Here is a 144,179-nt window from a genome sequence, read left to right on the forward strand (position 1 = left end):
AAAAAATAGTAAAACTTACCTCCAACATTTGGTTCGCCGTTTTCCTGCTCATTAACTGCGTTTCCTGGCCAGTGAGTCTGGACACGAACTTTGAAAACTTCTCGTTCTCCAGCATGAAGAAGGACAGGTTGCATTCCAACAGGAAATCAAGGACGGCGGAATTGACGTCTGCTTTGCTGACGGTACTCTTGTGTTCCACTTTGAAGAGCTTCGAGACAGAGGGTTGGTCGTCGTCTTCCCCTTTCCGCTTTCGTGACGTTTCCAAGTCTTGAGTCAACTGCCTGGCAAGCAGTGGATGTTTCCTCTAAAATAAACACATGAAAATGAAACAAAATTTTAGAAGTCCATTCACAATCACAGCAAGTTTCTACCAAGCTAATTGTCATATTAAATTACTAGCATTAAATATAAAATCCTTCAAGCCACCATACTGTTCAAACGTCCTCCATGCTCTTTTCATACAAACAAACCAAAAAAAAAACACACACACACTTTATGACAAAGACTAAATAGATAGTACAGAAACGGTAAAGACAGCAGTTTGATCAGTCGTCGCCCCTGCGGTAATCACGTTGATGCAACCCCTTACCTTTCCACAATCTTTACAACATGTACACTCCTCTATTCCAAAAGCAGACAAGCAAGAACATGAAGAATGAACATCGATGAAAATCTCAACGAACTTACCTGCAAGTGCGTTCTCAAATTAAACGCCGACGTCTTGTTCGTTGAGTACTTTTTCGTGCACCCATTCTTGCATTTGAAACTATAGCCACATTTTGTGGCTTCGCAAAAAGTAAAAAATTTCAAATAAGGCTGGAAATTGATGGGTACGTCCATCTTCGTTTTTCAAATCGCTCCCGGTACTTCCGGTTACTGAGTGTGTCAACACACCGAGCAGTGAGAGCAGTGTACGTCTGTCGTCGTCTTGCTGACACGCTGTCGACGAATGGTCGTGTAACCAATACGTCAAATGGCTGTCGTACCAGAAATATCACAGAGATGGAATTCCACACTGAAGTTTTCTTTAATTCAGTATCTTTTTCTCAGCAGCTGGCCTAACTTCTCTCTCTCTCCAATTCACAAAGAGGTCCCACACCACTGTCAGTCCTGTTATTTATTCTCCCTCCCCTCGAACATTCTAGCACAGACATTCTATTTCGTCGCAATAAAGACATTTTTGAACATCGCTACATTGTTGAACATCATTTCCTCCCTCGCGCAAAGACAAGACATTTTTACTTTGAACATTGCTACATTGTTGAACATCATTTCCTCCCTCGCACAAGACATTTTACTGTGAACATTGCTACATTGTTGAACATCATTTCCTCCCTCGCACAAGACATTTTACTGTGAACATTGCTACATTGTTGAACATCATTTCCTCCCTCGCACAAAGACATTCTATCTTTTACATCGCTGCCGTGCTGAACATTCTGGAATATAGATGCAAATCTACAACCCAAAGACATTATACTTTGTACACTACTAGAGTGCTACAGTCGTGAAAGTAGCCAACCTGTAGCCAAGCTACAGCTACTTTCTAAAATGTAGCTACGGCTAAAAGCTACTTTTTTTTAATTTGTAGCCGGCTAAGCTACAAGCTACAAAATTTGTAGCCGGCTACAGTAGCTGTAGCTAGGCTACAGCTACTCCCCATCCCTGCCTTTAGCGAGGGTCAGTCAGTCTGGCTACATTATGACTTTGGCATGGGACCTCAACTCCAATCTTCGGAGCAGATAAAAACATTATTCCATTAATATATGGTAGTGTGTGGGCGAGGGGGTGGCGATGGTGGGTGGTCGCCGATAGAGGGCCGGTAGTCCAGCGCTTGTTAGGCAGAAAATGCTGATGCATGCCAGTAAAGTAAAGGTACGATTGTGAAAGACCGCGAAAATAGATCTGCTGATGCATGAGGGATGCATAAGACCGCGAAAATAACGCTGATGCATAAGACCGCGAAAAGTGACCCACCTGCGAGGTATATAATGGCAGAGGTGAGACGCAAGGAGAGGGGAGAAAACTACGAAGTGAAAGCGCAAGACAAGTGACTGTTGTTCTAGCCTGCATTAGAGAGTTGTGCAACTGCTGACAGGTTCCTGCCTTCCTGAGTGCTGGACTGTTGTGGTCACTGTTCGACTCCCCTCACCACGCACCACTTGGTTACAAATATAAGGAGACAGAGCAGAGATGTGGGGTGCAGTTGATGTGAGGTCAGAAAGTGTGTTGGATCGAGGTTCGCCAGAGCCAGCAGCATCGACTGGCATCAGAAATATAATCTAGAACCCACGAGAGCGTTGTCTTTTGTGTTGTTGTGGAAGGATTGTGGGAAGGGCCCAATTCTTACCCTGTTACAAATACAACTTTTGTTAGAGCAACACGCCTTGTCATCCCCATTCTTTCAACGTTCTAGTAAACCGAATTGTTTGGATATTTTACTTTTTATGCATCGGATAAAATTAGTGCTGGTGACTTCATGGACGCGTGTTTGTGACTGGAGTTCAGCGCCGTTGATAACTTGCCTCTAAATGGAGCTTATTCTCAAAATAATCAATTCTCGTAAAATCAAAATCTGCATTTTTGTTTTGTCGTCATATCCGCTACAATCTATTATTGCCGCGGAAAGCGAAAATTGGTCTCAAAGTTTTCCGAGAAAGCTAAGGTTCTACCCAAAGTGATGGAAGGACCGCCTGAGAGAGACGTTAAGGTGTAATGAAGTTATATTCTGGATTTTTGATCTGGAAATGTATTAAATTTAACTATCCCTTAGGTGTGCTTCAAACATGTTGATTAACAGTAACACGATGTTTTATCTTTGAAGACGACAGATCAAGTTAGTGGTTTTACTGGCTGCAATTTAGAAAATATGTGTTTGTAGAGTGAAGTCATCTTCATAATACAGTCAACATTGGAAGTATTTATTTTTATTTTTCAGGACTTCGAATTCCGACAGTTGTGCAAGTTCCGCTTATTTTCAGCTGAAGAATCTGAATCCCAGTCCTCAAAGAGAGTGCAGAAACTTGCCACATCGTCGAAATTTGGAGTTATATTTGCAGCTTCTCATAATGGTTCGTCATTTTTTGCCAGATTTTATCTAGAAAGACGTTTTTGCTGTCTACTATGCCGAAGCTACATCATTGATCACTGTCCGTCTAAGTTCAGGGCTTCTGCTAAGGCTAAATTCTTTGGGGTCCCAGGGACCCCTTCTTTCAGATTTTTAAGGGGTCCCTGTTCTTCGCCCGAATTTGAATGGGACCCCATTGACGAAAATTGAAGGGGTCCTCAGAACTTTTGATGCAATTTTTTGCGTAAGCAGAAGCCCCGGTCTAAGTATTACGTACATTGTAAGAACCACAGCTTTTCAGCCGGAGTGCATAGGGCTGCAATGTTTTGTTGCTATAATGGAAAGCAAAAAAAGTAAGCGAGGCAAGGAAGGCATTTATTCAAGCGGGATTTCTTGATAGATGTAAGAGTAACAGCTTCATTCAAAATTGAGAGACTAACAAATCTCAAGGATTCTAAAGAAATTGAGTGTCAAGCTGTCATTATTCGCCATTGTTTAATAACTCATTGGAATTAGGGAACTTACCAGATGATTAGAGGACAGCAAGAGTAATAGTGTTGAAAGAGTAGAAATCATTAGCTGCCTATGGAATTTAATGAAATTCGCTTAAATGAATTGGAATTTGCATTAAGTTCGAATCTGTAAAATTAGATAAATCCAAAATTATGAGTGAATTCCTCAAGGAAGTATTTTAGCTCCAGTTTGTTCACCGTGTATATCAATGATTTATCAGACACGTTTAATACTTACGAGCTGCTTGCAGATAATACAAACACATATAATAAAACATTAACAGCATAGTGACTTAAAATGACTTTGACAAAGTGCAAAGATGATGTGAGTGATGAAAATTATATTGCAATATATCAAAGTGTGGATTTATGCATGTAGGTAAAAATAATCTCAAGAGGCACATTTAAAATGAGTGATGAGGCGCAGCTAAAAAAGCTTGTGATGATAAGGGTAAATTTTGATTCTGTGTTGTCTTTTAATTAACTTGTTCAGAGTGGTTCACAATGACTTATATTATTAAGGGGACTTTATTTGGATAGAGAGACATTTTTAAAATTGAATAAAGCACTTGTGCACACACATTTGCATATGCTAATGTGATTTGGTGTCTTAAAGAGGCAATCAGTATTAATGGAAAGAGTATAAAGATGTCCTACTAAATTACTTGTAGAATGTAATGATGTCATATTCTATAGACTTAAGTATCTCCACGCTCTGAAGGAAAGGAGAATCAGAGAAGACCTCGTTCAAATGTTAAAGAGATATTTCACAGATATCGTGATATCATTATGCATGTATTTTTCTTATCACCACAAACTAACATTACTTAAAATTCAGGAGATGAAAAGGCTGCAAAGCTTAGGCAATTGATTGCCAATCCCTACTACTACTGCTACTATATAAGAAGAACTAAAGAGAACATATATCACCTTTCCATTATTGCAGGGGTGTCAAGCTCAATTACCCAGGGGACCAAATCTCACATCGTACACAAGGTGGCGGGCCGTAGGTTATTATTTAAGTCCGATAACTTTTTATTGAACAGTAGAAAACTAAACTTTTTGTTATTAATTTTGTGTAAACAAAATCATACATTAAAACAAAATCAAAGTAATAACAAACCAAGGCTTAGCAGTTTTTCTTCTTAATTTATTTTGTCAGAAGTAGACATTAGACATCTTTTTCTTGGTAACAAGTTCGTTTATGTTTGGAGTTTCTGTGTTGTGGAGATTCTCAGGATGGACTGCAAGTGTACATTAGTAAGACGACTCCTGTGTGATGTTTTCTTGATCTTCATCACAGAGAAAAGTTGCTCACACAGATATGTGCTGCCAAACACGCTCAAGATTCGAGCCGCATGTAGACGAAGCTGGGGCATCGTTTGTGGGAGGGAATGAGTGAAGTTTGCAGGCCCCACAGAGTCGTACTTTGCCTTCAGTCACTCATTACACTGCAGTTCTTTGAGCTCTATCTGCAAATGCACAGGTGCAGTGTCCATGTCAATGGCAAATGGGTTGTGAAATAGTTGGAAATTGTTTTTCTGCACCTCAAAGTTACTGAAACGGTGTTTAAACTCAGCACGAAGTGAGTTCAGCTTGTCAGCAAAATGTGCATTTGGGAACACCTTGGCGCTGACTTCGTCCATCACTATTTTGCAGCAAGGAAAGTGAAACAAATTGCATTGGTTCATTTGTGTTTCCCACAAGAACAACTTCACTTGAAATGCCTTCACTGCATCATGCAGGTCTGTTATTCTTCTTCTTCTTCGTCGTTCACTCAAATGGACACGCCTGCCTCCTGCACAAATGATGCTGTGCGCCGCAGGTCCTCCAGGCTGCCGTGTAGCTTCCTCAATACTGGCGTCTCATCAGTCCAAATGCGGTGCCTGAGTTCTTCGTGCATAGGACATTCTTGCAGTAGATGTGCTGTTGTCTGACTGCCTGTCTGGCACGGGCACTGGTCTGTCTGGCCGATTCGGAGCTTGGTGTAAAGATGGTAATTGAGACGGTTGTGGCCTGTCCTCAGCCTGAAAATAATGACCTGCTCAGCTCTTGTAAGCAGGTAGTACGGGTCGTTTCGGTTGAAACGTGGTGCTGCTGCAGCCACTTGTTGTGCTGTTTGGCCTTTATGATGGATTTGACTTCGCTGTAGGTGGTGGACCTGTCTTGCTGCTCTTTTTTGGATCCTTCCTTGGCAAGAGTGTCTGCGGCTTCGTTGCCAAAAATCCCACAGTGGGAGGGAATCCACTGTAAGACGACTGTGCAGTCTCCGCATAAGGAGGAGAGAGCAGTGGACAGGTCGTTCAGTTTCTTGTCTCTGGCAGTCTGTAAGGCCTGCAGGACAGACAGTGCGTCCGTAAAGAAGACGACGTTGTTGGAGGTGTCTGGACTGTTTTCAACGTGGGTGGCACCGGTCTGAATGGCAACTGCTTCAGCCTTGAAGTTGGTGGAGTAGAGGCCGGTTGCGAGAGAAAGACGGTCTTCTCTTCCTCCTGGGTACCTGATGTAAATTCCGGCGCCACCATTTTTCACAGCTTGTTCGGCTGACCCGTCAGTGAACACGTGAGTCCATTGATCTTGTGGGAAGTTGTTGTGGATATACTCCATAGTACAGGACTTCTTCACAGCGTCTAGGGAGTCTTTCTTGCTGACACCAGGGATGCTGCAGTGAATCAGGGGGAAAGCAGTTTCATTCCATGCTGGGTTTGTCCAGCACAGGGGGATCTCTCTGAGGTCGTGTTCCAAGATGTCTCGGTGTTTTCGTTCAAGGATCCTAGCCTGGTGGATGAAACTTCCCCTTTTCAACCTTCCCTTCGTCGGCTGAGCCAGTCTGTTTCTCATGGGGTGATTTGGAAGTCTCTTGAACTTGGCGGCTTGGACGAGCATCTTTGTGTCACGTCGGTCCTCAAGTGATTCCAACCCGGTGATTGTCTCCAGTTCTTGTATGGGCGTAGACCTCATGGCTCCAGTGATGAGTCTGGCTGCTTGGTTCTGAACCTTGCTGACCTTCTCAAAGTTGGATTTTGCTGCTGTGCCCCATGCTGTCATGCCATACTCTAGGACTGGTCTGACCCTTCCGGTGTACAACTTCTTGAGGATTCTGTCATCCGCGCCCCAGTTCGTGCCAGCCAACTTCTTCATAATTGCAAGTCGCACCTTGGCTCTGGCTTCGACCTTCTTGGTCTGAGGCTTCCATGTAAGTCTCTTATCGAAGGTTACCCCAAGGTAGGTAGGGTTGTCCTCCAGTGGGAGAATCTGTCCATCGAACTTCAGAGTGGCCTTCTGTTCCCTAGTGGACAGACTAAAGATAGTGTAGGTGGTCTTTTTGGGGTTGACTTTGACAAGCCACCTTTTCGTCCAGTCCTGCAGGACATTAAGCGCCTCTTGGAGTCGGTAGTTGGCAGTTGTCAGGTGTTCTTCTGTGCACCAAAGGACCAGGTCATCTGCATAGATGGCTCCTTGGACATTTCGGGGGAGGTCCTTGATGATGTCGTTTATGAAGACAAGGAACAGGGTAGGACTGAGTACTCCCCCTTGAGGAACTCCTTCTCTCAGCGTCTTCTTTCGGCTGTATGTTCCACCAACGTGGACTCTGGCCTTTCTATTTTTCAGGTATTGAGAGATCCACTGGTACATACAGCCGGTTACGCCACACTTCTGGAGTTTCAACCTCAGTCCATCTTTCCAGACCTTGTCGAAGGCCTTTTCCATGTCTATCCACACCGTCAACGTGTGCTTCTTGTCCTGGTAACCATCTTCGATCTTCTGGGCGATATATGCAACCTGGTCTTCAGTTGAGCGATGTTGTCTGAAGCCTGCTTGTTCTGGTGTAAGGATGTTGTTCTTTTCCAAGTGCCATGATAATCTGGTGTTGATGAGGCGCTCCATTAACTTGCCCACGCAACTGGTGAGGCTTATGGGTCTGTAACTGTCCACCTTCGCTCGGTCTTTGCCTTTCTTGTGGACGGGCACCATGTCTGCCTCTCGCCAGATTTGTGGTACATGGCCGCTGTTCCAGCTGTTGTTGAAGAGGTCGAGGAGTTTTGTCTTGGCTCGTGGGCCCAGGTGTTGCAGCATTTCATTGGTGACCTTATCTGGTCCAGGGGATTTCTTCTGACTTAGGGTCTTGACTGCTTCTTCAAACTCTCTCATGTTGAATGGTTTGTTCATGTAGTCTTCCTGGTGTTTTCGCTGGCTGAATTCTCTTCTTTCTTCATGAATTTGCTGTTTCTTTTCTTCTGGTACTGTGATGTTACTGACCTCTTCATAGCTGTCAATGAAAGCGTTTGCTGCTTTTCTACCTGTTAGCATATCTTGTGCTTGTTGTATGACGATCGGTGCACTTCTAGTATCTTCATCATTCATTGCCCTTGCCAGCTTCCATAACTTGTTTCCTTCTCTGTCTAGATTTAGTTCCTCTGTCTTTTCTCTCCATCTCATTCTTGCAGCTTCGTTGCAGGCTTTTCTGTATTTGGCGCTTGATTCTTTCAGTGCTATGTTGTTTTCTATGGTGGGGTCATTCTCAACCTTTTCCCTGATCTTGGAGACTTCATCTTCTAGTTCTTGGAGTTCTTCTGTCCAGTATGGCCTATAGTTCTTTCGTGCGCCTCTTGGTATTGCTTCTGAGGCAGCTTTTAAGATCGCCTTGTTGAATGCATCGATGGCACGGTTGATGTTCTGGTCCGCCACACGTATTCCTTTGGTGTACTGGTCTGACAATGAGACGAAAGTATCCCAGTTGGCTTTCTTGTAATTCCACCTGGGAAATGTCTTTGAATCTTGGGGCCTGTACTGCAAGTTGATGGCCAGTTTGACTGGTCTGTGGTCGCTGCCGCCTAACTGGTTCTGTACCCCTCTGGTTGTTTTCTTGGAGAGGTCGTCAGTGGCGAAAGCAAGGTCAGGGGTCGTTGAGGAGACCCATCGGCGCGAGAAGAAAGTCGGTGGGTCTTCTGGATCGTTCAACAGGATCATCTTGCTATCGATCTGCCAGTCCTCCACTTCCTCTCCTCTATTATCCGTCTCGTCGTAGCCCCAGCAGGTTGAGTGGCTGTTGAAGTCGCCGACAGCCAAGCAGTTTTCAGCAGGGATATCAAGAGTCTGCAGGGAAAGTTCTTTGTCGGTGGGCAGTACAGGTTGAAGATAGTGAGCACAGTGCTGTCTACTGTAATCTTGACTCCATTTATTTCAGCTTGCTGATTCGTGTCCACTTGAAATCTCTTGCTGGGATGTTATTCTTTACAAGAATCAGCACACCTCCTTGTGTCTTCCTTCTCTGTCCATCCTGAAGTTTGGTAACCTCTGATGGTAAATCTGTGGTTGGGGTTCAGGTGTGTTCTTGAATACAGGCCACATCTATTTTTCAGCATGTAGTCTTTCGGTGAGAGCTAATTTTTTGTTGTAAACGCCCTCGGCGTTCCACTGTAGGATGTTGAGAGGCCTCAGGGTCTCTTCTGTGGTTGTTGTTCCTTTTCGGCCAGTAGCCATTTCCCTCCGCCTCCGAAGCCTGGCTCCTCGCATCGGGGCGTGGTGACCACCAGTATCATGGGGTGGGCCCTGTTGAGGCGCAGGGCCCGGCACTTCGCCCGCCTGGCGGGACCTCACAGGCAAAGCACCATATCGTTTAGAGTGAGCGTTGTCCATTCCATGCGAGTGTCAGTGCGTTGTGCTGCCGTTAAGCGCACGATGGCCCAGCACATCCGTCTTCGGCGTCAGTTTTCTTTTCCGAGTGTCTTTCTCGTAGAGAGACTTGCCGTCCAAGGCTAACGACCATCCTCTGGCCGGGTGCAACACTTTAGTCTGGCCTCTACCCTGACAGACCTGTTCGGCTTGGTTGGACCTGCCAGGAGCACAAGGCTCCCGCCGACATAGCTCTGTGGGTCGACGAGGCACACAAGCCACCACACCACTACAAGGTAAGTTGCACCAATTGGTGGTGGAGGTCTGTTATCAAGTGGCCCCATCCCTGGAGCTGCAGGTTGAAGGCGTTGAGATGAGTGGTTATGTCACACAGAAATGCCAACTCACATTTCCACTTTTCATCCTGCAAGACTATGAGTCTATTCCTCTGCTGTCCATGAGCTGACAGATTTCCTCAATCAGCTGAAAAACTCGAGTGAGAACTTTGCCCCGACTTGTCCACCTCACGTCTGTGTGATACGGCCTGTCGCCCCACTGTGAATCTGTTTCCTGCACAAAGGACTGAAACAGGCGGGGATTGAACCCTTTGGCTCTGATGAAGTCGACGGTTTGTGTTACAGTGCTCATTACATGCTCCATGTTGAGGACTTTAGCACACAAATATTCTTGGTGTATTATGCAGTGATATGCTATCAACTGCCCACTACAATTTTCTTGGATATGTGACCGCATCCTTGCAACTAGTCCACTCTTTGGGCCGCACATCGCCGGCGCTCCATCTGTTGTAAGTGCAACAAGTTTGTCCCAGGGCAGGTTCATGTCAGTGATACTTTGACATACGTGTTCAAAAATGTCCTTTCCTGTCGTCCCATGCATGGACTTCATGTCTAATATTTCTTCTGTGATATTTAAACTGGAGTCGACTCCACGGATGAAGATGGCGAGTTGTGCGGTGTCCGTCGTGTCAGTGCTTTCACTGCAAGAGAGTAAATGTATGCAGCGAAGTCTTTGCTGTTTTCGATCAGCTGTGTTTTCACATCAGTGACTATCTGACAAATCCTATTAGCAACCGTGTTTCTGCTGAGGCTTACATTTGCAAACATTTGCTTTTTGTTTGGACACAAGACTTCACACACTTTCATCATGCAACTCTTCACAAACTCTCCCTCACTGAATGGCCGGGCTGATTTAGCGATCTCTTCTGCCACAATAAACCTTGCTCTCACAGCAGCTTCACTTTGTGATGTTGCTATAGTGAACAATGTCTGCTGTGATCTCAGATTCCTCTTAAGTTCTTCCACTTTCTTTAGCTTCTGTTCTGCATTCAGGCTTTTGAACTTGTCCTGATGTTTAGTCTCGTAATGCCGTCTCATATTGTATTCTGTGGTCACAGCTATTGTATCTCCACTAAGTAGACACACTGGTTTACCGCTGATATTAGTAAACATGTAGTCAGCCTCCCATTGGCTTTGGAAGACTGTTTTCAAAATCAACTTTTCTCATTTTAACAGCTAGCTTTAATTTGAAATTTGATTGGTATTGAATTCTCCATTTTAATGGCTAGCTTTAATTTGAAATTTGATTGGTATTGAAATTACAAAAATCCCTTCACTACACAGTGTAATGTTCTCGATCTTTATTAAGTAAATTAACATTAAGTAAAAGTCTTTAGAAAAGTCACAACACGTGCTTAGCTCTGATCATCTGCCTTTGTTCCCCGACAGATGGCGCACCAGTACATACGACTAGCGTTAAGTTCGCACACTACACACAGCTTTCAATTAATTCTAATTAAACAATCACGTGCTTTGCTCAGTGCTATTTGCTATGACATGTGATGTTATTGAATCAGTATATGTATGTAAAAGAAGATATAATTAGGCAAAAAAGACACAAATCATCAATACACAAGCAGCAACTATTTCAACACCGTGGCTTGCTATTTATACTCGGATACTTATCTCTTTGGCGACAGTCATTCCCTCTTGACGACGCAGGAACTGGACAGTCAGTATTCCACAGTTGGCACTTATCATCCACAGTCCACGTGTATAATTCACAGTTGACACGTATCATGCACAGTTCGCACATATAATTCCAGAAAGTATATATATATATAAGTCCTTAGTCCTTGGAGAAGCTATCCTCCCACCAGCTTGATCTCCACAAGTTTGCTTCTCACAACTTAACGTCTCATCGAGACGACTTCCGCTCGCCAGCACCCATATTCAGAAAAGGATGAGTTTCTATTAGTCTTTTGCTGAGCTGCCTCATCATACACGTGGGGTTCCCCTAGTCACCCTTTGATCTTGGACCGATTCAGGGAAGTTAACAGGTGCTAAAAATCTTGTCGCCGGGCCATTACAATGATTTACTAAAATTCTTTCGCGGGCCAGGTAAAATTTCCTTGCCGGCCGGATGTGGCCCGCGGGCCGGGTGTTTGACACCCCTGCATTATTGTTTTCAAAGAAAGAGTTCAAAACACCTCCAGTCCACTACTTTTTAATAGAAAAGAAGTAATGGGTTCATGTTCTTTGATTAACATATGGGGAGGAGGGGGGAACTGAGACACTGGCAGCCAGTACTGTAACTAACGATTTCGCTTGCAGAATAAAAAGATAGTGTGATTTCAATGGTATAGTTTTTTTCATTGACTTTAAAGCACAACATGAGGACTCAGCAAAAATCACTGGGAACAGAGCATAAAGCATCACAAAAGCATATTCGAATAGTATATCATGATAAAGAGGCACAAGAAATGGTACATTTATGTTTTTCTCTTAATCACACCTGGATTTATTGAGAAAACAAGAAGTGACATGAGGTTAGTATTTCTAGAAATGGCATTTTCTTTATGAGCTAAATTCAAAGAGGAAAAAATGCAATCCTTGGGTAAAAGAGAACAGACTAGGACGCAGTGTGCTGTTATTGAATGTTCTGTTGCACACTCAGATGTAATTTGTACTCATTTAGGAAATCCTTAAGATAATGGTAATCAAACACCAGTGGATTAACTTTTTTCAGAGATCTGTATGTACACACCCACACTGTACTCAAGAATTTGCTCAAAACATTTCAAAATAGATTGTTATCCAGTCACTTATACAGTACTAGCAAGTCTTAGACTTTTAGTCTATCTTCCTACAGCAGTGCCAACCATACAAAAGCACGAGCTGTTAACTAAGTGATTGCTGCTAAAAAGCTTAAACAAAGATCAAGCACTAGATATACAACATGACACTTTCTGCCCCATTCTGGTCCACAAGCAACACCGTGACACAGTCACAAACACATCATCAGTCCTATTTTTATCCAGCCCAATGCTAAAAACAACTGGTGGGGCTAGGGCACCATTGATGGGTGTGCTTAAACAGCTAAAAAAGAATAATTGAGTGACAAAGATATAAGGAGCTTAAATGGGAATGTGTGTATCAGTAAGTAGTAAATTTTGCATGCAGCTAAATAAAGAAGAAATAAGTTTTTGCATTACATTTTAGTCATGTGTCAAATTTTTGTTATGTTTTTAGTGGTAAAAAAGTCATTATCAGCAGTCAGTTGTAACCATAAAATAAAATGCAATGCTGAAAATAACCATCTATCAGAAAATTTGCAAGAGTTAATCTTTGACAAATGCACATTTGAAATATGTTCATCTTTTGTCAACAATAATACACATGGTAAAAATACTACCTATGAGCAGCAGAAATTTCCAATATAAGAGAGTAACTTTCTTCTGCTTTCCTATGGGCAGGTGAAAATATCAATCTTTGAAGGCTTAAGTCTTGAAAATTAAGCATAATTATGTACTCATATTTTGCGAGTTACTCTTTACAAAGGAACTCATCCCGATCATAGATAAAATATCGCACTTTTAAAACATTTTAAAACAAAATGTAGCTCAGAAGTTTAACTTTTTTGGTTTGCTCTGTCATTTACAGTTTAGATTCTGCATGATGTGAATGCGTGTGCTGTTTCTATACACAAATTGTGCATGTTTTCTGAAGCACTTATGCCTGTGAACATTATCATGTTTGAATGTTTACATCTGCAGAAATCAAGATTGTACTTATGGCCATGCTGTCTGGTCTTGACTCTGGGTTGGGAAAAGAGCGTAACACTGCCATGCTTGATGCACCCATTTTCAAGCAGTTCACAGTTACTGGCCTTGTGGTGCACCTAGGTGTCAGTAGCGACGGTGCAATGTTGTCAGTGGTTGTGGATGACGAGAGCACTGTCACTCTCCTCATCTTTGACATTCACATGTTTGCAGATCAGGTAAAAGGCAGTATTTAATGCCTGTCAAAACAATTTTAATGAAAAGTTTTTGAAATGATCCTATTATATCATTGTTATCCAAAAGATGCAAGTTATGAAACAATTAGATGAGAGGGACATTACATGTTTAATATTCTAGCTTTGGCATTGGTCTTTTATAATTTTTCTGGTTTTATAATGATGAATCTTTAATATTTTCCGTTATTGCTTATGGATGTATAGTCTGTTTTTTGAAATTCCTAATCTATTCACAAGGTAGAACTATTATTTGTAATTTAAGAACTAAAAATCTGCAGTCCTGTAACTTGTTATCTGGTGTGCACTGTTTACACATGGAACATAGTGGTCAAGCATCTATATTGTTAAATAATGATTATGGTAGTTAATATTCAATGTGTGCCAACGGTGGTCCGGTGGCACAGTAGTTAGCGGCTGGCACCAATGCAGTGAGGGCTGGCAGTCTAGTTCTCATCTCGGGCACGCTGTTCTCTCTCAGCATTTGTCATCTGTTTACAGGGCTGGCTGCCTTGCTGTGAAATAGTCTTAGTTGCAGGCTAGGCGTAAAACACCAATCCCCCTCTCCCCCCCTCCCACCTCAGTGTGTGCTACCATCATGATGAATGTCAGAGAGTTTTATCCCTTCACTTGACAGGCTGAGAGGATCATCTCTTCTTAATTTGATTTCTAAGTTGTGCTTTGATTTGGATAAAGGTGTTTGACCCTCATGTTTACATGTGCTTCTGCTGTTTTCTCCCCTCTTCTGCTTTACAGCTGGATTTTATATAACGTTATTTTAAAGTTCAAAATGTTTGGATCTAATGGCTGGATTCCACTCCAGCGTGCAGTGATCTTGAGTTGATGGAATAAACTGAAGTGATGATTACTTTCAGTTTCAAATGAAAACATTTCTTAATATTCAACAGATTTCTTAATATATTCTCAGTATTCTCCTGATGTCACTGACTCTTATTCTATAGATTGTTACTGTTCAGTGTACAGCGATCAGCCTTTACTGCCAGAAAACAGCGAATCTTCACATTGTTCTTTGTTCTACATCATTTTGGCTATTTTGTTATCTTGTTCAGCACAATGAGCTTGCCTTTGACTGAGATATTGGATTATATAAATTCTCACTTATTATTATAAAAAGTTACTACTTTTTCAGAAGAATCTACTGGATATAAATTTATGATGCCTGTGCTGTCATGCTTAAAATAAATAAATAATTTACCAATTCTTTTTTTTTAAAGGAGGTGCTGGATACTTGAGCTTCTGACATTCTTCTTGTTCTGAATTCTTTGTTACATAACCTTCACTTTTTTCTCCTTTAGAATCTGCTACCTCAGCTGATGAAATAAGTGATTGTTAGTGCTGTAGATCCTTCATCTTAACCACCATTATTTGAATACATTTTTCTTTTAAAAATCATTGTGTAATTGCACATTTTCAGCTTAGTGCACCTACTCCTTTGTTGACCTACCAAATTGCCAGTGGCAATGTGTCACTGCTGGACTTGGCCTGGAACCCTGGGCTTAGCAGTTTACTGGCATTGTGCTTGAGTAATGGCAGCATGTCAATTCTAGATGTAACTGACACTCTAAAAGTGGTATCAACTCTGCCACCAGGATCTGATGCAACCTGTTGTGAGTTATAATTTATCATTGCAAACGTGGTGTTTGGAAAAGCATGTGCTAATGTTTGTGTGTGGAGACATTGGTTGTTCAGGTCAGCAGGACAATTTATTTGTAACACATTTTCAAGATCATTTATATGTATAATTACAAGAATTTTTATACCCATGGTGACAAACTGTATTTGTAGTTACAGAAGCAAGAAATGTGATAAGACAATGTGCAGGTAGACATACGAGGCATGGAGGGAGCTGTGAACTGAGAAAAGTGATGAAGTGTTGTGAGCAGTGAGGATAGCTATAGGCAGTGGATGTTTGTGTTGAAAGTGAGCTAGAGTCCCAAGAGAAGGGATCAAGTGTGTGTTGTGAGCAATCCGAATGATGTTGATCTTTGTGTTAACAGTGAGCTGGAGTCCCAAGGGCAAGAAACTGATGGTGGGCAAGGTTAAGGGCAGCTGTGTTCAATATAGTCATGACCTCAAGGAAGAGAAGCAGTGGTCTGCCCCTGGCATTTTGACCTTGCCACACGATGGTCTGAGCTTTTGCTTTTTGGATGCATCTTAATGCTCATAGTCACTCATTTATTTTACTAGGATATTTGCAGCTCATGTAATAGCCTTTCTCAATATTTCAGTGTACACATTCATCTTGTAGACTGGGTGTTTCGTTCAGTTCATGTAATAGCTTTTCTCAATATTTAACTGTACATAATTCTATTGTAGACTGGCTGTTTCTCGACACACAGCTGGTTATTTCTTGAAATACAGATGTCAATGTACTTGAAAGTTGCGGTTCTGGCCTATCTGTCTATTCCTCTTCGTGCATCAGGTTGCACATTAGGCTTCAACCAGAGTCCGCCACCGATGTCGATCGGCTGAAACCCGCTCCAGGTGACCCCATGTCCAGCCCTTTCCTTTCATCTCCTTTCCTCTGTTCTTCTCCGAGTTTCCTTTGGGTGGCCTCGTTTTCTTCGGCCATCTGGAGTCCATCGTAGGGCGACTCTGGAGAGGTCTGCTGTCTGCTGGCAGAGCACATGTCCAATCCATCGCCAACGCCTTTGTTGAACCTGCGTGGTGATGGACTTGGTTTCAGTCCATTGGTGGAGTTCTTCGTTGGTGATGGTATTTGGCCAAAAGATGTTAAGTATGCGCCTGAGACATCTGTTTTGGAAGACGTCAAGCTTGTCACTAATGGTTTTGATCATCTTCCATGATTGTGATCCGTAAAGGAGGGTGCTGATCACAGTTGACTTGAAGATTCTCAGCTTGATCTTCTGACTGATGTTTTTTGCCTTCCATGTGCTCCTGAGTGAGGCAAAGGCCTGTCTGGCTTTCGCCAGTCGGGCTCAAATCTCCACCTCCGCATCCCCGGTGTTTGCCATTTTGGACCCAAGATAGGTGAAACTGTCAACTTCCTCAATCTCTTCTCCATTTAGTTTGATGCTGTTTTGGACTCTGGCGTTCACTCTCACACTTTTAGTTTTCTTTGCACTGACCTTCAAGCCAAGGTTTCCAGCTGTTTCTGAGAAGGCATTTGTTTTTTCCTGCATGGCTTGGTGGCATTGTGACAGCAGGGCAATGTCATCAGCAAAGTCTAAGTCTTCCAGCGCTGTTGTTGCTGTCATAGTCTGTCATAGCATCTGATCCCTCTCCTCTCACTGTCGGTGGAAGTCTTCATGATCCAGTGCATGGCCAGGATTTAAGAGGAACGGCGACAGAATGCAGCCCTCCTTCACCCCTGACGTTGAAGGGGTCTGTGAGCTCTGTAACACAGACAACCTGGGATTTGAAATCGCTGTACAGCATTGCAACGACCTGAACAAGTTTTGCAGCGACTCCGTAATGCCTCAAGATCTTCCATAAGGACTGTTGGTGGATGCTGTCAAAAACCTTCTCCAGGTCGATGAAATTGATGTACAGCTGTGTGTTCCACTTGTTGCTCTGCTCCAGAATCTGTCGCAGAATGAAGATTTGTTCAGAGCAGGATCACCCAGGGCGAAATCGTGCTTGCTGTGGTCGGAGGTCTTTCTCAAGGGTTACCGTCAGTCTTGACAAAACAATCTTGCTGAAGACCTTGCTGGTGAGGGAAAGAAGTGTTATACCCTTCCAATTATTGCAGTCTCCAAGATCTCTTTTCTTGGGTAACTTGAAGATGAACCCTGTCTTCCACGCATCAGGGAGCTGTCCTGATTCCCAAATTTACCTCTTTGTTTAGTTTTGTATATCTTTGTCTGTGTTGTTCCTTCAGACATTAAGATCTAGTGCTGTTAATTTTTTGTTTGGCTGACTTTCTCTCATCTATCTTCTTCCATGTCTCTTCTCTGATCCACAGATCTTTCTTCTTCCATTGGAAGCCCATTATTTTCTCTCCTGTTTCCTGTAAGACTCAATTGAAGTCGTCTAAGGTCATCTCTTTTTGGTCTCCTAGTGCCCGGGAGCGGTCCGGTGGCGCAACGGTTAGCGCTGTTAGCGCCTGTCACCAATACAGTGAAGGTTGGCTGCCCAGAGTTCATTTCTCGTCTCGGGCACTCTGATCTTTCTCTGCACGTGGCATCTGTTTACAGGGCTGGCTGCTTGCCGTAATATAGCCTTAGCTGCTGACACGGCGTAAAACACCAATTCCCCCCCCCTCCTAGTGCCTGGAACCTGTTCTTTACTTCCATAGCAAAGGCCCGTTTGGTGGCTGGATCTTTCAGTTTGCCAGAGTCCACTCTCTGCTTCAGAGAACTTCGGCTATCACAAGAGTGTGGTCACTGCCAACGTCTGCTCCTCTGTAGGCTCTGACATCTTGAAGTGAGCTCCTCCATCTTTGGTTGATGATGACATAGTCTATCTGGTTCTTTGTGATTCCATCTGGTGATGTCCACATTGCCTTGTGGATGTCTTTGTGTTGGAAGAGTGTGCCTCCAATCAGTAGGTTGTTTTCTTCACAAAAGTCTGCCAGTCTCTCTCCGTTGTCATTGATGGTTCCAATTCCATGCTTGCCCATGACATGCTCCCTGCAGGTGTTGTCACTTCCCACCTTGGCATTGAGATCGCTGATGATGAGCAACATATCGTGGGTTCGAATGCTCTCCGAGGCTCCCTGGAGCTGATCGTAAAAAGTATCCTTGTCTTTTGCATCGGAGTCTTCTGTTGGTGCATAGCAAGCTAGCACTGTCAGCTTGGTGTACTTGGAATGGAATCTTGCTGTCAAAAGCCTGGATCCATAAGGCTTCCATTCCAGTAGTGCCTTTTCAGTTTTCTTTTCTTCAGAGTGCTGACCGTCTGATCTTCCTGAGAACAAGATGGTATATCCTGATGCTAGTCTCCTCTTTCCCGTGCCGGTCCATCTGACCTCACTGACTCCCAGGATGTCCAAGTTGTAGTTGTCAAACTCCTTGACTAGATGGAGCATACTACCAGTCTGGTGCAAGGTCTGGACGCTCCAGCACCCCACCCTCAACTTTTGCCTCGGCTTGAGTAAATCCACTGTCAGCTCCCTCGTGGGTTTGGCTGTCGTCTGTCATAAGTTTAGTCGCCTGGTGTGCTTCATTACCTTCGCCATCTGTGACTTATTCTCTGGTTTTAGTTTCGGTAACATGCTTTTTTTTACATGGTGGGGTTGTTAACCCTACCACAACCTACTTTACCTCTAGGTGAGGTGTCCACCTTAGTCGCCTCTTATGACATGCCTAGCTGGATGGCAGGGACCCTATTCTTACAATGCTCGCTAGGCAAGCATACCCCACAGGGGGTTTTCTGGCCTGCAGGGATTTTGTGTATTTTATAATATAAATAATTGGGTTTTGGTATATTGATATAAATCATGATCTTCTTCGATCTATTTTTGTTTGTTAAAAACAAAAAATGCTAGCCTCAGAGGTCAGTGAGCACTGAAATGTAGAAAGAAATAATTTTTTCATGATATATAAAGAGGCTCTTGTCAAACTCTGTGTCTGTGTTTAAAATTAAATGATCTGTAATAGATTTTTTTCTTGATTTTCATGTGATGGCTTCTTGAAGTAGGGAAAGAGATAAACATATTTTTATACATTCCTAAGTGGTCACTCACATTTGGCAAAGTTTTTTTTTTAATGGAAACCCATCAATGATTCAGTCAGTATCTGGAAATCCACCCATTATAAAATTAAAATATGAAAAAAGACCTTTTGCCGTTATAATAAAAATTTAGCTTGTATCATGAGCAAATAATAATGAGAAACAGAATTTAGAGCATAGAGTCGGCCATATAAAACTGGTTCATCTGTTTGCAGTCCATGCAGAGAAGTACTGGTTTTATGTTGCCCACCCTGTATCGTGAATTAGTGGGTAGACAGACAAGTTGGTTATGTGTAACCCATACCTGCATAAGATGTTCTCACATGTTAGTCACATTTGATTTTGTGTTACCCATATCTGCATAGAGAAGTTCTTAAATATTGCTATGTATGTTATGTCATAATTTAAAAACATTTTGTGGCAAGTTGAGGAATTGTGTTTCAGCAATTGATGTTGTGTGGGTGTCTACACATACGTTCATGGTGGCTTACCTGCCTCAGGGCAGCAGTCCAGACACACAGCCTGTTGTCATTCTTACAGAATCAGCTGTGAGTGGTACTTCCATTTTCAGTAAAATAACTTCAGATACATACCATAAAAAAAGATGTGAAAAGTTATGGCATCATTTGGATTAAATTATTTGAATCCTTGCCCCAACCCCTAATATGTGTCAGCAATGCATTTGAGACTACAGAGATCATTCCCCCATCCCCAACATTTTTTATCTGTCTGTTAAGGCATTTTTCTTAATGTGCTGCCTCACCTTATGTTTGCATTGCTGTTTCCATGCTTTGGTTTTCTTAGTCATGAATATATCCCAGTTGACTGAAGTGTGCTTGAACCTTGTATTGTGAGCCATAAGCATGTTTCAATTAAACTTGTTTATTATTTATTGTTTCTATTACAAGTTACCTTTTATGTATAAACATTGTGGTAAACATATACTTATGCCTTCCTTTCGCCCTGTTTCTTGGAAATTAATGCAATGATTAAGGATCCAGCTTGTTTTAAAACTCATCAAGATTTTCTCAGTCTTAAGACCTCTTTTCACTCATTATTATTAGGCAGCAAAACAGTTTGTACTATGCATACACTTGTACCTTTTTTTAAACAGAAAGATGGACAAACATGCATCAACTTTGATGATATTTGCTTTGGCAGTGGGGATGAAAGGAGAGCCAAATATTATTTCACCTTCCTGGCTCAATGGTTAGCAAAATATCTTACTGTTGATCACTTTCTTTCATGTTACAATAAAAGTAAAAGAAATTATTTTAGATACAGTGATACCTCGGTTCTCGAACGCCTTTTATTTTGACCAGGAAATGAGAAAATTTTGAAATTGTCGATCCGACTATTTCCAGGGCCAATTTTCCTCCCTCCATTCATGCCATAAAGTTTGTACATACAGTAAATGAAACACAATCTGTACTGTAGTACATTTTTTCACTTTTAATTTCTTGTTGAAACTCATATATATTTTTTTTAGGCCAGTCTTTGTTAGTTATTTTCATTTTGTATTTTAAAGGAGTTTTAAATGTTGCTATACACTGTTTTAAATCAGCATGCACAGTATATATTTACAAGCATATGTACACACACACACACACACAGACATATATGCGGAGGGGAAGAGAATAATGACCAGTCTGTGGGAGCTGAAAGTTTTGTCCATAAACAGAAGGCAGTTCGGTGGCGAAAGGTTTAATGCCTGTCACTAATACAGTGAAGGTTAGCTGTCATGGGTTCACCTCTTGTCTTACTCACGCCATTCTTTCTGCTTGTGGCATCTGTTTACAGGGCTGGCTGCATCGCCGTGATATAGCTTTAGTTGCTGGCTCGGCATGAAATAGCAATATCCCTCCCCTATGAATTGCACATGCTCTGCTGCAATTCTTTACCATTAGTAAAGATGTTAAAGGACTTTTTGCTCTTTTGTGTTGTAGGGAAATGATTGTGGTGTCTTCTAGCAATGCCACAGAAACTACCATAGTAGCTCGACACTTGGACCAGAAGGTATGTAGATTATCTTACAAAGAACCTACATCTGTTACCCTTGATTGGATAAGAAATCTGGTTTTGCATTGATCAAGAGAAAGAAAAAAAATTTATGCACTTATGCAAAATTATATAAAAAATGCTTCTGAAATACTTTTCTTGTGTTAAAAAATTTTATGGGAACAGTAGAGAGAACCATTTTGTCAATGCAGTAAAACTTCATTCTATTTTTAGCCCTTGATAATGATAGTAATAGAAAGCACTTTGGTCACTTGTAATGCCATTCTATTTTTAGTCCTATGATTTTGATTGCTATGCATAAGGCTTAGGTTTTTCAGTTTTTGGATTTTTTTTTGTTATTCCTATTTTATACTGTGTATAGATAAATATTGTTTTATACTATGTGGATATAATTGTTTTCCATATATTGTGGTGTGTAAGCATTTCTCTTATTCCCCCAACCAGTTACAGTTCTTAACTAATGAATTTGAAGTTTTAACAATATTTAGTTAATTATTTGCAGTTTTAAATAATACTTTCCCAAGTCTTGTGTATCAGTTTTAGTCATGATGTATTGGCTTATGGATGTTAAATCTATGTTGTTTTATGATCTTTCCAAAATGATTACAAAGTGGTCAAAATTAAGTTTTTAGTATTTTTTATGTTGTTTTTATGATATTTCTAGACGACAGATGTTTTTATAATTTGTTATTAGAAGAGTTATTTCATTGTCATCAGTAAGTTAAATAGTATTGGTAATAAAGGAAGCAGAGTGTATGAATTGTGCTCATTGATCATGGCAGTTGTCTTGGGAACACTGGACACTGGAAGATTCATCACGTGCTGAGCTACCAGTCACAGACAATCAGACAGATTCCTTTCCCCTGGGCATGTGTGTCTGCCTGTCCTCTCAACAAATTCTACAGCTGGGTGAGTTGTCAGGGTTACTAATCTGCCACATTTCAATAATTCCGTTTTCTCTGTAATTTTACTTTTCCTGATCTTCAAGTTTTTTTCTGTGCGAGCAAACATTGACAGATGCACAGAGAGACATTTCATAATCCATTCTGGCCTACACCAGAGAGAGTCACACATAGAGAAAAGTTGTGTTAATGTGTGCTGTAAGTGCCACACATATTAAAGCAGCAAGGGTATGTGAATGTGCTTGAGAGAAAGAGAACAAATGAATGACTGCATTGGATAGGTCATTAGCTGTAAATAATAATAATATTTATATAGCACGTTTCCCCACATGAGGTTAGCTCAATGTGCTTGACAAAATTTAAAGGGTAGGAGGTAGTGATGCTGTATGACAGAAGGGCTTCACAATCAGCAATCATACAAATACACATGCACCAAGAACTTGAAAAAAGAAATCAGAAAGGAGAAGGTGGAGAAAGTAACAGTAAATCAATTACATTAGGTATATCAGAAAGAGATGGGTTTTATGTCCTGACCAGAAAGCATGCAGCATCCCCACTGGATCACAATGAATGAATACAGATAGTTTACACATTTCCGTACAATGTTATAGAAATCAATTATACTTTGGTATCATATATCTACATAAAGTCTTGTGTAAATCATTTATACATAGCTATGATTTGAAGGATGCAACTTGTAACTTTCTTGAGCCTGCTTGTGTTGGTAGGAAAAGGTAACATTATTACTATTATGATGTAAAGTGAATTTTTCTGGAGAATGAATAAGCCGATGACATGCTGATTGTGATAGGATTCCCCAATGTGTTCACATGATCCTAATACAATGGTATGGTGTTTTCACATCAAATGCAAACATTGGCTTCTGGGCAGGTGTTGCAGGGGGCCGTTATGTACAATAATTCACATGTCAGTTGCATACAAATCTAACCATACAGCTCACAGTCTCCAATCCCTGCTTCTCCCCAAACAAAAATCTCTATAACATTTGACTTGATATGCAACAAAGGTTTATTTAGCATACAAATTATGCAAATACATTCTACAATTAGGCTCATTTAAATGGGTCCCAGTACTACCCAGGGGTGGATTTTATCTCCAGCGCTAAACTTACTTCCTAAAAAAACCCGCAGGCCCTATTAGCTACCCTCCGGTAAAGCAAGCACGTCCCGTGGATTCCACTGGCGATGCAAATTTAGAAATGCGACCAACATTCTCTGTTTCGGGGGGAATCCCTATTAGTGTGCATGTCCAGAAGACGTTAATCTGCCTTCCGGGAAAAACAAAAATGTGTGCTCACTGACTTACTGTACAACTCTGTGGATGTGCTCTTTTCGCGGAACAAAATTTGTCAGCCTACTTTTTTGTAATAATGGAAGTGATGTCTTCCAAACTCCAGCGACAAGCAAACTGGTCCAGCAGGGAAGTATGAGATGTTTGTTCTATTATTATTATTCTATATCAGTGTTTGAACTTCGGTAATTCTAATACAGTGATGTAAAAACTACTTTGTATTGATTTTATTTTAAAATATTTGGTATAAACTAAATTTTATTACAATACTTATATTTAACTATTTTTTGTACCTACTATTTTCTCTTTTTTTCCCAATGCCATATATGACAAGATTAGTAGAGCTTCGAATTCACCACTAATTATTAAGTGGTAGTGTCACAGTCTTTGCTGCTCTGTGTGTTGGGGTGAGAGTGGGTGGGTCGATGACACAAAATAAACATTTTTTTAATTCTTTTGTCTTTGTTAGTTACATTTTGTTTTAAAACAATACTGCGTAGACATTGAACCTTTTTTCAGTTTAAGAGACAGAGGTTTTTGAGATAACTCTAGTCAGCAGCTGCCCAGGTATGGTTTATTAAGAATTAACAATGAGTTCACTTTGATACCAAATGATTTTTTACCTTAATATACCTCCGCCCCACAGGTCTTGAAATTGAATTAGAAGGAATTATTCAGGAATTGGTGAAGTTCTTATAGATCCCTTTTATATTTTACTTTAGTATTGTGTACTTTTCTCACATATAGATTTCTCGTTTCAGTTGAGTGATATTTTGTGCCACCTCATCCTATAGAATGTCAAGTGTAAAAAGAGGTATAAAATGTAACTTAGTTTCTTAAAGAGTATTTTATTGAAAAGATGAAGTCACCATCATTCAAAAGTGCAGTGAAAGTTTCCTTGGGTTATAAATTTCTGAATATGTCGACTGTTTCTACAGCTTTGATTTCAGCCTTAACTGATGCTGCATCATCAGATGGCTTGTACTTTTTAAAAAATATATCTTTTGTCTTTTACTTTTGGAGAGAGGGGAAGATGACTAGGGGTAGTACTATATGAAAACACATCATTCTACCAAAAACAATCACTGGCATGATCTGAAAGTGAATTTCATGTCTAAATGTCAGTAAATCTAATGCGAGTGTTAATAACATACAGTTGACTCATACAGCTGGTTGAATGATAGTTTACAGTGCATGGCTATATCACATAAGTTGATTCAGTGAATTTATCGTAAGAACAATATTTATGTTTTGCACACAATTAAAATGTATTTGTACTTATAAAGCCATAAATTAAATTGCAAAGCAAAGGTACATACACAATCATGAATATTTTTTGCTGTGCAAAAATCATTTCTTCATCCCTATTCTGCATGACTGTCATAAAAGAAAATTACTATGCTTTCACTGTATTAAATATTTTTGCTTGTGGTTTGATGACACATTGAAAAAAATAATTTTGTCCTTCTCAGGAGATTCGTCATAGTGTTATGTACTGTGCATCACATTACCCATGGCATGTTCTTTGTATAACGATTTGCACACTTTGACATTACTATACATGAAACAATTTGGATGTTTGTGACAGATTTGCCTTCGAATTCGAAGGGACCCGAAAAAAATTCGACTTACGGAGTTTTCGAGTTAGGGAAAATGGTGTAATAGGTGCAGGTATTTGGCCGGGAACTAACAATTAATTCGATATAGGGAGGTTTTCGACTTAGGGAAGGTCGACTTATCGAGGTCCGACTGTAGTTTGTAACATCTGCAGTCCTGTCCAACTTTAAATGAATTTTCAGTATGATGCATGTGTGGAAGTGTAATGTATCTTAAGAGTGATGTACAATCAAAGATCTCATATTTTTTTGGTGCACAGCTTGTCAACCAAATATTGTAACTTGAACTGGTTTTTCATTGTTGTTGTTGTTTTGGGATAAGCAGACATCTCAAGTTGCATGCTGAAATTAATAAAGCTGATCATTAATTTTCATTGTATTTTCTGCTAGTTCCTTAACCGAGAATGTCTAATGCTGATATACTTTACTCTTCTTCAGAATTTTGCTTCGAAGTGAGTGGAAACCTCAAACATTTGTTCCAAAGAGTTGCACATGTAAAATATTGTTCAAAAAGAATATAAGAATTTAATAGCCAAGTGACAGCATTAAGAAGATGTCTTAGTGATGACTACTTCTCTTGGCAAACACTTGCAGAGACCACCACATGCACTACTGTCTGCAAACCTATGTCAAAATTTTCCCTTGTAATAATTTTATAATGGAAACCTCATGCATTTTCTAAAAAGAGCTGTCCAAGAAGAACTGCATCTTTCAGCTATTAAAGTTAAAAAGCATTAGCTGCTTTCTGAAGAGATTTGTATGAATGAACAGCTACTAAGTTTCATAAGAATGAAAATTTAACTATTTCTACAGTCACATAGTTCTGATATTGTGAACTATACAGAACAGTATAAAATTATGATATATTCACAGGAAAAATCTACTTACAAACTGGATGCTAGCAGCTTGGCCTGTTGTAACACATGTTGGGCCTACATCTAAACTGTTGACTATGTCTATTGTTGATGTTCTAACTTTGGTATCGAAATAGTTCTGACACTATGAACTGTACTTAGGACGGCATCCCGTATCCTAACTATTCCTAGTCATGTGTTGGCGAGTGAGTTCTCACTCCTGCGGTCTGGTCGTAGATACGCTGTACCGGTAAGTCGAACGAACCGTTACCGTAACTCGTTCATTCCGCGAGCCATCCACTTTTTAAATTCCACTAGCTGTGATGATGTGTCCGTCTGAGGTGACCTTGTGCGGGGTGCCCACTGAACCTCCTGTTGCTGTGTTATTATATGAGTGGGTGTGTGTGCACATGTGTGTGTGTATGTCGCCAGAATCTATTCCCTTTCATCTCTCACATCATTCTTCCCTCTAGTGTGCTGGCGTGTCATCATACCTCTAATTGCCCTTGTGGATGAATAAAGTTGTATTGAATTGAATTGTACAGAAATGTATAAAATTATGGTATAACATATTTAAAAGAAAAGTCTATTAACAGATTGGTTCCTCACAGCTTGGGCCGCTGCAAAGTGTGCTCTTTCTGGGGGAGCATCATGTACTGAAACAGTGTCATTGATTTTATTGTATTGATTTTCATTATTTATATCATTGCTATGTCCATCATCATTATTGTCGCCATCATTGTCTGGCTCTCCCCGATTGAGAACACAATCACTTCACATGCCTGATCTGGTTCCATCTTCAGACCCAAGAGATAATGCCATCTCTTTTTAGCTATGCTCTAAATACAAACATCATCACCATCTGTAGAAATTTATACTGACTGCTGGAATGTAATGCCCTACCACAATACAATAACTACATTCACTGTGATTTAAATGAACTACCAGCTGAACATATTATTGGCATTGTCATTTACAAATAGTATACACATTACATGTCAACAGGTTTCAATCAAACCAGTATTATTTCCATATAAAACTATTCAGTGTATACACATGGTGGGAAAAAATATTTAAATGCGTTCAAGTCTGACTTTACTGTATATAGAGATGGTTAATAAATGTGACCAACATGAACATTTGGTAAAAACTTTGATGCAAACTCACATACCAGTTGCATGTACAGCTATATGCTGTGTTGTATTTCCTTTCCTGTAAGGTTGCAGGATGCTGAAATGGTGTCAACAGTCACTCCTATCATGTAGACACTGTCACCTAGCATGACCCGGTCCATGGCGCCTGAATGTGGATATTCGTCCCGTCGATGCATCCACTAACACTCCGTTGGCATAGAACTTTCCTTTCTGTCTGCCTCTCACTAGTCGGGAAAGACGATCCATTGTCGAGCATGTCGTAGTAGCCCTTTGGTCACTCTCCTCACGATGTGGCATTTCTCTTCGGAAACTCCGACCAAATCGTCGCGCACACACACACACACACATAAAAATGATCCTGTTGCGAAGTGCAACGCATACTCGACATTTCCAATTCACCTCCTATCTCATACACAATAGACATTTTATCAACTACACTGCTACACAACACACAGTGGTATGCACCACGATGAAGAATTCCACATATAGCCACCTAACAAACACCACCTTAATGCAATGTGACTCTTGTGTCTGGTATTTTGTGTGCAGGCACTTACACGGGCATTCTTTTCTCCCTTGAAAACATTGATTCCTTCTGTTGGCATTGGCACCAAACTTTGGCCTTTCACTGACTACCCAAGTTCTGGTGGCATAGTTGTTGGAGTTCACTATGACTGCTGGCAGTCCTAATGGTCTGCTGTCACTGACCCCTTGCATTAAGGTTCTCTAAATCAAGAGTTCCTACTTTCTTCCAAGTTTTTACCCTCCTGGTGTAAATGTTGGTTTTGAAGAAAAGTCCTTTGGTGCTGAATAAAGCTGATGGTGTATTGAGTATTGACCAAGTGACATGTACACACTAACATCTTGCTGAAAAGTGTCTTGCAGTATTCTTGTTCCCTTACCTTTGTACATTTGAGCAGCCCGGTGGCGCAACGGTTAGCGCTGTTAGCGCCTGTCACCAATACAGTGAAGGTTGGCTGCCCAGAGTTCATTTCTCGTCTCGGGCACGCTGTTCTTTCTCTGCACGTGGCATCTGTTTACAGGGCTGGCTGCTTGCCATAATATAGCCTCAGTTGCTGACACGGCGTAAAACACCAAATCCCCCCCTACCTTTGTACATTTACACATACACACACATGCCAGCAAGGGATACCATTGGACAGCCACACACACACCCAGTATCCTTTACCCAGTCAACAATTAGCACAGACAGTAGGAAGACCAGTTGCTGCCTCCTTGACCACTAACTTCACCTGCAGGTGTTCAGGCGAACAGGTGACTAATTCTCTCCTGTGTCATGCTGATAAGTCCTGCCAGCAAGATTCTCGCAGGTACTAATCTCTGTCAGGTTAACCTATCAAAATGGTCTATCACTCACAGCTGGCAGCTGGTCACACTTGGCTCACTCTAGCCATCAACCTCATGTAGTACTTCTAAAGCCAGTGTACAAGCCCCCTTTAATTACTTATGTGGTGTCTGGCTTGTGGACATGTCGAGAATTCCAGCCTGGAGCTTTATTGTGGGAGAACTTATGTTCCACTTAAGGTTACCGCATGACACTTATCCTTTTAAAAAAAATAATATTTTTGTCTAGAATAAATCCAACTTTTCTCAGCTTCTGATGTCCATGAATGAGCCCTGTATAATATGTGCTGTGTAGCAACTTGTGTTGAAATATTACCTCTATTGCAGGTGACAACAAGACTCATCCAGCTTGTCCGGTCTTGCTGCTTCTGTCCACTGATGGAGCACTGGTGCCATTCCATATGGTATATTATCACAGTCAGGCTCCTAGTCTCATTGTCACACCACAGCCACTGTGTGCTCAGAATGCAAGGAAGCCCCTGGCAGGTATGTTCTTGTGAGTTTTTTTTTTTCAAACTTGCTTGTGAGTGTGTAGCAAAAATAGGTCAACAAATGATGACACTGTGTTGTGTGTGTGTGTGGTGGCTATGATGGCCAGTAAATGATAACAAACGAGGTGAATAGTGAGACAAAACAACAGAAAAATTGTGGGAGAAAAGTCAGAGAAGAAAGACCATATTGTCCAGTTAACATACTGTGTAGCCAAAGCCATCATTTAACTTTTGAGGCTTAAGTGAGGGTACAAACGTGAAGGAAGGAGGCAGTGAAATTCTTGATGTTAGCCACATTTCTAGAAAGATGGATATTGTGGTACTGTTTAAGAATGACAGGACCATGTATGATATTAGCCGCGTTTTCCAGATAGATGGATGTTATGGTGAGTAAGGAAGACAGGCCCATACCTGCTTTTAACGTCTTGACATTTGTTTGTAATGTTTTATCTGACAAACACAAAATAGTGGCCTCCTGTCTATCAGCATTAGTTATTTGTCATTAGTTTTTGTTGTTTGAACTGTTCTGTTTTGATTATGCCACCACTTGGTGCCTACTGGTACCTGTTTTAAATGTATTGTTGTTTATAGTTAATGATCAGCTTTAAAAAGACCGATCAGTCAGTATTCCCTTTTGAAATGTGCTGTTGTACATTCTCAGTATTCACATTTGAACTTACTGACAGTATTCATGTTTACACTATGTTGATTACAATATAAGCTCACACAGAGATCTTTCCCTTTTAAGCTATACTATAACTGCTGTTGAGAAAGTGCTGACTTTGAACTACTGCTTGCAGGTCAGCCAGTGCAAGTGTCTGTTGCACAGACTAGGTCCCCACTGGCCAATCTTCTCATGCAGCCCACATCCACAGCTGGTGGTGGTCCTGCCAATCAAACAGCAGCTGCCAAACCTGTAACTACATTTTCGTTTGGCCAGCCGTCGGTGGCTTCTTCATTATCAGCTGGAGGAGGGTTGCTTGTCACAGCGAGTCCTGGAGGTCTTTCTTTGTTTGGCCCACCATCAACACAGTCAGGCTTGTTACCAGCACAGCCTGGTGCTGGAAAATCTGTCACAGCGAGTCCCGGAGGTCTGTCTTTGTTTGGCACAACATCAAGTCCATTTCCATCAGGATTTGGCACTGCAAAGACTAATACTAACCAAGCTGAGCGTTCATTCCTTCCACAACTGCCACAACCTTCATCAGTAATGACTGTAAAGTCTTCCTTAGTCCTGGGCACTGCTAGTGGCAGCAGCCAGATTCAACCTGCCCAAACCACTGTAACTTCCCCAAACCACACAGGTGCATCTTCTTCCTTACCTCTTTTTGCTAGCCTTGCTTCTGACACTGTAAAAGAAAAAACACCAGATAAAGAAGTTTTGCAGTTTTCATTCACTTTGCCAAAAAGTGGCATAGCAGGAGTAACTGATAACACTGAAACATCTAAACCATTAGCATTTACCACACAGTCTTTGACAAAATCAGGATCAGACGCGCCTGTCTTGCCAAACCAGAAACCATCTGCAACACCCTTGCAGTCATCTGCAACAACCCTTCAGCCATCAGCTTCAGCTGTTTTAGGAGCTGCAGGTGGAAGCAAGACTGGAAGTGGCCAGTTTTCTTTTAACTTCAGTCCATCTCCTGGAGGGTTGGGAGCAAGACCTCAGCAACCAGCAAGTCTGCCTACATCATCACCTGTCACAGCAGGTGCAGGCAGCTTCTGTTTAACTTTTGCATCCAATAAAAGTGCAGCAGATGCATCAGGGCTGTCAGCAGTTCCCACACCAGCTGGTAAAGCAGGGCCTACAGTCAGCAGTCAGACTGCTCAAGGGGTCTTACCCACTCTCACACCAGTAGGTAGAACAGGGGCTGCAGTCAGAAGTCAAGCAACAAAAGGTAATGAAACATCGTGGCACTTTGTCTTGCAGCTGATGTTATGAAATGTTCTACACAACTCACTGTATCACTGTATTTGTTATTGCAAATTTATTGTGAGTGGTTGTATGTGTTATTGTGAGAATAGCTGTATATGTTGCTGTTTAATTGTCACTTCATTGCCTCCTGTTATGTTTGTGTGCACATTAGGTATGTCCCCTTATCTGTTCTGTTTTTTTTATCATCACCATCACTATTATTATTTGTTATTGTGTAGCCACATCTGCTTCAGTAGCATCATCTGCAGTATCCGCTGTGCAGCAAGGAGTGTTGCCAGCTGCTGAAGTTGCTGCTGGATCTGGTAGAACCTCAGCACCAGCCTTAGTAGCATCTCATCACGATGATACTGACATCAGTGACATCCTTAATTCAACCATCAACAAGAACATCATAGAGGAGGTGCAGAAACTAATGAATGATTTTGGATTTTTTTGTGTAGAAATGTCTCTTTTGTGAGGAGAGACTTAAACTTCTTTATGGAGCAAACCATTTGATTTGTTTCCTGGTGGCAGTTACATATAAATGACTATCAACGATATTTATGATGACATTGCATTTTAACATTTCTGCTTCTCTATATTATTGTGCACATTTAGTTCCTGTCTTTGAATACTTGATTTTTTTTTTATTCTTGCTTTAGAGTTATCAGAAAAACACTCGAGCACAATGAAAATAACAGTCTCACGGTGAGAGCCAAGAAACCATTTACTACTGCTTGCATAAAAACAGTTCACCTTCCAACTCATTTATTAGGAGATAGAAATCAAGAGTTGTGGTGTAGCTTATTAGTGGAACAGCAACTAGTGCATTGTTTCTGTGTGCTGTGTATAAACAAATTTTATATTTGTGTCAACAATGTTTATTAGTGTGTAAATACAAAGGTGAATGCTTCCATTATAAACAATATCTCGTTGTTGCAGATTGCAGATTTTGAAAGAGAAATGCGCTTGTTACAAGAACATCGACGCCAGCCATTTCTGATTGTTGGCACTAAAGAAGAAATGGATACACTTCATCAGTCAGTGAGAAAGCTATCTAATTTTTGCAAGGAAGTTCATGCTACAACCAAGGTTTGATATACTTCATTTCATCTACAAATCTCCTTATTTTCTACTGTTAGACATCAGTTCCATTTTTTATTTTGCATGTCTTATGAGAAGGTTTAAATTTCTTCTGCTTTCTTCTACAAAACTTCTACAGTTTTATTGCTACAACAGGGTACATTGAGTAAAAACAAATCTATTAAATCATTCGCCACGCGTAGTACGCGGTTGTACTACGGCGCTAAGCGTCGCAGCCCACGCGTCGCCTGAATCTGTACTACGCACTGTTGTACCACAGTAGAGTCTTTCGAGTGTTTAGTTCTGTGCGTAAATGAACGAATACATAAGGGGAGAAAATACGGGAACCTTAAGGAATTGTTCCTCTTTCGATTACTTCCCTTTAAAGTCTGAAAAAATCAACCAATCAGGTATTTTCTCCATGTTAAAACCACGCGAAGGTTTGTTTACTTCAGCGCCATTTTGACATTCGTAGCAGGTTACTCAATTCGACGTGGATTTGTACTCAAACAACCGAAAATGAGAAGAAAACAGTAAGTAATATTAAAATTCAAAGGTATATTCTCATTAAATATATGCCTGTTTTGAGCTTTTGTGTGTGTATATATTTTATAAATATTTTTTCTGATTGTCGAACTTTTGACCTACGGCCCCATTTTGTGAGTTCTCGGTCCGATACAGTTACAGTCTTTCAGTTGATTTTACTACAAGACAACAAAACGTATATTTGTTAAAATGTACACCACGTAAATCTATTTTAAATGATCTTTAAAACGGAGTATCACACATAGTTGTTGTTAATGTAGGATATTAAATATAACTTTTTTGAAAATACCAGTCGAGATTTCATTCGCGGTCATTCTCTGCTGCGTATACCGGGGTCGAACGGGCTACCGCAGCTCCGTATTGAATGAGTTAACAAAGCCTTTTGTCTGGTTTTTAAAAAAATGGTTTTAGGATACTTGTGGCTAAGATTGAAAGTTGGATGGTGTGCCTAGTACTGTACAAATGGTCTTTTGAACATCTAATCATATCAGTGCTAGTGCTAGTGATTCCCAAAATCTTAAGCAAAAAAAAAAAATTCAAATCATCATCCTGTTCATGTGTTAAGGCATGCAACTCTATTTAAATGTGATTCATCTAGCTATCCTTGGCTTTCTTTCCCCCCACCCCAATCTTTTTTTGCGAAAAGTTTTATAGTAACAGTTATTTAATATGACGGACACAAGTGGGCAGCCCAGACTTGATAGTTGTTGAAGGATTTAAACTGTCAAAACATTATAGAAACTTTGGCTGATCTTAGCATCTACACCAGATTATGCTTGTATCTTGATTAATATCTCACTCAAAGACAGATCATCTTATATCTTGATTGTCCTCTAAGTGTTAGATTATATTTAATTCTTGATAACCTCTTCAGGAGCAGAGTCTTGAGGTGCATGACTTGAAGACATCCTGCCTGGATTTGTTTGCGATGGCTGAAGACTGTTGCCTGCGCCAGGAACGCCTCAAAGACTCGCGCTATATTCAGGCACAGCAGCAGAGAGCCTTGGATCCAGCAAGTGCCAAACGTCTACAGAATTTGCATCAGCTGGTGCAGGTGATTGGCCAGAGTCTTCAGGAGGCTGACAGTGTGCTTGACGCACAGTGGGAGGACCATGTCAGTAAAGAGAAAAAAACACGGTCAGTCTTGTTGATTTACTATGTCAGTCATTGTTCATTTAGGTTAGTAATATACACCTTATCAGGAGTATTTCAGTTCTGCAATAGATTCTCAAAATGTTCTTTATGGTTGTAGGCAGGTGAAAATATCACTAACATAGTCACAAAGTTTTTTGCTTTTTGCAGAATTCGTGTACCTAATTCAAACACAATCTACCGTGCCATCAAGAGCAATCACAACATCATCGTGCGGCAGCAGTCTGTTGTAGAACAAATACAGAGTCAGCTGAGGAAACAGCAGCTGAGGAGTCTCTCTTCACAACAAAGCATCACTGGCAGGTTAGGGAAAAAGACTCTTTATGAAATACCTTGGCCAGTCTTCACAAAGTAAAATCAATATTAGGGCAAGAGTAGGGCAAGGATTCTTTTACTTTTGTAGTTATGACAGATCTTGAATGATTTTTATATAGGGATTTTTTAAATATTAAAATTGAGTTTGCTATTTTAAAACAGCGACTGATGCTGTACAAGCACCAATTCATCTGAGGTGGGATTTTTTTTTCTTTTTCTATTTTTGTTTCAAGTCTATAATCTAATTGTTTGCCTCATGTTAACTGGGCAGAAAGAAAAAGTTTTACACAATGTGACATCAAGACAATCTCCTTTCATTAACAGTGACACACAGCCAGCGCATCGAGACTGGCGCTTAAGAAAACAAGACTTGGTGGCTCCAGAAAAAGTAACCTTGCTGAGAGAGGCTTTGTCTGGCCATACAGTTCGCAAAGTGAAGTGTGCCCCTTTAGGTACAGAGCTTTTGTTTATGTGTGTTTTAAAATTTTTATTTGCATAAACAATCTTGCCATTTAAAGGACAATGAAAGCACTCAGCAAAAATTGCTGGAAATAGAGCATAAAGTATCACAAAAACATATTCCAGTAGTATTTTATGATGAAGAGGCATGAGAAATATTATATTAATGTTTTTTTATTTATTAATGACACCTGGATTTGTCAAAGAAAACAGGAAGCAACCAAAGGGAAGTATTTCTAAGAATAGTGTCGTCTGCGTAAGCTTAATTCAAAGAGAAAAGATGCAACAAATCAAAACTAAATGACAAAAAAAAACAGAAGCTTTAATTTTTTTTCAAAGAGGAGAGCCACAGTTTATCCCTAACTTCCTCTCATTGTTCGGTAGGTGATGCAGATGTTTCTTTTGTTACTTCAACACGTAACTTAGGTTACATAATGTCTGCTGACATGTCTCTTGATAAGCATGTTCCTCACATCTGCAAATTTATTTAAACTTCAACCCTCTCCTGACCATGAGCAAGTATAAGGTGTCTCTGTAATTTACTTTGTGTACGAGTAGTGTAGGTTGTAAAAGTGAGTGTGTCTGTTATGTGCGAATATGGGTGCATGGTAATGATTTAGTCTATGTATAATTTATGTAAAAGACTGTAAAAAGTCTTTGGAAAGGCACTATATAAATCCTCATTATTATTATTATTACTGTCGGACCTCGATAAGTCGACCTTCCCTAAGTCGAAAACCTCTCTATATCGAATTAATCGTTAGTTCCCGGCCAAATTCTATAAGACCATTGTATGATGTATCAAATTTTTATGTTATATTGTTAATGGGGAAAAAAGTCGTCATTATCAGCAGTCAGTTGTAACTATAAAATAAAAATGAAATGCTGAAAATTAACCATCAAAAAAATTTGCAGGAGTTCATCTTTGACAAAGGCATATTTGAAATGTGTTTATATTATTAACAATAATACACCTGAAAAAAAATTAACTCAAATGCACCCACTTAGTAACAGAATCAATAATAACACATCGTAGACTGCAATGACCTTATAGTGTGCTGATATTTTGGGAATTATTATTTTCAAATGAACTTAACCTGATTACAAAGAAAAAATGTTGCACTTGCCTTGCCCTTTGAAGACCTTCCTGAGTGATCTGAATTATGTGCAGATTTAGGTAGGTCAGGAGAGTTTAAAGTCTACCCACCTACCTGAAAATACTCTGCACGGGATACTGGGAAAGTCTACTTAACTATCTAAGAATACTCTGTGCATGCATGGTTTACTTGCCTCTGGAGGGATCAGTCAGAGCTAATCTATGACATAAGTGCCTGTACTAGAGAAATTTCACTTTGATATAACTCTGCCATGTCATCAGCAGCTAGTCAGTTGTCCCTTGACCTGCACCTGTCATTAGGGGGATCACATGGATAGACATGGCAGATGACAGGGCCTGCTACTCTTCCCAATTTGGGGCGAGAGTGAGAAGGTCCTGTACAGGATGACCAGTCCAATCTTTGATGTTCGTAAGTGAATGCAGTGTTGACTACCCTCTAAGGTGCCTTGAAGGACAGCATTTGAAAAGGTGTCATGTCGGGTTACATAGCTATGTAGGATTGGTACTACCAGGAATTTGTACATATTGTACATGGTAGTGAACCTTATGACTATGCAAGATCCTGTCTATTCTAGCCATTGTTGCTATTGCTGTTGTGATCATGATGCAGATATCTGGCATGGAGCTGTTCTCGTTGGAGAGGGTGGCTTCCAAGTATTTGAAGCTGCCGGCCTCTTTGAGCAATACCCTGTTCATAAAGATCTCTGCTTTGCAGCTGTCACTGACTACAGCTTTGCTCTTTCAGTTCTGGTCTCCATTCCACATGCATTTGAACTGTCTGTCAGTCTGTTGGTGAGGTCTAGCAGTTCTTTGTTAGTGCCTTCTAACAGATTTATGTTGTCTGCAAAGTGTAGGTTGCAGATCAGCCTTCCACCAATAGAAATGGAAGTATGATGGTCGTGAACTGTTTCGAGCATGCTTTTCTTCAAGAAGATGCTAAACAGCACCGGTATAGGAGACATCTTTGACATATGCCTACTGTGGTGTGAAAGTAACCTCCTGTTTGGTTGTTCAGCAGTACTTTACTCATTGAGCTATTGTACAGCGCATTGGTAACTTGAGCAAGGCCTTCAATGTTGAATTTTTGCATCACATGCCCCTCGTGCCAGACTCTAAGAAATGATCTATTCTTTATTTGTTGTACAAATGTGTACATCAAAGCACATGGTATGATGAGAGATAAAAGCACCAAGACATTAATAAGCGATATAAAAGGAGTCAGAAATGTTGGAGCTATTAATAAGCGATATGAAAGGAGTCTTTTGAGGGTGATGTGTCAGGAAGGTCTTTAAAGTAAAAATTGCTTTGAGATCAAACTAAAAATGCTGATGTGACCTACTTGTCCCAGACTGGAGGATAACTGGGTCATCATGTGGATACATTTCTCTTCCTCTTTCATGTATCAACAATTGATGAGTTTTGTTTTAATAATAATAAAGATTTTTATATCACATTCACACTTATACAGAGCATGCTCTCAGCGCTTACAGCAGGCATGAGACATGGACAACATACGAGGGATGGAAGAATTAACAACAGTACTGATGATGAATAGAAGACAAGTATAGAAAACACATAGAGACACCGAGTAATAAGAACTGAGAAAATCATGATTCTGTAGAGAGACAGGTAGGAAAGTATCAAAAGCTGAAAAGGGGAGGATGAAAAGGACTAGGATTGTGTGGACTGTGTTAGGAGTAATGCTCAAGGAAGAAGTGTGTTTTCACTGGGGTGTTGTGCCTGCATGTTACAGAGTCACTGTCTATGTCACGCCTGGTGAACACGAGAGAGGAGAAGCGCCTTTTTTCTACTAACAGTTCCATTCAAGCTGGAGATGTCGACCTCAAAGGTATTATTGGACAACCTTTTAATCCCTTACCCATTGTCCAACTCTCATTCTCTCCTCAGACTTGAGATACAAAGCAGAGAGCCAGAAGTGAGTAAAGATTTGAGGTGAATGCATACTAGGTAAGTGGATTACCATTTCGTTACAGCACCTTCATCTTACTTGCAAGGTCTGCCCAGTAGCTGTGTGGTATAGGGCAGTGGTTCTCAAAGTGTGGTCCGTGGACCACTAGTGGTCTGTGGGCATAAGTCAGGTGGTCCGTGGCTGACAGTTGTCATATGTCAGCAAAGTGATGTTTAAAGTGATGCATTCCTCGCATTAACATTTTGATTACAAATAACGAGCTAGTATGTCAACTTATTACTATACTACTGTCACAAAAGGACATTTAGTTTTGAATTGTAATGAAACAAATGCAGCAATTTAAATTTGAAATTCATAGTACAGAGTTATTTTTAGGCCTTGGTGGTCCGCCATAACTTTTACCTAAGTAAAGTGGTCCGCGGTCCGAAATACTTTGAGAACCACTGGTATAGGGTACTTCCCTTGCTTCACTCAGCTGTTGAATGGGTGCCTGACGCCATTGGGTTGGGGAAGGAAAGAAGTTGCCCTCATACAAAAAAATTGGTTCCAAGAAAAATGTGTCTAACTCTTCACCTTCCAACATGGAGAAACACGTAGCCAAGTGATTAGAGCATTGGTGTCTAAACATAGAGGTGAGCTAGTTTAAAATCCCTATGGCACAGTGAACTTTCCTCAGTCAACTCAGTTGTTGGCAGTAGATACCTGACTGCACAGAGGATTGGGGAATGTGAGGCAGTAAGAGAGATAAGATGAGCACCACCCTTTCAAACAATCTGACCTATAGAAAAGTAACACCTAACTCCCTAACAACCTGAAAAGATTAGGAGATGACCTTGACCAGTTTTAACTTCCCAACAACTAAATGACTTGGTTACCTTTGTAAGTCAGTGCATAGTGACATACATCTTTTTGCTTTGATAACATGATAAAAGAGTATTTTAGGGTTTGTAACCATAATCATGATAGCAAAATATGCACAGCTTTTCCACTATGAGGGGTCTGTATGCTTAGCTATGATTGGTCACAGTAATCTTTGAAGGGTACACTGTGGTAAGTTGTGAAAAGATTTGTTGTCACTTTTGTTTAGGCCAGTGGTTCTTAACCGGGGTTCGATCAAACCCTAGGGGTTCGGTGAGTCGGTCTCAGGGGTTCGGCGGAACCTCCGCCACGGAAGTCAAGACACACCCGCAATTTGTGATGACACTAAAAAAGGGTTCGGTCAATTCATGATGACACTAAAGAAGGGTTCGGTGAATGTGCATATGAAACTTGTGGGCTCAGTACCTCAAAAAAGGTTAAGAACCACTGGTTTAGGCTATTGTGATTGGCAAGATTACTATTCTTTCACTACATCAGCGGTTCTCAACCTTTTACTTGTGACGCCCCCCTGACGAACAAAGGTACGTCCGCGACCCCCCTTAGCCAGCAATGTAAGCTAATTTCACTAATACCGGTATAAGAAACTTGTAAAAAAAATTACCACCTTCGTGCCCTCCTTGTAAGCACGTCGCGCCCCTCCCTGGGGGGGGGGGGGGCGCCCCACAGGTTGAGAACCTCTGCACTACATCATAATGGCCACCTGCATTTTGCTGCCATCATTCCCTTCATTGTACACCAAAACACCTTTGTTTTTTAGTTTCTTAAATCCTTTGCTTCTTTACAGACCAGAAGAACATTTCTCATTGTTGTTTTCATTGTCACTGATTGTTCCATCCTTTCCTTTGTCATTTTGTCGTTGTGGGCAGAGTGTCACATTGTATTTTTTTTAAAGCCTCTACAATCTTGATATATAAGACCAGAACACTGTGATCTTGATATGAGTCCAGAACATTAAATTTAATTAAGGCTTTAAGTGAACATACAAACAAAAGAACTAAGTTTTACACATTAAGCATGCCTAGGCCAAAGTGTGTAAAACTGATTAGCATGTTTGTTTGGCCAGAAAAAAGAAAAACTTTAGACCTGTCAGCACCTCTAGCACCTCCTTTTTCTAATTGTGCTTGTAAATGTAGTGTGTTGTGTTATGGCTGGCCAGTATAGTGTGTCATATTTGTGTGTAGTGTGTCATGCTTGTATGTGTAGCATGTTATGCTTGTAAGTATAGTGTTTCATGTTTGTCACCTGCACTCTACAGTGCCTTTCAGACGAGGAAGGTAACAAAATAAAAACGACAAGAATTTAAATTTTAAAATAAATATAATTTGAAGAAAAAGAAACACAAAGCAAATCCAAATTTCCCAACCAACAGTCAGAACACAGCTTCTTCCCCTTTCTCAAAATATCTAATGTTCCTTCGGAAGATGCAGTTCCCCACAAAGTCTCCAGTTGAAAATGACACAAAGTCTCCACTTGAAAGTAACAAAAAGTCTCTACTTAAAATTAACACAAATCTCTACTGGCACCGACGCCCTTCCTAAAGTTAGTGTTAATTCAGCGCAGGTTGGCAAAACCCAGAAGGATATGATGAATAAGCGAAGAACAACAAACAAAAGAGAAAAACTTGGAGAAAAGAATGACCAGTCTTTAGACAAATGGCAAGTTCAAAACTTAACTCTCCCTTCCTCTCAAAACAATACCTATTTTTAACTATCTATAGCCATAAAATATATATATATGTATCACACTCATCCAAAACTGAAATTTTTCAATTCTTCAAACATTAAAATACAGACTCACCGAAAATCAACACAAATACACACTCACCTCAACAGGTTCAATGTTACACTATGATAGTAACAGTAACAGACACCAAGTCTGTTCAGGACTTGTTGCAACAAAACAGAGGCAAGGAGACTGCTACTTCTCCCCGCTCCATCAAGGAAAACCTCAACACTCTTTCCTTTGTTGTACAAAGTCTTTCCTTTCTACAAGAACAATCTATCAACACTAGCTGATTAAAAAGAGGGGCCGGCCATCCCAGCATGGTGCAGCAGGCCACAATCAGACTGCTGACAGGGACAGCTGCATTAATTGCTGTCTTTCACACCTCCCCCTTCCAGCTACTTATCTTTTCCCCTTCCCCTGCTAAAAAAAAAAACATTTAAAAAATAACACAGCAGGTTTGTGACAATGTTTAGTGTAGTGTCATGCATGTAAGTGTACTGTTATGCTTGTAAGTGTAGTGTTTCATGTTTGTAAGTGTAGCATGTTACACTTGTTAGTGGAGTGTCATGCTTGTAAATGTAGTGTTATGCTTGTGTAAGTGTAGTGTGTTATACTTCAGTCTCATCTGCTTGTTTTCTGTCTCCAGATGGAGCTACAGGTAGAACCCTGACCTGTGTCCCTGATTCCACCTTTATGGATGCTTCAGTCCCACCCCCCAGGTTCAGCTCCACGCCAGCACTTTCCCTGCCAGCAACCAGAGAACCCAGATCTGAGGAGACTCCAACAGTATTTTCAGGAGTGGCATTTTTCAAGCCTGGAGCTAACATGACTTCACTGACTGTACCCCAATTGGCATCCACATGGACATCTCCTATGGGTGGAACTAAATTATTATTGACTGAGGCTTCCCTGGGCTTGGGCAGTAATAATGGTGCAGTGTTTGCCGTAAGATGGATTTCTTTACAACTGTATTGTTTCTGCAAAATTAGCACAGGCATAAGAGAATTGGATGTAGAAGTTGATGTCTTTTATTGCTTTTTATAAATCATTGCGTCAGCACTTGTTCTTATCACAAACTCTTGAGTAAGGATGTGTGAAATATCTCTCATTATTTAAGGATTTTTGTCTTCTGTGTAAATTCTCACTTTGACCATAAGTAAATTGTATAAATATTATTTCATCAGTTTAAACCAAGCAGGATTCTTTATTATGTGCATTCTTTATTCCTTTAAAAAGTTTTTTGTTTGTCATTTTGATGTGGGTATACAGATTTACCTTGTTTCAGAAAATGGTTCTGATAACAAATACTTCAGTCATGGGAGCTGTATTTCCATTATTTTTATGGAAACATTTGAGTGGACTCCTACTTAGCCGCTTTCGCTAAATAATGTTTCTTCAAATTTTACACACTTTATAACACCTGTATATCTGTAAAACAAATGGGTCAGCATAATTTAAAAAGAAGGTAAACAGTAATTATCTAATAACTGCTGAATAAAATAAAAGCTAGGGTTATACAAGAAAATGAAGTGCTTTTATTTAATATAGATTTCCTTTTCACATTCAGCCTTCCTAGTGCTTTGGATATGCTTACATATCATGTTTTATCAGAATTAGATTTTCTTATGTTTATCTAATTTTAAAACCCTCGTTTCTGATAGCGGTACCGAGTAGGTCCAGTAGCAGACTCACTGAAACCTTTGATTTCTTGTAGCAGGAACTTATATGATGGAACTTTCAGCACTGAGGTTTCGCTCTACAAAAAAAAAAGAAGAAAAAAAGTGTTTAAGCTTTTGCTTTATTTTGTTTGTTTTATCACAAGTTTTACATCACATCACATCACAGGGTTTTGTTTACTTCAACAGCCTGCAACAAAGCCAGTATCTGGGGCAGCGATGCCAGCACCGACCCAGGTGCCACTTCCTGTCTCATCTTTTGAATCCAGCCGAGTGCAAACAGCATCAGTTGACAGTGCTGCAACTGACCCCAAGAAAGAGCTACAGGAGAGTGCTACAGAAACTGAATTAAATGATGGTGAGACAGATGATAACGATGAATATGGATATGAAGAAGATGATGAAGAAGAGGATGAAGACGATGAAGAGGAAGCTGGGTTTGGTGATGAGTATGAGTACCCACAAGACGAGGGCACTGTCACTGCAGGTGAGACTTTTTTTTTTTTAAACTATTTGCATATGTCGGTAGTTCTGGAATATAAATGTGCTTGCAATATGAGCATCTGCAAGATGAGGGCATTGTTACTGCAGGTTCAACTTCTCTTTTTTTGAAGCTTAACTCTTAGCACATTTTATTTGTGCATGCAGAAATGACTTAACAAATTAACAAATGACTTAACAGATTAACAAATGCTTTGGCCTGCCTGTTGAAGCAGTTTACCACATGCTGACAACTTCTTGAAGGTACAGATGATAGCTAAGTGCAAGCTGGGAAGGATAAATGGCCAGGATTTCCTAGAATACATGCCAGAACATGACACGTCCCTTCCTAGTATGGTCAGGAACATGGCACTCTCCTTCCCACCTGATGCACCATTGAGAGCATACATAGGCAGTGATGTACTTTATAGAGAATATGGTCACATAGATGGGGAGGCAGCATAGCTTAGTGGTTAATGCCCTCAACTATGGAGCAGATCACAGCATAGCCCTTATGGTTAGCATGCTTGACTATAAAGCAGGTCACATAGATGGCAATACATTTCCCCATAATCACATCAGAGAGAAAGCTTCTTTGTCACCACATTCTGTTTGGCTGGTAATAAATGTTTGTTTTGTTCGTTTCGCAAGTATAAACAACATTCTTATCTGGCATGAGAATTTTATTTACAGTGGCAGTATTATTACGTTTGCAGCTTCTCTTGCTTCTGCTGTCTTGTCCCTACCTACCTCAAACACAGCAGGAATCCTTCAAAAACCTCCATTAGCCATAGCAACGTTGGCAAGCACAGCAAACATCACAAGTTCCTCTGGGCACATATTCAGCAAGAGTGTCATATCCATGGCTGGACTAACCAATGCAGCCACAACCACTCCAAGCTCAGTGTTTGGCAGTGGTACCTCTCTGTTTAGTAGCAATGTACCATCCTTCGGAGCACTGGCTGATGCTGGGGAACAACCCTCAGCAATGCGACCACCATTATTCAGCTCAGCAGCAGACATTGCCAGTGCATTGGGAACAACAGCTGGGTCAAGCACTGTGACAGCTGTTACCTCAGCTGTTACCTCAGCTGTTTTATTATCTTCGTGTGGCGGCCAACAAGCTGAATCATCTGGGGCAACTAAAGGTCTGTTTGCCATGTCTACCAACACTGTAGTGTCACCTAGTTCAGAATCAGCTTCTTCTTCATCAACCATAGCAGATTGTTTCCCCTCAGCCACCTTAGTTTCTGTGTCATCGTCATCACTTCTAGGAGAAAAACAAGCATTTGTTTCTGTTTCCACTCCTTCTGTTTCTTTGTCATTTGAAACACAAGACTCCGCTCCAGCCATTCAGGAATTATCTAGCAAAACTAGCTTTGTACCATCAACCACTTCTTCATCATCTGGAAGAACACAGTCCGAAACTGCTGGGTCAACTGCCTCAAGCGGTTTCAACTTTGGTACTTCATCCTGTGGAGCAACTACATCTGCTTCATCCATCGATGGAACATCCACTCAGGAACAGGCAACGTCTGTTGCTTCAGTTTTTGGGGCACCAGCTTCAGAGACAGGTGCCTCAATGTCTTCCCTGTTTGGCATATCAGGTGCTGGGCAAGTTTCCAACACCTCTATTTTTGGTATATCTACATCTGGGCCATCCTCTACCAATTCTGTTTTTGGAAATTCAGCATCTGAGCCAGCTTCATCTGGCAACGTTTTTGGAACTTCTTCGGGGCCAACAGCTCCTACTGGTTCTATTTTTGGAACATCTGCACCTGGGACAGCAACATCAAGTGTATTTGGAACACCATCAGCTGGTAATCCCACAAGTTCTATTTTTGGAACATCCGGAACAGCTGCACCAATCACTGGTTTTGAGACACCATCCTCTGGCTCAGTAGCCTCCACCACATCTATTTTTGGAACATCAACATCTGCTGCGTCTGCTTCCACGAATTCTGTTTTTAGAACACCAACATCTGCTACTGGCAGTGGGTCCAGACCAGCTTTTGGTGATGGTGCATCACCAACATCCATCTTTGGGTCAACTTCAGCAGCATCTCCTGGAGGATCCATTTTTGGAGGTGCTACAGCTTCAGCAGCCTCATCTTCGGGAGCAACTTTTGGGTTTTCTCAGTCTACATTTGGAGGCTTTGGCAAACCTGCTTTTGGCTCTGGGCCATCATTTGGGCAGAGTCCATCAGGGTAAATATGCTGCTTAACTATGACAAGGTTATGTAACATGTACTTCTTAATTGTGACAAAGCTGCTTAACTATGACAAAGCTATGTAATATGTACTTCTTAACTATGACAAGGCTAAGGTCAAGGTACTGCCTAGCTACAGGGCTATTTAATGTACTGTTCAACAGTGAGAGGCTGTTCAGTATATCATAAGTATCACTTCAGGACATTAAGCTTTCTTTGAGACATATGTGAAAGATCAGTTAAAGCGTCAGCCTTGCGATATCCAGTTACTAATTCTAATTAGTCATATTGAAGCCAGATAGATCTGTGAGGAACCTTCAGCCACTTTTAAAAACTAGAGTAAATTGTTTTTTTTTCTCGCTGCTATCTTGTGTTAATCAGTGATAGTGTTAGACATTGATGCAAAACTTCAAAATCTTATATTAATCAGTTTGTCTTTTCTTGAAAGGTTTGGACAGAGTGGAGTTACTGGGTTTTCTCAAGGAACTGGATCTGGTTTTGGGTCAAGGTAAATGTTTGCAGTGAATGCGGGTGAGAATCAGAGCTAGTATATTCTGGGTAAAAACAGCAGTGCACAAATGATTTCCGAAGTAAAAGATATGCATAGCACATTACACTTCAAACTTTTGGCTGGTTATCTGATCTGTGTTGGCAGCTATCCAAAAAATTCTTCAATGTGATCTTTTTGGTATTACTAGAGATATTGTGTATTTGTAAAATATACATACATATGAAGGCCCAGGTAAATTTTGAGCTGGTGAATATCTGCCTTAAAGTCTAGTACATGATGATGACGTTCTGCTGTGTGGTCCTTGCCTGCTAGCACCAGTGTCTTTGGCCAGCCTGCTGTTTCAAAAGGGGACACAACCAACAGTGTCAGTGGTCTTTTTGGGGGCAGTGGTGGACTGTTTGGTCTGGGAGCCAAGCCAAGTGAGGAGAAGGCTAAACAAAATGTATTTGGAGGCACTCAGGCTTTCGGTACATCCTCCAATAATCCATGTAAGTATTGTCTGTGCACTGGTGAATACTTTGGCTCCTAGATTTATCAACTTAAAGTGTGGACATATTTGTGAACTGTTTGTTTAGACACCAGGGAGTGAACAGTTGTGTGAACAGCATGATTATACATGTTAGGGAGTGGACAGTTGTGTGAACAGCCTGGTGAGACACAGGGAATGGACAATAGCGCTTTCTTGAGTTACTAAAAATAGATTGTGACGTCATGCAGCAGAGCATCATGGGATTGCTTTGCAGACAAACACTGCACATTGTTCTGTTTACGCTATGGCGACTGACAAAAAGCGACATTTTTGCTATTAATCTCTGAAACAATGCTGAAAACAGGAGAAATCAAATGCTGCTGTTGGGGTTTATGTAAATCGGACTCCAGATATCCAGAGCAGTTACCGGAGGGGACATTTTTTATTCCATTTCCAAAGCCTGGTAAGACCAGTGACAAAGTGACCCAGTGGGAAAGAGAGCAGGCCAAGTTAAAGACTGAGAAAGCAAAGCGCTGGCAGTTTTTATGTGGGCGATCTGATTTCCAAAATGTGGAGAAAATAACTAGGAACACATTTATCTGCTCTCTGCATTTTCTTGGTGGAAAAGGACCAACATCTGAGAGCGACGAACCACTTACAGACGAGGAAACACAAAAGTGACAGGGACGTAAAAGGAAGGCTCCAGCGCAACGTGGCGACCAAACTGCACATTATCAATGGGACAAAAGAGAAGAAAACTGGTCCATCTAGGCGTTTTACCCCAAAGAGGAACTGTTCATTATACTTCTGAGGCTGCGAAAAGGACTTTCACTGAAAATGATTGCCTACATGTTTGACACATCTGAATCGTTAGTGAGCAAATTTTTATCACATGGATTCAGTTTATGTTCCTACACTTCAAGTCTATGAATGTCCCTATGTTACCAACAAAAGATATAGTTAAAACATCTTTGCCAAGAGTGTTTAGACAGTTTAAAAATGTCAGATGCTCTGTAGACTGCACAGAATTCTTTTGTCAGACACCCAGGGATTATGGGCAGCAAGGCAATGTGTATTCCTCTTACAAGCACCACACTACAATGAAAGGACTGATTGCAGTCACCCCTAAAGGTGCTGCATGTTTTGTCTCAGATCTGTATGAGGGAAGTGTTAGTGATGTTGATATATTTGAGAAATGTGGCATTCTACAACACATTGAACAAGGAGATGTTTTGCTTGTGGACAAAGGGTTTAAAGTGTAGGATTTGCTTTTGTCAAGACAGGCTGCTATAAAAATCCCTGCATTTCTAGGTAAGCGAGCTAGCCTGTCTGCAGAACAGGAGATGGATACAAGGAGGGTAGCAAAGGCAAGAATTCATGTAGAAGAAAGCTTTAATGAAAGACTGAAAAAGTTCATGCTTCTCAGTAGAACTATCCCCCTAAGCCTCAGTTGTGTTGCCTCCCAAATGGTTTTTCTTGGATGCTGTTTGGTAAATTTTCAGAGTAGCTTATGTATTTAAAAGCAAGTGAAATGCTAATGTACCACATAGATTGGTCAAAGACAGAAATGTGGGAGTATTTTTACCAAAAACAGACTGAAAAGAATTTTTGGTGTTAAACTGATGGTCAACTTATCAATTCATCCTAGGGCGTATGACAGAAAAGCATTGTAAATAAATCTGTGTAGTAATTAATATTATAGGTTACAAGTACTGTTCTGCTTCATAGTAAACAGTGAAAAATAAAAAATCAAAACCGCATTTTTACACGTTCACGTTTTGTTTTTTTTGAACAATAAACTGCACAGCAAAGCATTCGCTGCAAACACTGGTGTAGTACATGTGGGGAATATATTTGTCCGCGTTGCATTCCCAGAAGCCCTTGCGCAGCTAAATCGTGACGTCATCTGTATAAAGCGCCATTGTGTGAACAGCCTACCTTAAGATATAAAAGTGTGGAATGTTATGCGACACCTATATTTTCTATAACAAGTATATGTAAATAAGTTATGTGTAAGTAGCTGGCATGAATTTCTGTCTTTGTGTTGGTTTTTGATGGTGCAAAAAGGAAATAGCTCCATCAAAAGATGAAATTTTTTTAAAAACAGAAACATCTCAAGATATGGGGGTGTGGGTAGAGAGGGGTGAAAAGAGAAGAGAGACAGCTAGGGCAAGTAAACATCAAGGGAGCACTGTGGTTCTTTTACTGTTGTCAGTCTCTACCATGGCCAGGCTCATCAAAGAAAGCCAAAAAGTCAAATAGAATTGATTTTGAAGTGAAAGGTCTGCTGTAACATAATCAGTCTCATTATTATCATATTGTGATAGAATGTGAAATTTAATTGATTTTTTTTTTTTTTTCAGCATTGTTCGGGAAACAAGAGACGACAGGATTCGGCTCTGCAAGTACGCAGGCCACTTCAGGCAGTATCTTTTCGGGCACCTCTTTCAGCACTGGTTCTGGGAGTGTAGCTGCAATGGGATTTGCTGTTTCTCAGCCAACATCCAGCACAGAAGGTGAATATACCCTCCATGGGTTTTGCATTACTCAACCAACATCTAGCTGAGTGTTCCTTTCATAAGTTTTGCCACTATTCTGCCATCCTCATTATACTCTGTTCGTACACATAATTTTGGCTAGCAACCACCAGTTACTGGTACTGTTGTTGCTGATGTTGATGTCAGGAAATTATGTGTACTGCACCACACTCTTGTGTGAATGCACTCACCATTTATGTTACAGTACAGCTGATCAGTGGAAAGAATACAAACTATAGTAACATGCAAAGAATATTGGAAGTACCATTTGGTGAATGTAGATTATGAACATTGATAGGTTGATAATGATGATGTGTTCTTGATTATCTTGGCCCATCTTTATTTTGTTAAAATTTGTTGTGTGATGGAGTGATGTAAGCTTTATGTTGACATGGATGTGTACTTTGTTAGGACAGTGATATTAACTGAGGAGCTGGGCATGAAACTTTCAGGTTTAAAGATTGTGTCAGCTTGTATTCTTCTGTGCATGCCTCCTGACTAATGTTTAAACAATTATCAAATGAATATATGCTTATCTGAAGGTTTTGGCTCTGGACCTGCCTTTGGTAATCCTCCATCTTTTGGGAGCAGTCCCAGCTTTGCCACTGCCCCAGCATTTGGTGCTGGAAGCAGTTTTGGATCATCACCAACATTCAGCAGTTCTGCAGGCTTTTCTGGTGGCTTTGGTTCAACTGCAACTGCAAGTAGTGGGTTTGGAGGGTAAGAGCACTCGCAAACTAGTCACTTTGAAAGAGCATCCCTGTTGATGCATGCATGCTACGTGTGCTTGATGGTTTAAATTAAAATGAAGTTGAAAATAATTTTAATTTGAAATGTTTGTAAGTTGCTTCATTATTTGGCTTTAAATTAGTTCACCTCAATTGTCACCATACTTTGGGTAGCAGTGATAGCAAGCTACAGGGTTTAACTATAGAAAAAGATAAAAACTGTAGTATAAGTTACCATTATTCCTTTGCAAATGTTATGATGTGGATTTTTTAATAATGAATTTAAATGTTTGCTTAAAACATAGAGAAATAAAAATATTTGTTTCTGTTTGCCAGCCATAAGTAACATCTTAGGAGACTATTTTCTTTTTTTTAAGATAAAGTTTTTCAATCGGCATTTTCCTATATCGTTTCTTTTAGCTTCGGTTCAAGCAGTGGCGTATTTGGAAGCCTTGCACAGTCCTCAGAGACACCATCCTTCGGCACTCTGTCTCACACAGGTGCAGGAGGGTTTGGCTCTTTAGCAGGCCAAACTGGAACAGGAGCATTTGGCAGTCAAAGCCCAGGATTTGGTGGAAATCAGTCAGGTGAGGGTTTTTCTGAAACCAGGGTTCCCAGGTCCTTACAAGGTCCTTATAAGTCCTTACATATTGAATTTTCGCCGTAAGGCCTTATAAGTCCTTATATTTGCCATGCGGTCCTTACAAATTCGCACACAGGTCCTTACATTTTCTCTGTGACCCTTACAAGTCCTTATATCGATAAAATATTACCACAAATTTATTTTCGGAGTCGACAAAATACCAAAGATTTTTCGCCGCATTGCTATTTTAATCACATGACTACCCAGTCTCGCTCGTGGCGGGAACGTCCGTTTCGGCCTTTCGCGAGTTCACTCTCGTCGTGTCGACCACATTTCTTTGTCTGCTTAACAATTTGAAAGATGCCGGGGAAGTGCTCTTTTCAGGAGAAGTGGCTAAAGGAAGACAAGTATAAAGATTGGTTAATAAAAGACTCGAGCGATAAACATTTGGCACGATGTGCTGCCTGCAAACTATCTCTGAATCTTTCATCAATGGGCGAAAGTGTTCTGAAAAAGCACATGGTTACCGAAAGACACCAAAGGCAACTAAAAGTATTTTTGAAAGATGCACGCTTTTGTGTAACTGATTACTTTCGTCATCGAGAACATCCACAGCCCGCTCAAAATCAGACGGCACCGACCAGCTCTGCAAGTGTGTCCAGTAAGTTGACAATTATTTATCTTTAGCGATTCATTTAGTTAACGATGTGGGTACTTAGAAAAACACATTAAATTAAAGCGTGCATAACATTTTGCGGTTTTTTCCACACTTTATTAAGCCTATCGTCTAATTTACGGTAAAGCCAATAGCTTAAAGATCAGTAAATAGCAAAGAATTATTTAATTTAAAAAGTTGAGATTTTCATTTTCTCACGATTCGAACTACAAATAGAGTTTTATGCAATCACGAATCTTACTTAACTACAGCTTCGCTGCAGAAAATTGATCTGATGACTAAAAATGTTTGGCATCTGATCAGGAAAGATTAAAAAGAAAGTACCATTAATAATGTATGCTTATTATCTTATTTTACCAGCAAATACATTATTTTTTGTATTTTTAAAATCAAACAATTTAACATTAAAGCTAAATCAGTTAGCTGAAAATAACTTTCATTTTCAACTATGCTGCCATCTTTATACTTTAACTTAGTTTACTGTTATTTATATTATCATGTCATTAATTATTGCTTTTTGAAACCTGTCTTTTATTCAGACAGAACATAATGTTTACAAACATAATGGTAACTTAAATGTTTTCTTTGAATAGGTTTCGTGATGAGCAATGAACGATTGAAGGCAGAGATCCTGTGGACTCTCAAGATTGTGGAATCACACTACAGTTTCAGATCTGCTGAAAAGTCTGCTGAACTGTTTCGACTTATGTTTCCAGACAGCCAAGTAGCTGCAGAATTTAAGTGCGGTCAAACAAAAGCCAGTTATCTAACTTTATTTGGGCTTGCTCCTCACCTTTCGAAATTGCTTCTGGACTGTGTAAATTCGTCGCCTGAGTATGTTCTTTTGTTTGATGAATCTTCTAACCATAAGACTCAAACTAAACAGCTGGATTTCCATGTTCGTTACTGGAGTGACAATTCTGTAACGACTCATTACCTGACCTCGGAATTTTTGGGTCATTCCGCGTCCATAGACCTTCAACAAAAGTTCAGTAAGGTAATTAGCGAATCAAACTTCAAGCAAGCTAATTTACTTCAAATTTCGATGGATGGACCTTCTGTAAACCTAAACCTTCTTGAGAAAATTAATAACGACATGATTACCAATCACAATGTTGGTTTGTTAAATGTGGGCAGCTGTGGACTCCATGTTATGCACAATGCATTTAGGCTTGGATGCGAGGCTTCTCAATGGGAGCTTGAGTCATTTCTTACATCTGCTTATATCTTGTTCAGAGACAGCCCAGCCAGAAGAGAAGATCATATAAAAGTAACTGGTTCCACATCTTTTCCAGCCAAGTTCTGTGCTCACCGATGGCTTGAAAACAATTCTGTTGCTGAAAAAGCAATTGTTATGCTTCCAGACTTGGAAACATTTGTCAAAGCTGCAATGGAGAAAAAAATAACATTGCCAAAGAACAAATCTTTTGATATTGTAAAAGCTGGAGTCTTATCTACCCCTTTGCTTTCATGTCGTCTGGCTTTCTTTAGTTTAATTGCCAGTATACTTGAACCTTTTTTGAGAAAATACCAAGCTGATCAGCCTCTTCTTCCTTTCCTTTGTTTAGACTTACATGACATTATGAAAAATTTGATGCACAAATTTGTCAAGTCAAATGTACTTAATAAATGTGAAACTGCCCTCCAACTTGTGCAGGTTGATATATGCAACAGTTCTAACCATGTCAATCTGAACATGATAGAACTTGGCTTCAGGGTTGATAGACTACTGGCTGTAGCTAAGAAACAGTCATCAGTAAACAATGGAACTGTCATGGCCTTCAGAGCTGAATGCCGAGATTTTTTGAAAGCAGTTGTTCTAAAATTGCAGGATAAATCTCCACTGAAGTACACCCTAGTGAGAAACATAACTTTCTTAAACCCAAAGACCATGGGGGAAAAAGACAAATCAATACAAAAAATGAAACAGGTTTTGTTGTATTGCCAAGGTGTGAAAAGGTTTGATGATATGACTTGTGACAAGGTATTGTCAGAGTTCCGTAATTTTCTTGACAGTTCTGCAGGTGAGTGTGGTAGTAAGGCTTTTGACCCTATGACACAAAGACTGGATAGTTGGTTTTATGATGCCCTTGCTGGAAAAGCAGAGTTTCAGGTGTTGTGGTCTGTTGTCAGACAGTTACTCCTACTCTCTCATGGTCAAGCTACAGTGGAAAGAGGATTTTCATTCAACAAAGAAACAGTAGCTGACAATCTTAGCCAGACTGCACTAAAAGAACGCAGAGTAATTCTTGATCATATTCACAGTGTGGGAAGGGTGGAAAATGTTGAGATCTCCAAACCACTGATGATATCCGCTTCTAGTGCCTATGGCAGGTATCAACGTTACCTCTCTGAGCAGAAGCAGCAGAAGGAAACAGAAGAAAAGCAGGTCCACAGAAAGAGATTAGGAGATGAGCTGGTAATACTCACAAAAAGGCTAAAGACCACCAGTGCCGAAGAACGACACCTGCTGGAACTGGCTGACAGACATAGTTTCCAGGCTGAAGAGCAAAAAAGTTTTTCACTTATTGAAAGATCTAACAACATGCGTTTGTTAGCCAAAGACAAGAAGAATGAGATAACAAAGATTCAGTCAGACATTGATAGATTACAGGAAGAAATTAAAAGGTGTTGAATTGTGACATTCAGAATTAATGTTTATTTCAGTTTTAAATAAGCCTGCACAATTCTGTACATGCTTGCAATGGAATATGTTAAAAAAAAAAAACAGAACTATTTAGAGGAAATTAGGTTATGTAAACAAAATTGTATTGTTTACTATTGGTAAAACTGTAGGGGTGACAAAGAATTGAACTTCATCAATGAAACTTTTGCTTATAGTAGATGGATTGCTTTGTCATTTTGTAATCTTAATCTTATGTGTATTAGTATATCATGCTGTTTATGTATAAGTATATGTTTGCATGTGTTACATGTATGTATAATAAGAATGCTTAAATAATATCTCAAGGTTAACAAAAATAAATGGGCTGTAATGCTTGACAGTTTCGACTCATGCTATCTTTGGTTTAGCATTAGGATCAAACTCTTTTCATTCCTCATCTGATCCTCCAAGCCTTGGCATTCCTTGTCACAAGAAAATGTTTGGTCTACACATCTGTACAACACTAGTTGCCCTTCCGTATTCGCAAAAAACGCTCTTTTTTCAAAAGGTCTTTAGAAACTTACTCTTTCTTGAACCTTGATCTTCTAGTACTACTGTGCATAGCTCTATTTCTCTCTCTCTTCCCGTTAGAGTGTGTGCGAGAGAGAGACATGAACTGACTTTTGTATTACACCAAAGAATGGCTTTCAGGTTTTGTAATTATTATTACTTAGATTTCTAGAAAACTTGGAACATTAATGGTGTATGTTATCAGCGCGCTAAGGACACTTTTTAAGTTATCTAATCTAAGTATGGCAGACAGGCATCAAAATTAACTCTTTGATTATTTATTACTAGAAATACATGTATTTGAGAACATAGAGAAGACCACAGATTCATAAATAATACATCTTTCCGACCACACAAGAGAAAAACTTAAGCATTGATGACTGTCACTTAGGTCCTTACGAATGCATGAAAGGTCCTTATAAGGTCCTTATAAAGTCCTTACTTGGCACCATCCCTGATCCCTGGGAACCCTGTGAAACTGGTATGTGCTTTTAGCCAAGAAAGACATGTTCACTGAGAATAAAACAAAGATATCAAAATCTAGATCTATGATTTCCCCAAAGCTGACATTTAGAAAATACTTGTTAACTTGGCAGACTGTTGCATTTATTATCTTTACAGAGAGGAGAGCAAACAAAAAGGCTCAGGAAAGGATGTTTATGCTAGTGTTGTCATTCTTTTGAATCCTTTCTCTTTCACTCATTTAATTCTGTTTTACTTCACCTTCACAATGTATGCAGAAAAACTTATTTTAAAATTGCCATTCTTTTTTTTTTTCTTTTTTTTTATTAATTTTAGGTTTTGGGAGCACCACCTTTGGGTAAGTTTTGGTGTTTTCCATCAGTCTTTGATAAGAAAGATGTTTTATTCCGATAGGTAATTTATCATGAATATTCATGACAAAAAATGATTGTTGGTATAATCTTCATGTAGGACTTAAAAAACTAATTTAAGTGCAGAATTATTTTTTTAGTGGGCTGGGGTGTTTGATTCATTTGTAAGATAGCCTTTGTCCATCTGAATCTGAATAATGTTTTGTTCATGACATTAGTTGATAGTTGATAATTTGTTATATTTTAATAAGTTATATACTGGCAGTTTATAAATAACCATGTAGCAGATGTGAGCTAGGTTTTATGCTTGAGTAAACCTTTGACACAATCATGATGTTTTCAAATGCCATATCTAGAAGGGGGAGCAATAATTGTGAGCATTCTGTAGCTGTTCTTACAGAAGAAGTATGGCATTTTTTTTTTTTTTTTGTAGTTTCAGGAAGATCATTCAACTAGAGCAGGGGTGGGCAATTAATTTTCCCAAGGGGCCGCATGAGAAATTGGGATGGTTTTAGAGGGCCGGACTAATATAGTTAACTCAGTTTTACCCAATACTGTATATATAGTATATATACTGGCGGGTGGGCCAGCGGTCGGGCCGGTCATAGACAGGAGGCGGGCCGGATCCGGCCCGCAGGTCAGCCTTTGCCCAGGTCTGAACTAGAGAATCTCTGCATTCATATGCACAATCAGTTGTCTAGAATTCCTGTACCTTGCATCGTTCCTACTGAATGACCAAAAAAGCAATTTAAAAAAAAATAAGTAGGAAATGCAAACAATCTTGTGTTGTGGGTTTCAGCTAAAATGAGATTGTAATGCTTCAATAGGTTATAGCTTCATATGATATAGCTGGGATGAAATTATGACACATCAGCAGTTTATCCGTGGATAATGATGGTCATTGAGGAAGTTAAGAATAGTGAGTCAGAAGTTAAACGTTGTGGATGTGAAAGACCAATCAATAAAAACCTTGTGGGTTGAAAAGACTAAATGTTAATTAATGAGGGTGTGAAAGACTGAACATCATGGGTTTGTCTGTACAAATTCTTTGTTGCATCTTTCAGGTCCAGCCCCTCTTTTAGTGCCTACAGAGGATAGTGACAAGGACCACACCATTTTTTTTTCTGTGTCAAAATCTTTGGACAAAGTTAGCAGGGGACTTTACAAAGTAAGGATCTTTTGTTAAATGGATGTTTGAGGACATTGGCTGAGCTAGAGGATGTGCAACTGCTGCTGAATACACAGAAGGAAAGTAGCATTATGGACTCACACTGGTCTTCATTTCATCTGTTTTTGAGTGAGCATCTCAGCATTGTTGAGATAAAATGTTGGGTTTTTTTTTTAGAAAGCTGGAGTCAGATACATGTCTATTGGTACAATTATCACGCTTTTTCTTGCAAGTAGGAAATGTTGCATAATAATTAACTGACGTGACAGAAGACTATGCTTTGTAGATGTCACATATCCTAGGATATAAATTTGGTTATTTTAGGTGGTTTGTTTTGAGCAAAAGTGAGGGCAGTAATGTTGCTCAGTGTTTACAGTTTACATCATCTTATGAAATAAAGATAGCCAAAGACCAAAATGAAGCTGTGTTTTTGTACTTTCAGTAAATGCATAGTAACTGCAGAACTAACATCACAAACAGATATACAGTGAGAGGACAAGGTCTTTGCTATTTCTAAAGCTGCGGTTCTTGACCTGTTGGGCTTTGGTAGTGCCAATGCAGTCATTTTTCAAAAAGTTTCTCATGTCTCATATCGGTATTAGTGAAATTATCGATCTCCTAGCTAGCGGGGGGGGTGGGGGGGTGCGGACATACCATTTTTCGTCTGGGAGACGTCACAAGTAAAATGTTGAGAAAAGCAGTTCTAAAGTAATAATAATGTAAACGTAACCTGCAGCATCACGAACAAGATAGATGACACTCTGTGCGCAGACCATTAATGACTTTGCCAGATTGTGGTTAGCAAGAGCTGAAGGGTGCACAGGCAGTTGATCAAGTTTAGCCTGGATGTCAGGAATCTTGTGGACAAAAACTCACTGAAAGCCTCAGGCAGTAAAGCAGGTGCAATGACCGTGGGCAGTTGTGGCCTGTTGATGTGGCACAACAGGTGGAGCATGTCCTAAACAGGCTGCTACTCGACGAACAAGTACTGATGACAGGAGTTCAGTTTTGGCCAAATAAACAAAGTGGATGACAGCACTCTTGGCAGCATTTAGCATCTGTTTAAGGACAGTCAACTCAGACCTAAACCACAACCTCTCAACTTGTCGATGCTCCGCTTTAGCTTTCCGCAGCTCAACACAAATACTGGTACAATGGTGCGTGTTTGTTGGGGTGAACTTGGGTACACACATTAGGACCATGGGCTACCAGCACAGAGTGGAGAACGGCTGTAAACCTGTCAGGAGAAGTTGGAGGCAGAGGGCCAGTTCAGTTCCCAAGTCATCACGAAACGTAGACATGTCCATGTCACGAAGACACCGCAGAGGGCAAGACACTGATGTCAGTGCTGGGCGACTGGCTGACTGATCAAACCGCACACAATAACGATGTGAAGAGAACATATTTGACACAGTCGCCATGTGTATGACATGACCAGCAGGTCTGTATACTACCCAATCCAAGATATGATTTTTTTTACGTGAGCGGACTCGGTGACTGGGTCAATTGTGGAAGATATCAATTAGGTCCGTGATCCTTTTTGGTATACAGATGGTTATTTTCATCAAAATGGACATTGAAGTCACCTGCGATCACGGGTATGCCACTGAGCCTGTTGCAGTGGTCAAGCAGATCATGAAACTCTGACAGAAACATATTAGTCAATTTGCTTGTGGTGTTGGGTGGTGGTCTATATAAACACATAAGATGAACTTCTCTATCTGGCAATGAAAGTCTTGCATTAACAAATTCAACTACAGAGTGTACAAAAGGGAGATCAGTGCCAAATGCAAGGTCGATGCGAGAGATGTTTTAAATATCACAGCAATCCCAAATCTGTGACTGTCATGTGGTAATTATTGTATACTGTAGTTACCTGGGTTACATCAACAGACACTCTCATCGCCACCATCTCTGGGCCACGTTTCAGTCAATAGCATAAAACTCCGTGATCTCAGTTCTCGTCTGTGATGTTGGTTGGATGAGACAGATCGAGCGTTAAAAAAGTGCGACAAGGAGGTGTAGCGGAGAAGATGGAGAAGAGCGTTTAGAGTCGAAGAGTGCAGAGCTTCGAGTGATGAAGAAGACAAGCAGATGTGTGCCGTCGATACATAATATCTATCCGACTCCTTAGGCAGACCGTCATCATAAGCAGTCAGACGATGTCGAAGTTGCGGTCTGTGGCGTTGGCCTCTGTGGGCTCTTTTTACAGTTCGGTGCTGCGGCGAAAATGAATGTACATCTCGTGTAGAGTCCGGCTACTCCATGAAGATGGATCCATCTTTAGACCATCAGAGCACTGCCATCATATTTCCTAACACAAACATCAGCAAATCGTTTAGCTGGGCATTGCTGCACTTGTTATCTGTCATCACTGTCGACAAGACTGAACCTGGACTTCTCAGTCACAAAAGCTCCGCCTCATTGCTGCCTTCTCCAGTACTGAAGATATCAGTACCACTCCAACAGCATGGCCAAGTGCCCGTGTGAGTAACACGTCAACAGCATCTGTTCTTCCTAGATTAAGAAATAAATGATAAATACGTATACACCCCTATGCAAGGTGATTCTCAATGAAGACTAATACATTAAATTTAAAGATAAAATATTTGCACGCATCTTCTCTGCACTTTTAAAAGTCTGAATTATTACGAACAAGTAAAACAATTTTCAAATAGTTTATTAGTAAAAGCCTGTATCATAAAACCTATAGAGGCTAAAATGACTGCCATTTATTTCATTTCTGTTACATTGATTCCACAGACTACAGATATCTGAATTTAACAAAAAACTTGTAGATATTCAGTTTCATGTGTACAGTGATTTCTTTCCAATCAAAAATTCTTTAAACATTTCATACACAAGGGAATGTTGTCATACTGATGGAGGATGATTTTAGTGCATGCATACATGTACTTCTAATACTTATTGGACGGAACACAAAAGTATTAAATAAAGAAGTGGGGGGGAAACACATGCCATTAGTTCCCTTGCTCAGTAGGCAGACCTTGAACTTGTGGCACTCATCATTAGAAAACTTCTATCGAGTTTTTCTAGGTTGGTTCCTGTGTGCTTTTGAAAGAAACGTAATATGTAAAGTAAGTTCTCATATAATCAAGAAAAGGAATTAAAATGCATTTTTAAGCATGATGTTCTAAAGACAAATGTGATTTCTGTGTCAAATAGATGTGGCAGACTAAGGTGTTCAAGAATTAACATCTGAAATATTCAGCCATTAACCATTTGCTTGAGCTCATCATTCTTTGCACTGGCCAAATGCAAATGGGTTATGTGCATGTCTTATATATTCAATATGTCATTGTGATAAAGCAATGATACTACAAATTAGTCCTTTATGCGAAGAGATGGAAAGTCGAAAGGTTTATGCCATACATCAGGTCTCCATCGAAGAGAAGGAACTTGCATGCTTTGGTTTCCCTTGGCAGATATCGCACAAAATGTGGATGGATGTTACCAAGCAATGGATTAACAAACCCTTGCTGCTCAAAACAACCATCCTCTAATAAAGATGCATTACATGAGATAATAAACTGTGTGTTATTTTAGAAAACCTTTTCACACTTCCAAAACATTTTGAAATATTGCAATGGTGATTTTTGTTAGGAGGCATGGAAATCTGAAGACAGAATGTACAACTCACATTATCATTTACATTCTTACAGCTATGGTCCTTTATTTGCCACAACTGTCAAAATTTACTATATAGCAATTATGTACAAAAATTGGCAATTACATAAAACTTGCTGCAATAATAAACTGGTTGCTATCACATGATTATCTTCTCACAGATGTACATGTCCAAAGTAGTCATCAAGCCATTCTTCCAGGACAAGTCCAGATAACCAAAAATGTGAGTATATCACATACTCAAGCACTCCAATAACATATCCAAGGAGAACGTCAATGATATGATGCCGACCAAGCAAAATTCGAGAAACTCCAACACATGTGCAAAATAATATAATAAATGGCACATATGGCAAAGAAACAATGTTTCTTGTAAAGAACATGGCAACTAGTGCAGCACGTGTGGCGTGACCAGAAGGAAAAGAAAACTTGTCCACTGAAACTGTTGCAAACATGTCCATCCTGTTCTGCAGAGGTCGAGAACGACGAAAAATCATTTTTGTCAAACCAACAATAATTAAGTCGAACAGTAGTGCTGGAAAAGAAATATAAGAAAAATGATTACATTATTATCTTTGTACAGAATCGTTTATTTTTAAATATCTTCATGCTCTTAACCATTTTCAATAATGCAATAATTCACTGAAAATATGCCTGACCCACACCGATGATGTTACAGAAATATTAAGATAAGATAATACTTTATTAATCCCTAGAGGGCAATTCAGTTATAACCTGAAAGAGGTAATTTCAATAAAAATATTTTGTATATGTCCTAAAATTGTGGAGAAACAGTTGCATCATTAAAATGTTAACAGTTTATTAAAATACAGATTTAAAGTTTAAGGTCCATTTCATTCTAACCCCTAACTTTCCTAAGTCATAGGAAATGCGCCACACAATTTAGGTAACATTTTATCTATGACGTGCAGAGACCAAAGACGTGACCCTTACCAAATAATAAATTAACGATTACTTCAATGTCTTGAACTCTGTGCGAGATCAAAAAAGCAGTCACGGTTCCAGCAAGCCAAATAACCCCATGAAAGCTGATTTCGATGAGTTTCATGAGTGGCCGAAGACTTGCACACGCTGAATCCTTGTGGGCACATACACTCATGGATGCCGTCATTTCTTCATCAAGAATTAAGAAATCTTCCCATAACTGCCAAAGGAATCCTCTGGCAATGCTGTGTGTATCTTGGAACTTTTCGTTTGATGCATGTTTGATGTGACCGGGGTGTCTTTTCCGCATTGTGATCGAGATTTCAACTTTGTCTCCTCATAACAGGGGAAGTAACCTTGTTTCGTTTGGAAAAATACTCTCTATCCAAATATATCTATTTAGTAACTCAAGAATAAGTAGTGTAAATTCAATAAATGTTAGGTACAACATAATTTTCAAAGACTTTTAGGTAATTGTTGTACTCTAAAAAAAAGTCCTGAATGAATGAATCTTGGTCCAGAGTAGATTTAGAGAGTATCCGTTTTGACTGGATCTCCTTCGAGCAGACGACACTTAGCGGCCACAAAAACAAAGCTGGTTGATTCTTGTGCCGCTTCAAAACGGCTTTGAAGGCCAGCTTAGAAGGTCCCGATGGATCATTCCGTTCCAAAAACGGAAGAAACGGGACACACATCATCTATGCTATGGAGATCAGCGCTTAACCGAGAGAATAATAACAGTAACGAAACCATTTGCGTCGGCCCTGCAGAAAGAGACGGACCTCTCATACGGGTGCTACGGATAGAGGCTAAAATTGATAACGAACCCACCCAGATTGATGAAAGTTCACCTGCTGTACTGAAATATAGAACACCAAACTTCAGGTAGTGATTTATTACTTCTCAGTATAAGATGAATTACTCATGTAGCATCTCTGCCAGCATCTCACCTCCCCCCTCCTCCCCCCAAAAAAGTTCGTTTGCAGCACCGGAGCAAATAATTACGCTGTATTTTAACGCTTTCGTTAAGGTGAAATTATATTGGCCACCTTTCAAAGAGTTATGAAGTTTGAAATAATTAAATAACAATATATCTTAAGTCATTTCCTTTTCATGGCATCGGTTCGTACTCAACAGCAAGTTGAGCGAATGTGGTTGCTAGGGACTCGTTCATAGCAAATAAGCTAGTAGCCGTTATTTATTGCAATAAAGATAGCAACAACAATGTGTAGAAAAAGTATGCAGCTGAAATGTGAATACGTAGGTACCTTCTGTCTTATTTAAAGTCACCGAAACAAGGAATCGTTTTATCACCAGGCCTGTGTCCAATCTCTTCAGATTGTACTCGGGTAAGAAAGGTCCCCGAGGTTGCGCATAAAATATTAGCATCGTGTAAAAAGGATGAACTTTCTTTGATTCTAGATCGCTGGCGTGTATAAAGAAGAACAGTTTAGGAGACTCAAAAATAGACTTCTATTATACAAGTAGACATTAAAGACTGTTTCCTTCTCCCTACCCTCTCGACGTCAGCCATCTCACTCTCGCAACCGTGGGCACAATTGCACACTCGCACATTTTCTCTCTCGCCCTCCCTCACTCTCTCTTTTTCACACAGAGGAAGAAGATATTGTAGGTCACTCCCTACCCTACCTTCTTGTCTGTGCGTCTGTCTTTTTATTCTGTCATTCTGGCTGGCTGGCTGGCTTGCTGGTTGTCTCTCGATCTTACCTGCGCATATGCGTCCGGGATACATTTACGCGCACGCACACCCCCACCCCCACATTCTTATATATACCGCTTTGTAAATTGCTCTGTTAAGCCTTAGAGGTGTGAGAGTGCATTTATGCAATAATTTATTAAAATTTATTTTATTTTTGGATATACATATAAGCTCTCCTCAACAGTTAAGTTAAATTTGAAATATCAATTCAGTAGAAGGTAACAATAAATAATTTTATCATACCATGTCACTGTTTCAACACTAGCTATTTGGAAAAACTGTAGCCATGCGGTGCAAGTTAGATGGACCATCGAGCGGGGCTGCATGAGTTCTAATTTTGAATATTTCCTTTCCGTACGTCCCTTTACACTCAAATTTATGGAAAGTGTCTCGTGTAACACTGCCTGTCTGTATCAGCTGGAATTATTCATGGGAAATAGAGTTCGCCTTCCCGCAGGAAAAATGCATTCTTGTCCGATGCTTTTATAAGGCGATTTTCATATTTTCCCGATATCCATTAAACCTTGATAGTGTCATGTATTAAATAATGTTTAAGGTATCTGGCACACACACAGGTAGAGAGATACATTCACTTAGCTCTCCGAACTAAGTGTAAAACCGTATTTGTCAACACGACGAATGTGTGGAATAATTTTAATAATGTTGCTGTTCACACATAGAGCCTCCGCAACAGTAGAGATTTCTCCATTCTGCGAGGCTGAAGCTTGGAAGGTGGGATGGATTCAGGCCTGCACGGATATGACATTTCACAATACCTATGGCAAGGAGGGCTAGTGAGTGATTTTATTGCATATAGAGTGTGTAAATAAGTACTGTATGTGCAATAACTGCATCGTAACCAGAGCTTTGTGAAGACTTTTTGGGAGTGAACTGCCATCTGTTTTGAATAGTGATATTTACTATTGCAGAAAATGCAGACTTGCTTTTTGATTTACGAGTTTTATCTTTTCTTTCGACTGACTTTATGGAATAATCGAAAGACAGTTTTTTAGATTGTGGTTTGTAGCCTATGAAAAAGCACATGAAATATGATTAGTGATTAAGTGCATTGTCTTGGGCTTTATCACATTTTTGGATTTTCCTGATGTCATCAGATTCAATTGAGAAGCCGTTAATATTGCATGTGGCTCAATGCGGACGGACTGGGACTGTGGCATGATGGTGTTGTACATTTTCAGCACGAGCTGGGAGTTTCCGGAGCTGACAAGCGGCAAGCAAAGTATGATCAGTGACTGCGATGGTCGCCATTATCCTTGGTATGGCTCGCGCAACGAAACCGTAATTTTCAAGGTCAGTTCACCTGCACTCATCTTTTGGCATTTTTTGTGTACCTCTCTTTTGTCATGCAGTAACCCTAAGTGGGACATAAAATCACCCGCAATTAAGGTCTGGAACTGTCAACACGTTGATAACTCATGAACCATTTATGTTAATAAAGGCCCAGCGGAGGTGTCAATGACGTCTGTGGCCAATGAAGCGTCTCGACGGTCTCGCCTGACGGCTAGAGAAACACCCGAGCGTTTTGGTTTTTTTGGGTTTTTTTTTTTTTTTTTTTTTTTTGGCACCTGACTAGTAGGACTTGCCAGCATGACACGGGTTACAGGGGGTCACCTGTTCGCCCCGCCACCTGTATGTGGGGCTAGTTTTCATAGTCAGACTGCTGATGCTCGATCGACGCCACCCCTGTTGTGTGTGTGTGGGAGGGAATATAAGAAGTTAAGTAAGGAATCGAGAACATCGCAAGACACTTGGGCGCCCGGTAGTGTAGTGATTAAAACATTCACTTGTGAGCGGCTCAGGGTTCAGATCTCGTCTCGGAACACTGTACGTGGTACCTGTCCGCAGTGCTGGGCATCGGGGTTTTTCTCTGGATACTTCGGTTTCCTCCTCCTCCCTCTCCCTCCATAGTGCGAAATCACATCAGTGTGGAAGAACTTCCTACTACATAAACCATCACAGGACACTTCTCGGTAAGACATATTTGCGTACAGATCACTTGGTCAACAGTCGAACAGCCTTCAGGTTTTTTCAACGCCAAGGGACTTTTTTTTTTCGAGACCGAGACTGGAGCAAGGAAGGCAGAGACTCTGGAGAAAATCGGATTGAGTTAGCGAACCTTGATTCTAGTCATACACTTATAACGGACCGCTAGGATTGCTAGCTGTCGTCTTAATCTTCTAAGGACTACGCGAACTTAGACTGTGAGAGGTAAAAGACCGGCAGAAAGAATCGTCATTCTCAGGGGAGAAGAGAACGTGTGTGTGTACTTGCCTGCCCTCCAAAGTACTGGAATAGGGAACTAAGTTGCATTAAGGTGGTGCTCGTTTGACGGCTGTAGGTGCCATTGTGCATCCCGGTTTGTGCCACCGTATGCTGTGTAACAGTGTGGTCGGGTGAACAAGCAGTCGTCGAGGAAGCGACATGTACGTTCCTGTACTGGGACAGCGCTTGGTTTTCGTGACTGTCGCGTCTTTTGCTTCTTGGGTGGTCGAGGTAAGGGGGCTGGTGGCACCCGGTTCGCATTGCTTTTATCGGTTCTGTAGCGCGCTCGGTAGACGGAAAGAGCCCATGTGTAGCTCGCTCCCAGCTCCACTGGTCGCTACACATGGGTATATCTAAGGTGACCAGACGTCCCGCTTTTGACCTCGTGTCCCGCCTGAATATCGGGCGGGACGCCCAATGTCCCGCTTTCTGGCTTTCTGGCAAGTCCATCAAATGTCCCGGTTGTCTTTAAAAATCACTTTTTTCGGCGTTTTTTGACGGTGACGACACCATCATCGGCACGTGTCCCGCTTTCGCACCCGAAACGTCTGGTCACCTTAGTATATCCGAGAGTTCCCACTTCTCAGCGCAACGCGGTCACCGAGACAAGCGTAAACGGAGAGGCAAACAAATGCTGTAAAACAAAGTAACACAAAATCATAACATATTTACATTTTGTTTTCATATTTACATCTTGTGATCATCTTCTGCGAACACTTCTTAACAAACTAAAACGCTATTTGCTCATTGTAGCTCTATTTTTAAGAATGGTTTATTTTTGTCTGACCATTGCAGTAAATGTTCATTTTTTTCAATCCTTGCTATCTTTGGCTATTTTATCTTAAGTTGTAAATCAGTTTTCTTTTTTTAATCAAATATTTTGCGCTTGTCTCGGTGACCGCGTTGCGCTGAGAAGTGGGAACTCTCGGATATACCCATGTGTAGCGAGCAGTGGAGCTGGGAGCGAGCTACACATGGGCTCTTTCCGTCTACAGAACCGACAATAGCAATGCGAACCGGGTGACCCCACTCGCCTCCTCGTTTACTTCTAGTCCACCCGCACGCGCGTGAGCTGACACTGGCGATCCCGACCGCGACATTAGAGAACAGGTGGGAAAGCTGGTTTAACATGAAAAAAAACCCCAAAAAAACAACTGCTCCAACCTGGCCAACGCTTACCAAACGCGACCCGGAGTTACGGGCAACCCCCACCCCCCTACAGTGCAGAACCCCACGTCTGCTCACCTGCTTGGCGTCCCTGACCCGTAGCTACCGACTGAGTTGACCTTCCTGCTCCACTGCCTCCGGCTGTTTTGACCGTACTAGCCGTACGCTAACCAACCGCCCGCAGCATGCAGACTCAATCGCAACTCGGTCTGAAGAATCTCGACACACGAACAAAACGTCACAAAGCATAGGACAAGACAGCACTGAGAAATGAGGACTGGGTAGTGGGTTAACTACACCGCATCTCCACCATTTTGTCGCGTAGCGCAGTCGTACGTCGCAAGACTCGCTCTCACACAGTCACAGACACACTCGCAATCACAGACTTCCACGCGCCCGACCTGAGCAACAAAACCAACCACTCCTCAGTGGACAGAACGGTGCACGAGGGGACAATACAACACGTAAGTTTATTGGCGGTCCCCAAAATACGACTCGCCAACTTAAAAGAAAAAGAAAATAAACATTACATCAAGCATTACATCAAAAATACAAAGTAAACCAACCGGAGGAGAATCCCTCCCTGCTACAAAAAAGCATTACCCATCATACACAAACATTTAGATACACCCCCCAGACAAACTAATGGTTCAGCACGACACTGAGTGTTCACTATAAGTATAACACAACCTATCCGCCTCCCCGACCACTGCCTGAGGCAACGCGAAGCTGATGCCACCACGTCACACCCTCGTGACGCGTTGATTCTGTCACACACAGAAAACGCCGGAGAAATGTGACTGCTTGCTAGTACCCGTGTCACGCACTGAGCTAGACTCCTACGCACAACAGCATCACGCAGAAGGCACGGGAGACGTATGGACGGCACACAGCCGGGCCCTGGGTACACGACGCCTCCCCGCACCTCAGCTCTTCTCTGTCCATCACAATCTGATTCCCGGCCTCAATATATACTTCCCATCTAGCCCTGTGGCTCCCGCTCTTCTTACGCACATGGTTCCCCCGCCCTCCTGTCTTACGCCAAGACCACGACGACATATCCTGTTGATTACGTCCCCTGTATTACGATATCCCCTGAGGTGGGTCTGTTATCTCGTGCTCCGTCGCAGTTGAGAGATGTGCCACGTGTTGGCCCCTCCCTCTGGCCAGACGATATCGACAGCGGACAGGGCTTGCCATTCTTGCCTATTGTGAGCGATAGCCAGCAAGTCCTGTACAGGACGACCAGTCTAGTCTTGGACGTTCGTAAGCCAGTTCTTCCTCTGACCACCACAGCGTCGGCTACCCGCCAAGCTACATGGTCGGTGGATCGAGCGGGGAAATGACGATTGTCAGTCGGACGAAGCTCTATTCGGTGTGCCGCGATCGTTGGCAAGAGACCTGCTACTCACCTCATTACAAGCGTACTTAGGTTTTCCATTGGAAGCCTTGTTTTCTTGCAGCACCAATGAAAACGAGTTCTTTTGCCAAAAGTTAGGTATGTTGTAAAAGTTTTTGTTTATTTGTAAACGATGTATTGAAGACACATCAGCCTACGTCATACATGGATGAGTGTGCAGTTGAAGAGTGCGTTGGTTGATGTGACCAGGCTCCGTCAGTTCAACCGCTAAATCACACTGTTGGGACTGAATGATAGGGCAGCAAGCTGAGCACATTTCTTGCGGCCCGTGTGGCAGGTACATTAATGTCTTCGGCCACTCATTAAAGTGTAATCAACAACAAATGCCCACTCTTGTTACACCGATTCACCTTACGTTTACACAAGCATCACAGCCAGTGAAGAATAGCGATTGGGTGCACGCGAAGTAAAAGTATTACAATGTATATGTATAGAAATAAAGGAGTCACGGTGACGATTTGTTCTAAATGATGGACTCACGTATCTCCGACCAAATGAGTAAGAAATGTCATGCCAGCATAGGACTGGGAATACTGAACATGCGGGATGCCTTCTGAAGGATTTGCTGATTACATAAGGCAGCAAGGCTTTTTTGATTGATTCCGGTTATCTTGGAACGGATGTTAACACGAGAAATAATACCATTCCTGTTTCCTAGGCCGAAGTTGTGGAAACAAACGATGAAAGAAATAGGGATGAGACTCAAAAACGAAGATCTGATAGAGCCGAGTGAAAATAAGAGAGCTGATAGAGAGAAAGACTGGAGTTGACATATAATAATGATGATGATGACGACGACGACGATGATGATGCAGACTTAGAAATCGTATTTCTTCAGTGTAAAGTAAAGTGTGCTTAAATATTTCTGAATACAGATTGTAAACATTTAAAGCACAAACAGATACAGAATGGACGCAAAAGACACACTGACACAGACCAAAACATATCATCAAATAAACGGCTAGAGACGCGCCAACAGATACAAAAGACGGAGAATCAGCTCATGAAGCATGCGAGGGGTTCGGCATAGGAAAGGAGTGGGAGACTGCGAGCAGGAAAAGTTGAATTTGAGAAGAATTATGCTCATTTCTCTGATTTGAGGTAGCGCATGGAAGCCGGCAGAAAATATGGAACGGTCATAAATAGCACGCACTAACATGATTTTAGACATCTGTACATATTCCAAGACTCCTAGTGGTAACATATGTTCCAACGGCGACAAAGACAGGAGACTGCAGAGTACATAAATTGATTCCGACCCTCATAATGAGGAGTTCAGAAAATTCTTGTTTTCATTGCAGAAAAGTATCAGGGAGTTTATGCTGCTGACACATAGTTCCAAAAAGCGGCAAGATGGCGCAGATGTGGCAGTAGAAAACCACGTAAAGTGGTCCAGAAATAAATGAAACTATTTGGCGCAGGCAGAGAAGAACAATCCAAAAGATAGCAAATATCGTAGCAGAAGCGTACATCAAACAGTAGACAAATCGTAACGCAGATCGACGAAAAAGAGGAAAAGTCGCTCTCTAACCAGTAAGGCGAAGGGACATAGCTCTCCAATCCCTACATGTTCATCCGTAGTTAGGGATGCATACGGTGGCCAACGTTAATGTACGAGATAAAATAAGAAAAGAAAAAAAAAAGACAAAATATTTAGGCCACCGAGGTCTCCAGATCGCTATGAGAAGTTGAGAGAAATCATATTCCTCATTACCCAAAGTCCCATACCCTTCATTTCAGAGAGTTGGAATAGATATGCATGTTTAAGTGGCACAATATAATTCAACAAGTTACACGGGAATGCAAAGTTTAAGTTGATTAATCTCCCACAGTTTAATGCCACTATCAACAGGTGCTTGTATATTTTATAAAAATTGATGTGAACCTAGCGCTTCACGCAAAGTTAATATGCATACTGTATGTGCTTTCTTCTCTTTTCGCAACCGCAAAGCTTACGAAAGGCTCAGTATGACAATGAAAACACAAAACAATTGGGAGATTTTTAATGAAATCAGAATTTTCTTCCCATTTTTGTTATTAGTCATCAGCTCTGTGAAGAAATCCCAATTTTCTTGTCCGTTGTTAATCAGAAGTCTTGTTTGTTGGTATTTTAAGTCGAATGTTTTGCATTCAGGGGCCGTGTGATCGCTATCAGACAGCAACGGTGTTCATGAACGACAATTTCCACCCCCATGTCACGTGGCGCAATCCAGCCAACCGGCACCAGCTGGAGCCTAATCTGACCCACATCGTGCGGGACCAAAGCTTCTACGTGTGGCTGGTGGCCTGGAACATGGTGACCATGAAGTCCTTCGTCCTGCAGACCATCTCCTGGCGCATGCAGGTCAGCATCGCCCAGCGCACTTCAGTGTGGGCGAGACTGGCCGTTAGTTTTTAAATCCACTTAGTCCCGACCTTTATAAATGCATAGTTTCTGACACTTTCCCCAGAGCAAAAGCTTAAAAGCAAGGACACCAACTCGGTTGTTCTGAAGATCGAGAGGGTATGTTTGGATCAGGTGATGGCGCACTCATTGCAGGAGAGTAAAGGGTGCTTTGGGTTTTGGAGCACAACCACACACACACACACACACAAAAATGTTCTTTTCCTTACAGTCGCACATTCATACGGAGGACTTATGGCTATATTCATTTGATGAATTGTGCCAGTGAATCAATCCAGTGCCTGATGGATAGATCGAGCCAACTTTCCACGCTTGCAGAACGTTTGTTGCTTTCAGAAAACAGGAAACAAGAAGGATATTGGGTCATCCTTAGCCCGCATCTCTACAATGAACTAGCTGTTCACCTTGTTCCCACAATTGCTATTTTGTTTTATTTTTGCAAAATGGTTTTAATCTTTCTCCTATAAGTCACTTTATGTTATTAGTTTATACTTGGCAATGTAATATCACGTTTTATTTTGAGATGTTGGACATTTGGCTAATGACATTGACAAGGAACGCCATTTTAACGATTCGCAGGAGCAACCAGTCCATGCTAAACAAGTGTTTGTATTAGGCCCAGCTACAACAATTACGACTCTTCTGCAAGGAGAGCGAAGGATGTGTATGTGAGAGAGAGACGCATATTGTGTAAACAGGCGTGTTTGCAAGTGGCGCAGTGCTTGCCTCCTGCCTCCCTGTAGTGTCATGCTTGTGGCCCCACTGGTGTTGCAGCTTGAGATTGACATCGATCCCAACAAACCGCTGGGCCAGCGCGCCCGTCTGACCAGCAACCCTGTGCCACGCCAGCCCCTGCTGCTGGACTACAACGTGCCCATTCCGCGCTGTGCCCTCACTCCGCCCTGCGCCAACAGTGCCCAGATGTTGGTGTGGCACCCGCGCCGAGGGCGACCCGTCTGTGTCATTCCTCCGGTGTGGAAGACGGAGGCCCATCGTCTGAAGCGAGAGAGCAAGTTGTGACCTGTGGCCTTGACCTTTTTTAGTTGATCTTCTCCTGGCGCCACCGTCCGCTACATTGTGAGTGTTGCCTGCTGGGAACGGGTAGCTAGCAGCGAGCGTACAGCCATGTGTGTTGCTTCCTTACACATACTCGTCTTTAGGCTCTTAACAGCCAGATTTTCTGATGTAACAATAACGGAACAGTAAATATTTATAGCGCTGTATGCCCGAAACCAAGCCTACAGCGCTTTACACACACACATGCACAGAGAGAGAGAGAGGGAGAGGGACAGGGTGGACGAAACCCGGGTACCCAAAGGAAACCACCGAAAGTCGGCACTATAAACAGGTGTTGCATCCATAGAAAGCTGTGTCGGAACCGAGATACGAGTTCACAACACCCGATGGCCAGTGTTTTGGTGACAGGCACTTTAGACACTGCGATCTTCTTGCGTGGAGCGCCCTTTTCAGCTTAGTAGTCGGTCTAAGATTAGCTTGTGTCTTGGGCCCTTCTATCAGTACATTTCACCGGGATTTAGGTTTTCAACAATCATATTTTGTTATGTCGCAGGCCCCTTTCTTTTAGAAGTAGATGCCACTGATGTGTAGGATCTTATGGTATCTTTAAGGAGTTAACTTTTTCTCATAGGAATAGATGGCACTGATCTTTAGGATTGCTTGATTTCCTTAGTGGGCAAGACGAGTTTCAGTAAGCTATACTCCCTAGGGAGACTCCCCCCAATACTTTAGTGAAATATTCTCTGTCCACACTCTTGCCCTAAACCTTGGCTCTTCGTCAGACTCCCTCATTCTATCCTCCCATCCACACAGTCACATACGGAGAACGGACGTCCTCCCTCTGTGCTGCTAAGCATGTGCTGGAACTCTCTTCCACATCTCATTCACCATTGGGACTACAAAGCTACATTCACACGCTCTATGAAAACATGTCTGTTCACAAAGACTATTCTTAACTCCCTGGCAATATTGTCTATCACGCTAACCATCATGTAACGACTCCATCTTACACTGTTTATAGTCTCTACATCCCTTCCTACTATCATCCATTGCTTTACCTTCTAGTCTTGTGCCTTATCTTTAAGTTGTTCAGTGTGTCTACACGTACCTCACTGTCTACTGCTATCTTGTACCTCATCTTTATGTTGTTCAGTGTGTCACTGTCTACTGGCTGTTACTAAGTTTGACCTGTCTTGATCGTGATGTTTTGAGTTACAAGTACACATTGTTATGTTTTGTTTTCCATTCCATGCATTATGTTGCCGGACACTGTAGTAGCCTATACCGGCAGGACTTCTGCTAAGGCTAAATTCTTTGGGGTCCCAGGGACCCCTTCTTCAGATTTGTAAGGGGTCCCTGTTCTTCGCCTACACTTGAAGGGGACCCCATTGACGAAAATTGAAGGGGTCCTCCGAACTTTTAATGCGTACAGTACGCAATTTTTTGCGTAAGCAGAAGCCCTGACTATACCCACTTATTCTGTTCATATGATTCTGAAGTGCGTAACTCTTACAGTACGCGGAGTCCACGCACATGTTCTCTCAATTCCTGTATGTAGAAGTGTAACTCTGGTTTAATAGACGCCAAACCTAGAAACTTTCTTTCTTTGCCAGACTGCTTCCTCCTCCACTCTCCGTCTTTTATTGTGACCTACGTGCTTAGGTAAGTTTCCAAATTAGAAAAATTACTTAGCTTTATTTGTCTCCCTTTCGTACCACTTTCGTGTGTAGATAGATAAAGGCGGCCCGGTGGCGCAATAGTTAGCGCCAATCACCAATACAGCGAAGGTTTGCTGTCCTGGGTTCACTTCTTGTCTCGAGCACACTTTCGTTCTCTGCATGTGGCATCTGTTTACAGGGCTGACTGCTTTGCCTTGCCGTGATAGTCTTAGTTGCTGGCTAGGTGTAAAAAAAATCCAATCCTTCTCCCCCCTCCCCCCGCCTACCACCTTCGTGTGTAGATAATATACAGTGCTTTTCAAATAATGTGTGATTTTTAAGTGCATGTAAGCAACGTGTTACTGTCAGTGCTTTGCCCGCAATGTGTGACTTACGGTTTTGTGCATCTAATGGAATATGCAAATTTCAGTGCTTTCAGGGAATTGGCAGTCGTGTAGAAGAGAGGGAAAATATTCTGTTGTGGGCACGCCAAGCCACGGATTGCCTCCTGGCAATGAACTTGCTTACTGTGACATCGGCTTAAAAAAAACAAAACAAAACAAAACTGCTCCTTTTAGAAGTGAAAGGAAGATGATTGGAGAAAGAGGCGGCTTTGATGATCCAGTGCTTGATGACACCTGTAGAGCTGTGCAATCCAGACTTTCGCTGTGGAACTTGCCGCTCAACGAGAGATGGTCAGTGATTTGTCCTGAGGGCACGCAGTGTCTTTGCCTTTTGTCCACCTCCGGACTGGGGAGGTCAGTGAGCAGCCTGTGTCGCTGCCCAGTGGCGGCCGGCAGCAGTTTGATCCTGATGGTCTCTGGCTAGTCTCTCAGGTGGACACTTGCCTCCTTACTACCTTCACCCACCCCCACTCCACGTTTTACAAGCTGTCTTTCATCTGTTTCTGTCACAACAAATAGGATGTCCTCTGTGCCACACTACTGTGCTGTCAGGTCAAATGGCTCATGGGTGAGGGGGTGGAAGAGACAGAAGCTTAGCGTGTCAAGCAGAAAGGAAATACAGTAAAGAATTCGCGTTTTAAAGCACAGCTTAAGATTTACTGTATGCTCAGATCAATGTAAGGCTTCCTTTTGATTCATCTTAAGTATGTTACTCGAAAAGGAGATCTTTGAGTCATAATGAAACATAATAACTCTTAGCCATAATGAAGCATAACAATACATAACTTGGATCCACGTTCTTGCCAAAACTCATTCAAGGAGGGAGGGGTCGGTGTACTAGAGCTAGCCTCGTTAAACACATCAGTTTTAGAATAAAACGAAATGTAGAAGAAAAAAAAAATAGCAACATGCACAAAAATCGACAGAGTATGGTTTTGAAAACAGTTTTAGATTAGTTTTGGTTTTCTGTTGATGGTAGCCCGGTAAAGGTTTGTAACAAGTACACTCAGCAATCAGGGTAGCACAGTTCGCACCAAGAGCTGAGTTAACAGCGCCTTAAGCCATACGTATGTAACGTTCTTATCTTCCATTTAAAGCCTTTTTTTTTTTTTGAAGCCCTAGAAATGCCGTCAAGTATTTCTTGAATGAATACATTCAGCAGCTGTATGATGATAGCTGAAATGTACTGAAAGAGTGTGTCTTCACACGCTGAGGACCCCGCCGACACCTCCCTCTCCCTCCTACATACACACAAAGCTGTGCACGTACGCGCACACAACAGCAGCTGTCACCACGACAACACACATCCTCGGTCTAGAATGGGAGACGAAGGGTTCATTGTTCCAAGTCTCGCGTGACTTTGGTGAGGACACAGCTTGACGCATCACATTAACCTCTTTGCAGTCTCTAGGTCTCGTCTCATGGCACTAGCAGCGAAGACTCAGAGGGCTTCATGTAAAATGGCGTTTTGTTGATTTTTGCGGGGGAAGAAATACGCTGTGTAAGTGCAATACCATATTTGATACTGTCAAATCTATATTTAGCCGCATACTTGTCTTCTGCATGGGAGCACGCAGCTTTTGAATTTCCTACTTAAGCAACATTTTTAGCGAATTCTTTATTTATTTTCTGATGGCTATGCATTTTATCGATTGACTTGATCTCTGTGATATAAAGACCTGCCTACCTCTTCAGGAGCTTGTGTGGAATGCATTTTATCACCAGTAAGCAGATTTGTCCAGATTGTTTAGCTATGTATATTCTTAAATACAACATGTAAATATATATGTAAACTTAAAAATAAATAAGCACAGCAGATGATAAGGATTTGTTTATGGAAAGTATGTTGGAACGGAATGGTTTGATGATACTGAGGATGAAGTCTCTTTCAATAGTTATTACCTCTATTTTCATTTGTTTTACGAGTACATCACCAAAAACAAGTATTTCTAATTATATATATATAGATATGTGTGTGTGTGTTAGGATGTTGACTGTTCGAGGATTCTTATAAGCTTGAATGAAATCTTTATCTTTTTGGTGTCGATCAAAATGTGTTGTGCAGACTATTCAATGGACTACGAAATAAACCTTTTTGTTGGAGATGGGGGAGAGAGAAAGGGCAGGATGATGCTGTTAACATCGACGATTACACGTGGACCTGCTACCATGGTAACACTTCTTGCCACTAAGCCCAGCGCCAGTTGTGTGTAAAGTGAAGGTGTGAACGGTCCCTTAGCCAGATGTAGAGCGACACAGTCTACCTGCAGCCTGCTCTTTCTTGACGGATTCATTTGCAGCTACGTGGTAATGCACGTGCCTTTCACTTCACTTTGTGTTTGCCTTGAGTGTCGAACACATGTTTTAATTGGGCTGAAGACAAAGAGGCGGTACAAGTCGGTCAGGTTGTTGGTCACTTTGTTCCACTCCAGTTCCAACACTCAAGGAATGGCAGACACACTTGTGCTGGAATGAGCCACTTAGGCTCTAATTGATTTCTTAGCTCCTCTTTCCTTCTGACACAGTTGTAATTATTATAATTAATCTGAAGCTTTAACTGAACACAGTTTTGATAAGGTGATGCTGTTGTCAGGGTTAGGCCGATTACATACAGTCATGACATAGAAGATTGTTGGCGGTGATGAAAGCCTTTTCTAACTGTGCCTTGTAATTCGGACCCTGGCACGCCAACTATGTGACACTCGGAACACACGTAGTCCAACTTTGTAGAAAGTCACAGAGAGATTTGAAAAAAACCAAAGCGCAAAGGGTTAATGTTGGAGACAAAGTGCCCAAGATGTGTGAGGGTAAGGGTTAACTCTGACGCGTGTCATGAGTGCGAAGGTCAGTGGCAATAGCTGTAGTTCTGATATTTTTGCCCAGTCTCAACATCTGGACTAGAGACCCAGTGGTGGGAGCTGGTTAGTAACCATCGACTTGTAGTCTCACGGCTCACTGTGTCAACAGGCAGTGAGTCACTTGGCAGTCCCGTAGCAGATACTTATGAACCTTTTGACACAGACCCCCTTCCCCTTCTCCTTTAAGGTCCAATTAATGATGGCTTCTAGAATTTAAAGACAGTGTTCACCTTGCACCAACTGCCTCCGACACTCACTGTAAGTGTGAAGAGCTCAGGATACTCCGGTGTTGGCGAAGAGCCGGAGATTAAACTCGGTTCACAAGACTTCAGGGTGAGAGAGAGAAAGAGTGAGTGAAGACGAGAGAGTGAGTGTGGCTAGTAGGAGGACTTGTCTCAGCCACAATGTTTGACGGTGAAGACCTAGAAGATGGATGGACAGGTTGGCTCGTCCCTCCTAAATGGATGAAAGGTCCTTAATCATTCCTGGGTGTGTGGATAGGTCTGGTCTCGTGCCAGCATAGCTGACGTGCAGAAACTAGTCATGGTCATAAAGCGCTGTCAGTATGTGTAGACAGTAAGGACAGCTCGTGGTTGTTGAGATGATGACATGTCTTGGTTGAGACTGCCAGAGCCCGTATTTCAGGCTGTGACAGTTCTAGTTCTATAATGTGATAAGTCATGTTTCAAAGAAGCCACATCACCTTTGACATCGCCTACACAACAAAGAAGCAATGCTATCGTTAGAAACTCAGGGACTCCTTTCACCTTCTAAACAAGCGGCTTCTTTAGACTGTCAGATAATCCCCACAGTTGATGTCTGTTTCTTTTTGCGTCGTCGTCAAGTTTTACCTTGTTCGCACTTCTGACGGATTTTGGCAGCTAAAGTGTAGTCACCAATAGACAAGTCTACTCAAGCCTTGTCACTGGTGGACATTTCTAGTCATTGGTGGGGAAGTCGTGTCCGTGAAAGGTCGTGTCAGTGTCCTCGCTCTCCCCACTTCATACTTACTAACTTTATTTACAATATTACATCAAAGTAACGATGGCCCCCTTTGTCGTTACGGGTCACTTGTTACTGACCACAGTCTGTGTGGGTACAGTAGATAATATAGTTATGGGGGTGAGGTGTGGGTGAGGTGTGACAGACTACACTCTGTGTGGGTACAGTAGACTATGTACTTATGTGGGTGAGATGATACTGACCACACTCTGTGTGGGTACAGTAGATTATTATAGTTATGGGGGTAAGGTGTTACTGATCACACTCTGTGTGGGTACAGTAGATTCTATCTTCTCTTGTCGGTGCATGACTTTTCTTCTCACTCAAGGAAGTTTGATGCGCCACGCCGTTTTCGAACCGGCACACATTCGTGTTGGGACACCAGTACTCTAACCGCTCGGTTATTCGCTTGCCACAGTCAATATTTTATTGGTCGCTATGTGCGTGTGCTCAGATGTATGTTTATTGGACTCTTACTGAGTGATGCCATTCAACTTGACTCAAATTACGGCATAATGTAGGTTTATTTTGTTTTCTTGATAATGTTCTTCATGGTAGCGATAATAAAATGGCCACGGCTTGTTTTCAACAGCTAGCTTGACTGAGGTCATAGGTCAGAGAATGCGATGGAGGCACTGGACACGGCCTGGTAGGCACACTTCCGACTCCACGTGTCATCGAGTTCCGGGTCAGTGAAAAGCCCTGGTTCATCACGGATCATGTTAGTCTTGTACTTGGAGGGAACTGACAAAACTGGTTACTGTGTACTCCGATAAGCTTCACTCCGTCATTAAAATGTTTTTATTTACTTCTCGCAGTCGTATATACTCCACATGAAGCCAGCTTTGTTCTGGATGTAAGACAATGGATGGAAGAAGAGTGATGATTAAAAGATGGTCGTTTTAAAACACAAATAGGTGGTGGTGTGGAGGTGGAGGATGTCGCTGACCCGTTGGAGAAACAAGGACAAAGGATGATGGCACGGAAAAAAAACCAACTCAATCTACCCTGACGGTTACATAAGGTCTTTGAATGTGAACGTCGAGATGTGAGTGTTCGTTCGCCCGTGAAAGCTCAGATGTATATGTTGATTCAGCGAAATATCCATGTGAGTCGCTGCTTGTTACTAGTTTCCTTCATCAAAATGACTTCGACCCCGTTTCAAAAAAGCAGGGCAGGCGGCAGAGTCGGTTGAAAGAACAAACTGAGCTCAGCCTCAAGGGCGCTCATCCGTCGTCAGCACTTGGAGTGGCTGGCACTGCGGTGGAGTGTAGGAGGGCCGAGCGGGGGCCGAGCGGGGGCCTGCGTGGGCCTGCGTGGGGGCGCTGTGTGGGGGTGGTAGACAGTTGCAAAACCAAATAAGGGCAACATAAGGAGAACCGTCAGCATGTAGAGCAACAAAGTAACTCGTCTATATTAAGACATTTTACTAAGCAATGCAAACATTGTGTGTGTGTGTGTGTGGTTTGTCTATTATTAGAACATTTTATTATTATTATTACGACTATTACAGTAGTGTGCTTAACATTTGGTTACAAAGTCTGGTTACAGTTAGACATTTCTATATTAGGAAAGGTAAGAGTTGGTAAGAACAAAACAAAATGATGTTGTGGCTGGTGATGTTTATTGGCATCAGCTGTCTCATAAACACACATTAGCAGCTGGTAAATGGTAAAAAGCTTGCAATGCTGCTTTCCTTTATGGTATTCTCCAGCTGTTGTCAATACTTGGATAGCAATGATTGTTTCTAGCTTAACAAATTAGGCATTCATACCTTACAAGCTACCGTGACTTTTACAAAGGAAACATCTATTGTGCGCACACGAAATGAGATTAGCTTCCGGAATGATAGTTGTCTGCTGAGCCCACAGACTTGTGTGATGTAAGTCTGTGCCTGCTAGGCCCAAAGACTTGTACGATGTTAGTCTGGGCCTACTGGGCCAGTGCTTGTCTCTCAGCGCCACCACAAACGACTCACTTGGGTCAGGGATGGAACTTACTTTCTGCAAAGACCATTTTTCTCTTTGTCTCTGTCAGCTTCATCTCACGTCTTGTGCTATCACATCATCATCTACACTGCACGAAACACAAACATAGTCGCGACTAGAGTGTTCATCATGTGAACAGCACAAGGCGCAAACATAATACAAACTGTTGATTACCGTATCATCCAAACTTAACAACGCGCAAACATAATCACTTGATTGTTATTTCATCCGCACTGACCGACGCCCAAACATAATCATGACACGTGATTGTGAAGACCCCTCGCTGTCGGGCTGTTTGTGTGAAGGTACAAATTAGCGACATGGGAAGTGGATGGTCAGAGAGTACTTGAGGCATGAAACAGGGTGGTGTATGTGTGTTTGACTTGTATACAGAGGTCTGTAAGCTAGCCACAGGGTGGTGTATGTGTGTTTGACTTGTATACAGAGGTCTGTAAGCTAGCCACAGGGTGGTGTATGTGTGTTTGACTTGTATACAGGGGTCTGTAAGCTAGCCACAGGGTGGTGTATGTGTGTTTGACTTGTATACAGAGGTCTGTTATAAGCTAAGCTAGCACAGGGTGGTGTATGTGTGTTTGACTTGTATACAGGGGTCTGTAAGCTAGCCACAGGGTGGTGTATGTGTGTGACTTGTATACAGGGTCTGTAAGCTAGCCACAGGGTGGTGTATGTGTGTTTGACTTGTATACAGAGGTCTGTAAGCTAGCCACAGGGTGGTGTATGTGTGTTTGACTTGTATACAGGGGTCTGTAAGCTAGCCACAGGGTGGTGTATGTGTGTTTGACTTGTATACAGAGGTCTGTAAGCTAGCCACAGGGTGGTGTATGTGTGTTTGACTTGTATACAGAGGTCTGTAAGCTAGCCACAGGGTGGTGTATGTGTGGTGTATACAGAGGTCTGTAAGCTAGCCACAGGGTGGTGTATGTGTGTTTGACTTGTATACAGGGGTCTGTAAGCTAGCCACAGGGTGGTGTATGTGTGTTTGGTGTATACAGAGGTGTCTGTAAGCTAGCCACAGGGTGGTGTATGTGTGTTTGGGGGTCTGTATAGCAGGGTCTGTAAGCTAGCCACAGGTGGTGTATGTGTGTTTGACTTGTATACAGAGGTCTGTAAGCTAGCCACAGGGTGGTGTATGTGTGTTGTATACAGGGTCTGTAAGCTAGCCACAGGGTGGTGTATGTGTGTTTGACTTGTATACAGAGGTCTGTAAGCTAGCCACAGGGTGGTGTATGTGTGTGGTGTGACTTGTGTATACAGAGGGTCTGTAAGCTAGCCACAGGGTGGTGTATGTGTGTTTGACTTGTATACAGAGGTCTGTAAGCTAGCCACAGGGTGGTGTATGTGTGTTTGACTTGTATACAGAGGTCTGTAAGCTAGCCACAGGTGGTGTATGTGTGGTGTATACAGAGGTCTGTAAGCTAGCCACAGGGTGGTGTATGTGTGTGGTGTATGCAGGGGTCTGTAAGCTAGCCACAGGGTGGTGTATGTGTGCTTGACTTGTATACAGGGGTCTGTAAGCTAGCCACAGGGTGGTGTATGTGTGGTGTATGCAGGGGTCTGTAAGCTAGCCACAGGGTGGTGTATGTGTGTGGTGTATACAGGGGTCTGTAAGCTAGCCACAGGGTGGTGTATGTGTGTGGTGTATACAGGGGTCTGTAAGCTAGCCACAGGGTGGTGTATGTGTGTGGTGTATACAGGGGTCTGTAAGCTAGCCACAGGGTGGTGTATGTGTGTGGTGTATACAGGGTCTGTAAGCTAGCCACAGGGTGGTGTATGTGTGTGGTGTATACAGGGGTCTGTAAGCTAGCCACAGGGTGGTGTGTGTGTGTGGTGTATACAGGGGTCTGTAAGCTAGCCACAGGGTGGTGTATGTGTGGTGTATACAGAGGTCTGTAAGCTAGCCACAGGGTGGTGTGTGTGTGGTGTTTGAGTGACTTGTACACAGAGCGATGTAAATGTGCCCTTACATCAGGTTTCACAAGTGCTACAATGTTTGCAGCTAACTTGCCAAAAGAAGTCGCACTTAGTTTTCTACGGATTACTCACGCAGAGCTCTTGTGTGCTTCGTGAAGAAAGTGCGAGAGACGAAAGAAATTGCACGATTCTCACCATCTAACTCTCCATTGACGAGTCATCTATAAGGTTAATAAAATGTCTCTCAAGTGACGACCAGTCACCAATAAAACCTGTATAGTCTAATAACTAGCTGATCCTACTTGTGACGTGTGACCAGTGTAGCTACTAGTGACTAGCGACTAGTCTGTTGTAGCAAAGCTCAGTAAGCTGGTGTGAAGCGCGTGGAGGCTATACCGACATAGTCATGGCTGTATGGACATGGTCAAGACTGGACATTGTGTAATCACTCACTGGACAGTGGCTGGCAAACAACTGACGGGATGTCTGCACTGCGGACTACTTTGCAGAGCACGTGACTTGCACGTACACCAGCAGTCGTCACACATGTTCACAGACAATATCTACGTCATTAAAGCTTTAGCCAATCACAAACCGAAAGGTATTCCATTAGGTCATCATCAAAAACAACCACGACTTCACTTATCAATTACTGTTTTGCTTTTTAAAAAATTCTTTCTCTCTATGATTTAGTCACACCTAACCAGACAACCTACTCTTTGGTTTCATTGTCGGAAAAGACGACATAAATTCGGCAAATGTAATAAGATGGGAATAACAAATATCACAAGATGATATTAAGTTGTACTATCAAAGGTGTCTCAGAACCAGCAAGAACAGCAACAGACATGCACAGAAGAAGAAAAGCGGTAATTTGTGGTAACTAGAGTTTTACTAGCCAACAACTAAGGCTACACCACGCCAAAGCAGGTGCAACATGCAAGGAAAGCAGTAGGTTGGGGGCTGACCAATGTATCAACAAACAGTATCGAGGCCGATAAATAATAACACAAATAACAATGGAGGAACACAGATTGGTGGCGTGTTTACGTCAGTCCTACTTACAGAGTGGCATGCTCTTCCACTACCCTGCTTTGAGAGAAAAGACATGGGAAATGATTCACCTGCAGCATGTGCTTTCTACCGAAGCTGAACACGTTAAAGCCGCGCGGTTCTCAAACAGTGGGACGCGCCCCTCCTCCCCCCAAGGGGGCGCGACGTGCTTACAAGTGGGGCGCGAAGGTGGTCATTTTTAAAAAGTTTCTTATACCGGTATCAGTGAAATTAGCTTACATTGCTCGCTAAGGGGGGGGGGGAGGGCGGACGTACCTTTGCTCGTCAGGGGGGCGTCACAAGTAAAAGTTGAGAACCGCTGTGTTAAAGTGTCGCTTGTGACGTGTTTCACCGGTCACAGTGACTTGTTACGAACTCCTGTTGACCTGTAGATCATGCCATGCGTGACGTGTTACAAACTGCCGTTGATCTGTGGGTCATGTGATATGTGACGTGTTACACATTTCCTGGTGAAACAAGCGGTATGAGCGTTGGATCGTTACTGACGCTAAAATGAGTTGAGTGATCAGTGATGGGTATATGAGGGGTTCCGCTAACACTAATGGCAGGAGGGAAGTTATGGGACTACTTTTAGCGAGAACAAGCCCACTTGACGCCCTGAGATCAGTCCCTGTTTATGTGCTGCGCTCAGCACCACACGAGGACGTAGCCGCCGTCTGACTGCCACAGCTGCTGGCGATGCGCGCGCACGCTATTGGCGGAGTTGAAAGGTCGACGAGCAGACGGCACGCTGCACAGTAGCGCCAGGCGCAGCACTTGCAGCAGACGCACCGCTGGTCTTGGCAGCAGCATCTTGGAAAGCAAATGTTTCATTAGTTACACGCAGACAAAGACTTTGCCAGCCACTGGCTCGTGCACACAAAGCGAGTGACTAGTAAACAACTTGTACTGATGCGACCTCGTACAACTGCTGACAACTGTCGACTTCAACAAGTCACTTTGCTGGTGGACTACAAACGTCATTTTGTGACCAACAGGTAGCTAGTGGCTATTTTTTGCATGTTTATTTATTACATCTATCTTTCCCAGTTTAAGCATCGACCTTTGACCAAGGTTTTCCTCGTCGAGAGATGATTGTGTTTGTGTCATAACTGGTCAGCGAAGAGAGACCAGCGGGGCTGTCATTGTGCTGTCGTCTGCTACCATCAGGGTTAGTTAGCGTAAGGCGACGTCACCCACAGCCAGTGACATGCACCTGAGACCATTGCACCAGGTATCCTGGTGTTGTGGCACCTGAAATTATCGTACGGTGAACTAATGTGCCAAATTCACTTCAATCGTTATAATTGAAAGAATTCACCCAAGCCATGATCTCGCATGTGCCTTCGTGAAGTATGTTCTATTTATAGGGGTGCTTGCACGCAGTATTTATAACTGATAAACTTTCAAATTTGCTTTTCACTGGCATAATCGTTGAAATTATTCACTTGAGCTTTCAACGAAATAAACAGAGTGTGAACTTGTGAACTTGTGAACTTGTTACAGCTGAACAGAGAACTTGAAAAGTGTGTAAATACTTGGAACAGAAGTTGAACATATTTTCAAAATAATGTAGCTGGTTCTGTTAATGTCTTTCTTTGTAATATTCAATGGCTTAATTATACTCGTATATACATTTCGTTTATATGTATTCAGTGTGTGTAGAGGTTATGTGGGACAGGGTGTTAATGCATCTGTGAAGGCTGCATATAAGTAGCAGATTCTTGAGCCTGTTTATAGCTGGTCACAGTGATTGGCAGTTCAGCGAAAGTTGATTGACAGTTGAAAAGTTAACCCCCAGAGTAGTCGTTGTGAAGCAATGGCAAGTGGCTGCCTCGGCACTAGGTGGAGAACTGACGAACATGTGTTTAGTCTTCCTAGTTATACAGCAGAGTCCGAATAGCGCTTGCCTTTGGTGTTCCCCCATTTGGTGTTCCCCCCATGTTCCAGGCTAGCACTTTATCTCCTTTCATGACTACGACCCCATGTGTCAACAGCGGGTTCCTATGGTTACAAGAATAAAACTTCAAGAGTAATTTTAATGTTAAATCAAATCTGGAAAAAGAGTAACGTCCATGTTATGTCCAGTTTAGAGAGTTACTATTATGTTACATTCGCTCTAGACTCTAGACAAAGAGGATCAGTAGCATAGACAGCGACAAGCAATGGAGAGACAGAGATTTGAGAGACAGATACAGCTGGGAGAGAGAGTTGAGGGGCAGATATACTTAGGAGAGAGATGGAGAGAGAGAGAACGAGACAATCAGACACAAAGAATCAGTTGACAGAAAGACCTGGGAAAGAAAGAGTCATGCGGATAGAGAGAAAGAGTCACGACCCAGTCACTGTTCAAATTAATTCTGTCATGCTACGGGACAGTTACACACGACCCGTTGTTCACATCCATGCAGTCACAATCACCGTTGTTCGCGAAAGTTCATCCATACACCACTGGTTGTTCACAGACGGTCAGTAGTACACCACTGGGTGTTCACAGAAAGTAGTACACCACTGGGTGTTCACAGACGGTCAGTAGTACACCACTGGTTGTTCACAGACGGTCAGTAGTACACCACTGGGTGTTCACAGAAAGTAGTACACCACTGGGTGTTCACAGACGGTCAGTAGTACACCACTGGCCGTTAACACAGCGGTGCTGAGTGATGATTTGTTCAAATCCCCGGAGACTTCCTCAACACGCGCCAGTCACATGACGTGAAGGCGAGCGATGCTTTGTGTGCACGTGCGATCAGCATGCTTGACGACATCAGCGCGTGAAACTAAGGTGGCTGTCGTCGTTTCACATCCGTAGAGCAGGATGGATACTACAGGTAGAGATTGTACTTCGTAGTACTGATGTTATAACTGCTGTCCCCCCTGTCCAGCCTACCCGCCTACTCATCGCCGCTGTTGCTGTCATGGTGTTCATGCGGATATCTGTCTTGAAGCTGGCGCCTTTGGAGAGGGTGGCTCTCTAGTACTTAACGAAGATACAGATGTCTGCATTGCTGTTGCCGATGACCATGACTGGACTCTTGTCAGCACTGGTCTCCATTCCATATGCGTGTTAATTGTCAGCCTGTTGTGTGGTCTTGCACTTCTCCCTTAGTGCTTACTATCATGGCAATCTTGACTGGCGGCCACTGTCATGTGACAAAAAGGTCCTGTTTGGTTATGCAGCGGGACTGCACACACACACACACGTATCCACATGCATGCTTACCTGTTCATTAGCATTCATTTAGCACCTATGCATATTTGAATACTTCAAACTAAGGGAAAGCTTGTTTGTGTTAATACATATTGTTATCGTCTTTTTCTCTTCATCCACCAGTCACCAGAAGACACCTGGTCAGCAGAACTGCTTCTGTGGTCAGGACACTGCACGTCAGACACCTCCCCCATCTCCTGAAGGCCTGGTGCTAGGCAGGTGAGTAGTGCTTCTTACTGCCTGGACACAAGAGGGGAGGACATCGGTACATTGGACTGGGGTGGACTGGTAAGTCTAACTCTGACATATGAAGTGGAATAACCCCGATACACCGTGGAATGGTAACTCTGACCTTAACACGCAGTGAGGGAGTGGCTTGGTAAGTCCAGAGCGGCTTTCAGCGAGAGTGTAGCGGTCCACCTGAAGTTTTCACATCAGCCCTAAACTCCAAGCTTCCGCAAGGAAGTTGAGTCCCTGGAGTTTCTCTGTCAGCTCTGACCACCAGCGATGTCGAGGCTGTGGGCAGTGAAGGTGCCCCGACTTGCCCTGACCTGGGACTGCGTGTCCATCCTGCTGAGCCTTGTCATGGCCGCCTCCTCAAGTGACCTCGAGATGTTACAGCCTGGGTAAGTCAGTCTTTGTTTGTTTCCTTCTTTCTATCTTTGTCGCCGTGCTATTGGACACACACACACAAAGACGGATAACAAAGAGCACGTGAGCTTGCTCCTACTCGACGACTGTGCTCATCTTAGACTTGTTGTCAGCTTTACGGTTAAAACTTGCTCCAAGGGTTAGGGTTCTTGTGGCCCTCGTTTTTTAATGACGAATGTTTACATCACAACAAATAACGACAGGCAATATAGGGATGTGTAAAGACACCTAATAATGTACACAACACGCATACAGACATTTGGACATGAACACATGCATAAATAACGTTTGGGTGATGTGCAAGTGTCTAACACACCTAAAGACACTTGGAAATAAGTGTTGAAGTGCTCGTATGCCGAGTGAGTGTGTGTGTGATTAATCTGTAGCTGCTGAAAGGCATCGACATAACAATGTAGGAGTTTTCAGTATAAAGACAAAAATTTTCTATTTATAATCGCTCAGTTCCAAACTGGCTTAAAGTTATGTTTAGACGCAGCACCAGGCGCTTTAATGCCAAAGGTCGCTTTACAAAGAATCGGGTGCACCAAGCACCACCAGTGTCACAAGTCACGCGCACTCCACGCCCTCATACCCCTGGCAAGAAGTCCGCCATCGGTATGTAGGAGCTAGATGGCCTGTTGTATTTGCTGTTGTTGTAACACGTGTCTGTACCCATGCATGCGCGCAGCAGGACAAGAGTGAGGTGTGCGAGGGAACAAAGTGTCCATTGTTTCATCGTTATCCCAGCATTCTCTCGCACGATGCCAGAGCCCCGATAAGCCGCCACACACTGGCAATGAGGGTTAGACTGGGATCTGGGAAATGTCAGTAAAACACGGCACGTGTCTATTAGCCAGACTATGCGACAGACATGGAGGGAGGTTACACAGGAAGGACAGAAACACCAGTGTGAACATCAGAATCAGCGAGGGAGAGAGATACTAGAATAAATGTCAGGGTTAGGGTTCGAGAGAAACACCAGAGTGAACATCAGAATCAGGGTTTCTGGATGTTTTCATCGAGCCCATGCTGTGGGTATCTAGGACTGGAATGTGGCCTCGCCCTCAGCTACCTTTTGCTTTCCACGAACAATCTTTGCTTCTGGCTGCCAGAACAATGTTAATGGTAGGCAGAATAAGTTTCCTAGACAAGAGGCAGGCATCGACCTCGTACTTGTGTTTCAGTTGGAGCTTACCAACCATCAGGCTACGACACCCTCACCAGACAAGCTCTGTCACTGCCAGTTTGTGATAGGATCGTCAAAGAATAAAATGGCTTGAATCTTGACACAGCTCTGCACCTGTCGCAGGACAAAACTGTACCTGTCTCAAAACAGCCGTACCTGTCTCGCGACACAGCTGCGGGACTCGAGGCCACCAACACCTACGCGTGGACATCACCTCCTGGTGACGTCATCAGCAGCTGGCCGCGGTGTTGCCGATGTCGTCGTAATGAGAGCTGCGGTGACGTCGAGGGCCGAGCAAAATAGCTGCTGTGGGCGGCATCGTGCGCGATTCGCTTCATATGGAACTGAAGTGTTCTGCGCGACCTCCACTTCCGTTTGGCCTGTTTGTTTTTGGCTGCAAATAAAACTGATATTTAGTGAGTCGTACACCTGCTACATCAATGCCTGTTTGAGCCTTCTTACCCACCCACCACCCCCTCCCTTTCACTACACACCCACTCGTTCACACACACCCTCCTCCCTGAAAGGGCACAAGGCCGTAAAATCTGTGCATTAGTCAAGAGTTGCAGTTCCCTGGCACAATCTACTTGCAGAGTGAAAACATCGCCGTCCATTTGAAGTGTAAAACGAGAAGCGGAGGGATGGAGTCTAGTGGCATCAGACAGCGACATCAAGAGCTGCTGAACAGGGTGTGAAAACAACTCACACATTGAGGTCCATCCTGCTTTCCGCCAATGCCACATGTTCCCAAGGGAGACAACTCAGGGATTAACAGGCAAAGGGTTTGACACTGGGTGCGCCCTCTGGCGTGAAATATTCCGATAAGAACGTTACTTAACAGCTCTTCAATGTCCGTTTTTTAACGGTTTATTTTCAAGACGCTAGGCTCCTTTCCTTTTTTTGTCTGGAGGCAGGGACTAGGAAACAGCGCGAGTTTGACGAAGCCAGCCTCATGCTTCTTGATGGAAGCATTCTCTTGATGTACCGCCCGCCTTTCTTGTCTGATACCAAACCCATACCTGCTGGGCTGCGGCACTCTTTTACTGCTATTTTTAGACATATACCTGTGACTACTAGCGGTTAGGATTGTGGACTCAAATAAAAAAAATAAATAAAAGATTGTACGGGGGAACCAACATGGCCATCAAGAAAATGATGTGTGCGGGGCGACATGGCCATCATAGCACACTATTGTAGATACCCGTAGCACCCTTAAGACTTCTTGTCACTTTGTGTGCTTGGATCGTTGTAGAGATAGAACAGCAGGGAAAAAATAGGAATAGAATGTTGTACAACATCGGTGTGTGTGTGTGTGTGCATCTTGCTCGCAGACGATTTTTTTTCAATTAAGGGTATAGTAACGTGCTGTGTGACGTCCGCGACAGACAGGATGTGTCGGTCATTGTTAGGATTTGAACTCAAGTGATCGGTGGTGTGTGGTTAGCTGGATTAGTGATATATATTAGTGATAACAATCAAGATGGCTATGAGCAGTGTCCAACCATATCATGGCATCAGCTGACATAGGGGTCGAGGTGACGTCATCGGAGGACAAGAGAGACGAAAGAGTCCAGTGTAACTTGTCTCATTGAACACAACATCCTATAAAACAAGCAACTTTTCATGTAAACAGACACTAAAACAGACGAGATTCAAACTGATCCTACTCTTTACGAGATTCTAAGCAGTTTTATTTTGCCTTTACATTCCATGTAACTCCTAGATTGACTAAGGTGAACGAAGTGAGCAAGTGAAGTCCCTAACGACGGCAAGGCCTAGAGCCCTAGACGAAGGTGTTGTCCAGGGCCAAGTTGCATCTTGTGTCGGGCGTCCAGGGCGGAGTTCAGTCCGTCGACGTCCCGAAGTGTTGTTCCGCGACCCCAGCGTTGGCAATAGCAGTTTGAAGTGTGTGCGTGCCAGCTTAGGAGATCCGGGTGGAATGTACTGTATCTTAGTGTGTTTAGGAAGTGTGTAAGTGAACCTGTACGCTCGTCGTGGATTGAGTGGGAGCGGTCCTGACGCAGAGATACATCTGACTTTCTTTACGTTTGGTGAAGTGACATTAGCGGACAGTAACAGTAAGTGTTTTCAAACTTTCTATAAATTATCAAGGAGACCATTTGTATTCTGGACCGAGTTCCAGAGCGGCGCTCCGTTTCTTGGTGCAAGACCGGTTGAGTTAGAAATGTTCTGTTGGATGATATTGATGAGTGACAGAGGGTTAATGAATTTCCTGTCTATTTGAGTTAGTTTTGAGAAAAGTTTGTGTAACTTCATTCTAGGTGTTAATCTTTATTTTGCTTTCTGTGTGTATACGACCTGTTGCCATCTATCCTCCACGAGAGAGGATAAGTAACAGCCAAAAGGAAAGAAAAGAAACTTTACGGCAAAGTCGACAGCGGGTTATTTTAGTAAAGAAAGACGAGAAGCCCATGGACAGATCGTTGTGTTTTGTGTTGTATGTTGTGCGTGAACACCGTGTGTGAGGCGGTGACGTCAGTGTGTGACGTGGTCGTGACAAATATTAACCGTAACCCTACCCTCTGACCACTTTAGTGAGCATGCGGTGACAGACTACATATTACTATAATATTATATACATAATATTACTAACTAATATTACTAACCTCTGGCCACTATACTCAGTATGCGATGACACTACAGGAAGGTCAGGACAGCTGTTGTCGCATGCTGAGTATACCTTGTAGACAGCTATCTCTGTATACTCAGTATGGAGCCAACCGTTTGCACTTGTTATTTTCCTCCTACACACCAACTTACCCTTCTCCTCCGACACATCGACTAAACATTGACTGTGAGGCGAAAACTGTTTATAATAAGGATAGAGTTTGTTAGTCCACTGACTGACAGTACCTCGTGAGGTACAGCTAGCGTGCCACTCGTGTACACTCACTTCCTGCCGTCATGGTGATGAGGCCTTCAGTTGTGAAACGCTTTAAACAAATTGACACTTTCCAAGCAGCCCTCATTTTTCTGTGATCTCACACTTTCATAAGGTCAGCAGATTCTCGCGATCTTTTTTTTCTGCCCCTCGCCCCCCCCCTCCCCCATGCACGCATGTCCAGTTCAAATTCTTGAAGTATTAAGAGTATTTTCCAAAGGCATATGATCCGCAAGTCAGGAGAATGTTTGTAGTTAGTGTCGCAGCCTGAGCATTAAGCAAGAATGTCTGCACGAGTGTTTGCACTGCACCAGGATCATTCATGCTTGTGCATCGCGGTGAACTCGCGTCACTCTAAACATCTCGGGCCTAGGAGCCTCGTTTCCGAACAGGGCCCTGGCTGTAAGTGGCCTGCAGTTCCCCCTGACAAGTTGGTATTTAGGAAGAGGAAAATGGAAAATTGATGTGTATGAGGAAACGGGAAAGCGGACGCGGAGAATTAGAAGCAGCTTTGATAACTCTTGTGAAGCCGCTAGTACGAGATACACTATCAGACCATCACCAGCTGCCGAGCCAGGCCGCAGCACTTCTGTGTTGTAGTTTAATGAGAACATCAACATCTGTATTTGATTAAAACATCAAATGTTTTCTTTCTGTTTCCGCGAGAGTATGTTATTCTTGGTGTTTGGGGTATCAATACTGCGAACAGAAGTGAACGGTGTTGAGCGCATACTGTGCCTTTGTGTGATGTCACCGCCTGTTGGTCTCATTAACAAAGACATAATTATCAATGAAACAAATGCGGTCGTTAATAACCAGTACCCTGTCGTTAATAAAACGATCGGAAAGGCCAAGTGACCTTGCCCTCAAGTGTCCTAGGCTCCCGTTACTTGAGGCTTGTGACACACAGACGTCATTATCAAAATGTCCCGGATGTATGGGATGGTTACCCTTGAGTTTCACGTCTACATCAGCGCCATCTGTCCTCCTTCAGATAAGGCTTCTGTTTGAGACCCACGTCAGCAGCATCGGGTGTGTCCCTGAGATAAGACTTGCTGCTTGGCCACGCTACATACTTGCTACATACTAACAGAGGACCTTCAGCACATAGCAATATCTCAACACTGGACTTGTCAGAACTACTAGATACAGCACTGGACCTTTAGCTCACAATTAGACATTCACAGTTGACTTTTGCAACATAATTTGATAGTGAGTATTCATTTAAGAAGGTAGGAGTCAAATCTTTAGGCGAAGAAGAACTTTTAAAACTCAGTCTTGATCTGATGTGACAAATTTGCAACAAACCATGATATATTTTAAAAACAGTCTGGATCTCAAAACTTTAGATGGTCGAGGTTAACAGAAAGCTCCTATTGTTGACATTTAAATGCTATGTACTGTTTGTTTCATTCATTATTAACAGTTGTTAACTATGGCAGTTAACAACTCCGCAATTGTCCTTATTATCATTCTCATCTCGATCATGGGTGTCACGTGAGTGACCCTGTGACTACGGATCGCAAAATCTCACGTGACCTTCCTATAACGTGATGACAGCAGGCATGCTAAGCCCATGGACTTGTATCAATGTGTTACAAATCCGCTTGGTGAGACGGGAACCAGAGTATTTCGCGGAGGGGAGAAATTCATGGTCGCAACACAGCAGTTGCTATAGCTGGCACGGTCAAACACAATGAAAGTCGGTCTGACCGAAATCTGCATTCAAACCAACATCAGTATTCAAGCTCACACACACACACACATTACCCATAAAAACAAAATGTATTTTGCGAGGTGAGGGGTAAATGTGTGCGCCACAGTCTCGATACCCAGGCCGGAAGTTGGATGTCCAGCAGGTTTCTTCACATCTTTCTGTTTTTATTTTCAGTCAGCTGTTAAATGCGTAAACATTCCTTGGAGAAACTCGAGTAAACACACCAGAAGGTCGTGAATAGCGATCGCTTTGGCAGAAAATTGTAAGGCTCAGGACAAGGCCTAAGGTCTCAAAAGAAAATTAAGAAGCAGAAAGTACAGCAAGGAATGGTTTCCTTCATACACACCAACGCGCGCGCCGGATGAGCACGAGCAAGCGAAAAGACTCTCAGCTCAACGGCCAGTGAAGAGAATATTTGAGCTCAACGTCAAGTACAGAATATCTATGAATCCAAAGTCCAGGAATATTTTTTGTTGTTGTTGTTGTTGTTGTTGTTGTTGTTGTTCAACATAGAGTAGGAGTACATTGTCTGTAATGTTGTAATGGCGTGTCAAATACTGACATCTAGGAACGTCAAAACGAACTCATAAAATATTTTACAGACTGAAAGTTTTACAAATTCAAACGAAGAAATTGATTTTGGCTTACAATATTTATTATGGGTCAGAATTATTTTATTGCTAAATGTGCCATGAATTCCAATAATATGGCAATGAAGGTAACAGCCTGTAGTTACAAGGAAAAAGTCCAATCCTCGTGGTTAAGATGGACTGTTACGGGAAAGAAGGTAACCGCCATTTTGGTAGATATCAACACGTTATTGGAAGGAACGTCTATTTGATAGTCTACAAAAAACTCAGGGTCTGTTAAAAGAAATCTGTTAAAAATATGTTCTCATGTAATGTTTGAAAACTATTTTAATGAAACATAACAATTAAACGTGTCTTACCTAAGTCTTACACTGACTTTAAAGTTGTTGTCAAATTGTTTACAGAAAGGTAGCAATGTCAGATACTAGAACACTTTATAAAGTCGACAACGGATTTTGTGCATCCTTCGGGGAATTCGAACCCGAAGCGATGGCAAAGTCCCTAAAATTGTGGGTTAGGTCAAGTGCTGCTCCTGCGACAGTGTAAAAATGCCGCTAAGAGATGTCCAAACTGCTGCTCCAGACCTGAAATATGGGCTTCTCTTCTCGAGGTTTATTTAGCAAGCCATACATATTTCTGTAAGACGCCTCACCCCACAATGAACCTTGTGGTTCTGTGTTGATCCCCAGTATTAACCCTGCATCTTTCAAGAGCCGAGACTTCTCTGGGCGCTGGGGATGATGCCAGGTCTACCAGAGGCAAAAGGCACAAGTGACATCGCAGATCGATGCAAATGTCTGGTTATTTGTGAAGGCAGTTGTTAACCTCTACAACCTTTAGACGTCTAATTAATATCAGACAACTTCATAAGCACCGAAGAAAGTAAAATAGAAAAGGTTTATGATCCATCATTCACTATAGCTAGCATAGGGTGAACCCTAACCCTGAGTTAACTTGTTTCAACAATATTTATTAGCGTCGCTTACTGAAGCTGCACAGAAACCATAAACATGGCTGACAAGGTTTGTTCTCTCTGCCCTTCCTCGTTCTTTCGGCTCGTGCAGGTGCCACGCGCGTTGCTGCAGCCGCGGGAGTCGTGTGCGTGGGTACGAATGTGCGATCTTTTTGTGTGAAGGTCTCATCGGCTTCAGTCTCTCCATCTTTCCAGATGGAACTGGTTGGGAGAGGGAGGTAATCAAGCATGTATCTAGAAATTGTCCTCTCATCCTCTCCACCCCAGTTCAGTTCACCCTCCATCACAAACAATTTGTAATAAGGCCACAAACTCGACAGGTAAGCACACTGAGAGGTCAGAGAAAGAGACAGACACTTACCATTAACCCTAACCCTGACCCTAACTATTGTATTTGTCACAGACGCGCCGGAGTTCAGAGTTTGTCCCCTAGAGGCGGTCTTCTGTGAGAGATTCGTGGGAATATACATTTATGGACTCAGGGAACATCAGTCACCAGTGACTGCAACTGTGTTCTGAGTACACCCTCAAGTGTCAGCGGTGTTTGACAGCGACACTGTCAGTACACCCCGAACTTTAACTTCTAATTCTCTAACGACTAACTATTAAACTGATGAAATTTTTTTTAAAATTAGAATAATTATGTAACTATGAGGAGTAACCCTTGGATTCATAGGAATAAACATATTCGTTCTTCTACTTTTATCATGTACTTTCACGCGTCAAGTACTGTAACATTTCCTTTCAGATGTAAACCCCAGAACCTGTAAGAGGCAGACCGTGAAAAACGCGTACGTGTCTGGGCGCGTGTGAGCGTGTGTGACTACCAACCCTCGTCCTTCCATCTGTTTCATTGGTTTGTTCTTGTCAGCACCATTGTGGTCTCAGAGGGCACAAGTCTTTCTAGTAGTCCCTTGTCTTCATGTCGGCTCCAAGAGATTGAGTAGTTGCAGGTTACGCTACAGGGTAGTGAGAGGACACAGAGCAATCACCCAGACTAAAAGAGATTTTTCGGTGTCTGGGCTACTCTGTTGTCATATTATTACTCAGTACATCGGATAAGAGTCCTATAATGTGTCCCTTGTTCTCCCAGCCTAAAGTCTTGATACGAGACACACTCTACTTGTCGATGAGAAGAAAATACAAGGATACAAAGGAGACCAGCGCCTGCTACAGAACATCTGATCAGTGACTTTGTGTGGAGTACGATTCACATTCAAGCTGGACAGCAGAAACCTCTTTCTTTAACAGCCATTCGCCTCGCATCTCGGCACAACACACTAAGACCTTCCTCATGGTACCTTGCAGGGTCTCGACGTCAGGGTGAACATAGCAAAACTTGCCGAGTAGTCGTGGAGTCATGTGCAGGATCTACACACCATTGCTCAAGACAGGCACGTGACGGGCCTCGCCAGCAACTCGAGACACGTGACGGGCCTCGCCAGCAACTGCGTCTCTCCAGTTCTTGGAGACCAGCATGCAGATCAAGAAAAGCACAAGTCAACCGGTACCAGTCAATGAATGAATGCTTCCTGATTGAACCTGACGTTTTCTGGCGTGTTGGCGGTGTTGGCGGTGTTGGCGGTGTTGGCGCTGTTGGCGCTGTTGGCGGATCCTATTATTTATAATGACAAGGACGACAGTTGTATGTTGTGTCCACAGTCTGCTCACTCCTCAGTGTATTTATTGCCTTTAAGGTGCTTGTCTTTCTCTGTAAGCGCGCGCATGCGTATGTGCTTGCGAGTGTGTGTGTGTGAATGATAGACACAGCAGCCGTCACAACCCTGTACCTGTTACCGACCAAAAGACATTAATCTCCTGTTCTTATCAGGCTACACCAAACACGCTGCTCGTTCAGCCCGCCGCCTTGCGGCATCCTTCAATTAGTCTCTGGCCTCGCTGGGTGAGTGGCTCGCCTTCTTTTCCTCCCAGGTACAGCTGAGTGTTGAATGGACCGGTTCCCCGCTACCCCGCTACCCCGCTACCCGCTGTACTTTCATCGTTAGGGTTCAAGAGTTATGCAACAACACTGCTGTTTACATCGCACCGTCACAGCTTCTTATCTGCTATTCACATCTCTCTGTAACGGCACTTTATCGATATCACCCACGAAAGCCAAGCCTGCACATACGGGTATGTAGCCTAGTATAACCCTGACTTCTATCCCGACAGCCCTTGCGGTTATAAAGCAGGTCACACTTTCATACGTCCATCTTCTCTCTAGCAGGCCGACAATTATAAAGCTGGACACATTGTCTCATTTCTGCTCAGATTCACTCCCAAACGAGCAGGCCGACGATTCCCTTCTTGACAGGTAGGCGACCGCCTTTAGACAACCTACAGGCCCATTTTGTTTTGCCACAAGGCTGTTCTGCAAGTTTAGACAGGAAATATGCCTAAAATGTCGGGCCACAATGGACAGACGTGCAGCAGGACAGACACACTGTCTCTCCAAATCCTTACAACCATTCACCACTGGTGTGTTGCAGTCTTTTCTGGAACCTTCACGTTTCAATTTTAACAATATCCAGCTCTCCTCTGTTAAACGACCTAAAATATTCGACATCAAGCATCCAACTCTCCTCTAAATGCTCTTCTGTCTCCCAGCCGCCCACAAGCTGCTCGTGTGGTCGTGTTTGGTGTGTGTGTGAGGCAACAATGAAAAGAGAGAACAACTGCCCGGATGTTGGTGGTAGTGGGATGACATTTGTAAACTGCTTGTAGGCGGAGGCTAACTGCACGGCGGTAAATGCCAGCGACCGTTATTATCCCTTTGTACACTGGGTGTCTGCCACTAGTGTCGGTTACTCACATGACATCATGTACACAGACTTTCTTTTTTCTCTTCTAGTGCTCCTCTGTACTTGCTTGTCCTTCTCAACATATTCTTTCACCAGCTTTTCTTTAAGAAGTAGACACTGTGCTAAGCGAGGCGATGCCGCTGCCCACCATCCACTGCCTGTCCTGCTGAACAGCTGCCACAAGTGTTCTGTGATTATTTTGCTAACACGATATCAAACATTCGATCATCCTTGGACTCGATATCGGTGCCTGACCTACCCACTATTGAATCCTTTAAATGTCCACTGAAAACACAGGTCTTCCGTAAACATTACTCGTAACACCAGTTGCCACAATGCTCGTCCTTTGTCACACCCTTCCTTTCATAATCAAGATACCCTCAGTCCTTTTTACTTGATTTCTCTTTGCATTTCCTGTTTTGTCTTTTATTCGCCATCATTACTGCTGTTTATCCTTCTGTGGTTCACAAGTTGTTTGTTTGTTATACAGTCCCTCGTATGCTGTTCATGTCTCCTTGTTGTTAAGAGGTACGAGCTTGCTCCTAGCCGCTTGTTTCCTTGCTGGGTTCAAACTGGGTGTCATATGTTAGGACACTAGATATGCTTCAATGTTGTGATAAATTTCTTAACTGCTTTGAGTTAATCCATGTCGAAGTGTCAATGTCCAAGTTCTCCCATCTTTTCTGAGCTTGAGAGCAAGTTTGCCGATAAGCAAGTTATGGTCACTACCTATGTCGGCCCCCTTTTTGACTCGGACATCTTGAAGTATATGCCTCCAGTTGCCATTAATGATAGTATGGTGTATCTGTCCTGCCATCAGGTGATTTCCGAGTAGCTTTGTGTTGAAAAATTGTTTCTCCAGTTATAAGGTCGTTTTTTCACACGTCACACAACCTGCTGCCATTGTCAGTTACATACCATTTACCTTTCTCCCCATGGTTCTTTCTCTTCCTTCCTTCTTGCTGCCTACTGTAGCATTGAAATCTGCCTGTACTATTATTACATCATGGGTACAATGTTTCCATGGCTGTCTGTAGGCTGTTGGCTGATTGGCTCTCATTCTATTAGAGAGTTTTTGTGTTGTGTTACACTGATCCTAAGTTACGTCTTGACGTATGTCACGTAACCATAAGCAAACCCGTTGACCTCTAGGGTCAGGCTGGCAGTGATGTACAGCTGGTTTGGTTTGGTGCAGAAAGGCTGTAGGTGAAGATATACTCGCAGATACATTGGGTCGTGTTAACCTACTTCCCACCAGCTGCAGCTTCAGGGCACCACAGGTTGAACATCTGTTGAGCTTCATAATTCGGTTGATTCGTTTCCTATCTAGTTGATGGCAACTTAATTGTGAGTATCTGAGTATCTGAGTGTCTGAGCAAGATACGGCAGGACGACGATTTCCAGGGTGAACGCGTGCAGGTAATTTGAAGCTCTTTCTTATTTTCTTACCCTGATTCTGAGCTCTCACTCTCTTCTCCACCTCCCTGTAACTAAAAGGCTAATCTCAACTGTTGAACGTCTGGCAACGTTGTGAGTCAAAGGTCACAGGAAGCCAATCGTTTGGAGCAAACATTAAGGATATTAAAACTTCAGTCAACATGCTGAGCTAAATCATCCCTGTGTGCCAGTACAATAGACTAGCAGGTATTTCCCAGGTTTGAAGCTTCGTATTTCTGCCTGCTTAAAACGGCTTAAAACAAATAAGTCTGCAGTAAGAATCGCTACGTCTCTCCAATGTGAATACCTGCAGCTCTACAGCAAGAATGGCTACAACTTTACAGTAGCAATTTTTACTGAAATGCACACAAAGAGTATAAAGACTTTTGAATGTGCATCTAAAGCTCCTGCTTCCACTTTAGTCTACAAAGCTGTCAAATAATTCTTTTAAATTCTCGAGCTCTGTGACTAAGTTACTGCTGTCCTATTAAACACATCTTTTCGCAGACAGTTGTTAATGGTCTACCTGAACCGAATAAACTGATTCAGCTTGGTTGCTAATGTAGAGATGTCTTTCGTTTTTCTGAAGCAAACGACTTTTGTACATTCCATACTTCAAACAGACTTATTTCTTATGTTCATATTGAAACACCGGGAGAGACTGTCTTCAGATTTTTTGGCCATAAAATGGAGTTTGTGAAAAAGATAGAAGATAATTTTGTCATTAAAATAAATATTCTTGTTATGGCTAAGAGTAGATTACACAATAACATTTTGCCAGACAACTATGAGGATGTAACTATCATTTAATGTCGTCTGCCTCTACGCCTTTCCCGTAAACATCCCCCTCTCCTACTGCATGTGACTGTCCACGTGTCCATCGTGTTCACTGTCTGTCATGTTCACTGTCCTCGTGCTCAATGTCCATCATATTCACTGTTGATCTCAGTTCTTGAACTCTTGTAGTCCTATCTGTGTGTGTGTGTTGTTTATTGTAGCCTCATTGCGCATGCCCATGTTTGTAGATGTCTGTTGTCTCGGAAACACGCGGGTGGTCTCTTCGCTATTTTTAACGAGTCGTTAACAAAATAATCAACAATGAGCAAGCGGCGCTTGTCTCCAAGCTTGAGTTGTCAGTTCAGCGCAAGGCAAGGCAGGCAACTTCCGCTCATTACACGTCTTGCCTATCCTCCATTTCCTCCCCGAGTTATATTGGACCTTTAGCGCGCGCACCGGAATTGACGTCACGCGAAGTAAACATCCTCTGCGATTGTTAGCTTCTTGCCGTCCGGTGGACTGTGCCGGTCCTACATCCACGACTAACTGACGACTGCTGCCGCGTGTAAGCTGTTAGAAGACGAGCTGTGCAATGACAGTAAGTTGTTAGTGGTGACAGTAAGTTGTTAGCACTGACACTAAGGTGCTAGCACTGACACTGTTGTTAGCACTGACACTAAGGTGTTAGCACTGACACTAAGGTGCTAGCACTGACACTGTTGTTAGCACTGGCACTAAGGTGTTAGCACTGACACTAAGGTGCTAGCACTGACACTGTTGTTAGCACTGACACTAAGGTGCTAGCACTGACACTGTTGTTAGCACTGACACTAAGGTGCTAGCACTGACACTAAGGAGCTAGCACTGACACTGTTGTTAGCACTGACGCTAAGGTGTTAGCACTGACACTAAGGTGCTAGCACTGACACTGTTGTTAGCACTGACGCTAAGGTGTTAGCACTGACACTGTTGTTAGCAATGACACTAAGGTGTTAGCACTGATACTAAGGTGTTAGCACTGACACTAAGGTGTTAAAAGACGAGCTGTGCAAGGCCAAAAGCCACTGTACAATGACAGTAAGTTAGGGCTAGTGGTGATTAGTAGTGACGGTAAGTTGTCAGCGGTGACAGTAAGTTGTCAGTGGTGACGGTAAGTTGTCAGTAGTGCCGGTAAGTTGTCAGTGGTGACAGTAAGTTGTCAGAAGTGACGGTAAGTTGTCAGAAGCGACGGTAAGTTGTCAGTGGTGACAGTAAGTTGTCAGCGGTGACAGTAAGTTGTTAGAAGCGACGGTAAGTTGTCAGCGGTGACAGTAAGTTGTTAGAAGCGACGGTAAGTTGTCAGTGGCGACAGTAAGTTGCTAGCAGTGACTGTAAGCTGCTACAACACAGGCTGTATAGGGTTCAGGCCGAAGCAATGACAGCAGCTCTAGCAACGGTTAGTGAAAAGGTTCAGCGACAAAGTCCAGTACAATTCTTGCAAAAGAAACCTGATGCAACAGATGCGGCTTTCATCTGACACCTGCTCTGTTGAGCCTTTGATTGCAAATCACATACACAAACACGTAGGTGTGCCACAGGTGAGGGGAGCAGTATGTATCTGTGTATTACAAGGAAGGGTGTTCACTGTGTATCACACTGAAGGATGTTCAGTATGTATCTGTGTAGCACAGTGAATGGTGTTCAGTATGTATCTGTGTAGCACAGTGAATGGTGTTCAGCATGTATCTGTGTAGCACAGTGAATGGTGTTCAACATATATCTGTGTAGCACAGTGAATGGTGTTCAGCATGTATCTGTGTATTACAGTGAATGGTGTTCAGTATGTATCTGTGTATTACAGTGAATGGTGTTCAGTATGTATCTGTGTATTACAGTGAATGGTGTTCAGTATGTATCTGTGTATTACAGTGAATGGTGTTCAGTATGTATCTGTGTAGCACAGTGAATGGTGTTCAGTATGTATCTGTGTAGCACAGTGAATGGTGTTCAGCATGTATCTGTGTAGCATAGTGAATGGTGTTCAGTATGTATCTGTGTAGCACAGTGAATGGTGTTCAGTATGTATCTGTATTACAGTGAATGGTGTTCAGTATGTATCTGTGTAGCACAGTGAAAGATGTTCAGTATGTATCTGTGTATTACAGTGAATGGTGTTCAGTATGTATCTGTGTAGCACAGTGAATGGTGTTCAGCATGTATCTGTGTAGCATAGTGAATGGTGTTCAGTATGTATCTGTGTAGCACAGTGAATGGTGTTCAGTATGTATCTGTGTATTACAGTGAATGGTGTTCAGTATGTATCTGTGTATTACAGTGAATGGTGTTCAGTATGTTTCTGTGTATTACAGTGAATGGTGTTCAGTATGTATCTGTGTATTACAGTGAATGGTGTTCAGTATGTATCTGTATTACAGTGAATGGTGTTCAGCATGTATCTGTGTAGCACAGTGAATGGTGTTCAGTATGTATCTGTGTATTACAGTGAAGGGTGTTCGGTGTCTCTGTGGCACAGTGAACGTGAGGAGCTCAGTAGGTGCTGTGATGCTCAGCAAAAGAATTCAGCTTGTAGTCCGATGAGAAGTACCAGAGTAAGAAAATCAAACGAAGAAATAAACTCACTACTAACCAAAACTAAAGCAACTAAAAACAGATGAACGAATCTTGCGATGAGCTAGTAGATACACTAACAAAGTGAGGAAAATAAGCGACAGACTAAACATAAGCTAACGGCCGGATTAGGGCTGACCCCAAGTGTAACCCTCACTCTAACTCTGTGCAACTAAAGACAGGCGCCAGGCGGCAGAAGCAGAAGTCAGTGGTCAGTGCCGGCTATTTTCAGTGGGCGGGTGACACTGGCATCAGCCACTTGTTTGCAATCCGACTCGCGTTGGCACGTGGCACGTGTTGGCGAGTTCTCTGGGTGCAATATCCTCAAGTTCTCAAGTGATTGCCGCCCTCTTCTGGCTTTTGAGGGCGTGAAGCGTGCTGTTTCTTTTCTATTACTGTGCTCCACACTCCGTCTATCACCACACAGCCGACCTTCCCTTGTCCCCGACATGTTATTCCAGCCTCCAAAGACTGAAAGAATTGTCATAATCTTTTATAGTCTCAATGATGCTTATATGCTTACACAGCTATTATAATCTTCTATGACATCCATAATGTTTATACAGTTGTCAGAATAAGCTATACGAGTCCCAGGCTACAGAAACGTGAAGCAGTGTTCGCGGGGTCTCGACGCCGCTTTAAAACTTCGTAAACAAGTCGCTTGTCCTCGAGTTCCCCATTTTACCCTCGGGGAAACGACTAACACTCGCTTCCTGACTACTGCTCTAGGGAAGTGGAGGGAGTAGTACCACAGTTTGGACTAGGAGACGTGGTTAGAAAGAACAAAGAAAGAGTGGTGCCCCTGAGGTTTCCTCCCTCCCTCTGAGAAGAGGAATGAGGAAAGTGCAAGAAGCAGATGAAGAGCACAGCGACTCAGCATGGCAAGTTCATCTGATGTCCTCTACACACCCAGATGAAGCCTCTGGAGATGAGGACTCAAACAATTAGTTGTGAAATGGCAGTTTTGAATAAAGGGCCAACAAGCATGACAGACAACAGGATCCGCTGCTTATGTACTGTTTTCTGGTTGATGCTTTGTTGCAGATTGGTCCCAATATGTTCTTCCATATGTCTACGATATAGTCACAATCTTATATAGCCTACACAGTGTCTAGGCCAGGGGTGGGCAATTAATTTTCCCAAGGGGCCGCATGAAAAACTGGGATGGTTTTAGAGGGCCGGACTAATATAGTTAACTCAGTTTTACCCAATACTGTATCTATATATATATACTGGCGGGCGGGCCAGCGGGCGGGCCAGCGGGCGGGCCGGTGAGAGACAGAAGGCGGGCCGGCCTTTGCCCAGGTCTGGTCTAGGCTATAGTCACGATTTCTATAGCCTCTGTAGTGTCTACACTATAGTCACAATCTTCTATAGCCTCCATAGTGTCTAGATTATAGTCATATCCTCCTAGTCTACATCATGTGTATACCATGTCTGTATTCTGAGCAGTTAGACATTCTGCACATGGCGCCTCTCACTGCAGTCTTTAATGTGACAGAGAGAGACAGCGTGTGTTTGTTTGCTTGCAGTGCATCAAGAACACAACTGTTTATTTGTTTTGCGATAGGCTCACGGATAGTATAGCTTCAAGGCGTCAAGATGACCCTGACACGGACAGCAAAGGTCTGGCGGATCAACATTCTATCAGGAAGAGACTGAGATGGACCAAGAGTGACACAATGTCAGCTTGTGTAGCCAACAACAAAGCTGCTGTTTAAATGTCGGTCGACTTGTGGACGTAGCGGAACTCGCTGTCTGTCCTCCAGTGGGCAGCATCCTTCCTGGCCGCCAGGGAGGTCACATCTTGCTACCAGCAGGCGACCTGCCTCTAGTGCTCTCCCTTGACTGAGCGCATGTTGACATCCACACCGTACACAAGTGTCACACGTCAACAACCCGTACACAAGTGCCACATGTCACACCGTACACAAGTGCCACATGTCACACCGTACACATGTGGCCTATGTCACACCGTACACAAGTGTCACACGTCAACAACCCGTATACAAGTGCCACATGTCACACCGTACACAGGTGTCACACGCGACCACACCGTACACAAGTGCCACACATCACCACACCGTACACCAGTGCCACACGTCATCTACCCGTTCACAAAGGCCACACGTCATCAGGCTGATAATCTCCTCTAAGCCAGTCTACTAATACTTTCATCTCACACTTAGTATCTACAGACGCTTATTCACGTGACACGTAGTGTTTCTAGCCAGCGCACGGACCTGTGGTAGCTACAGTTAGTACGAGAAAACATTCGCAACTGAAACCAAAGACAGCTGTGAAGATATTTAAAGAATCGTGAGAGATTTAAAACTGTGACCTGTAGAGACAGCTGTGAGAGATATGAACCGTGAGAGATTCAAAACTGTGACCTGTAGAGACAGCTGTGAGAGATATTTAAAGAACCGTTAGAGATTTAAAACTGTGACCGGTAGAGACAACTGTGAGAGATATTTAAAGAACCGTTAGAGATTTAAAACTGTGACAGGTAGAGACAACTGTGAGAGATATGAACCGTGAGAGATTTAAAACTGTGACCGTGAGAGATATTTAAAGAACCGTTAGAGATTTAAAACTGTGACCGGTAGAGACAACTGTGAGAGATATTTAAAGAACCGTTAGAGATTTAAAACTGTGACCGGTAGAGACAACTGTGAGAGATATTTAAAGAACCGTTAGAGATTTAAAACTGTGACAGGTAGAGACAACTGTGAGAGATATGAACCGTGAGAGATTTAAAACTGTGACCGTGAGAGATATTTAAAGAACCGTTAGAGATTTAAAACTGTGACCGGTAGAGACAACTGTGAGAGATATTTAAAGAACCGTTAGAGATTTAAAACTGTGACCGGTAGAGACAACTGTGAGAGATATTTAAAGAACCGTTAGAGATTTAAAACTGTGACCGGTAGAGACAACTGTGAGAGATATTTAAAGAACCGTTAGAGATTTAAAACTGTGACCGGTAGAGACAACTGTGAGAGATATTTAAAGAACCGTTAGAGATTTAAAACTGTGACCGGTAGAGACAACTGTGAGAGATATTTAAAGAACCGTTAGAGATTTAAAACTGTGACAGGTAGAGACAACTGTGAGAGATATGAACCGTGAGAGATTTAAAACTGTGACCGTGAGAGATATTTAAAGAACCGTGAGAGATTTATAATGGTGACCTGTAGAGACAGCTGTAACAACATTTTGCGGTGATGTGAGGCGCTGCAAAGGGCTGAGAAAAGCAAGCAAACAAACAAACACAGTCATGAGGCAGCAGCACTGAAGGCGGAGGGAGATGCAATGGTTGGGGCATGGTGCACACTGGTGCACAGTGTGGTGTTGTCGGTAACAATGTAGCAATGTAGAGTCTTAGTTCTACATATCGTGTCGCTAATATGTGGTTGCTATGCTCTGTTGATTCTACAGGTCTGTGTGTTATCTTGATTATATCAGGTATCTGTAATCTTCATTCTATGTCCTGCGTCTGTAGCCATGTGTTATCTCGAGTCTTGGTCCTGCAGGCGTAGCGGTGTGTGATGTTGCTTCAAGGCAATCGACAAGAAAATGTGATGTGGACTCTACCTCTCGCGTTTGTAACGGTCTGTGCTTCACAGATACATCTCAGCCTTTTTCTCGACTTCTTGAACTCGATGTTTTATGTTGTACAGGACTGTGCGAGTTAGCGGGTGGAATCTGGAAACCAGGGTATCATAGTCATTCTCTCCCCCCGTCCTCTCATTCTTCACCCCCTCCATACCACACCCACACCACAGACGTGTGTAGGTGGATGGCTGACTGTACGCCGAGACCAACGCTTAGCCTTTTGCCACGTTCTCCGCTACTAGTCTCGGCGAGCAACTGACAGTCAGACTTCCGCTTCTAGCAAGTCTTGGCTCTCAATGGATTTAAACTTTAGTGTGAACGGCCTGTAACATGAGCGAGAGCCGCTCGCCACTCATCTTGCTCTGTCCATAGACCTGCCCCGGAAACGATGGAAAACTTCCACCGAAACATTTGACACTTGCACAGTGGCATCCTTCCAAACAAAAGCAAAAACCACCTTCTGACTGTTTATTTACTGTTCTTATTCTCTCATACTCTTCTGACAGATATAGCCAGTATCTTCCTTCGCTCAACCGGAAGCTGTTATGTCGATAGCCTAGCTTGTTCTAGGTGGATCCCCCAGAAGTTCCTTGACTAGGCAAGCAACTTAGTTCATATATTCTCGGTCTCTGTAACCACACGTACAGCAAGACCTTCTCTCCTCAGTCCGCCGCCAGTCTTTTCTCTCTGTCGTCTGCTCGAGCAGGGATCCCTTCCTTTGTCTTTTCTCCAACGTCCAAACCCCAAAATGGCGTCAAATTATGACGCCAGACCACGACGCAGCAGCCTCGCTCACACACGGGTAAGGGTGATAATGCCTGCCTAACAACAGGGGCAACAACCCCTTGTACCTAACAGTATTAGAATAATATTATAATAATATGCAGTCTGTCACCGCATACTCACTATAGTGGCCAGAGGGTTAGAGTTAGTAATATTATGTATATAATAATGTAATAATGTGTACTTTGTCACCGCATACTCAGTATTCAATGCTCTTCACTAACAAGGGATTTAACTCTGTGGTCACTATACTCAGTATGCCTTTTAGACAGCTACCTCTGTATACTCTATGGTGCCAACCGCCGGGGAACTAGCCCCCTATCAACGAGTAGCTCTCTTGGTGTCTGTGCGTGGAACTCACCATCTCTAATGATGTCTATGTGTTCGAGTCTCCTCACAATGTTGTGATTTGTCTGTTGCAGTCGTCACGTGTGTGTGCAGCAGCAGCAGAGCGCGCAGCCCGTGCCGTTCCGTCAAAGCTACCACCGCGCCGTTTACCGCCAAACCATGCACATGTGCGAGGGCTTTAGGGTCTGCTCTCGACTGGCGTGAGTGTCATGTCGTCACGTCAGTCTGCTTTGGACTGGAGCGTCAGGGTTAGGGTTAGGAGTGTGTTGAGTGTCAGACGACGTCAGAACATGCCCTTGTGTGGAGTGAGTGTCAGAGCATGACCTTGTGTGGAATAAGTGTCAGAACATGCCCTTGTGTGGAGTGAGTGTCAGAACATGACCTAGTGTGGAGTGTTAGACGACATCAGAACATGCCCTTGTGAGGAGTGACTGTCATGTAGATGTGATGTAACACTGTCATGAGCAGGTTATGGTGACAGGTTACACATATGGCGAGGATATGTGTGTCCTGTGCAGGTATTGGCTAGTAATGGTATGCTGTTTGTTGTGTGCAGATTATCCTACCAGACGGCCTATCGAACTGTGTTTCACATGCAGATTCGAACCCATCTCGTGCAGGGCTGCTGTCCTGGCTGGCAGAAGGCCTCGCCCTATGAGACCAGTTGCACCCAACGTGTGTTTATATTGCTCTTTCCTATACTGATGTGTTCATTTATATAAATAGAACAAGCCGCACTGCTCTCCGACATGTAATTATTTATGTAGGTAGAGCCACACTGCTCTCACCGTCAGATGTAGGTAGCTATATACAAATATAAATAGCGCACAATGATGTAACACGTAGTGATCCTACTCAATACAAATATGAAATATGCTGACTTCACACAAATGTGATGAGCACACACGGATCTCAAACTACAGGCAGTCGTCGACTTACGACCTATGAGACCTACGACAGCAACAGCATTACACTTGCACTCAGAGTCTTGTAAACATTCTCACTTCTATAATCATGAGTACTGCGCCCTTACGTGTGTGTTGCCTGACAGCGGTGTGTAGTAGTAACTGTATCTTGTGTCTCACCACAGCGGTGTGTAGTGGTGACTGCCACAACGGAGGCACGTGTGTGGGTCCAGACACGTGTCAGTGCGCTGATGGCTGGACCGGCCCCCTCTGCCAGACAGGTAAGTTTGGAAATGAAGTACAAAGACAGGAAGTAGTTAGCATGTTGGAAGCATGGCTACTCACCCTAGAAAGAGAGGTGGTCGCTGTAATCAGTATGAAATCGTTGTTACACATCAACAAATTTAATTGTCATCAAAACCCGTTGTTTCACCGAGACCACAAGCTCAAACATATCCCTTGATACCCGAACTCGAGTTCACGTCCACGCACTTCCCCCCCATGCCAGTGGCTCGCTTCATGTGAACGTTGGAACTGTGCGGTCTGTCTGGAGTACACCCTTCTCTTGACTGGTTGCAGATGTGGACGAATGCGCGGTAGAGAACAAGTGTCAGCAGGTGTGTCACAACCTGCCCGGCAGTTACGAGTGCGTTTGTCAAGATGGCTTCAAGATTCAAGACGACCGCCGCTCCTGTCGCCGTACGTTCTGCCACCAGTTGTCTTCTCCTTCCTCTCGCTGCCGCTTGGTCTTCGTACGCTAATGAGAGTCGCATGAGGGCGCCTTCATCCCTTCTGCAATCTAGAATGTCACAACAACCCCTCCCTACTTTCTGCCATGTAGAACGTCACAACCCCCCCTCCCTACTTTCTGCCATGTAGAACGTCGCAACAGCTTCCCTGCTCTTTGTTATGTAACGTCACAACAGCTTCCATCTCTGCTGAATGCCATGTAAACGTCACAGAGTCTTTTCCCTCTCCACTATGTAAACGTCACTGCGGCTTCCCTGCCTGCCATACTTCTATTTAAAAAAGCCAGACTAAGGGAAGTAGGGTTAAAGATGAGGTCACGCGAGTGGAGGGACCAGGGATGAGTGGGGGATGTCAGAGGGCGGAGAGCGAATGGGTGAGAAGGAACTTGAAGGGAGAAAGTGGGAGAAATGTGGCCTGGCTATACCGCGCACTAGACTGTACCCTGTTACAGGACACCAGTACAAGGTTACACTGACTTTACCCTGTTACAAGGGACCGAGACCGCGCTACACTGACTGTACCCTGTTACAGGATGATAACAGTTTGTACTACATTAGACTGTGCACTGCTACAGGACACTGAGACCTGGCTACACGGACTGTACCCTGTTACAGGATAATGACAGTTTGTACTACATTAGACTGTACACTGTTACAGGATAATAAACCTTTTTGTAGCATGTCAGACTGTACTTTGTTACAGAACACTGACCACACTATGCTAGATTGTACCCTGTTGCCAGACACTGAGAGTGAATGTACCCTGCTAGAGGATAAAAGGCCTTTCACTATACATGTATTAGACTGTATTCTTTCAGGGGACACGGAGCTTATACTTGTCTCTGACTTGTTATCAAATCGGTAGAGAGAACTTTTTTTAGGAACAGAACAAAGGGAAACAAACGCAGATTTAAAAAGCAAAGGCAGACAACTGTGTGTAAAATGCCGTGCCTGCCTTGTAATGCCATTGGCTGCGGCATTGTTGCTGTCATTGTGGTGTTGTACTGCGTGTAACCCTGCCCGCCCGTTGCGTGACCGTTCTTTTCATATTTACAGTGTGCCTGAGTTGTCTGCCCGAATTCCAGGAGATGCAGGGTACGATCTCGTCGCTTAGCAACAAAGTGCAGGAGCTAGAGACAGAGAAGGTAAGTAGCTGCTGGCGACAGACAAACCAACCAGTAGATTGCAGTTTGCTTGCTTGTGTGCCTTTTCTAGTCACACGATTGTATCCAATCAGCGGTCTGCAGCTTGTGCCGGCAGCAAGGCCGTCGCCATTTTTACTTCCAAAGATGCAGGTCATATAGATCACGTGACCTTATAGTAATGCTAGCAAACTAAAATTGGAAAGAAAATGAGTAACCACAATTTTAGTAAGTTGTGGTAGAAGTTTCAATCATTTGCAGTCTACGTCTGCGTCACAAGCTGCAAGTGGTGTCAACTGTGTTATGTACGTCAGTGGTTCTCAAAGTATTTCGGACCGCGGACCACTTTACTTAAGTAACAAATATGGCGGACCACCAAGTCCTAAAAATCACTCTGTACTATGAATTTCAAATTTAAATTGCCGCATTTGTTTAATTAAAATTCAAAAGTAAATGTCCTTCTGTGACAGTAGTAAAGTAATATGTTGACATAAAACTACCTACCTCGTTCTTTGTAATTAAAATGTTAATGCGAGGAATGCATCACTTTAAACATCACTTTACTGACCTATGACGACTGCAGCCGCGGACCACCTGACCTATGCACCCGGACCACACTTTGAGAACCACTGATGTACGTCACAAGCTGCAAGTGGTGTCAGTTGTGTACGTCACAAGATGTTAGTGGTGTCAGTCCTGTTGTCTACGTCACAAGCTGTTAGTGGTGTCAGTCTGCATGTGATCGCCTGTGATTCACGTAGAAGTGCAGGTCCGTGAGCGGTTTGTTGTTGTTGCCCAGGATCGCCTGCTGACCAACCTGACCAGCATGGCGCGGGACTATGAGAGCGCCATGGACAACATGCACGCCATGCAGGCCGCTACCCTCAATGACGCCAAGACTACCACACCACTGGTGGGGCTGGACGACAGCAGCGCCTTCATGGAGCCCGGCATGATCTCCCTCGTCCATCTGGCGTCACTTAGCAACCAGATCTCTATGCTGGAGGAGCGTATGGCCGACTGTGAGTGGTGGGCAGTGCCCTCCCTTCCTCCTGTTACTTGATCTAGCAATATGAGCTTGATGAAAGTATGCCCTGAATTAAGAAGTGTGCAAAGTGCAGTTGATATTTCAACAGTTATAACAACTACGTGACAGAACATCGCAGGCCGCAGTGCACAGCAAGTTAAGGGAAACTTGTGAGGGTTACAACGTGCAGACTCTTGTCGCATGCCAAAGAAGATGTTACAAACAAGCAAGCAAACAAACAGTCCAAAGAACACAGAGACAAGTTGATGGGAAGGGGAAATACTCAACCCGACAGCAAGCCGCCGTAGCACACGACACTATGTGGCCACTAAGTTCACTGACCTGTGACTGGACATGTTAGTTTAGTAAATTCCCTGCTACTCCTCGAGGACCATATGGCATCGCTAGCGGACCCGGTATAGGGCAGCCCCCGTTCAGTTGGGCCCAGGTGGTTCGCACGTCCTTTGCCTCGCTTTCTGCTGTTCTTTTCCAAGTCTGCTTTGGTCTCCCAATTCTTCTCTTCCCCTGAGGGTCCCAGTCAAGTGCCGGCCTGGCAATGGTGTCAGCTGGTTTGTGTAGGGTTGTCCTATCCACCCCATTAGCGCAGGGTGTGTCCTATCCAGCCCCATTTGCGCTTTGTGATATCTTGGCTAGTGGCATTCTGGTTGGTTCTTTTCCACAGGCTGCTGTTGGAGATCTTTTCGGGCCATCTTATTCCCAGAATATGGCGTAGGCATCGGTTGGTAAAGGTCTGGAGCTTGTTGTTGATGGTGTTTGTCACTCTCCAGGTAGCGGTTCGATGGCGCAACGGTTAGCGCCTGTCACCAATACAGTGAAGGTTGGCTGCCCAGAGTTCATTTCTCGTCTCGGGCATGCTGTTCTTTCTCTGCACGTGGCATCTGTTTACAGGGCTGGCTGCCTTGCCGTAATATAGCCTCAGTTGCTGGCACGGCGTAAAACACCAATTCCCCCCCCCCTCCAGGTTTCAGAACCATACAGTCGGACTGCCTTCACATTGGTGTTTAAGATGCAGGTCTTACTGCTGAAGGATAATGCTCAGGAGTTCCACATGGGGCGAAGGCTGTTGAAAGCATGCCTGGCCTTGTTGATGCGGCTTTTGATGTCGTCGTCCACTCCACCGTCCTTGCTGACAATACTTCCCAGATACGTAAAGCGGTCAGTTTCCAGGATGCTCTAACCCTGCTTGTTGTTAATCCTCAACACTTCAGTCTTCTTTCTGCGGACCTGTAAGCCAGTCTTCTCTGCTTCCCCTGCTAGCTTACTCAGTTTGGTTTGTGCATGTTGTTGCCGATGAGATGGGAGACTGAAGTCTAGATCAGTGGTTCTCAAAGTTTTTCGGACCGCGGACCACCAAGGCATATGTAAAAAATATGGCGGACCACCAAAGCTTAAAAATCAGTCTGTACTATGAATTTCAAATTTAAATTGCCGCATTTGTTTCATTATAATTCAAAACTAAATGTCCTTCTGTGACAGTAATATAGTAATAAGTTGACATAAAACTACGTACCTCGTTCTTTGTAATTAAAATGTTAATAGGAGGAATGCGTCACTTTAAACGTCACTTTGCTGACATTTGACGACTGTCAGCCGCGGACCACCTGACTTATGCCCGCGGACCACACTTTGAGAACCACTGGTCTAGATCGTCTAGCTGTTTGGTGAAGGTCCACTGGACACCGGTGTTGTTGTCTTGCGCATAATCCAGTCTATGACCATCAGGAAGATTGTTAGGGATAATATACAATCCTATATTACGCCGGTCTTTATTGCAGAAGGGTTAGTGAGTTTGCCGTTGTGGATGGCAGGACGAGTCTTCATGCAACCCCTCGATTGTGCTTATGAGCTTAGGCGGAATACCATAGTGGTTGACAGGTAGGAACTGATAATAAGGAACGAGTAAACAATGTAGAAAGGTGAGCAAGGTCAGCTTTCGTAGATGGAAGTGTTGGTTTGTTGTAAAGTGTATGAACGTGTTTGTCACAGGCACCTGCCGTGACTATGATGACAGCGACCGCCACTGATGGAGGCGTCACCTGCAGCACACCATGATGATGATGATGAGTAGAATTCAGTCATCTGGGACATCATGGTGGTGACGAAGAATATCTCAACTGTTACACATTATGTTGGTGATGAGGAAAACATACTGTGACATTTACATCATCACGATGGCGACCACAACATCTGGGACACTTACATCACGATGACGAGCAATTCATCATCTGAGATATTCGTATGATGGCACTGATACGTAAATTTCACATTGCCCAAAAGCACCTTAAATATCACATTGCCCTCAAATACCTCAAATACTCAAAGGAGTAGTGTGCTGCGGATATCGGAGATATGAGGGCGCCACAGGCCTGTTTTCCATACCTGTGGGTGGATGAATACATACTCTGGTCTGTGGACTGACGTGTCAGTACCGCACTGATGAATACCACAGTGGTGCCATCTGCTTGGCGCGATGTAGTGTTCATGGATGTTGATGTGGATGTGAGTGTCTGACCTCTTGCAAATCACTGGCTGCCTTGTCAGAGGCGGGGCTACCAGCACACAGCCTAGCCGGACACGTGACGTCATGATGGTGCGAGCTGCTGACAGTCAGCGACAACAACAGCAACTTGGTCAGCATGCTGTATACGCGGTGTTCTTGCCACTGTCATGTCTTTTACTAGAGAGAGAGAGGATGATAGAACACAGAAAGGAACAATGTCTTCTTCGTGCCTTTCTCATACCCGTCATTTGATCCAAGGGAGACAACCTCTGTGTGAGCGTGCGAGAGAAAGATATGGATAGGCCGCTCGGCCCCAGAGACAGATTATAAGTACAGACACAAAGTTCTTCCTTGCATCTGAATAAATATTCCTTTAAAGGGATTGTAAAAGCAAAATAAAACTGCTTAGAATCGCGTAAAGAATAGGATACATTTGAATCTCGTCTATTTATATGTGTGTTCATGTGGAAAACGTTGAAGGTTTTTAGTAGAATGTGTTTAATCAGAGAAATTACACGGGACTCTTTTTTTGCTTCGACTAAATCTCGTTCTCCGTCACGTGACCCTATGACGTGTGGTTTCCATAGTGAGAACCATGCCTCGAGAATGTGCTGCACCCGACTGCCACGAAAAGATGGGAAACGAGTCAAAATTTTCTTTTCATCAGTTTCCTAAAGACAAGGCGATACAAGACGAGTGGGTCGTACCCATAGAAAGACTCGATCCCAGTACGAACAAGCTTTGGGAGCCCAAAGAGTGGGACGTATTATGCTGCAAGCCATCTTGATTGTAGATTAGTCTGGATATCACTAATCTAACAAAATCTTCCCAATGACCACAGACACTGCATTCAGAGACTGACGTCATAAGGAGACTGACGTCATAAGGAGACAATTTTAGTCTTCCATCTCGGGAAGCTATCGCGATTACTCGGCGGAAGGTCACAAGGGTCGATTTCACTGGATTTTTTCAATTTTTATAAACATCGGCAACTGAAATAGTGCTAATAAGTGGTAATTAAGTGAGAAACAAATCCTTTATTTCTCCTGTATCGCTCTCGTGCTCTGTAATTGTAACTAAATATAGTTTTGAAACGTTTGACCGTCTCCAGAGCCTTATCACAAGCCTTGAGTAACCCTTTAAACGTGTGGTATGTAAACAACAACAACAACAACACGACACAAAGCGTGAGTATCGTCAGCCATGGCTGTACACCACTCGTCTATCAAACCGGTTTCAGCAACAACCAAGGGAAGTAACATAACATTTGTGGATCATCTCACATCTTTTCAGACAAGACCTCCTCCGACAAAGCCTTTTACTTGAACTATTGTAATTACATTGTAATACAGTTTACATACACTGTCAGCTTGTAGTAACTGTTTCCTAGCAGTAAGTTTGCAACTGTTAACAACTGTTTTTAACCAGTAAGCTGCAAAACTGTCTCCAGTGACTTGTATATTGTTGATGTTTTGTTACCAGTGACTGGTATATTTTTGATGTTCTGTTACCAGTGACTGGTATATTGTTGATGTTCTGTCGCTGGTGTTGACGTACGTGTCATATCAGTGGTGCAGATATGTTACTGGCTGTTGCTTTGTAAACAGACCTCAGTGATGAGACTCCGAGTTCCCGCCTTACAAGAGGTCTCTGTAACGTTTTGGGAAGGGTGTGTTACCAATGTATGCGAGCAGGGTAAACATCTACATGTAAACCACGCTCGCCGGACTCTTCCACCTTTTTCAACAAAAAGGTCGCCAACGGTTGACACATTTAATGCTTAACGTGAAAGAAATGGAACGATGGGAGAAAGGAAAGATAAAACACAAGATAAATATGACATTGAAACCCTACTGCCCATGAGCTATTGAGCCTTCACTGTCACTTAGCTGACTGGACAGACGATCAGGTAATCCAAATCCTGGCGATGTAGATAGTATCCGTTTGATATCCACATACACGCACAGATGTGCGGTGGCACAGCTACAGGTTACAAGTCCTGTACTTCAAATGATCCGCATAACTCTACCCTTGGGTATGGGAGTATCGGCGACAGTTACGCACGAGATGCCACTACATCCACAATCTGACCTCTCACACAGAAACCCGCTGTATCCCTCGTGATGCTGGTGTAGATATTATACTCCCAATCGGTAAGACGGTGATATCCAGGTCTACCCTTTGGTAGATAAGCGTTAGCATCCGTTGCACGTGATGCTAAAACTTCGTGAATCTGTCCACAACACAGATCTCCCGCTGAATACCTCCTCGAACCAATACAAACACTACACTCCTCTTGATCCCACAAGTTGCTGACTCAGCTCCACCTTCATGGGGATGGACGTTGGCGTCCGTTAACAAAGACTTGATACTCTTCGTTGGTCTTACTCCACTGACTGCTCAGCTTTCTCTGTCCAGAGCCACGTTAGTTAGCCTAACTTAACTATCTACTCTCCCTCTAATGACCAATCAGGCCATTAGCAACGCGGTAACTAGGACGACTGCATAGCGATTCTTCGTGGGGTCCATGCCGACTGTCATGATAAGAGTTATCCCGCGGGGACATCCGGGGCTTTATGTTAGATTTTAGGAATGTCAAGGTTGGCGAGCAGCCATATTGTTTTGTAGTTGATTAAACAGTTGTCATCAAATCGACAGTGTCTGGTGTTGGTCGGCTGAGAGCTCGCAGCACGATACATGGTGTCAGAAGTGGGATTATCATAATCACAGAAAATCAAGCAAGCTGCTGAATATGGCTCCGTTTAGAGCGCCAGAACAATTCAATTTTTCACAGCCAAACTTGTGGCCTGAGTGGAAACAACGATTTCAGCGTTTCAGATGTGCATCAAAACTAGACAAAGACGATGAAGCAGTTCAGGTCAGTGCCTTGATCTACACTATGGGCAACGACGCAGAACGCATTCTCTCGTCGTTTGGTCTGGATGCACGACAGCGGCAAGAATACGACACTGTTCTGGAAAAATTTGATGAGTACTTTGTGCCAAAACGCAATATCATCCATGAGCGTGCACGATTTCACGCCAGAAATCAGAAACCGGACGAAAGTATCGAAGAATACATTAGGGATTTATACGAGCTCGCTGCAAAGGCAGACGTAAGAGACAAAGATGAAGCTATCAGAGATCGCCTCGTGTTAGGGATCCTCGACAGAGACTTGTCCGAAAGATTACAATTAAAGGCAGATTTAACACTGCAAGACGCCATCTTGCAGGCAAGGCAATATGAGCAAGTGAAAGCACAGCTTTCTGACCAGCGTCGCACAAATGTGGACGCAGTGCAATTCAAGAAAAGTGCCTCTGGTGGTGTACATAGTCAGTGCAAAGGTGCAACTGGCAGTTCGCGCGGCTTCTGTGGTCGTCGTCGCGGTAGAGTAGAAAAGAGTGACTTTGCATCGTCAGCAGTTAACGTGTCAAGCTGTACTCGTTGTGGCAGACGGCACGCTAGAACATGTGTGTGCCCAGCTCAGGGAAGGAAGTGTAACAAGTGTGGTAGGCTTGGACACTTTGCTACAGTGTGCAGAACAAAGTTAGTGCAGGCACTTGAAGAAAAACAAGTCAAGGAACATTTTGTAGGGAGTTTGTGCAGTGACAGTAGAGAACCACCATGGACAACTGCATTACAGTTTGGCGGTTGTGATGTCAAGTTCAAAATTGACACAGGGGCAGATGTTTCTGTCATTTCATCTACACAGTACAAAAAGTTGTCACCATGTCCCAAGCTATTGAAGACCAATGTAGTGTTAAAGAGTGTAGGAGGAGTCCTGAAGTGTGATGGACAGTTCATTACTACAACAAGAATTCATGACCAGCTTCATGTACTGAAAGTGTTTGTTGTGCAAGCAATCACTGAAAATCTGCTTAGTAGAGAAGCAGCATCCAGATTAGGTTTAGTGAAGAGAATAGAGGCTGTCAATGCCTTATTTGGAAAACTTGACAAGACACCTGTGCAGTGTCCTCCAGTCAAAATCATCTTGAAAGAAAACATTGAGCCATGCAGTGTTTATGCAGCAAGGAGAATACCAATACCATTGCTGGACAAGGTCAAGGAAGAATTAAAAAGAATGCAGGAAACAGGGATTATAGAGGAAATAACAGAGCCAACAGATTGGTGCTCTCCCATTGTGCCAGTAATGAAGAAATCAGGTAGCATACGTATTTGTGTTGATTATAAGAAGCTCAATACCGCAGTGAAGCGGGAGAGGTATACCTTGCCAACACTGGAAGATATTTTACATAAGCTTTCTGGATCAGCAGTTTACAGCAAGCTGGATGCAACATCAGGTTTCTATCAGATTCCCCTTGATCCAGATTCTGCAAAACTTACTACATTCATCGCTCCATGTGGGAGATATTTCTTCAAGAGATTACCATTTGGTATTTCATCAGCTCCAGAGATTTTTCAGAGGACCATGGAGACTATCCTAAAGGATGTACCCAACATAATCTGCTATTTTGATGATATCCTTGTTTATAGTGAGAATGAACAAGCTCACGAGAAGCATCTTGAGAGAGTCATGAAAACACTTGCCAGTGCTAACCTGAAACTCAACTATGAGAAATGTGAGCTCAGGAAGCATGAGATTGAATTTTTGGGTCATAGAATCAGCAAGAATGGAATTTCACCAGACCCAGGAAAGGTTGAAGCAATAATTGCCATGCCAGATCCAACTAATGTACCCGAGTTGAGGAGGATGCTGGGTATGTGCAACTTCTTAGGGCGGTATTTGCCAAGTCTGTCTACAGTATTTCAGCCATTGACGCAACTGCTGGGGAAGGATCGAGAGTGGAGTTGGGGCTCAATGCAAGTCAAAGCAATGGCAGATGTGAAGAAACTGCTTACTTCAGCACCAACGCTAGCATTCTACGATCCGGCAAAGCTTACAATTGTCAGCTCAGATGCTAGTAGTTATGGCATTGGTGGTGTGTTGCTACAGCAGCATCCTGAAGGTCTCAAAGCTGTGGCATATTGTTCAAGAACATTGACTGCTAGTGAATGCAGATATGCACAGATAGAGAAAGAAACACTGGCAGCAGTCTGGGCTTGTGAAAAGTTCAGCAGATACCTGATTGGTCTTGACAATGTTCGATTAGAGACTGATCACAAACCTATTGTGCCACTAATCAACAATCGTGACTTGCAAGATACTCCTATCAGATGCCAACGCATGTTGATGCGCCTCATGAGATTCAGTATCACCGCAGAGTATGTGCCAGGGAAGAAGCTTGTCATCGCAGATGCTCTATCCCGAAGTCCTCAGTTAACCACTGCTGAATCTGAAGTTATAACACTTTCAGAAGATGTTGAGGCATATTTGAGTAGTGTAGACATTTCGTGGTCATGTGCAGCTTCAGACAAGCGTCTGAAAGAGATTGCAGAAGAGACAAGAAAAGACAGACTGATTCAAGCAGCAATTCGCTACACTAATGAAGGCTGGCCAAAATACATTACAGATGTAGAAGATAATCTTCGTGACTATTATGCAGTGCGCATGGAACTTAGTGTGCACAATGGTCTCCTTACCAGAGGAACACGCATTGTTGTGCCAGCACCACTTCATGATGATATCCTGAAGAGGATACATGAAGGTCATTTAGGAATCACCAAGTGCAGAGATAGAGCAAAAGCAGCAGTTTGGTGGCCAGGTATTAATGGCAGGATTAAAAGAATTGTTGAAGAATGCAGACATTGCCAGGAGAAGAAACCGACACAGAGCAAGGAACCTTTGATACCGACAGAATTACCACAGCGTGTATTCCAGAAGTGTGCAGCTGATTTGCTGGAATTCAAAGGACAATCATACCTTGTGCTTGTAGATTATTATTCGCGCTTTATTGATCTTGCGCATATCCCTAACCCTAACCCAGCAGAAGTTATCAAACTTCTGAAGAGCATGTTTGCACGCCAAGGAATCCCAGAGATTCTTGTTACAGACAATGGAAGGCAATTCACATCTAGGGAGTTCCAGGAATTTGCAGTAAAGTGGGGATTTCAACATGTTACAACAAGTCCACACTATCCACAAGGTAATGGAGAGGCTGAAAGAGCAGTTCAAATTGCCAAAAAGATTTTGCAGCAAGATGAACCTGAATTAGCTCTATTGATATACAGAGACACTACTATTTCTGCTACAGGATATAGTCCAGCAGAATTAGCCTGTGGAAGAAAACTGAGAACTACATTACCTACATTGCCTGAGAACCTTGAGTCAAAGACATTTGATAAAACAGCTGTAACAGCGAGCGATGCAAAAGCAAAGCAGTCTTACAAGAACTGTTTTGACAAGCGTCATGGAGCGCGACCGCTTAACGAACTGCTTCCAGGCGACACTGTATTGCAGAAGCTAGATGGTGAGAAGCACTGGAGAAGTCCAGCAGTCATTCTGCAGCAGTGTGCTCCAAGGTCATACATTGTACAAACTCCAAGAGGCAGTTTTCGACGCAACAGACGTCATCTCAGAAGGTCAAGAAACTTCGAGCCAGAGCAGTCCAGTTCCAGACCCAGTCCTGTCCAAAATGACTTTTCCCTGTATACTTCCCAAGTCCCAGTGACAGGTGAACCAGAGACAGCGCTTCATGTCAGCGATCCGATTCAGTGTCCAGAATCGAGGTCTAGTGAAGGTGGTCCTGCTACAGAAGCCAGACATAGTGCTACTCCAGATCCAGGAGATTCCCATCCCAGTAGCAGCTCTACACCTAGAATGACTCGTAGCGGCAGAATAATCACCCTGCCCGCACGTTATAAAGACTGATTATGTATTGAACAGTGATTAGAGAATAAACATTCTCCCCATCAAGTGAAGTATCTCAAGGGAGGGGAGATGTCATGATAAGAGTTATCCCGCGGGGACATCCGGGGCTTTATGTTAGATTTTAGGAATGTCAAGGTTGGCGAGCAGCCATATTGTTTTGTAGTTGATTAAACAGTTGTCATCAAATCGACAGTGTCTGGTGTTGGTCGGCTGAGAGCTCGCAGCACGATACACCGACCAATCATAATCTCTGTACCGTGTAGTCGGCATGGCTCCCACCTCAATCGGCCGCAGTCGCCATAGTTACGCCTATGACAACATTCTCTACGTAAAACACATCGAATGACGTGAAATAATCTGCGTGGGGATTGCGTCATCACTCGCGTGACTGCTCTCCCCTGGTACCACAGACAACAAATAATTAGAACAACAAAATGGCATTCGCTTTGAGTCGCGAATCGTTACAGTCTCCTAGCATGCAAAGTGCATGCGGTCGTGCTGAACAGTTTCATTGTGAATCTGCTGGACAGTTGCTGAGGTCAGCAGAAGACGAGGACTCCCATGGCTAGCTCTGTGGCGATGTCTGAATATGAATATCATTCACCTAGGTGTACATACTGATTCCCTTGGTGATATGTGAATATCAACAACATTCATCTACATCTAAGATGTAAACAATTTAGGATCACCGACTATAGGTTCTGTCAAGCATTTGAGCAATTATCAAAACAGTAGTAATGTCTGTTGTCCTTAATACAGTGTTTACATACCCTAGACTGCGGTAATGGCGTATAGATGGTGTCACGAAAGAGGTATAGTGTGAGTTTACGTGTCTGTTCTATTCACAAAAAGGCGTACGCATAGACAAACTGACTGGCTGAAGGTGGACTAGAGCCTCGGGGCTCGTATCACCTGAGAAGCGTGACGCTTACATTACCTAGAAATAAAAGGCCGTTCACCTCATGACGGTGACGTAAGGCAGGGTCAGGCGTAGCCGCGGGGCGCCAGTGACGTCACCGACAAGCCATAGAGCGAAACATGCGTAGTTGGGTTACGTTTAGAGAAAGGGAAATGTTATCACAATACGAGCTAGAACAGAAGAAGCCAGACAATTAGGCATCGGATTGCGTGATGTATTACGAGAAGCCTTGGAACTACGTCATGCACTAGCTGTGGTGTGACTGGTTGTAATGGTATGACATGTGGTGTGACTGGCCAATCGAATGCATGAATGCCACGTGCCTGATGTTTCGATATTGAGTTTGAAGGCAAACTCAAGGCTTTTCGCGATCAACTCTTGGGGAGGTAACATCGAGGTGAGTTCGCAGCTCAAGACTTCGCTACCTCGTGGTCAGCTATTGCGCCTCAGAAAGAAAACTTCGGGGAATAGGGACGTGAACCAAGAAAGTGATCAAAGCCCGCTCAGACAAACTTGATCGTAAAAGAAGAGTGACTTTTGTCCCTGTGAACTACGACCAACTCCTGGCAGCGTAGTGGAAAAAGTCGCTCTGGTCACAAGAGTCGGCGCTGAGTTCTATGTGAAGAAATTCAGGCCCACTGGTGCAAGGTGCACGGGGACGATTTGTGTGACAATCTGTCCCACCCTTCGACATCGTACATCTCTCGTCGAGGAGCCGGACAACAGAAGACCAGCAAGTGACAGTTATGTGTGTCCAGCAGAGACTAACAGTGTGACAGGTGTGTGTGTGTGTCCAGCAGAGACTAACACATCACACAGCGAAGGCCTGGGTGAAGCTAAGTGGCGTGTGTATGAGAAGTGTACGGAGTGAGCGTGCAGTGGTGTGACGTAGTTAAGAATAGACTGACTCACTAGATATCTGGATTAGGTTAAGGAGCATAATTAGCCAAGATAGGGAATGAGATCATTGGCAAACTTGCCTATTCTTTTGTTAATCCTTTATCATTTAGTACTTTGTATATTCGTCTCGATGATTAATAACTTTCTTTCATATACTAAATTGCCTTGGGTTGTTTATTGGGGTGATGCATGCTGAGGGCTCGAGGTAACTAAAAGTATAAATAATCAATTTAGTATAGGTGCATGCGGTCAATGTCCACGTGATTTGGTGGAGGTATCGAGAGTGGGATTGGCCGAGGCAACGGAAATCATAACCTCTACTATCTCCACGTGCTCCTACCCCTAGAGGTTATGACAAATGGCTTGCATAACATAGCCATCACAGCATAGCTATCACCACATTGCTATCACAACAGTGCTGTCCATCAGTGTCTTGTGGTGACCGTTAGCTAAAATGTACGTCCGCTTGTGTCGCGGTCTTCCTTTGATCACCAGGGAGGACTACAGTGAGTTGAAAGACTTCCAGATAATTGCAAGACTGCTGTCCTGGGTGTGAAGTTTTAGCACAGCAGCCACTGTGATGAGACTATCCCTAGTAACATGGCGCCCATTCTGACAATGGCTAGTATGTTGTCAAGGACAAGCTGTTACAACAAAGCTGTTTCTGTCAGAATCTCGTGATTTTCATGTCGGTCTAGTTCTTGTTAGATGTTCCCGAGTAGCATTGGAAGGCAGGGCCCATATGGATCCCATATACCAGAATCCGGGGACCATATGGGCAACCTATATAGGAAACAAAAAGGGTTTACCATGGGTACTATATGGATTTTCCATATGGGAAATCCCAGATATTTTTTTTCACCTACTATTGGTAATTTTAGGCATTTTGGTATATACTGATTTGCATTGTTTTAAATCAGGATATGCCAAAGTTCCAAAAAAATACCAATAATATCATATGCATCAACATAACCCTATAAATGCAAAATAAATGGATTAATAATGAGTGTTTTGCAATGATTGCATAAGAAACAGCAAAAACTTTCACAAAAAATGCTAAATGTTACAAAAAACAAACATAAATTTTTGTTTACTGATGTTTATTTAATTGTTAATTAAAAAAATGATTATTTACACAAATTCGTAAAGTATTGACCTGTACAGGTTTATGTAAAAGAGTTTTCCAGACAAATATCAGTTGAAATTTTTACAGCTTTACTTCTCCTGTAATTCACCCTTAACCCCAAAATTATTTACATGCTTTAAAAGTCTTTCCTTTCTCCCATTTTCGCAATCCCTCGCACCTGTCAGCCAGCTCGAAATCTGAATTTGCAGTTCCGCTTCCGTAGCATCAGGATAACTTATTCTTGCAGCATCTAAAAATAGAACAAATATAAGAATATGAAGTCTGCATAAAAATTATCACTTAATTGTAGGTCGCTGAAATTAAAAATCCAGAATATTCGGTGAAATAAAGAAAGGTACAAGCAAATTATATAGATATGTAAAGTGGCATAAAAATTTTAAAGTGTTATAAAAAGAAAGGAACTACAAGTGGAGCTGCATTTGAATTTCAGTTAGAATTTCTATAGGGAGGAGAACTCTGGAAACATGGATTTAAAAACAATCCCAGTACATGGGAACTGTAAAGATGTCTATCAACTGTCATCTTAATTCATTTCTACACAATATTAAGCAGCTGATTAAAGGACTAGACATTGCATAAACATGTGTACATATTTTAAAATTTGCAATGTAATTCGACCACTCTGAAATATTTTTTCTCAATGGCTCATGAAAACACAGAGTCAAATATTTAAATCCTTACCCTGAACTGTTCGTAAAATAAAGGGGTGATTCTTCAGGCCATTAAAGTTGTAACACCAGGCTAATTCAGTTGAAAAGGACGAACACCAGACAAGGGGCACTGGAGGCGTGAAGGCAAAGGTGCCAATTAGATGTCATAAATCAAGACCAAAAGTGCATCATAAATTTCCCTTTAACAATAATACACTTTTATAGTGCAGCACCATAGCCAAAGACACTCTCTCTGTATGGAAATAAATATTTAAAAAAGTAGGCGAATAAGATTTCACAAATCAAGATCAAAAGCACAGCATAAATTTCACTTTAATATAATCACTTTAGTCACTTTCACTCTTATAGTGCAAAATCACAACCAAAGTTACACTATTTGTGGCGTAATGACATGTTATAGTGTTCAAACAGTTCAGGTATTGTCTTTTTTTTCCTCTTTTCTCCTGCAGCACACAATGATATTGCAGTCATTTTGACCATTAATGCTCACATGCTTCATAAATTTTCTTCTGCACAAAAATTAATTATGAATATTATGAATCAAAAAATAAATTGCACTTAATGACTTGTGCAGGAGAACTGGAAGCATAGAACATGAGGAATCTGGCTTTATAGCTCTAATTAATGAAGCTTGCATCTGGTTCAACAGATTGTGGTGGCCAGTTGCACATCCTGTGACCACTTTCATCTTAAAATGCCAGCAGCCAGCTATCTAGAATAACAGTAAAATAAATTATTGACCATTATACAGTCATTACCATTTGTTGTGGAGAAAATACCATTCAAGTTAATTTGTCTGAATTGATATTTCCAGTCACAATCAGTTGTCAATGGACTATCTCTATGAGGTTTTTTGGGTTCACCACTGGGAACACAATCCTTCTGCTGCACTTTGTCAAATATTCTTAATTACCTGCTGCAGTGGAAAGTTTGGTGCTTGAACAAGTTTAAGCTGGCCTAAAAAGGTATAAAGTTGAGAGGCAGAGTAAGAGTCCAAAGGACCAAATCTGCCAACATTATCAGCAATTGGTGACAAAGCAAGTACATTATACACCAAAAATCCCTTATTATACAAACGCTCTGCTTCTTGAACACATAAACATGAAAAGTTATGAGCCTAATCAGCATAGCTCACACACAGCCCAGGACTTGCAAGAGAAAAAATTATGATGCTGCCTATAAGAAACATGACCTTTTAACGCTACTATACCAGTAAACAGAAGTAACTGCAAAAATTCTGTTGCTTACGAATGGTAAAGTTCATGACCTGCACTTTCGTAATCGCAATTTATTCAAGGAAATTCTGACAGCTCCGAATTCTCTCCATCGCTAACGGCTAAAGAATTTTCAAATTTCAAGCGTTCAGAACTGCTGGGCCCGATTTCTACTTCTCTCTGGAAAACTTTCGCATTTATTGTGTTAATGTGTACTCTAATCTTTCTTCTCTTAGCATAATATTCTGCATTGAGCTTGGCCATTTCTGGAATTAAAATCTCAATAACTATGCTAATTTAGAGTATATAAATTATACGTACTGTTATTGAAGAGTCCAACACATGTATCAGTATTGCAATTGATGGCTGAAGAAGCTTAATTATAATTCCTGTTGCAAAAAGTGTAGAAACACAACTTTGCAAATGGCGCGCAGTTCCGATCACGTAGTACACCATTGGCTAAAAGTCACGTACCATTATTAGGGGTTATGGCCATTGGTTGGTAAGAGTACTCTCCCCCGTCAATATAGGTAACCCATATAGGACCTATATAAGTTCAGAGTGCGATGCACATAGGGTTAAGACTGTATCATACCCTTAGCTTAACCCTATCAAGAATGTCACATAGAGTATGAGAAGTTTTGTCACATGGTAACACTTTTTTAAATAAAAAACAAAGATGTCACTGATATTGGTTTTGTTTTTATGAACGTGTTTGTAATTATGTAGATTTCAATGGTCTGCATACAACAATACTATTTATAGCTACTGGGTCTCATGGGACCCCAGTGGGAAGAAAGTTGTTGCCCCGTGGGTTTTGGAAGAGGGACCTGTAGGGAATTCTCACGAGTTCCCATGTTTTCCCACGAAAGACCCACCAACCTTCCCACGAAAGCCCCATTGAATACCCACCGATCGCCCATGAACATTCGTGTTTTCCCATGAAAGCCCCATCAACTTCCCCACTCCCACCCCTCTCTTTTTGCATCCCTCACCCTATCTCACACTTTTACTTACATTGGTACACAGGCTGGCATACCATGAAGAAAACTTTCAACAGCTTTTCAAAATCTCTTCGTTTCCTCACAACACATAAATAGTAGGCAGGAGATATCATTTAACAATTTTATTATTTACAACAAAGAAGCTATTTTAACAGTTTACATTATTTAAATCATTAAAGTTGTTTCTGAACATAAAACAAGCATTCATCCAATTATTTACATAAAAATTAAAGTCAATAATTTTTTACCGCATGAAAGTTATTTTTGAAATAATTATTTATAACATAAAGTCAAACAATTTATTTATGTAAAGGATAGAAAAATATGACACCAAAAATCGATCCCTGAGTGGTGGAATCCCTGTAGAATAAAAGAAAAAGGTCAGTTACAGTTTATTTACATATTTTGATTTTTGCTACATAAGTAGAATAAACCTCTCACTTAGATGAAATTTTAACTCTTTCTTGATGCACTCAACACGGGTGGCTGATTTTGCCCTGCTCACTTGTTTACGCAGTATACACATTGGGCTGATGCATTGGTGTAATTTTTTAGGCCTTTACAGCTCGTGGTTTAAAAGAAAAACTTAATAAATAAGACAGTTTAGGCATTTATGAACACAATTATCTCCCTTACATGATGAAGGACGTACGTTTGAACGAAAGTCTTGCCAATATTCTACACTACCTGTCCTTTTCGATGCATTGTGAACATCATGCATCTGAAACGTCGAATAGCAAAAGATAGAACATCCCCGAACTTTGTACAAAAATGTATTTGAAATCAAAATATTACTTTTAGTCTTTAAAGTAATGACAAAACAAAGTTATGGATGTAAGTCTATTGACAATTTTTTTTAATTAACAAAAAATGTTTAGATGGATATAATAAGGATGTGCATGTAGACCATTAAAAACACAAAACCTGTGCTTGTATGGTGATCCTCATGAAATCATAGAGGGAGACAAAATAAACTTACTGGTAAAATTCACTGAGCCAGACCTACAGTCAGTGTGATCTGCAATTAAAGATTGTTATAATTAGTTCTTTTTGTAAATCATGTAAAATAAAAGAAAAAATGGCATGCAGCATTTTAAGAGAATAGAAAATATATGTGATCAGATATGTGATTGTTAAAAAAATGACAGACTTTGACAAAGTTCATTGCATAGCTTTCGATTTCATACATTTTGTTTTAATTTCAAAGTGTATAAGTACAAAAATAAAATTTTTCTTTTGCTTTGCATTAATTTTCCAAAATTTTAGTTGTTCAGAAAGCAATGTGATTGTCTTGTTGCTTTCCCCTAGAATGCACCAAGACGGACACAAACGTTTGGTAATCGCCGCCACTGTTATTGACAAATTTCGAGCATGACTCAATGAGTTCATTTCATAGATTTCAACTTCGAAGTTAATTATCAATAGTACACTAATAAGAGAGAGAGAGAGAGAGAGAGAGAGAGAGAGAGAGAGAGAGAGAGAGAGAGAGAGAGAGAGAGAGAGAGAGAGAGAGAGAGAGAGAGAGAGAGAGAGAGAGAGAGAGAGAGAGAGAGAGAGAGAGAGAGAGAGAGAGAGAGAGAGAGAGAGAGAGAGAGAGAGAGAGAGAGAGAGCTTTGCTTCTTGACTAGTTAATTTGAACCCATCATGCACAGCACTTGGTTGTCATCTTTCTTCCGTCAATCGTAGTCATGCTCTAAACATTTGATTTCTGTAAATACGTGCAATTAGTAGGCAAGAGATACGATTAAACAATTTGATTATTTACAACAAGAAGGATATGGTTAAACCATTTAAATTATTTACAGCACATATCAGGGCTTCTGCTAAGGCTAAATTCTTTGGGGTCCCAGGGACCCCTTCTTCAGATTTTTAAGGGGTCCCTGTTCTTTGCCCAAATGTGAAGGTGACCCCATCGACGAAAATTGAAGGGGTCCTCCGAACTTTTAATGGGTACTGTACGCAATTTTTTGCGTAAGCAGAAGCCCTGCATATAGAAGACAGCGTCATGTAAAAGCGATGGAGTTATGTTGCTAGCGGATGTAGTATGTGTGAGACCTACCGGGTACAACAAGTGAAACATTTCACAAAAAGCACTACAATACTTATATATGATCATAAATTATTCATGACTATCCACTGTTATAAAGTACAGTTGTTTTAATGGCATCTTTCACTTAACTTTATTAAGACTTACTTCAGAAATCGGCGGTGTTTCACTTGAAGATGGGCGTACAGTTCAAAATGTCCGCGCGCAGGTCAAAGCGAGTACCCTGTACCTCTGACCCGGTACCTTGACTTGTCGCAGCTACACGCGGGGAGGGGGAACAGAGGGGGGAGGGAAACAGAGGGTGGAGGGATGCTACACGATCAAGTGCCTGCCAAATCGAGAGCGGCTGAAGAACAAAAGCGCGATGGACGCGTCAGTTTAGGATCGCATTACAATGCCGTACTACCGGCCCTCTTCCCTCCTAAAAGTCTCATTTCCTTATTGGGGCCGCTCAAATGCCCACCGCTATTGCAGGCTGGGATCAGAACTCGCCGTCTGGCAGGTCCCTCCAGCGCGTTGAGAATATCAGCACACGCCGCATTCTGAGGAAAGAAAGAAAGGACCGAATGGAAAATTCTGTCTGTTGCTGCTGCCGGCCGGTCCCCCATACGCCCGGATCGGCAAGGGAATGACCTGACCTGACGCATTCTGAGGCATCGGGCTTATGGCGAGACCTTACTCCACCTCTCTTTGAAACTCGCCGACACTTGGCCCTCCGGCAAACTTCTGAAAGTGGAATAAATGACACGTTCGTAAGCCTCTGCTGTACTGTCGCCCGACGCTCTCTGCGTCCATTGTACACTTCCCTATTGACAGGGATCCTGCTCGCAGCGCCAAAAGATGTAACCAAGTGGTGGGGGGTTGTATAGCGACGACAACACACGTCCAGCACTCAAACAAAAGCAGGAACCGTCAGCATGTGCACAACTCTTTAATGCACAGGCTAGTACAATGGCCACGGCTGCGTCACATCGCCAGAGGCGCTAAAAGTCCGGCTGTCCCCTACTGTCACATGTCTGAGCTCTCTCTGATCCGCCGACGTCTCTTCTCTCGTTTCGTCTCAGCTCTGCCCTATATACCTCTGGGAAGGGGTAAAAGTTGCGATCTTTCGCGATCGTAACTTTTTGTACCTTTTCTCGCATGCAGATTCCGCCAAACTAACAACAACAATGCCGTACTACCGGCCCTCTACACATTGAACACGGCATGTTATATATCTGCAGCTGGTTCGCCTGAGTTGTGCAGTTTTGAATATTCTTCCGCGAGAGACTGTGGAACTGTGCGGCACGATAAACAGATCCTGATATGCCTGTCACCATCACCGTCCGTTCCCAGGAGTGGTTATCAGACAACATGAAGGTGGTGTCAGAGAGCATCATCAAGTCTTGGGTGCATGTGGCGGTTAGAAATCGCTCTTCCAACCAACTATCCAGTCGGGTGATGCTTGCGGAATTACACTTGCCCGATGCAGGCTGTGCAAGCATCGAGGGGTTGGTTGGCGCAAGCTGCGAAGGGCCTAATTACCTTCAATGTAACACTCCGGTTTGAGATGTCTGGAGCTAGTGCTCGCTCTTTCAAGATAAAATTACAACTATTCACAGCTCTCACAAGAGTTTTTGTCTCAGTCTTGATTGCCTACTCTTCTTATGCGGGAAAATGATAAACCATTGTGTCGACCTTTGCAAGCAGAGCATCCTGGAATCGCACAGCTAGTGCCTGGCATCATAAAATATAACCACAGTAGCTCTGCGACTCACTGTACAAAGCAAAACCGGAAAAAGGCGAAGCAGGAGATCTGTTCCCACGCGAGAGATGGCTGTTCTTGTTCTTCAGTGTCTCTGGTCTGATGCGCCAGTCCACATGGTAGCCCTGATGTTTACAGGTCTGTGTTGGGCCACGTGACCTGAAGTGAACTCGCCGGCGAGCTGAGCGTGTTAGGCGGAAGACTGGACTCACCATCCACAAAGCCAAGCATGCAAAATGTGTCAACAAGGGCAATAATTACACCTCCTCCAAGACACTCCACTCCACCGGCGTAGTCTCACTCTGCTACTAACTCCATAGAAGTCTGTATTCATGAAGTTAAAGACTGGATTGTGACAAACAAACTGAAAGTCAATGATGATAAAGCGGAAGCCCTCCTATGTTCGAGAAGAAGAAATCCATCTTCACTCGTTTGTCCCCCAAGTGACATCAAGGTGGGCGACACCTACATCACCTTTGTGTCCTCCAGCAGGAATCTGAGATTCACTGTCACTGCAGACATGACTCTTGCTAAACAAGTTACAGCTGTCTGTCAGTCTGCCTATTTTGATAGGCAATTTACAGCTGTCTGTCAGTCTGTCTAAAATGATAGACAAGTTACAGCTGTCTGTCAGTCAGTCTATCTGTCACACCCTTCCTTTTTCAATATCATGTTAATCTCAGCTCTTGTTCTTGTGTTGTCCTTGTTCTTAAGCGCTGAGAGCATGCCACGTGAGGAATGAGTGTATGCACTTGACAAATTAATAATAATCATCCTAAATGCAAACTGTGTAAGGAGCATGCTCTTAGCACTTAAGAACAAGAACGAAACATGGACAGCATACGAGGGACAGGAAAACAAACAAATAACATATGAGCTATACAGGAATAAACAACCTCACGAAACAAAGAAAATCAAATACAGAAAACACACAGAGGAAGCAAACAACAATAATAAAAGTAATAATAATAATATTATTATTGTTATTCCAGAAATACACGCTTATCTTTCTTTAAATGACTCTTCTGTCACCTGGTTTTAGATCTAGCAGATCAGCTTAACTTTTCACATCACTGAAGATTGTAATTATGTGGGTTTTGTTCATAGATTTGAATAAATCAGTTTAAGGTCCAATCCATCTATAGAATTTATACAAATGTTTAGTAAGTAGATCGTCCGCAGACACATTTATTATATTTTTATTATCTTGGTGTACGAGTAGAGCCATTAATATCCGGGTATTTCAACAGACGACCGGCTCACAGCGCCACTACATAGACGAGATGTGGCATTCAGTTCGCCCAAAGAACGAAGTCCAACTGTGACAACTTTATGAAAGATTTCGCCGTCATCTTAAGCATCTCAATGAAAGGCAAGTATTTTGTGTTACTAGACTTTCTTAGCTGCAGCACCAGCATCGCCTTCGTTCTTAGATTCATTATTTCAGAGGCGATGAACGTCTTGATTTGGTAATTGCAACGTCGGCCATTCTGCCTTCTTACGTCAGCGCCTTATAGAGCCAGAAAGAAACGTTAGTAATTCACAGTTTTAATTTGTTAGTTGGTACACAAACAAAAATTAGTAATTCACAGTTTTAATTTGTTAGCTGGTACATAAACAAAAATGAGTAATTCACAGTTTTAATTTGTTAGTTATTACACAAACAAAAATTAGTAATTCACAGTTTTAATTTGTTAGTTGGTACACAAACAAAAATTAGTAATTCACAGTTTTAATTTGTTAGTTGGTACATAAACACAAATTAGTAATTCATAGTTTTAATTTGTTAGTTGGTACATAAACACAAATTAGTAATTCATAGTTTCAATTTGCTAGCTGGTACATAAACAAAAATTAGTAATTCACAGTTTTAATTTGTTAGCTGGTACAAAAAGAAAAAAAAAATAGAACTCAAATCAAATTTTAGAGAAATAGTGATTTTATTCACAAAAATCCCACAGTTGAATAGAATATATAAAGCTACCACGTGACGATAAACACCCCAAAAGGTATAAAACCAGTTAGCAGCCAAAAGAATATTACATGGGGACCTGTTTAAGCTTTCTGAATAGCTGGCTGTCTCAGTTGGCATGATCGTGTATTTAGATCCAATCGTTGATGAGAGTCAGCTACATTTCAGTAAAAGTAGTCGTCTGGTCTGATGTGAAGATTTCACATAAAGCATTTAGTGGTAAATAAGCAGCTCGCATGAAAATTACTAAAGTTATCCTTTTTTAATATACTTTATGTACGAAAATATCACTTTTAAAACTGATTTCAATTTTAGTTTTCAAATGAAAGTTACTGTGTAAATTTATGGTAATGTATGATAATCATAAAAACTCTAGCTCCTAGAAGATGGTTGTGTGATGAATGATGGATGATGATGATGATGATGATGATGATATTAATAAAACAATTCGTGATTAGTACATCGCATACTCACGCCCATAAGGAGCATGCTCTTAACGTTTTAGATAATAACTAACACCGCATTTTAAACTGTGTAAGCATTACTGCAGTAACATGTGTTAAACAAAGTACAATTTGTGCGATATCAGCAGGTCACAGCAGCAAGCACAAACCAAACCAAAGTTGATATATGGAAATGACGCTATTACCTATCTTGAGTTCTACTATGTATTTGCCAATTTTCAGTCTTTGTGGCATGTACTCACTTTGTGTCTAGAATACAAGTTAAGCGTGTTAGGCTTAGGATGAGAAATAAACTGGGATTATTTTAGCTAGAAAGATCTAGAAACTAGTTTCACACAAATTACTATACATATAAACACAATATATTATCATATTCAGTTATTACTCTCATCCAGCAAAAATATGTATGATCAGAAAATTTTCGTCCCTAATCGTTCAGAATGACAGACTGATGCTTTGTGATGACACGTTATTTGACAAAACCAGTTGTTAGCTGATTAGTGACATTTGTTAAATCAAGGATGTGAACAAAATTGAAAATAAATAATAATAAATAATGATCCAACCTGATAGGATCCAGAAGGCCCTGCAGAAATAGAGGGTGCAATTTGCACAAGTGAGGGAACAGGTGGAGAAGGAAGACATGCCACTGACAGCAGAGTCTGATATAAAACTTGCCGACATGTCACTGCGATGTAGGTGTTTGCTAGGTTCTGTTGTAAAACACAAAGGTCTGGTGTACGGACTGAAAACCTCAGGACACAGATTCACGCCAAACAAATGAATAATTCTGTGCAACGCCTTGACAGCAGCAGCTGCAGTGTCTGCATCGGCACAATGATGGCCGTGTCACTGAGAGCCTGACCTCTCACTCTTGGTAACCACCAACGTTTCTTTGAACACGGCCTTCCCATCATTGTCAGATAATGTCACCTAACTCTCAATGAACTCTTTAGACACAAACACAGAATCTGGAATCGATGGACAATGTGAACTATTTGCTGTGGATGGGTGGAAAGAAGCTGGAGACTCCCAGATACTCTGTCAGAGCATTAATGTCTCTTGCAGTCCTGTATGTAGTCCTTCCTTTCCGAGGACAAAAATGAGACAGGACAAAAGAAAGTTGCACATCTGTGTCTAGCCTTTTCTGTTTGTGCATTGTCATCCTGTGGTGCCATACTGCTGTAATGTGTAACACTGCACAGCTGCTGGTCTTCTCGAAGTCTTTCTCAACTGCTTCTCCAAGCGAATCAAGCATGACAACAGACCAGAAACACGGACGGAGCAAGGTGAAGGATGACACGAAACGCATCTCATCACCAGACGACATCGCTCAGGCGCAGAGATCGCAGATCTAAGATCTAAACTAAAAATAGCAGCCTGAGTGGTCCGTCAATCACACAATGAAAACAACCTCGCTTACAACGCCGGAAAAAAGAACAGAACAATGGTGGAGCGTTCAGACCAGTTCAGACAGCATAGCAGAATCATACACATAAAAATCTTTTATCATGATGCCCTTAGCATTCCTTTTTAAATTCTCATGCAACAACAGTATGTAGCGGTTCAGTCAAAAAAAGCGTTGTATGGCTTTTTGCTAGCTTTTTTACACACACTGCTGTTGAATTATTGACAGACCTTTGTTCCTGAAGAACAGGAACATCACACTGCAACTCCTTGCTTGCTGGCTGCCCTGTATACCTTCTTCACAAACTCCAGAAAGTACAGAACTCTGCTGCACGTCTGGTGCTTAGAGTAGAGAAAGGGACCATTGTAGAAAACCTATTTTCTACTTTTAGTGTGCTTAGTGTGTTTAGTTACTTTGTTAGGGCAAAGTTGTGATTAGAGCACTTAAAATAGAGACAATACATCGTGAACTGGCCAAGCTAGCAGCACATCAGCCCGGCTGACGCGCCAACTGTCTAGCTGCCCCATTCAGCAACCGGTGGCCAGTCGGGGCGAGCAACAACATCCATGTAAGCGGCCACAATAACGTTTTCTCGAGTTGCTAAAAATAGATTGTGACGTCACGCAGCAGAGCATCATGGGATTGCTTCAGACAAGCACTGCACGTTGTTGGGCTGTGAATGCCTGTCTTCCTGGTACAAAACAGACAGAAATATTTGTGCATGTCATGCTCCTTCATTGACTAACCAAAATGTGAAAACGGACATAGTTCTCTCTCATATATATATTCTTCGGAGTAACCTGTCATCGTTAGACTACTCGACCAGGAATTATGAAGACAGACATTATCTGATTATGATTGCAGGCTTTGTCTGGAGGTGGATGGTGGCACTGTGTGTGTTCACTGAAATCGTCGCCGCCCAACACAATGTTGCCTCGGGAAACGAGAGTGAGTATTGGGACTATTACAAGATAAATTTTGTCGTAGAAAATGTCTTTATGTATGTCTCAGTCAGTAGTGTTATTGTTATGACGCATTAAAGTAACACAGTCAAACAATACGATGGGGGAAGTCACGATTTGACGTGGAGTGCGCGGTGCTCTTTCCCTCCAACAAGCTCGCGCCATAACGCGTAATGTACAAAGAAATTGCATATGGTGATGAAGTGTGCAATGTTGGCAAACAAATAGTAATAATATTTAGAATAATAACATGAAAACTAATAATGATACAAGTCTTTTATTTATCCCAGAGGGCTATTACAGACATCTGTACATGGAAGAACAACAAAACAACAATACGACAGCATATTCCTATTCCCTACACCAGACTCTCCTACAATTATGGTTCACGCTTACATAGGAGTTAAATTTATTCGCAAATAGTAACGTTCAGAAGTCACACGGACGAAACAAAACAAAGCAGAACCTCAGTCCGTTGGTCTTGCATGCAGGTGCACACAGCCCGATGGAAGTTAAAAAAAAAATTCTGACAGGACATGCTTGTCATCAAAAAGAATTTCAGACACTTTCAGAAGTGTCTGCCTGTTGTACAGAGTCTGAGAAGCATTCCAATAACTTTGGAGCAGGTGGATACAGAACGATGTAGTCTGCTTTTGTCATTCACTGATAAACTGTTTTAAAAGCAGATAAATGAGGACAGTGCGCTCTCTATGTGGGATTAATAAAATAGCCGAAGAAATCTCTGGGAGACAGAAACACCAGTTTCCAGAGAAGGAAGAGGCACTGATGAGCCTTTTCTATGACAGCTTGAGTGTTGGGATCCCAGCAAAGCCTCTTATCGAAGATCAGGTATTTAGACGTAGGGATAATATTCACCTCCTTGTCATGGATGGCACTTATGGGACTTGGTGAAGAATTGTGGCCCAAATTAAATTCAATCTCTTTGGTCCTTCTCACATTAAGTTCTAGGAAATTGTCATTGCACTACGAAATGTGTTCATCCAAAACTACACCATAGGTATTTACTGGCCTGCTTAGAAAATAGAAGTGAACAGTTCGTGTCATCCGAGGATTTAGCAAGATCTTGACCCTCGTGATTACTGCCACAGCTGTTGGTTTATATGATAAACAAGAGTAGTGATAAAACTCACCCTTGGTGTGAGCCAGTGCACGCTGCGATGGAATCTGAAAAAGTGGCGTTGACAAATGTTCGTTGCTGTCTCTCAATCAAAAAGGAAATTATCCATGCCACTAGCTGATGATGAAGGGAAAACTCGTCAAGGATTCTTCTAGCTAAGATTTGTGGCTGGATAGTGTTGAAAACTGATAAGAAGTCAGCAAACAAGAATATGAAATATTTATATAGCTTATTTTCCCACACGGAGGCGATGTAGTAAGCAGCAGGTAGTGATTGGTATCGCATGACAGAATGAATGGAGTGTACCCAAGTAACTAGTCTCTTTTCCGAGACGAAGATAAGACAGAGAAAGAAAGCCTTGTGACCTTAACGTGTAAGGAATGGAAGCGTGACAGAACTCAGTTTTATGTGAAGTGGTGCCCAAACCTCATCCCAACCTGACAGCTGATCCATTTTAACACTGCTATCGGACCGGCAAGTTTGTGCTCATTCCAACACCACCTGGGGTTTGAAGCTACAATACTCTTTCAAGAAAAATGGCGAAACTTGTTTATATCTCTTGAATGTGTGTCATTCCATCTCCAGTAAAATTCTCTGTTTGGAAGCCACACATCGCTAACCCCAAATTAATAATTGTATATCATTCTCGTAATATTTCTAGGTACTCATACTAGCAACAGATCATGCTCTCACAGAATTGCTAACAAGTGTTGTAACGAGCATGTTTTCGACAGGGTTTATTCGCCCTTGATAATCTATTCACTCTACACATCATTGAGATTTTTAAAGTGAGAAAAAGTGAGTCTACTGTGCGTACGTAAATTATGAAAAAGCCTTTGATAAAATAGATAGACTCTACCACTGACTTTGACTTTATTCAGTGTAGGCCATAGCCCTTAACTGAAAAGGGTGAATATAAAAACATAAAAAATATGAAAAACATCTTTACATAGATGTGAATAATAAATACATCCAAACTGTAATTTAATCAAGCTGGTGATACATTTAAATTTGTGCAAATGTACACATTTTGGTGAGGCAGACAGGTCTCTAGCTATATCTATTGTCACCACATCAGTACACATGCAAGTATATGGTCAGATCCATATAATAATATATACATAAAATACTATCGTTACTACACGCTTAGTATCTGACAATGGGCTTAACTAGTTAAAAGCATAATATTGCTATAAAACAAAATTTTACTTTTAGTTGATGGAGTTTCTCAAATTCATTGCACTTTGTATGTAACTTGCTACACCAGTGGTTCTCAAAGTATTTCGGACCGCGGACCACTTTACTTAAGTAAAAAATATGGCGGACCACCAAGGCCTAAAAATCAGTCTGTACTATGAATTTCAAATTTAAATTGCCGCATTTGTTTCGTTACAATTCAAAACTAAATGTCCTTCTGTGACAGTAGTATGGTAATAAGTTGACATAAAACTACGTACCTCGTTCTTTGTAATTAAAATGTTAATGCGAGGAATGCAGTTGTTTTTGACGAGATATTAGGGTGGTAATATCTGGATCAATGTTGGAAGATTTCAGTCTCATGTCAGATTCCACGTTCAACCGACTTCTCTTGTTTGTTTTTAGTCCCACGAGAGTTGAACATCGAATCTCGCAGTAGTACGTTGTTGGCAATGGCAGTAGATGCTCCACAGCGATGTCAGCAAGTCCCCGGTACTCAGATCGTACATGAAGCCAAAAGTCTGTCAAACATTTCTCAGCAAACAACACTTTCAGCGAACCATCCGAAGCAAGTTCCACAAGACTATCAACATCCCTTGAAGAAAGTTTTGTACTGACTGTTCAGCTGCACTCATGTTTGCAAATGGATTTCTGATCCATTCAGATTTTGTCTCGGGCTCTGGAAAATAAATTCTGAATTGCTCACGCAGACCATGTAGGTGTGATTTAAAGTTCGCAACAATCTGCTCATCAATTTCCTGCGGTGAAGTCACAAGAAAATCACTGAGGGTTGGGAATGAGTCAAATTCTCTACGATCGAGGTGATGACATCACAGCCCCAATGTTATACACATAGCCTTTACTTTGTTTTGAACTTGACCGATTGTGACATGTCTGCTCATTCACACTGCTAACAATGTCAGCCAGCTACGCCAACTGAGCAAGCCATTAAAAGTCACGCATCATTGCATGCAATCCCACAAGTAGAAAGCTTGACGATCACACTCGCGCAAACAAATGTGAACCTCCTCGCGCAGTTCAAACAGACAAGTGAGCACTCTCCCACGCGACAACCAACGAACTTCTGTATGAAAAAGAAGCTTGGTGTGCTCACTTCCCATCTCTTCACATAAAACTTTAAACGTGTAGTCAAGGCTTTGATCTTTCCCGTCATTGACGCAGCACCATCAGTGCTCACACCGACACATGGCGTCCAGTCAACTTTGTTACTCACAAAGTAATTGTTCAGAATCTTGAAAATGTCCTCTCCAGTTGTATAGGTCGGTACAGACTTGCAGAAGGGAAAGTCATCATGAACAGCGCCTAAGTATTCCTACCTGACACATGCCAAAAGGTTTGCTTCGTTGGCTATGTCAGTAGACTCATCAAGCTGAAGCGCCAAGTACTTTGACATGTCTTGATAGCAGCTGACATTCCACACTGTCAGCCATGGCTGTTATTCCACGTTTCACGGTATCATTTGAAAGAGGGACTTTGTTGATGGCATTTGTCGCCTTTTCGCCAAGCATGAGTTCTGTCATTAGTCTGGCAGCAGGTCTGGTCAAGTTCTCTGCAACAGTTGGTCTTTGCCGGTCTTGGCGATCAACAGCGAAACTGTGTAGGATGCCTGTGTAGCCTCAGTGTTTTCATCGCCAGCAGCAACAAGGTGCAGCATTCCCTTATTTTGTTGCAGCTCTTTGCATTTATTCTCGAAAAACTCCAGAGGCTTATCAACATATTGGCATTGCTTGGAGTCATTCAAAATGACTTCAGTTTGCAGGGTTTCATTGCTCCATCGGCCAGAATTTCACAGCATAAACAAGCTGACATATAATGTTTCATTCTCCAAAAACCATAAAAGTTATGAGGTGTAATGGACAGAATGTGGGTCCTGTGCGCAATGGCTAACTGTGCTAGCATATACTCATCTAGCATGCGCCCACACACACTTAATTACAACACATTCCTTCAATACAGATACTTTAGGATGAGTCAAATGAATATAATTAAACAAAGAGTGCATGCGTACATAAAGGAATAGTTACAAGTATTATTCAGATATTATTATCTGGCGCTTCTTCTCATTACTTCCACAGTACATAAGTTCACCAAAGTTCCCAAGTTAGAACTCACAAATTCCAATGTTCAGCAGATCACTAAAGATAACAACTCACTGTTAATTCCAACGTTCACAAGTTCAGCAAGTTCACAATTCACTGTTAGTTCCATTGTTCAGCATTCCCTACTACATATTCAATAATATTCCAAGTCCCTCGGACCCGTTAACGTCTTCTATAAGACGGACCTTCTGTCGGCCACTCACTAGCCAGCCGCCCGGAAAAGTGACGTTTCTACCCCTGCACCCGACTTTGTTCAGTTCTCCCTTCCGGTGGGCGTATCTTCCTCCCGGTGACCTTGGACATGTAGAAAGGGTCTAACTCTAAAGACGTCGGTCGCCTTGGGCGATACCCGACTTTTAGCTGGACAACAAGGGGTAGGACTGCCACACAGTTATCTCCCCTTGCCATACGTTCATTGCGGCCGCTTACATGGATGTTGTTGCTCGCCCCGACTGGCCACCGGTTGCTGAATGGGGCAGCTAGACAGTTGGCGTGTCAGCCGGGCTGATGTGCTGCCAGCTTGGCCAGTTCACGACGTATTGTCTCTATCCTACGGCTCTAATCAAAACTTTACCCTAACAAAGTAATTAACACACTAAACACACTAAAAGTAGAAAATAGATTTGCTACATGAGGCTGAAACTTTTTGAAACTGGATTTACAATTTAATAAACGAATCGTAATGAATCATGTTCCAAAATATATGTGTACGTTAGATTCACAAGAACTGATCATTCTCAAATGTATTCCCTACAAAAATATAAGGTTTTCAAAAACGTAAAGCAATACTGTAGAAGTTTCCATAAATCATTACAAATTATCATTTCAAGAAAGACTTTAACAATGAAATCTGCTTTACAGACAAGTAATTCATGAGACATCATTAAGGCATCCTTGCAGCTCTAACAGCTCCTGCCAGAGTGCTGGAGCAGGTTTGTCTTTGCTTATCAGAGCAGTCAAATGATTTAGCATATCTTTTGCTTCCTGCAGAATCAATTCCTGCAGACCAAAGAGTCTGTCCCTTGTTTGAGAATGTGCTGGACTAATACTGCAACAGCATGAATATGTCACTGTGATTGAAACTGGACAATTCACTTTTAAATACTTTGAACAAAGCCTATTAATGGTGGTTGTGAAGCAGTAACTCTTGTATAACCAACACTATCTGCGACATCAGATTGTGAAAGGGAATTCACAACAAAATGGAATAGGCAAACCAAAAAGAAAATAAAATAAATCCATAATATAAAATTGTCTGCATTACCTTCGTTAGACACTCCCTGGATACCGCCTTCTACTGCTGCAGTTTGAGGTCCGTCTCCTCTTGTACTCTTTGCAGAGCATCAATATGTTGGCCATTGGGGCTGCTCATGTGATGATGCCAATATTCTGATGGTTAGTGCATTCACCTGTGGGCATAAAAGGTTGTTTATCACTTTTGGTTGTAGTGAGTCTTGCAGTGGTGCTGCTGGATGTACTGATTGAGATCTAAAGTAGTCTTTCTTTTTGTGAGCTGTCTCGGCCTAACATAATTAACAAGCATACCAAATATTAATAAGTGTGCATTTAAATGACAAGTTTTGAAAACTTAAGAATTTCTTATGTAACATTGAAGAATAAAATAGTAAATAATTCCTATGCTATTCCAATCATAATATTAATATTACCCTCATGAAAAATTGAAATGAACTGTTCAAAGGATGAACTGGGATTGCCGTGGTTATTGTTAAGCGGCCAATCTCATTTCATGGCCCAGACCACAAGAATTCTAATTACTGGAATAATACAGATGCCCCATTAACAGCACTCATGCATTTTCGAAAAATTACAGTAATGGGAATCTGTGCTGATTTTGTCAGGTGTTCTCCAAAACTATGAATTCCTTGATCTCTGTTATTCTACAATGCAAACAAGAAACATCTGTTGTTTCAAGATTTGGTATATACTAGCTATTAACAACTGCTTGTCTGACACCCAAATACTCATCTGAAAGGGCTATTTCTTTTCAAGTTATAAAATATATCATGACTAATGACATGCACTGTTTTACTACACAATACTGTGCAAATTTTACATGAAAAATCAGTCTGTTCACTGAGACCACAGAGCATTTAGATGTTAATGGTCACATGGCTGTATGTTCCAGTCTGTAACAACAATAAACCCGAAGCAAGGTCCATGTGAAAGACACTGACAATATCCCAAAGCTTTTTAAAAAAAACCAAACAAACAATACTTTTAAACCGTATCAATAGACTGACCAGAACAATATCAACTAGGCTGATGCAACATCCAATCTAGGAATATATATATGATAATGAACAAACAGTATAAAATCACCCCTTTGAACCCAAAATGCAAACATCATGCAGAGTCCAGGTACACCTATCTGGCAGAGTTCCCTCCTTCACATGTTTTGTCACCTTACTTGGTGGCCAGTCTGCTGCCATCTTTGTGTGCTGACAAAATAAACCCTCATTCAAGAACGCTTCCCAGAAAGGCTAACTTTTTCTCTTCATAGGAGTGGGTTAAACTTTTGACTTTATCTGTCATATTTAGTCCAGAGATTATGACTGCATAAGCTTATGTCCAACTTGTATACTCAAGGAATTATGGTGAATGAAGGAAATATAGTAAGCAACTACTGTTCAGCCGACATGATTGTACTGACTGCAATCTACTTCTCTGGTATGCAACTTTATGATGCCATAGAAATAAAATGTTATTAAAAAAATATCATCCATGAAGGAAATTTTAAGAAAATAAAACACAAACAAATATACATTATAACCCAAAATGATTACAGAATAAAAGTGGTACTGTTTCACTTTCAGCCATAGATAATAGTACAGCAATGAAAAGACTGCAAACAGTTAGTACATAACTAGTAACGACAGTGGTGTCAACACACGCGCATATACGAAGACAGGATTTAATAAGAAGAATAATAAATGCAAAATTTGTAAAGTGCATATTCACACTTCATTGTTTGTATCGGTGTGTATTAAACAATCTATCAATCTATCTAATCCTCTTCGTGCATCAGGTTGCACACAAGGCCTCAACTAGAGTCCGCCACCGATGTCGATCTGAAACCCGCTGTAGGTGACCGTGTATTAAACAGATCTGTCATTCTTCTTTCGGTTCCGCTGTAGCAAGATAGAACGTTGAACAAGACTCGATGTTGAAGCGAGGCATGCGAAGATAATGTACTGAACCTAACAAGAAATAAAATACTACAAAGTTAAATTTAACAGTTGAGAAACAAATGAAACTTTTAGGTTGAAATGATTATAGCTTGCAAGTGATGTGGATAGTGCACTATTTTTGTTTGATATCCCTGTTTGATCGTCTGCTATAATTGTTGCTTGCTGGCTGCCCTCTATACCTTCTTCACACACTCCCTTGCTGACTGCCCTGTATACCTTCTTCGCACACTCCTTGCTTGCTGGCTGCCCTATATACTTTCTTCGCACACTCCTTGCTTGCTGGCTGCCCTGTATACCTTCTTCACAAACTCCTTGCTTGCTGGCTGTCCTGTATACCTTCTTCACAAACTCCTTGCTTGCTGGCTGTCCTGTATACCTTCTTCACAAACTCCTTGCTTGCTGGCTGTCCTGTATACCTTCTTCACAAACTCCTTGATTGCTGGCTGTCCTGTATACCTTCTTCACAAACTCCTTGATTGCTGGCTGTCCTGTATACCTTCTTCACAAACTGTGGAAAGTACAGAAGTCTGCTGCACGTACGTCTGGTGCTCAGAGCAAGAGAAGGGACCACGTCACTCCGCTACTTCGTTTTCTCAACTGGCTTCCCATCCGTTGTGGCATCAGTACAAACTGTCCGTGCTGTGTTTTAATTTCTTTGATGGCACCTGCCCTGATTATTTCTCTCAACTGCTCTTCCCTTACATCCCAGTTACACAACTCCGCTCGTCGTGTGATGATCGTCTCCTTACTCTTCCTGTCACCACAACAACAACATGTGGCCACAGGATGTTTAGTTATTGTGCAGCCAAACATTGGAACTCTCTCGCTTTCCATACCCGCCACCTACACACTATAGAATATCTTACACGCACTTCTTCATTAATCATTACTCCTAACACCTTTATTCATCATCAGTACTGTTGTTTATCTTTCCGTCTTTCTTGTGCTGTTTGTTTCTCCTTCTGTCTCTCGTATGTTGCCTATATTTTGTATTTTTGTTAATCGCTTAGAGCATACTTCTTAGGAGTGTGAGCATGCGCTATACACATTTGCAATTATTATTATTTTAACGTGTTTTTCATAGGTTTCAATAGTTGCAGTGATGTTGTAAACAGCTGAGTTATATTATGTGTAGGATGAATAAAATGCATGTCAACATTTTGCAGATCTCCTGATACAGTGTGCTTTGTGTTGCAGGGAACGTCGCTCGAGAAGCAGGGTGCACCTGCAGTAGCAGCCATCCTCTGGAAGGCAGAACTTGCGACCTGGTTAAAAATGGAGACAGAGACAGCAGTAATTATAATGTCAAAAGAAACTGCTTCTCTAGTCTAGAAGGGGAAAGAGGTTCTTTGAGGTTTATTCTGAAACACAAATATTTCATTCACAGATTGGTCTTCTACGCACGTGAGGATAGTAAGTATCAAAATATTAAATACAATACACTAAAGTACAATACATTTAGTCTGAGCTTATAAAATTGCGATTTTGAGACAACTGTAGTGTCAGAGCCCTGGTAGCATTGTTCTCCTAGTGTAACGAATGGACTGCAAGTGTTTCTGTTCTACAGTTATTCACCATGCACCTCAGCAAACAGGTCTCTCCATCAACATAACGCAACCAATCTCACCAGCTGCACAGTGCCTGTGACTAGTTGTTTTTTTTTGCTGTAATTATGCTACTGAAATGTAGAATTATAGCCAGCTGTCACGTGGTTTTGACAAGTAGATGCACACAAAGACATTGTGTGGTGTGGCATGATGTCTACTTGTATGTGTACGTGCGCGTCTGTATGCATGTCACGACCAACAGTCGGACTTGCGCATTCTTCCCAATAATAAAACACGAGATCATTTCAGGTTGGGGCGTCCAAATAATTATTATACAGAAAAACTTCCAAAATAAATAGCAATACACGAAACTTCCAAATTAAGCAGTTTAAACCATACACTTCCCCTCGTACACAACGATATCAGTGTAGCAATAGCATACACCAAATATGATTAAACTCAGATACTAAGACCGCGCGCAGGCAGGTCTTCAGCAGTTTCCACCACTGCCAACTGAAACCCACAGTAACTATGACAACATGTCAATTACAAGGCATTTGCAATGATAAGTCTTGTAGAGCACTTTTCTAAGCAACACGACAAGTTCACGTGCTCATAAATATTCAGCAACACACACAAAAGTCCTAAAAGTCTCAGTTTACACAACAACAAGTTATCACAATTTTATCTTCACTCAATGATAAGGCATAAATCATAATCATAACTGTAGTTAACCCTCCTGATAGGGCATGAAATCTATGGATGTAAAACTCCAATCAACTATTTGACACAGCCACAAGAAAACACAGTCAAGTGGCTAGAATACTCAGGTTGCAAACCACACTAGCACCTACAATACTCAGGGTGCACATCAAACCACACTAGCACCTACAATACTCAGGGTGCACATCACACTAGCACCTACAATACTCAGGGTGCACATCAAACCACACTAGCACCTACAATACTCAGGGTGCACATCACACTAGCACCTACAATACTCAGGGTGCACATCAAACCACGCTAGCACCTACAATACTCAGGGTGCACATCACACTAGCACCTACAATACTCAGGGTGCACATCAAACCACGCTAGCACCTACAATACTCAGGGTGCACATCACACTAGCACCTACAATACTCAGGGTGCAAATCAAACCACACTAGCACCTACAACACTCAGGGTGCACATCAAACCACGCTAGCACCTACAATACTCAGGGTGCACATCAAACCACACTAGCACCTACAATACTCAGGGTGCACATCACCGCTACTTAATACCGATGTCCCACTCTACCTGTTCACTTCTCAAAGCTTCTCAGTCTTCTTAAACAGCTCAAACATTTGCTCTCACCCTAATAGTTCTTCTAATGAGTAGGAAAGTCTTACTGTTACCACCACGTGGGTGACGATGGTGCCCAGTCACTTGGCACCTGCTCTGCTCTAGTCAGGTGTCTCCTGAACTTTCTCACGCCGGCTCCCGCCCTCCTCGCTCCCCGCACACAGCAGTAGAGTTTCTGAAGATAGGCCAACCCCGCCCCACTCTATTCCCTTACCGTCACAATGCATGCATGTCACCTTTTTATAGATTTACTTCTGTTATTTAATGTAGATGTATTTTTACAGGGTTAGACAGAATGGATTGTTTACAAGTCTACTTCGATGACAAAGTCATCCATACATTCCCCAAGAACAATAAGGAACGCATCCTCTACCTGAATAGATCAGAAAGCGAGAGTCGAGAGGTAAAAAATGCTAGCTTCTCGAGAACATGCAAAACCGGCATGGATGTTGCGCCGGTGTTAAACTTCTGCGAGTTGGAGATTTACAGTAAGTTGACCGCAGAACATGCCATGCATTCTTACCATCTTCCTTTGGCACTCACTCCAGCCCTCTTCACACACACACACACTTCGTATGTGCTTGAACCTGCTTCTAACCCTAAGTCTGCTGTAAGGTGGTGTGACTCAGCTACACACTACCTTGATATTTGTTCTGATGTGTTCATTTATATTTAGGTAATTACATCTGTGGCCATCATCTTAAGGCCAGGTACCTGCAGAATTTTTTTTCCTTTCACGGGAAGGCGCGGATTTTTTTGTATCAGCTATTTAGCCCTTGAATGAAGTTTTAAAGAATGGTTTTACTTCACTTGTCACACTATCGGTTGCCATGGAAACAATCCAAAATAGCGCCCGAACAAACATTTTAAAAAGATTATAACTTCATCAATTTTGTGAGTAGACTTTAAATTCTAATTTGAAATAGTTCCCTAAAAGACAGATCTGCATTTCGATGAGAAAGGATTTTGCAAAATCGTCTTATTTTTTTTAAAAATGATTTTTATTGTAAAATGCGGTGTTAAATTTTAAGAAATTTTGATTTAAAACGATATAACTACCAAGCTACTACATATTTCTTCAAAAAGCCCTCATAGAAATGTTGAAATTTGTTGAAGAAAACTCAACCAAATTGCAGGTCTATATCTCTTGTCGATAAAAAGTTTTATCCTTTTGAAGTAAACAGTCTTTAGCCAAAACAAGAAACTGAGAAAACGAGGAAAGAAAAACTGAAAGCTTAGTAACTCCTAAACTACTAAATATTTTTTTACAAAGCTCTCACTGAAATGTTTAAATATGGATAAAGAAAACTTCAACCAAATTTTAGACCTGTATCAAATGTCAGAGCATCTACTTAAGTAGCAGCATTAGTAGGAAACACTCTCATCCTTCTTAGCCTTCAGTTGCAGGGTGATGGGATAAACATCAACATATAATGAACAGATAATTCTTTCATTAAAGAAATTATTTCAAAAGCTGATAACCTATTCATGAAATCTAGAGATACATCATTGAGTGCACCAGAATTTGAGCAGCTGCTCATGTCCTGTTCCTCTGTATGCTAGGATTATTTTATGAATTACCTCTGTAGTCACAATGATTAAAGATGTTTGGTATTTGTGGCTAGGGGTTATCTTATTTTCTGTCAAAGATTTCTGGGAAAAGCACCAGCTGTCAAGCCTTTTAGGGGGCTGACAATGATGTACTCTCTAGACACTGAATGGCTACAAACTTGACTAGATAGCAGTTTTCATTGTTTGTCAGGAGTGCTGCACATAATTGTCTTCACACATTCTCTTTGTTACATTTGGTTGGAGTAAGACAATCCAGCCCCCACCCAACCTTTGTTATCTGTGCAAATGATGTAAGCTCTGTTTCCCTACATTCCTGACAAAGTACATAAATAACTAGCATTGCA

General features: G+C 42.2%; 6 protein-coding genes across 8 annotated transcripts in view; 5 read left to right on the forward strand and 1 right to left on the reverse strand.

Moving 5' to 3' along the window:
* Nucleotides 1-2,555: 2,555 nt before the first annotated feature.
* LOC112575187 (nuclear pore complex protein Nup214-like) lies at nucleotides 2,556-55,461 on the forward strand. Its single transcript, XM_025256852.1, has 27 exons — nucleotides 2,556-2,710; nucleotides 2,939-3,071; nucleotides 13,268-13,491; nucleotides 14,942-15,134; nucleotides 15,525-15,653; nucleotides 19,606-19,709; nucleotides 20,276-20,370; nucleotides 21,108-21,177; nucleotides 21,963-22,089; nucleotides 28,710-28,868; nucleotides 29,674-30,771; nucleotides 31,028-31,209; nucleotides 31,731-31,880; nucleotides 33,292-33,554; nucleotides 33,720-33,872; nucleotides 34,209-34,336; nucleotides 37,214-37,309; nucleotides 40,641-40,939; nucleotides 41,860-42,157; nucleotides 42,867-44,358; nucleotides 44,809-44,868; nucleotides 45,184-45,359; nucleotides 47,704-47,856; nucleotides 48,420-48,597; nucleotides 49,026-49,192; nucleotides 53,838-53,859; nucleotides 54,937-55,461. The coding sequence occupies exons 1-27, from the start codon at nucleotides 2,681-2,683 to the stop codon at nucleotides 54,968-54,970; spliced, it is 6,213 nt and encodes a 2,070-aa protein (XP_025112637.1). The 5' UTR covers nucleotides 2,556-2,680; the 3' UTR covers nucleotides 54,971-55,461.
* Nucleotides 55,462-57,704: 2,243 nt separating this feature from the next.
* LOC112575673 (phospholipid phosphatase 6-like) lies at nucleotides 57,705-60,002 on the reverse strand. Its single transcript, XM_025257649.1, has 2 exons — nucleotides 59,643-60,002; nucleotides 57,705-59,223 (listed from the first exon to the last, which is right to left on the reverse strand). Exons 1-2 carry the CDS (start codon nucleotides 59,941-59,943, stop codon nucleotides 58,844-58,846), a joined length of 681 nt encoding a protein of 226 aa, XP_025113434.1. The 5' UTR covers nucleotides 59,944-60,002; the 3' UTR covers nucleotides 57,705-58,843.
* Nucleotides 60,003-60,165: 163 nt separating this feature from the next.
* On the forward strand, nucleotides 60,166-73,525 carry LOC112575672 (protein FAM78B-like). The gene is made up of 6 exons (XM_025257648.1): nucleotides 60,166-60,518; nucleotides 62,034-62,147; nucleotides 62,553-62,664; nucleotides 68,358-68,567; nucleotides 69,402-69,704; nucleotides 71,733-73,525. The coding sequence occupies exons 1-5, from the start codon at nucleotides 60,286-60,288 to the stop codon at nucleotides 69,645-69,647; spliced, it is 915 nt and encodes a 304-aa protein (XP_025113433.1). The 5' UTR covers nucleotides 60,166-60,285; the 3' UTR covers nucleotides 69,648-69,704; nucleotides 71,733-73,525.
* A 7,757-nt stretch (nucleotides 73,526-81,282) lies between these two features.
* LOC112576352 (epidermal growth factor-like protein 7) lies at nucleotides 81,283-110,912 on the forward strand. Its single transcript, XM_025258723.1, has 9 exons — nucleotides 81,283-81,537; nucleotides 83,874-84,376; nucleotides 104,215-104,340; nucleotides 104,697-104,815; nucleotides 105,231-105,326; nucleotides 105,625-105,744; nucleotides 106,851-106,939; nucleotides 107,736-107,958; nucleotides 109,971-110,912. The coding sequence occupies exons 2-9, from the start codon at nucleotides 84,258-84,260 to the stop codon at nucleotides 110,006-110,008; spliced, it is 930 nt and encodes a 309-aa protein (XP_025114508.1). The 5' UTR covers nucleotides 81,283-81,537; nucleotides 83,874-84,257; the 3' UTR covers nucleotides 110,009-110,912.
* A 2,324-nt stretch (nucleotides 110,913-113,236) lies between these two features.
* LOC112574705 (uncharacterized protein K02A2.6-like) lies at nucleotides 113,237-117,253 on the forward strand. The gene has a single exon (XM_025255934.1). The coding sequence runs from the start codon at nucleotides 113,237-113,239 to the stop codon at nucleotides 117,251-117,253; it is 4,017 nt and encodes a 1,338-aa protein (XP_025111719.1).
* A 14,356-nt stretch (nucleotides 117,254-131,609) lies between these two features.
* Nucleotides 131,610-144,179, forward strand: part of LOC112576350 (multiple epidermal growth factor-like domains protein 11) — a 59,244-nt gene continuing 46,674 nt past the window's right edge. For all 3 annotated transcript variants that reach the window (XM_025258720.1, XM_025258721.1, XM_025258722.1), the window contains exons 1-3: nucleotides 131,610-131,691; nucleotides 140,567-140,782; nucleotides 142,548-142,751. In XM_025258720.1, coding sequence (XP_025114505.1) covers nucleotides 131,625-131,691; nucleotides 140,567-140,782; nucleotides 142,548-142,751 — 487 coding nt within the window. In that variant the 5' untranslated portion in view covers nucleotides 131,610-131,624. The remainder of the gene's footprint in view (nucleotides 131,692-140,566; nucleotides 140,783-142,547; nucleotides 142,752-144,179) is intronic.

Source organism: Pomacea canaliculata, linkage group LG11 (assembly GCF_003073045.1).
Source record: "Pomacea canaliculata isolate SZHN2017 linkage group LG11, ASM307304v1, whole genome shotgun sequence".
Taxonomy (NCBI): Eukaryota; Metazoa; Mollusca; class Gastropoda; order Architaenioglossa; family Ampullariidae; genus Pomacea; species Pomacea canaliculata.

What these genes read in the sequence shown, in the direction of transcription:
- LOC112575672 (XM_025257648.1), top strand. Translation starts at nt 60,286, where the DNA reads ATGGATCATTCCGTTCCAAAAACGGAAGAAACGGGACACACATCATCT. An exon ending in ACCTATGGCAAGGAGGGCTA is followed by an intron (nt 62,148 to 62,552) that starts GTGAGTGATTTT and finishes GTACATTTTCAG; the next exon opens with CACGAGCTGGGAGTTTCCGG. An exon ending in CCATCTCCTGGCGCATGCAG is followed by an intron (nt 68,568 to 69,401) that starts GTCAGCATCGCC and finishes CTGGTGTTGCAG; the next exon opens with CTTGAGATTGACATCGATCC.
- LOC112575673 (XM_025257649.1), bottom strand. Translation starts at nt 59,943, where the DNA reads ATGCGGAAAAGACACCCCGGTCACATCAAACATGCATCAAACGAAAAG. An exon ending in AATCGTTAATTTATTATTTG is followed by an intron (nt 59,224 to 59,642) that starts GTAAGGGTCACG and finishes TTTCTTTTCCAG; the next exon opens with CACTACTGTTCGACTTAATT.
- LOC112575187 (XM_025256852.1), top strand. Translation starts at nt 2,681, where the DNA reads ATGGAAGGACCGCCTGAGAGAGACGTTAAG. An exon ending in TCATTCTTACAGAATCAGCT is followed by an intron (nt 19,710 to 20,275) that starts GTGAGTGGTACT and finishes TTTTTTAAACAG; the next exon opens with AAAGATGGACAAACATGCAT. An exon ending in ACAAGAACATCATAGAGGAG is followed by an intron (nt 31,210 to 31,730) that starts GTGCAGAAACTA and finishes TCGTTGTTGCAG; the next exon opens with ATTGCAGATTTTGAAAGAGA.
- LOC112576352 (XM_025258723.1), top strand. Translation starts at nt 84,258, where the DNA reads ATGTCGAGGCTGTGGGCAGTGAAGGTGCCCCGACTTGCCCTGACCTGG. An exon ending in TGAGACCAGTTGCACCCAAC is followed by an intron (nt 104,816 to 105,230) that starts GTGTGTTTATAT and finishes GTCTCACCACAG; the next exon opens with CGGTGTGTAGTGGTGACTGC. An exon ending in GGAGGAGCGTATGGCCGACT is followed by an intron (nt 107,959 to 109,970) that starts GTGAGTGGTGGG and finishes TGTTTGTCACAG; the next exon opens with GCACCTGCCGTGACTATGAT.
- LOC112574705 (XM_025255934.1), top strand. Translation starts at nt 113,237, where the DNA reads ATGGCTCCGTTTAGAGCGCCAGAACAATTCAATTTTTCACAGCCAAAC.